This window comes from Ruditapes philippinarum, unplaced genomic scaffold (assembly GCF_026571515.1).
Source record: "Ruditapes philippinarum isolate M1 unplaced genomic scaffold, ASM2657151v2 ctg608_1_1_1_1, whole genome shotgun sequence".
Taxonomy (NCBI): Eukaryota; Metazoa; Mollusca; class Bivalvia; order Venerida; family Veneridae; genus Ruditapes; species Ruditapes philippinarum.
The window spans coordinates 546818-690996 of NW_026859254.1; the positions used below are offsets into that span (position 1 = coordinate 546818).

The following is a 144179-nucleotide window of genomic DNA, read 5'->3' on the forward strand; positions in this document are numbered from 1 at the left end:
ATGACGGCTTTGATTTCAACTTTCTCCAGTTGGTCTAAATGACACACTTCTCTACTGATCAAAGTGTGATTTATGTTACTTAATCTGTGTAAAACCGCGCGTATGATCAAAAAGTGCTTTGCCGATATACTTGCCGCCACTAAACTCACATTTACATACGATACGTCGATATCGATATCTTATTGGAGATTACTGACCGAGATACATGCGGTTTTACACAGATTAAGTAACATAAAGCATACTTTGATCAGTAGATGATGTGTTATTTAGACCAAATAGAGAAAGTTGATATATATGTCTGTTTCAAAACAGGTCAAGTAGTGTTGAACAGGCTCAATCAAACCGAGCCTGCAACATTTTCAATTTTGCCGTGTTGGGCTTTCTTTAGGGATTCTGTATTTATCTATTTTATGATCACAACCGTGTTATTTGTGCCGTGTGGCGGCTGTAAAAAGTCTCCCCGTACATTTAATCAATGATGTTATATTTTCTATCCTTGAAGATCGTTCAGCACGACATTATTGTTGTGCTTGTGGTATTTTTAGTTTCAACTTTTCGGCATTTTCTAGTTGGGTGGTTCCAATATTCCTACTTGAGTAATGTTGAATCACCCTTAGGATATGTTGCCTGCTTTTTAAATTTGTCTTTTGACGTCTTATCTGTGATACGCAGGCTTCATAACCTCTGATCCCCTTTCAAAATTCCATTTTATTTAGTTCCGCCCATTGTTTTCTCGTTTAGGGCACACGCTTTTTATTACTTGGGGACCATACGCCGCTTTTCATGGAATGGCACGGAAGTGTCACATTGAAGGTTCCATGATAACCGCCGTATGAACACATCTGCGGATGTTTCTAAATTCAAAATTACTATTTCATGTTTAAATGTTGAATTCTGCTTAAGCCGGTGCTAGGGGGCGTGGACGGTAACTTGCACTTTCCAGTACCGTCCATGAACAGGCTCAATCAAACCGAGCCTGCAACATTTTCAATTTTGCCGTGTTGGACTTTCTTTAGGGATTCTGTATTTATATATTTTTTGGACTTTTAAAAGTCTTTTTCTTTTTAAAAAGTGCCAGTTTTCAAATGGCTATATATATTCATAATGTGATCAACTATATTGTGTAAGGTTAAAAACATTACATAACATTTATTTTGTATTTATTAAAAGACAGTGTAGCATTTATCAATATTTTCTTAAATCAGTTTTTAGCATATTATACATGTATCTTTAATATTTCATAATTGTTAATAGTACAGAGTGTAGAACCCTCCAATTTAGTAATTACCGCATACATAGAATGCAAAATAACGTGTTTGAACAATTAGATATTCGCGCTGTTTCACTCTTCACTTTACGATTTTTCATCTCCGGGAAATATTCTTTAAAGGGTTCCTTTATAAAACGAATGGGCTCTACACTTGATTGCATTATATCTGAAAATCAATGCGCAACCAAACTTAAAGCGACATTATACCCATCTATGGAAAACCAAAATAAGTTTACATATTGCCATAATTCTTTTCAATTTTATAATTAACTTCGTATGAACGATAAATATCTGACGTAGTCAAAGAAAATTTCTGAAAATATGAGTCGGATTGAGACCTGCACCACTTAACAAGAAGAGTTGAGGAAAGGAACAATTAACCGAAAATGGTAAGCTTATACTAGTAGTTGATGAAATTATCAGATTTTTATCAGATAATTTCAATATCTAAAGTTATAAAATCTTTCATGGACTTTCTTTCTGATGAATATCGGATGTTTATGTTTGTCTTAATTCATATGTAATTAACTCGGATATGTCATGTCGTTTTCATTTCTTCGAGATGTTTTTGTTGATTATTGAGTCTGTTAGTAGGTGCAGAAATGTTAATTGCTGTAATTTCTAAACTCATAATCGTTCTACTCCTGTAACTACTAGTAATTATATGCGTATACAAATATCGAGGTAAACAGAAATAACTCATAAGCCAACAGATTATATCATAATATATAGATTGTATATCCATAATTAATTTGAGTAACACCGTGACGTGCCCGAGTAGTCAGGATCATTGACTTCTTATCGGCTTCCCCTAAGACTGAGACTTTTCTATCCATTCAGAAATCTTGTGTATTTTTATGTACGGAAACTATCCAGCTAGTTTTACGGAAGGTCAATGGTGCTACTCAAATGACCGTTTGTGCCTGAAATAATGCATGAAGGTGTAGTTGAGGCCTTCGCTTGAAATTTGGCAACAGACTTTTATTGTGTCGTTGTGACATAAATTCCAATAACAAGAAATAAAGAAACGAACAAACAAAAACACGTTATGCAAAAACTTATCTTGAAATATCATGTTTATAGGAAACAAATGTGATTTCGAGGAAAAAATAGTCTGCTTATGAACATTTTAAGCTGCAAATACGATAAGCCAAAATTTTTCTGGAAAATCAAACATGAAAAAAGTATACTAAGATTGTAAGAAAAGTAAAAAGATCAAGTTATGATTTACAGGTAATGTGCGGTTAATTATGCATTACTATATTTCTATTGCGTACCTAACGCAGTAAGGTTCCTTTATTGTATAAATTGACTTTTTGGGTGGATTAAAAGTTTCGTTTGCAAGGGGTAAAGTACTTCCTTTGTTCAATTTACAATATTTTACTTTTTAATACATTTTCATAATTTTCATAAGAATGAGTATAAATCTGGCATTTTTCTATTTCAATGGTGACGGGACCATCTCGGCTATAAAACCCAAATAAATACCGCCAAAAAGTTAGAAATTAAACATGTCTGTACCCGTTCTTATGAGACACTCGAACAACTTTTCGCACCTTTCCAGTACTTTCAGTCCTTTGATTTTACCTTGTACTTGTCACGCACCATTGATAGACAACAGAAAGACACTTGTGCTGTAGAAAGCGTTCTCATTTACTCAAGCAAAATGCATGTGAAAATTTTAGTAAAAATAGTGGTATATATACGTAAATATATGTGTAGATGGAAAATTCTGAAGTGAAAAAAGTAGCATCCACAAAAATCACCTTGACAAAATTTGATGTTTTTAAATGAAAATTCTATTTTATCAATTCCATTTAACCTACTTGTAATGAAAATGCAACTATAATGTCCTATATACAAGTTATCATTTCAAACAGAATTTCAGTTACAAAACTAAAAGCAAAATTATAAAACCTTTTTAGTTTGTTTGAAAAGTCATATTAGAAAGCAAATTTGCGCGCTCTCATCCTTGCAAATTCTATAGTAATGCTCACTTAAAACAGATGCGAATGCGTATACAATAAAAACAATAAAATAAAACGCTGATTTCAAGATATATAATCATTGACAGAAAATGTTTATGGTTGTTGTGTAGTTGTTTGGTTGTTGCCTTTCTTTCGATCATTTCGGACACGTTTAACCAACTGCTTAAGTCGTTTAATTTGTTCTGTGAGCCTTTGTAATTTTTTCTTCCGTTTCTTGTTTCTGAAAGAAAGAGTCTCCTTTCGCTGTTTTAAGCGAAGCAACTCTTTTGCTTTACATCTCTTCTTTGATGACCCCATGCCGGATGTTGTAAGCATTGAATGTGTAGTAGGGGTGATTCCAGGATCAGTTTGATTTTCAACATCCTCTGTGGTTGTCGGTGTTGCAGTGGTGCTGGTATATGATGTTGTAGTCTTTGTGGATGTGGTCGTAGTCGTTGGAATGCATATTTCCACTGAAATTATGATACATTCCATTGAGATAAATTTTCGCCATTGTTTTGAATTCGAATAAGATGCTTTGGTCCTGGAACTTTGGAACAAGGCTACTGCTTGTTATAAATGCAACCTATTGTCAATACAAATGATTTTTCTTTTAAATTGCATTTAAATTTGGTTTACAATAGCAGTAGAATAGTTTTCATTAAAATGATAATCATCATCATCATCATGATTATAATCATCATCATCACCACCTCAATATTCATCATGATGACCATCCTCATCACCATTGTCTTGTATGGGAAAGGTCATACATCCAGTTATTTAATGTATTTTCGATATTGCATTGTCTGATATTTGAAAAAATTAGACAGTCATGTGGAACAATGAATTACTTAAAAGCAGTGCTTGGACGATAATAATATGTATATTTTTGAAGAAAAATACAGAGTGTGAGCATTGACAACTTACGGCTTGTTTCCGTCCAATCTGTCACAGACACAGAGGTATTGCAGGATAGACAAGTATCATTATTCGAAAGGAACGCGTATGTGTCCTTGATGCAAGCATGTTCGATGAAACAAAATCCATTCTAAAAATGAATATATATTATTTTTTGAATTATTAAAAACAGATGTTGAAACATTTTGGCCGATTTAATATACAAGTGAGCATATCATTCAGTATATCCGTTTCATTATATACTTTATTGATTTGAATTATTTTAAAAGAGTAGATTTGTAAACTGGTCGTTATTCAATCCGCCTTTTCAATTAACCAAGTCAATGTCCGGAATAATAAATAATGACATACTCACATTTTGTAATTAAAATGACAAATTAAGAACGCATATATAAATATCATATATCATGATATAACGATATGTTTACCCGCGACAAGCTTTGTCAACCGACTTGTTAGCCGAGGGTCAAGGATGAGTATTCCGTTATTCCACCCTCAGTAGGATGTGATATTAATCTTATCATACCAAACAATTAGCTTGTAATTTGAGGCTTAAGCGTGAAAAGGATAGTGGCAGATGAATTGGTAAGTAATACGGAACAGAATAACTAAATGACTTAAACGCGTCTTCCGGTTACCTGTGAGGGACATTTGGGGTTGTCAGCGGGCCGAAACGTGATGTTACCTTGAGGTCACGAAATTACGACTTTATAGTATTGCCGTCACGTGAAATATACTAACATAAATGACAATCAAATTTTACCTTTAAATTGAACGACGGTCTTCCTGTTGCCAATGAATCAAGTTTCTGACAACTTGAATCAAATATATACATGGTGTTGTTTTCACCATAGTGTACTCCATCGCTGCTAACTGATACATCATGTTCCCTCACAAACATATCTCTAGAGAACACGTTTTCTTCCGGGATACAACATACACCAGTGAAGATATCTTCGAAACCACCTGCCAATGTCTCTACGGTAACATTTATTTTCTCCCCGGAAATTGAGATCTTAAAAAATCCAAAAGTATTAGATGCATATAATCAATAATAAACTAAATACTTAGTTTCGATTTTTTCAACGACATGCCAGAATATTTTACATATATGAACATGGTTTTAAGTTAAAACACTGCATTGTATCCAATATAAAGAAATAATTAAATGTATTTATCTGTAGGTTTACATATTGTGCTTGTCCATTATACAATATGACTGAACATGAAGCAAAATATTACATTATTAAACGAGATATTTTTTTAATTATTTTAATATATAGCCACATTTATTACTGAATAAAATTATTTTTGGTGTTTTTTTATATGTGTATGTTGTTATAAAGCAATTTTATGTTTAAACAAACCAATTTTGTAGGTAGCCTTAATGCATTTTACGATATATTTAAGTTATTTTGGTTTATTTTTAAAAAGGCTATGCAAAAAATCGAAAAATTGTTGGTTCTTTAATTTTGTGTGTAAACAGTGTATGTATAAGGACCTACTTCCGAAGTTACAATCTTGCATTTCAAACTCTCAAGAAAGTTGTCACCGCGCACATAGAAACATCTACAATCTTCCCCTTCCCCGGTATCACATATGCATCCCCCTTCTATATCAGTAACAATGGGCGGAATCCTTTCGTCAATGTCACATATTGCACCGTGATAATATTGGTGACAAATGCATTCACCTATTTATATATAAGCCATGTCAATTATTTAAATAAATTATATTTATTTTAGTTATATTTATTATGTTTTATTTAAGTGACATTTGTATTTGGAAAAGACATTTGCTGTTACGAAATGTTCGAAAATGATATTTATATATCTTAAAGTACATTTTAGATAAGCCTATAAATGGCACTTTTAAAAAAATAGAAATGTATCATATGAATATTCTTAAAACATGATACTTAAATTGTTAATACAGGTCTACGCGATTTAAAGTGACATTTGTATCTGATAAACCATAAAGTTTGCTCTAGAACACCTTATTTTATCTGTGATATAAATATATGTAATATTAGAACATGTAACTAACACTTGTCAACAACTTAAACGTGAAATTACTTCGTACTTTGTTTGAAGGTCTAATTCTAGTACTAAGAGCTATCAACGTCACTTTTCATTGTAATACAAACCATCCATTATTTTAATTACTAATTCACTTTAAAATGATGCTGCAATCGCAATCACTTTGGTAGGATATAGTATATGTTCTTTTGTTTTATGGCCTTGATATAACAGCTAAACTACCCAAGGTAGAATAAGGTTAATATAATAAGCAGGCCGGGCTCGATGAACTGTAATATAACCTACGAAATGAATAACAAACTTTCAAAACAAAATATACCCCCAACCTTGGCACTGCAGCAAATGCCTTTTGCGTAAAACTTAACAAATTATGATATAAATTTTACTAAATAATAGGTGTAATCATCATCATCGTCATCGACGCCCTCCTTGTCATCATTGCCACCACAACCAGCAGCACCACCTCCATCTTCATCATTATCATATCATCATCATTATCATCATCATCATCGCATTGTGATATATGACTTTTAAGTTATCGTGAGTAGTGCTATAGTGCCTAAATTCGGAGTATTCTTTTTCAAATACGCGTTTTTTATTTCTTTACCAATAAAACTACCCGACTTTTGTCTATACAAAGAAAAATTGCTGAAACAGAGATCCTTTATCAATTCTTTAAACAATTATTATAAATGGTCTTACCATCATCGGAGCAGTTGCCTCTATCACTACAATCACGTGAGCAAGAGTTTTTAAGGAACACCTGTACCTCCTTCTTGTTAGTTTCAACATATGTCGGCACTTCATCCATCATTCCTTTAACAATTGTATTTACTGAATCCACATGAACATCTGCAAATGACTCGTCATTCGTGGCCTGAAAATATTGCGGAATGAAATTCCGTATATTTGTATGAGAGTTGTGTTTTGTTAAAGAAAAATTAAAGTGTGTATAATATTACCTTTCTTATATTGATAAAATTGAACTTTTGTAGCAAAGTCACATTTTTCTGGGAAAAAGGTGTCTACTGGAATTGTTAGTGATAGTAATCATTAAAATGAAGCATTTTTGTTTAGGTCGTGTAGATCTAAATGAAAGATTCAATAGAATTTGTGTTGTCTGACAGATGAAGTAGTTGGCAAACATGTATTTTGACAATATTCAGGCCTAAATGGATACAAAAAAATAATAAAAACATCAAAATTCATTATACCTATCTAGTCCTGTAATAATACAGAAAGGTATATGTTTTAGGGGAACGTAAATAGTTATGCAAAGCTTTCAGTATTAAACACAGGCATTTATTGCCCAAGTTATTAAGGAATTAATAATTTTGTTTGTTTGTTTGTTTCATTTTTCGCCCTGTCCCAACAGTACTTCAGTCATATAGGCGGGTAGTTTCCTAACTATCATTTCTGGAGAGTTACACCAGTACTAGACTACCTTCCTCCGCGCTAAACTACCAAAGCATCTCCCGGGGATCGAACCCACGCCAGAGAGGTAACTGGATTAGAAGTCATCGACTCTAACCCCTCGACCACGGAGGCGGTTAAGGAATTAATAACAAAATTGATCAGTAAAAATAAGTTCAAATTTGATTCATATGTATATACTTCATGTGATATATATACATATTATGATGTATAATTGTATAGTACAAATATGTACTTAAAGTAATTATAACCTTCTTTGATATACGTAATCCACATGATATATTTTGAAGATAATATATGCATTAATATGATATAATACATCATTTAACTATTATGGTTTACACATACATGTATTACACTATTTTCTAGGTTTTAAATGTAAAATATATTGCAACTGCACGCATTTAATAACATACCATAATATCAAAGATACATTGGCTGATCACAGCATTTGGATCTTCTGAAGCTGTCATATTAGTATATGATGTAAACGCAAGTGACCCTTTGATCTTGTTCGTACATCTTTCCTTTGCCTGAACCTCAGATATCACATTACCGTTTGTTTGACGCTAAAGAAAAAACAATAAGGTAAGATTTTATTAAAATTATTGCCAAAACATGATTTTGTTTTGAAATGGTGGAATCTGTTTGTGTATTAGGAATCTATGGCAACGAATCCGAAAAAATGTGATGAGGTTTTTTATCAAACACACGTCCTGCTTTTGCAAGGCCGTCAAACGGTATTGAACGGTTGTGCATTTTGACAATTGACATTTCCGTTCCACAAACATAGTATTAAGAAGCGATACATGACTTATTCCTTTGTCACAGTAATAACAGTTCTTATTTTGGGTATATGATAAATAGAATATTTTATTCGTGTTAATCTTAACACTAAATGTTTTGAACGAGTTAAATAAAACCATATATTATTTATACATGTACCTGTAAACGATGTTGTATATCTTATGCATTTATCACGTAACTATATACCATATGACTCGTATGTGACAGGAAATGACGTTGCTGGCGTTAAATGTAAATGTAAATTACTCTATAGTTGAATTTTTATTTTAAGGGTATGTTATAAAAAATGTTGTTGACAGAGTGTCTTTGATCATTTACTTGTATTAGAGTCTCACGGATTATGATCCAATTATACAATTTCAAGTCGGAAACCACCATAAGCACCCTTTTATGTAATGTAGATTCACTGATTTAGCTGCATCTGTTTATATAATCTCGTCACACACATAATTCTCAATTCTCAAAATTCCATACAACGAGGAAAGAGATGACATATTGTTTTCATTAATGTTGAAAAATACCGTGTTTATTGATTGTGTGTTTTTTCGGGACAACTAGTACCATAATTACTGTTGACCTAGTTTTCATGTTCATCAACCACGAGCATGCATTATAATACATTTGACGACGACCAAAATGTTTCTCAAAAAAGTGTATGGATTTTTAAAAGCAGATTAAAGCAATTGAATAGTTTTCTATAGTTCAACTCCTATATTAAAAAGGTTTGTGATAATTTTAAAATAGATTAACAAGATATACAGAAATAAATCATTCTTAAATTCATTTGCTTTATAAAGATATATAAAAATAAAATCCATTTTTCTTTCAAACATGATTACTAACCTTTCTAACATCGTGATTTTCCACTGGTTGCATAAGTGCAAAAAGACGGTCCATTTCTTTTTCATGAGCAGCTGGAGACCTCTTTTTACGAACACTGTATATGTTACATTTAGTTTTAGTGATAGATTTTTGCATTTCACAGTCAAGATACTGCGTACTGGAACACAAAGCCTCCGATGAAATCTCCTGTTTTCCTTTTTGGCAAACACAGAACAGTCCATTTAGATTTGCCCAACTTTCTAATGCACGTTTTTTACGTGAATATAGGTTTTCCCCCGGAACTCTGTAATTCAGAAACGTGTTTTATTCCGCACTTTTTAAAATAGTAACAAACATGCCTGACATGGAATTATACAGGTATAGTATAGGGGGGAAATACTTTGATGAGACTTTAGTAGATTTTAAAATATAAAAAGCGTTGATATTGAATGTGTATAATTGAATAATTTGGTCATTGTACATTATAAACTAAAGACTGTTTATTTTAATTGATTACTAAATATACTGACCTCCAGCTATTTGCAAACTCTTCATGGTGACGGCGATAGAAAACGGTTTCTGTTTTCAGTGCAGATATTTTCTGGTTACTATGAACGAGGTCGTTTGTTGCATCACCATCAAAATTTCCACATAGTCCACGTACATTGTACTTGTCCTTGGGAGCCATTTTAATGTCAATGTTCATATACCCATACATCCATAAGAAAATAGTTACTTTTGTTCCAATTGGTGTGTAAACCTTAATGATAAGAATATAATGTCATTCATTTACCAAACTCTTACGTTGTTTGAATGAATGATCTTAACTCTGGGTGCACATTAAACCGAAACATGTAGGAATTAAAATGTAAGGCAATGCCACTAAAGGCAAGATAGCCTGCACATGAGATATGTGCAGTATGTGTTCTTGGTAGCTCAGTATGTGTATTAAAAAAAATTTAAACCTCATAAATTTCTTATGGAATGTGAAGAATTTAAAGCGCGACAAATTCATTTATAAAATACATTAAGTCTGCAGATAAAAAAATGAACATAAAGATATTTTGGCCTCGACCTGTCAAAAAATAATAATCAAACTGTATCGCTTTTTAACCATTCCAAGCAGATTTGGGTTATGAAAGGCTAAAGAAACACCAAACAGTAACATCCACGAAAATCAATCGTACATATTCTACAAAAAAATAAAGATCCCTTAATCGAAAAAAAAAGGTTAACGATTGTAGACACGGTATTGTTAAATCTGTTCATGGGAGGTGTCCCAATAACTGACTCAGATTTGAACTCAGAGATGCATAGACTCCAGTAATTTGAACCAATAGTAATTTCGCGGTTGTTCTTCATACAGTAGTTGCTTCAATAAACGATCCATGTATTATTGGTGGAGGAGTGTGGGTCGAACAAGCAACACCTAGATTAACAGTCCAAAGCACCATTGGACTATCATTAGACTATAGATCCGGTCATAGGTACTAATATTTCGTTTGATACTTTACTTATAAAAAAAGTAATGAAACGTTACAAAATCGGTTTTCTATTTTCAACCAAATCGTTTTGTTTAGAACAGAACAGTTGTGTAAATTTAAAGAAAACATACTGTGTATTCTCGGTCGGTATTTCGTACGACTTGAAGAATTCCACCATCGTCACATTGCGAAAATCCCAGAAAATTTGTTTTCCCACATCTGTTGATTATGAAAACGTCTTTACCAGCGCGTACGGAAACCCCACATGCGCATGTAGCTCGTCCCCAGCACGATTTTGTTGTTTCCTGAACCTGTAAGGTAGACAATAATATACTTCACATTACAATAAAATCTATATTCTTCAAAAAATGATGTAAATAGAATAGAGCACATATGAATTTTGAGCCAAATGTAGTTGAATAATAATAATAACAATACAAATTTATTGTCCATAGAAATGGTTATGCATTTATAAATATCTAAGATGCAAGTACTAAAATTGATGCCGACACACACGACAAACTCATAATTCACATACCTAAACCGTAAGCAGAATTGTTCAATCGATAAATACATCAAAAGACAATATCTTTAAAACCTGTAATGTATTTTTAGTTTTTATGTTTGAATAAGATAATTATAACAATTACGTTTTATCTATTGCTTAACAAAATGCGTAAATCCTGTGTATACTTATAATCAAAGGAAGTCGCAATTTTCAATATGTGATGCATAGCACAGTGACCTTGCCGTTTTTGGACTTTCTGTGTTCCAACATAACACGGATAAGAATTAATTGCGCATTTCATGGCCTTGTCTTGGTTATCTTTATGTTTTGCATTCAACTAGTCACATATACCTACTTTTGAAGAACTTTAAAATATATAAACCTACATTTAATGTCAACGCAAGCCATTACAATTATATACATGGGAATTTATATACAGTCAAGTTAAAGTACTTACCTCTATGTTATATTGTTGATTGTAGTATAAAATAAAGTTTCCCTCTTGCTGCTGCTCATAATGACTGCAAAACAAAAAATGTATAATATCAGATAGGAGATTAAAACGGGAAGAAAAAGTAGCACCATAACAACCACCTCTCTTTTCACACATACCACTATGAGGATACAGAGGAACGGCACCCAGTGGGACAACAACAAGAAGCTTGAAATATATACAAGAGGCAGAATTTAAAGATAATGCCAAACACATAATATAATCAGAACAACCATCAAATTATAGCAAAAAGATAAATCAGTATATGTTTATGATAATTTGGAAAAAAATGTTCCTACTTGAATATATTTTACCGAACATGCAAAAGAACAGTCCAAATTGGATATTTTAAAGACCAGTTTGCTAGGAAAACTTTAAATGGCTTCGTGTCTTGGGACAGTTACATATAGTGGGCTATTGTGGTGAATGCAATCTGTCGTTCATTCCCCGTCTTAACAAGTACGCTATTGATTTGAAGCACAAATTGTTCATTATTTATACAATTAAAATAATTTTAGAAAATCGAATATTTTGAAACATTCGAAGGTTTGTTTTTTCTAAGCTAGATAAAGTCTTACTTAAACGATAAGACTTTTAAACTAAAATCAGAGATCAAAATATATCTTACTATCCATCAGCTGTCCTCATGTGTGGGTCTATGTGGGAATAACACACCTTGTCCTTGTAATCTTCATTTTCTATTACAACAACCTGTTATTTAAAATTGTTAGTTATTTTTTAAAAGTATTGAAAATTTTAAATACTAATCTATGATAAAATATATATATGAGCTACAATTTCACTTATATATTAACATTGATCAAATACACATCTTACCCACAGATACATTTCAAAACGTTATATTTTCTTAACTTTGCCATCGTTGAATGATTATCCGCCTATTTGGCCGTCACGAGGATTGCCTCGGGATACCTAGTGGGCGGATATTTTGATCTGAACAGTAAACGCATATATGAGGTATTGTTCTTGTATGATCAATTTTTGTTTGTTTGTTTGTTTGTTTGTTTTGGGTTTTACCTCACATCGACACAGTATAGGTCATATCGCGACAGTCCAGCTTTACTGGTGGAGGAAGATCTTAGGTGCCCCTCCGTACATTATTTCAGGTACGAACGGGCACCTGAGTAGAACCAGCGACGTTCCGTTAGCTAGCTGGATAGAATCCTCACATGAAAGAATCCAAAGTCCCTGTCGGGATTCGAACCCATAGCGGTGAGGGGCAAGTGGTTTGAAGTCACAATCGGTTCATCTATCACCCTCCCAATGCCATATAAGATTTTGACATGGATACAACTAATGGAAACACTGCTTTTATATGCAAGAATATCACTTTTAAACTACTAACTCGAACATCTGGTAAGATTTTATTCTTCCAAAACGTATGCTTCATATCACCACTAAACTTCAAGTTAAGATTGAACGTGCTTTTGTCCTCGTAGTCTATATCTGAAGTCACAATCTTAAAATGGTACAGCTTATCTGGATCCCAAGTGGCGCCTTTATATAGCGTCTGAAATTCAATTAAACTTACATAAGGAAACATAAGAGTCAATTACAATTCAGGGTCAATGTCATACTTCTGTTAAAAAATTCTAAATAATATATTCTGTCCAAATTATTGGTTGGTCAATGAATCAAATTTATTCGTTAAAAAACAAAGATTTTACAAATTTATCAAAAGGAAATCAAAGAATTTGATGTTGATAATAATTGAATTTGATGAAATGAAAGGTAATGTAAAACAGAAGTTGCTCCAATTTTATCATAGAAAGTGATTAGTAAATATATGAAATCTCTGTAATGATCTTGTCCTCTTGAAGGTCAAAGTATTTTTCGTGAGTAAAGATTAAATTCCCTACGATATGTTAAATTCGTACAGTTACATTGGTATAATGATTTGTACGAAAGTCAAAATACCGATTACTAAGAAGAAAAAAAATTCACCGACATTAACTGCCCATAATACATTATTCAACTAAAGCACTACCTTAATATACTCCGTACATTTGGTAGAGTCAGTTTCAACAATATTGGTCACCGTCTCTTGAAGACAACTTATGTCGGCAGCATCACTTATACGAAGTTCATCCTTACAAAACTTATGAACGTTGTCAAAATGACTGCATCCTATTGGAAGTGTCGATGATACTGATATCTGTGTGTGGCTGCCTTTCTTTAAAAACACCGTTGAGTTATAAACCTTGAAAAAATATTAACTGTCATCTAAATTATATTAAAAATCGTGATAGAATAGTATAGAGCAGAATAAAAAAGAATAAAGTTATTAACCAACCAATGGTCACACAGCATAGGAATCTGATTAACATATGTAAAGTTTTGATGAAATTGCACCAGTAGTTTCTGAAAAGTAGTCCATAAAGGTTTTGTGAAACAATTTAAAAATATTAATATAGATTAAATAAGGTTTAATTTGCATTAGAGGAACACAATAAATGAAATAAAAATAAAGTAATACCCTAAGTTATTCTGAGGACCGTAGGTCTGTTACAAAAAGTAGAGTACCTATATCGGCTCTTAATTGTTAATGCAAAATAATGCTAATAGAGGTGAAATGTATACATTGTCAAATTGGGCCTAATATGCTTGTATGTTTTCCGGCAAATGTTCTTAGCTTATCATCCGTTCATAATGGACTGAACACTTTTATTGATTTCTTTATACAAAAAAAACAACAATATTTTACCAGTAACAAGTGTAACACCACAAAAAACAGATTTCTTACCCTGGATTACCAGGATTAGTTAGGGAAAAATCGAAACATTCTTTATTTACGGAGTACCTTATTCTGTAGCGCCCCTTTTGTGACAAGAAATGTCACATAGGATGTACTTTTTGACGTAAAATATTACTAGGAAATAAAAACCAAAAGTATTTGTATTTCCTTTGATATTTAAGTTGATTACAATTCTATATGAATGGATGCACCTATGATACAGTTCAAAAATAGACCAATAATATTACATCAGAAACTAAACATATAGAAATAATATAAACAAAACAAATCTGCTTTCCCCATTCTCTTTATCTCGTATCTCGTTTTTTTTTAACATGTCGTTTGTGAGATATTGGAAATAATATACGATATGTTACAACACTTTAAATGTCTTGTTGTTACCTTGACCCCGGCGTAGAAATTATCACTATACTGTGTTTGTGTTTGCTGTCCTAACTTCGCTGCTGACACTGTAACTGAGCATTGCACCTATACAAAATATATGTGCGAAAGTAAACAAGGATGAAGAACGTACAAAAATATCCAAGCCGACTCCTCAACAATGGATGGACATACTTGTGGCGCAAAACAGGACAAGACAAAGTACAGAAGCAAAGTACTTGCAAAGTACCTGCCATAATTTTACAGTTACTATATTTTCCCTTCATTGTGACAACTTTATGTTTTGAACAGTATCGCACCAAATCAGAGCAGATTAAAAGTGCATTGTATATTATAACGACCAGGTCCCATCATTTTACGTCATTAATCAATTCAAGTACAAAAAATCACAGCTCAAGTTCGTGGCATCTAAACATACACTGTATGTAAATATTAATTCATTCTACGAGTATGGAGCATGGACTTAGTACTTTAAATAAGTTATTTTCTTTGCTCTTGCCGTTATATTAACAATAAGCCACATGCTGCTAATCCAACATGGCGGTCGGTACTGGCTTAATTTCTACCCCGCGACCCCCCGAGACGGTGACGATACTGCCAAATTAGGCTCCCTTCGCGAAGTTATCTTCCTAGATTTTAAATAGAACCTACCGAATCACTCATAGCATTTTACACAATTCATTCATTCAATAGATGAATCACCAGCCAATGAATCAATGGCCAAAAAATACTTTCTGCAAGAAATTGTTTTAAATAAAACCAGTTTATTACGATATTGTCTAATTTGGCACTGTAGCAAGAAAAAAGCCCCAAACCTATAAAGTGATCCTCAAAAACCAGGGTAGACTACTACTCCATTTTGTTTTTCATATTTTACATTTATAAGAGCCTTACAGCGGTTCTTGGTAACTTCTACAATAGAGTTTGTACCAAATAACAGGCAATGCGTGACAATGTTTTTGTCAAGCCTTTAATGTTCAATCCATACGCTAGTCTTTGTGTAAAAGAAAAACATATCTGACCTAAGACGAGGAGCCTTTACAATCCAAAGACCTAATACGAATCCCATCGTGAATTAAATAAAAAATAAATAATTGTGTTAATCTTAATCAGGTGTCCTTATCGCTATGTTCTTGTGTTAAACATTTACGTGTGTTTACGTGTGTTTGAGAAGACGCTCAAGGGTCAATTTTGCAGTACAGCAGACACCGTTTTTCTTTCAATGAATACGATTTTTTTATTTATCTTCAGAAACCATTAAGTTATATAAATAAAATGAAAGTAAATACTTCAGTAGTATACGAAGTGAATTTATTGCGTTTCATTCAAATGTACACGTATTAATGTAATGATATAAAAGATCCTGTATGTTGTAATTTAGGTTGTATACCACATTTAAGTGAATTTATATATATGTATATAATAATGCTTATAAACAATTTTCAAACATCGAAGAATATGTAAAATATGTACTGCAATGTGTGTACATATTATATGTAATCATAAAAATACATGCATTCATTTTTTACTAAAAAATTTGACTTTATAGAAAATAATTTTATTACCTCCCTTTATTTACATGAAATGTTAAATTCGGTAATATTTTTATAAAAAATGCTTTTTGGAACTTACAAAATTGATAAATCTTAACTTGTGCATCATATTTATAATATAAAACCATAAAAAATGTGTGTTACAGGATCTTTAACAGATCAAAGCAGTACGCCTCCATATCCATGTTCATATTCATGAAAATGTATTAAAAAGTAAAATATTTTTAACTGAACAAAGAAAATAATTTTATACTGTAAACAGCACTTACAAACCATTTAAATTGCCAAAACAAAGAGGTCAAAATATGCAAAAATAGTCCTTACTGCGTTAGTAACGCAGTAGAAATATGGTGAAAAAATATGGTGAAAAATACTGCAAAAACGGTCATAATCCTGACATAACTTGGAAATTAATGCTTTCGTCTTGAATCTTTTGACATTTATTAAAATCTCAGTTCATCTCCAATTTGACTTTTTGTTAATATTTTGATTCTTCTGGAGGCATGTAGCTTTAACATTTTGAAAAATACATTTAGATTAAAAAGATGAAATAATTCCTCGATCAAAGGCAAACAGGTCAATTAGACTTAAAAAATATATTCCTTATTCTCACATGTCAAGTACTGTACTTAAGATCAGTGAATTATTCTTCCTTGTTAATTATCGCCTTTTTTGTGTTGACCAGTCAGTTGACTTTTCCTTGTGTCGGTAAAATATTATTTAACCATTGAATGTTAAGGGTTTTTTTTCTTACAACACTTTGGAGGGATTTATTTTTTTAAGGGACTTCCTGAATTAATTTTGTTCTGTACAAACATCGAAAGAACAGTTGTGATATGCAGCAAGTTATCAGCTAGTAGTCGCGTTTTGTTTTATACACGTTTTCTTTCATTTTAATATGGCGACGACAAAACTTTTAAAAGCTATTTTCTTGTTGAATAGAGTAAACATTTTGCTATTTTCTTTCCTTTATTTTCACATTACAACGACGTGACTTGTTTTCGTTTTTGGTACATATTGGCCAAAATTAGCCTTTTTTTCCTTTTCATAAATAAATCATTGTCTGTGTTTATTAAAATTATAAGTAATAAGATTTTGTTTTTCAAATATTTTGAGTAACATGATTAGAAACAATATACGTACTTGATTATTTCATTAAAATCTGATTTTTTTCTCATTGTCAAGATACAATATAAACATGTACTTTTTTCAGGCACGGAAGGCTTAAATGCGTAAACTATACCAGCAATAAAAAAATCTTATGCATCTCTGACACATTTTTCATTCTGGTTTTCCTTCTGGTAAGGCTTAATTGCAGTCTTGATTGGTCTTGAAATAAAAAAGCAACCTCTTGCAAGTTTAAATCATTACAATTCAAATGAATTAACTTTTTACCGTGTATCCTAGGGGGATATCTCGAAAATTTTCTTCCCTTAAAGTAAGCTCATCTATGTCCTGTGAAGGTCCAAGTGTAGCTATTTCTCTGCCATCTATTATCCTAAAATATTTAAAACAAGTTTACTTTTTGTGTGAAATATATATTGTTGATGCTTCAGATGATGAAAGATAAGATGTTAATACTTTATCTATTTTTTGTCAATAATGTAAATCAATTTTTGTGGGACCATTTTGATATAATCATTTGTTTTATATTTGACATTTTTGAAATTTTATGTGTTTTATTTAGTCATTATAATAAGTTCATAGTGTTATGTTTCTTTTCTTATGTGATCAATAACAATGCCTACTCACTCTAATCTTTCATTTAATTCCGTGATATTATCCTTAATATTTAAGCAATTTCTCCTTTGATACGACCATTCAGTTAGTCAAACGATACAATTTAAAAAACATTAAGTACCACGATACAATTGAAAAAAGTCAATTTAGTCAATTGTCTCAATCAAGCGAAGTTTATATAGTATAACAATACAAATAAAAGAAATAAATTTAGTCCGACGATACAATAATGTGAAGTTTATATAGTATAACAATACAAATAAAAGAAATAAATTTAGTCCGACGATACAATAATGTGAAGTTTATATAGTCTAACGATACAAAATAAAAGAAATAAATTTAGTCCGACGATACAATTAAGTGAAGTTTATATAGTCTAACGATACAAATAAAAGAAATTAATTTAGTCCGACGATACAATAATGAGAAGTTTATATAGTCTAACGATACAAAATAAAAGAAATAAATTTAGTTCGACGATACAATTAAGTGAAGTATATTTAGTCAGACTGTACAATTAAATAGAAATGATATAGTTCGCAATATCTTTAAAATAAATTATTATTACAGTTCCCGTCATACCTAAATGAGAAATAGATCAGTTATTACGTCATGTTAAGATAAATGAGCAAAGTTCAATATAGCATACCAATGAACGGAGTAAAAGTATTTCGAAGAGTTAGAAAATACACATCTGAACTGGATATATGGTTGATATAGTATCTTAAACGGCCCCTTTGTCAGTGGAGTTTCTATGAATCTCAGTTCGGGAACGACACTTGGAGAATCCACTTCAATGTAAAGAAAATCCATCATTTTACACACTGTTATATTCTGTTAATATGTAAATATAATAATGTATAATTTCACATCAAAATTTCAAATTGCAATAAATTGTAGCCAAACCAAATTTTTTTTAACATATTTTCACATCGAAATTATCAAAACAATATTGAACTGTAGCCAGACAAATGAAATAAATTTGATTTTTTCTCAAAGAAATTATCAAAGCAAAACAAAACGATAGCCAGACTTTTAAAACACATTTCGGTAATTTCGCGTCTAAATAACCAATGATCAATAAAACTATAGTCAATCTACTTGTGTATGAAAATAATTAAAGGATATATAAAACTACAAAAGTAAACGATATTTCGAGAGAAAGGAAACCAAAAAAAATCATTATGATATTAAAAACATAATAAAAGTACATAAAAGTAAAATAAAAGTTCCTAATAGAACCCCAAAGGGACAAAAATGAAAATGTTGCAGGCTCAGTTTGATTGAACGTAGTGGTAAGTGTGTGGAAATATTTGCACATTTTTTGTTCAAATATTTATAAAGTCATCAAACGGTAAAGAAAACATCACGTCGTCACGATTCCGGATGTCGTAAAAAAGCGCGTTTCTGTGAACTTCCTATAAATATATCGACCGCGTCTCTGCGACACGCGCGACTTTGGTTCTCTAGACTTGGGGGAAAAATGCACGTCACCTTCCTTCCATGAAAATTAGTAGCATCTTTTTTTCTGAAATAAACAAACAAACAGACGAGCTAACAAACAATTAATAGCATTTTACATTTTTGTTTGAATTGCCATACACGAAGTTTCGTTGAGTTTGAACACCGATAAATGCATGCTGTGCACAGATCAGTTCCCACTCTCTAGCACTGGCGAAAAAGAAATTCAAGTTGAGATGAATGGAAAATTAAGAAGTCAATGAACAACATATGATTTACATATCCTGATACAAGAATATTATACATGAAATACAGTATTGGAGAAATCAGTAACATAAAATATTAAACAAAATGCCAAAGTTTCAAACATTAACTCTTCATATGTTACCATATATTACTTCCCCTGCGCAGGCCTATCAAATAGAGAGTAAAAATATTAGAGTGTTTGATTAAATACAATGATCAATAGACATCTTAATTCTTAACTTAGCAAAAGTAAATAAACATATACAATTAACTTTGTGAGAGCAATGATTTAAATTGTTTACTGGCATACAGTAAAAGCACTCACTTTTACATGATAAATTCATATAAAATGGTAAACTTATGAATGGTAAATGGTCAATGCAATTTAAGTGATAAACTGATACAGTTATGATAAACTCTAAAAAATAGTTAATTTATATATAGTAAATACTTTCAATAGTAAACTTAGTTATATAACACTTTAACTTAAATTAAGAAAACCGAATTAAGAAAACCGATGTCAAATTTGTATCAATATTAATGGTTTTATTCCCTGTTAACTTTGCTGTCAGCAATATAATTAAAACATAATTTGTTATGCTTGATAAGTGAAAAATATGGACAACACTTTGCATGACTTTATTCTTGAATAAATGAGAATATTTACTGTCTTTCTAAAGCAATATGCAAAATATATAAAGATCGGCTCAAGGAAAAAAGTACTTGGCTTTGTTCGCATCGTCGTATCATAACGTCTCTGTTTATGGCATGTTCAAGACATGCCTTGCGGCTTTCAGTGTGATTGGAGTTTCGCTAAGCTGGTCAAGTGAAGGATGTTGATCTGAAAATTAAAAACAACAAACAACATATATATGTTAAATAAATAAGGAAACAATGCGTATTATGTTAAATAAAAATACACACAACATACATATGTGAAACAAAAACACTAAGGATAAGAATATGTAAAACACAAACGAAATTCATATGCATTGCAATCTTGAAATTACTTTTCATAAAAAAATGTTTTATGTGTGGATTGTTCTCAAGCTAACTTAGGTGTTTTGGCAAACTGTCAGCAAATGTTGAAACTTAATGGGTGTCTTATGCTTATTTTTATTTCACTTCGGTTTTTGTTTTAGGCATTTTTTTTTCATTTTTTTTCCATAAGAATTTCGGGAGAAAAATAACTGATAGGTTCAGTGTTTTTTTCCACGAAATATTTCAAATATAGTCAATAAAGTAGACAACTAATAAATCTATATCATCATTAGCGACAAACATCAAAAAATCAAGAAAAGTTTCTAAAAGTGACATTATGCTCATTTTTATTTTCATTATGAAGTTTAACACAATAATGTGAATGCACAAATGTATTTCAACAATGGACTATAATAACGGTGATTGACGTACCACTTTTATTGAGTTCACGTTCATTCAAAATTACCCCTCGTCATCAGTCCCTTATCAATCTAAAAATATTCAAATTTTATATTTATTACTGTATTGATTGAATGCCAAATAACAAATATGTTTGTTTCAATTAAACATCTGATATCTTGTTCATATTGTTTTCATACCTTTTACTCTTCAAATTTAAATCTGTAGTAAAATACTGGTTTTACATTTGGACAAGGCATTGCATCAATACATATGATAATTCAGCAACGTCATGATTGTATTACAATGATTATTAAACCCCAAATGTGATTAAATAAAATGATACACTTTCTGTGTTTCTGATATAAACATGATGCTGCTGTTTTTATTATGAAGTCAAGCTAATATTGTTCTTCCTAAGACGTCCACTGAAGTAAAATGTTCCCGATCATTTAAAAAAAACCTTTCATATTTTGTATGGCATTGTTAAAAATTTCATCCTATATTTTTCAGCTCTTGAAAAGTAAATGAAAATATAACATCGCTCTATTTACCAGTATATTTAAAAGACAAAATATATTTACTCTCTTCCTTTTTAAAGTCATACAAATGGTTATTTATTAGTTACTTATAAAACCTATTATACATTGGATGGGAATGCAGATACAGAAATCAAAACACGTTTGCATTCGAGACGTAAAAAATCGTTTGGGTGCGTAAACGGAAAGAATAAAATAGACACATGATGTGCTGTACAAATAAATGATAGATTTCCTGATTGTATAAAGATATATTTTGACAACTTTATTTTTATGTTTGATTTATTAAAAGTAAAGTAAACGAATATAACTTACTTCGGTTTCAGAAAATAATATTCAGAAACAACATAATGCTGGAACAAATACATCTTTACACATGTTTTCCATCTGATGACAAACTATATAGACGACTTATTTCATACGGAAAATCTGAAAGTATGAGTCAAGAGGAAGAATGCGTTCGTTCACATCTGCACGATTTAAATGTTAAGAGAATGTATAACATCTTTGGAATAAGGAAAATTCTTAAATCGTAGTCCCTCTTAAAATTGTGATAATTTTAACCAATAATTTTTTAACAAGCTTTCATAGTCAATGGTTCTGTAACGCTATATTTAAAGCAATATTTCAAAAGATGATTATGATGATGACGATGTTTGTGATGCTGCTGATGATCATGTTGATGATGATCGTTATAATAATGATGATCGATGATTACCATATTGAAACTAACAAATTTTAAATGATAATGCTGGTGACGATGATAGGAATATTGATATTTTTTAAATTGATTATCATTATGATGATTATTATGATAATACCGATAATGATGATGAGGATTACATTTTCAACTAATTCTGATAAAAATGATGATTGTGCAAATATTGACACTAATAACAATAATGATGATGATAACAAAATTGAAACTAATATAATAATGATAATTACAATACTATAATAATCTTTATGTTGTATTTTTTGTTGTTTTATAGTATCCTTTATATGCTTTTCATGTGCTTCTTGTGTGTATATTTGTATAGTCATTTGTCAGTGTGTGTTAGTGTTTAAATGTGTGGCAGCTGCTGATCAGCTTTTCACATATCCCTTTAAGGGGACAATAGCTGTTTACAGTTTTTTGTTTTTTGTTTTTTTTTGTTTTACCTATTTATTTCTACTTCTAATTTAATTTGATTTTTGATTAATATATTAATCTAGACCATGACTTTGTCTAGGCCAGCTCAGATCAGCAACTGTTACAAAAACATTTCAAATTTTATTATGATGCTTGTATATGTTTTAGTTACACCCATATTTTCATGATTGAGTATATATATATCAGATGCTGCTACTGATATATGCTCAAGCACCATGCTGGACTTAAGATCAACCATATTAAAATAAAATAAGATTGAATCATTTATTTTAAATTTATTTTATTTAATTTATTTATATTTTAAATTTATTTTAAAAATTTTAAATTTTTAAAACAATTCTATTTCTGATTTTAGGGTTGTGTACATAAATAGAATCCTAATGTAATTTTATGTGATGTTTGATTGTAGTGTTATATTTGCTTTTACAAAGCATATCTTGATGTTCATTAGAGTGAATGAATGAGTGAATGAATGAATGCGCGTATGAATGAATAAATATATGAACGAACGAATGATGCAATATACGTACTCGTATATGTTTAAACAAATTGTTGAGTGTCTGTCGAAAGTATATGAGTTGTATTATTCTAAAAATTACATATTATACATTCATTTTTCTACCTATGCATATCCTGTTGTTGTTGTTGTTGTTGTTTTCTATTTCAGAAGGCCACATTGGAAATAAGATATATATGATTGTTATTGTATGTTCTTAATGTGTAACCTTCTTTAAATAAAGATATTATTATTATTATTATTATTATTATTATTATTATTATTATTATTATAATCAATTAATACTATCTTACCCATATTCACATGTGCTTATAGATCTTTAACAAAACCCGTGACATAACCCGTGACAGTAAATTATATTATCCGTGATGATGCCGTCACGGACGTCACGGGCGTCACGGGTTTTAGTATATCTGTCTTATTTGTTTTACAGAGTCATTCATAAATGTACATTGATCTTCTTAATACTTTTTATATATTTTCTTTTATACAGATTGTTTGTTTGTATTGTTTAAGGATAGTCAGTTATGTCGGAAAATAGCTTATATATAGCTAATGTTTATATGTTTTATGTAACCACGGATTTATATTACAGGGATCGGACACTCCCAGTTAACCCTATATAAATGTCGTGCAGCCGGTAAAGATACCTACTTTACAAAATACCATATAGCTTTTCCATTTATTATCCGATTTTGGAAATTTAAAGTTTATTTTGAAGAAAAATACTTGTTTAATTCAAATATCTAATTTATTTTTTAAAGGTACAGTTTATCTGTCCGCAACGACGATTAAAAACTTAACTTGACGAAATCCGCGGTAAATTTACATTTTTTATATAAAAAGCAGGTATTTGAAATTTATTATTATGGTAACATAATAAATTCAATTTCAAAATAAAAAAGAAGCCGATGTAAGTTATTCACAGATGATCAAAGATGCAATATTTATATCAATTTTTTTTTTGTAAATCTGTTGCAGTGAAGTATACAATCATCGTAACAGTTTTAAAAGTACTCTCGTGTGGCTGTCTCAATTCCGGCCTTTTTAATGTCACTCGTATATTTTAATTATTCTTTTTATTTGAATGCCCGAAGAAAGATATTTCTGATATTTTTTAATGTTAAGCTAGAAAAAAACAATAAAAATCTTTACAGTTTGAGTCAGTATTATGCGGAATAAAAGTAACTTTTGATTATTTTTACACATCGCTTAAATTTCTTTGAAGTTTAATTACTTTTGAAGGGGGTTAATTACCAGGTTACATGTGATAATTGCAACACTCAATCTTCAAAAACAAATAGAATTTGAATGTATATTTTGTATGTGCGCAGTCTTTAACTACAGTCCATGGTATGTGTGATAAGAAAATAAATGAAATATAAAATATACAACTAAATTTGTATAGCCCTTTCTTTGAAAAATAATGAAAATAAACATATGACAAATAAATCATTTGACGTGAATTGTAAAGAATAACTATGAAAAAAATTTGTTTCAAAATAAAAAAAAATATTATAAAACAGCTGTTCTGTAAGCCAATAAAAGTTTCTTCCTTGCCAATCTAATAAATTCATCTATATATGAACGCTTGTCTAGAATGACCTGAAAATATATTTAATACACTAATTAGTAGAATACTTACTATATTTACACTAATATATACAGGTGATAAAATAAAAAAATGTACAAATCATTTGGAAATAATTCACAGAAATAAAGACAAATTTCAAACATGAATTTCTTTAAAAGTTTTTAAGCAATCAAGAAACTTTTTTTTGCAATGCACCCATTAAACCATGTAAAAAAGAATTATCTTAATCTGAATCGCGGTAATAATTTGTGCTTGAAGTAAAAGGGCGTCAAAGTGTAGAGAGTATGCCTAAACAATAGGCGAATATTTTTTTAATTAGGTACTTATTATTTGTTTGGGTCGTCAGACCAAACAAATAATGGTAGCGAAATTTCAGAGTCTAATGTTGCTAATTGCAAATGCCGAAAGTAGTCCACTTTTTTGGAGCGGTTACTTCCCTTTTGTATGTACACTAAAGCCGAAAAATTCAGGGGAGATCACTGCGTAAAGATGGTCAAAGACAGGCGCATCAATTTTCAAGCAAAGTAATTCCCGAATGGTCAAAGATTTCTAATATTGTTTTATTGTATTTTCTGATCGAAAATAACTAAATACAAAGCGGACATTCAATCTCTGACACAGAAGTTTACTAACAAACCTAACAACAAGTAGTTCTCAAAACAGCTAAAAACTAGCGATTTAAAAGAAAGAAATATTTTATTTTGTTACAAGTATCCAACAAATTACAACGCATTTAAAGTTAAACAATAGCGTTGGCTTATAGAATTGTCAATAAATGCACAATCACAAATTACGCGGGATGAATATGATTTTTATCAATGAAAATACTATTTTTAGCCATGTTGATTACCGAATACTACACAAACCGAGTAGTGGAATATATAGATTCTACATGCCGGACCGTTTGGGCAAGAGGATTTTTGCTAAAAATATTTACTTCAACTATAAACAAACAGGTTTACCCTGAACAAAATACCACGAAATTAATAAGGATTACAAACCCGAACTGCAATGGAAGTTCTAAATTTAGAATGACTTGATATTATTCAGACACAATGTGTATAACTTCTCCGTGGTACAGTGGTAACGCGCTCGCCTCGTGAGTGAGAGGTCTCGAGATCGAATCCCAGTCAGAGGAAACTTTTTTTTTTTTTGTTAAATTCTTTTTTTTAAGTGTTTTTGTTAAGGAAGTAGCCATGATATACAAAGATAAAGTGTGGCTGTCGTAAAAAAAAGAACATAAATGATTTTTTGATGCAACTCTAGTTATGCAGAATTCTGTATGTATCAAACTCTGGTACCTTACTAAAAGGAATTATAATACATAAAAAATAAACTTATACAGGAAAATGCATACAGATATACAGTACGATTTAGATTGCAAAGATCAGAAAATACCACAGAACTTGCAGCCGTTTGATTCTTTATAAATATACATGATTATAGTAAGCTCCAGGATTATTTACATCTGTGTTAAACAACAGTTAAAGTCGATACAAGCCCTAATTTAGAATAAATATGGTTTTCTTCAGGCCGTTCACATATAAATTCACCGTGGCTGAAGGGTTTTCGGCTCGCTTAGGAAGCGAGAGGTCTGGAGTTCAAAATCCCAGTAAAGGTTACTCATTTTTTTAAATTGTTAAAGTCAAATAAACATTGGATTGAATATCAGTGTTGCAATTAGTCTAATAGCCAATTTACTACAATTAAAACGCTGGAAAGCATTGGTGGCACTAAACATATAATCTCACAACCTGCACCTTTCTTACATTCTGAGACCCAAACAAATTCAGCGCCTTCTGTGCTTTGATTTTACTAGGCGTTGCATCGTTCTATCGGCATATTTTCACATATTAATACTTCAGCTGCACAAAATAATACTGTATCAATACATTCATATGTGTATAATTTTTCACAAAGCTGCAATAACACCACATACTCTTGTGAAAATCTGTCATATTTCGCACTCCGCGCGTTCCGCCATCTCTCATTCTGTCCACGTTTATTAGACTTCAAAATAGCTTAATTAAAATTAAAATATTTATGTCTTACATATTGGTTCCGAGTTTATACTTAAGTTTTAAATTTCCGTGGCACTGGAAGATTCGTTTAGAAAAGGAAGTTCATGGGGTTTCCAGAATTTATAGTTATTTCCGTTAAATTTAAATGCAAATGAATAATTATTCTATTTTTAGATTGCCGTAGGAGTATACTATAGAGGCCTTATTCTGGCCAGTTTCTTTTTTCAATGATAATTTTTGTAGAATAACGAAAAAAAAATACCCGTCTGGTTTCAAAACCACCAAGCCCTGCTTTGGAATATGCTTCACAACATCCGGTTTACGAATGGTTCCTTGTTTACATATTACATTTTGAGATCAAGCAGAGTACTATTTGAATATTACTTCCGGTTACCTGCAGTTTCCAAAAAACTGAGATGCTGACGCTTCTTTCCTGCAAATACTTGTGAAAATGACGATGTTTGGATTATGGCGGAACATATCAGTCGAAACACCATCAGAGACCGCTCGCTTGACTCACAGACAAGTACTGAGAGCGGTTCTAGCAGTACCAGCGAGGAGGAACGTCTGAAGAAACTTTTTGAATCGTGCGATGATGACAAGGACGGCTATTTGAATAGGTTGTCTATTTGTGTCTTTATTATAACATCAATTGTATTCAATTATTTTATATGTCATGATTTGTAATGAGGTTGGTTTTTAAAGTTGAAGCCTTGATTGAACGTGGCACGTACTGTGCACACTAGAACTTCAACTGTTCAACTAACCCTACCCAACCCTGGGGGTAGCCCAACAAATTGTGCGCTTTAGACGATGGTCGCCCTTCGCAAAGACAGACATCTATGAAATGTCAGATTGTAAAATCGGTCTGTGGTGCTGTCGAAATATTGAGACTACCAGTTGCACAATTTACTACACACTAAGTTAAATCATTTTCAAGCAATTATTCTGTAAAGCTGTAACAATACGGTAAAAAGCATATATTGCAACATACTGCATAGTTCTGGCTTCTATAACTAATTTTACTTTATATGTCGCTTTTTGACGTTGTGCCATAGTTACAGGTCAAACAGCACTACAAAATTTGTTCGCTAAAGTATCTTTAGCTACATATTGCATATTGCAATAGTATGCTCTTTATGTACAGTACAGCTCAAGCAATTTTTCCAAAGTCCGCCGATCCCCGCGTTTTGTTTATGGGTGGACTGTCACCGCGATGTCCCTGCGATAGTTGTGACTTTCCGCTTGTCCACTCGATCGGGGGAAGTTTGTGCTGCGGGATATTGTCACCGTAGATCACTGTGAAATATTGCAGCGGTATTTTGCTCTCTCGGGTGACCATTAGTTTATTTATAACACGGGGACATTTATTACTATTACTGTATGTCTGTAAAATATAATGAACTCAAACACATTTTTTATAGAAGAAAATCTTTATGTTATGTATTTAAACGACGTAACACCTGTCGTATGCAAATAATTACAAAATTTAATGATTTGTGTGTGAAATTAAAACCCTAATATGTAGTAACTTTTAATATAATTAATTTCAACTGCTTTAAGCCATTTTAACCTTTTCTGATTTTACAGTGCTACAATCATATAAGAATTTTCAATTACATGTATTTCTTTGATCCATTTAAACGATTTTTTCCTGTTAAATTTACGTGTGTTAATTACCTTTCCTCCAAATATTGACGAGAACTAAAGATTAAGTGGGTCATAGCATATAATACACACAAATTTACTTTTGAACTAAACATTTCTCTATTTTAAATATTTAATGTCGCATTTACGGTTATGATCTGAAAAAAAGATGTAACAAATATGTTTATTTCATCATGGTCACAGATCTAAATTTTTAGATAGGGCATACCGTGGACTACTGTAGTTGTATAATAAGTAATGAGATAGATTCTAATTTATTTCTACGACACTCACCTCACCATTATGGAGAAGTAATTTCTCGCCTTCTTAATTGCATTTTCCCATCACAGTCGTATTTAACGACAAAAAAAAATGTGGCTTTTTGAATGACATCTTGCAAAGTTTACGTAAAAACATATGTTAAGGAAAGGTTTGTTAAACTATTATATATAATTACGTACATGAACTAGTCACGCTGCACTATTTAGGTGTATGTGCTAATTGCTTAATTTTTGTTAGGTGAAAATTGCTTAATTAAGTGGACTTGAGGCAAAGAATAAATAAATTAGTTCCTTGATTGGATTTAACACCTTCTTAAGATTGGCCGCTATTAAATGTACATGTATATTATATAAAAGTGGCGTTTATTGTTTCCAGTATGAATAGAATTCTAAAAAAAAAAAAATTTTTACATGTTCTAGCTCTCCTTTTCAACTTTTTACACAGAAATGTCACAGCATTTAGTTTTCTTGAAAGTGTTTGACCGATTTTGTTAATAATTTTTATTCCGTTTCTTGAAACTTTTTCATTGAACTGTTTTGTGATGTGATTTTCCCCGGTAAATGTACATTAATATCGCCAAGCTAATTAAATAAATTTTATTGAATGATTAAAATCATCAGTCACATTGTAAGTCTTTTTGATTTTTTAAAAGAAGACTACGTTGTACATTTATATGAACATTTACGTGTATATGCAAATTAATCACTGCAAATCTCTGTGATTTTCCACCGCAGATTGCAGGGTTTTTTTACTACCCGTCTGCAGTGATTTGTCACCGTGGCATACTATAGTATGCCCCCCGCGATTTTCTGTTCGCCGTTAAAAGTGTCCGCGGTGACTGAGTGGAAAGAGGAAAAATTGCTTGAGCTGTACTGTATTGCCATTAATATTTGTGACCGTCATCATATTTATTATAACCATCATCATCAACATGATCATCGACGGCTTTTTCTGTTGATCAATAATCGATACACATTTGAAAAAAATCGATCATTTTGATTAATTATTTAACAGTCTATAAATAATGAAAATTCAACCAAAACTTATACAATAGCAGGCGGCAATGTCTAACACTTAGCTGTTGTTACATTATGGACACTTTCATAGCAGAAATGACAAAAATGGTCAGAAAAAAAATCACTTAAGAGGTATGACAGCGTATTATATACAAGGAATAAGGGTTATTTATCAATATATCAGTGTATCGTTGATATTTGTCATCCAATATCAATTTTTGGTAGATATGCTTTGCATTTGATCAATGACAGCTCTACATGATATAGGCATTGTGGACTTACAGACATTTTTTCCTCTTACATTTCAGGGATAATTTTGCGTTTATGTGTAAACAGTTGTGTTTAGAAGAGTGGACTGGCGACATTTTAGAACAACTAGGAGTTAACTGCTCCTCGAGAATATCATTCCAGGATTTTCTAAAGTTCCGTGCACAGGTAGGAAAACTTTCTGTGTTTATATTTTTGACTGTTGGACATTTAGCTTGTCTATTCGAAGAAAAGGGAGAGCTATTGTAGTTATCCCTACTCTAACATGCTTTATGTTAGAACTCATATCGGTTCTTTTTGATCTTAGAAAATTTTATATTATCCAGGCTCTTGTTTTACGATCAAACACTGAGAATAGTTGAGCAAGCTGTCTTATCCACAACTCTTGTTTATACATAAAGTATTTTTAGTGTACATGTCTAGGACACATAAAACACACAGGGTCTTTAAACACAAACAACTTCAAGGATTTTCTTGGGTCTAAGTTAAGTTGTTTGTTTGCCAGTTCCAATTTGTGAGATGAAAAGTTTGCCAAGTTTTGTGTAAATATGAAATATATTTCACTCAGAAGTAAGAATTTTCGATTGTTTTCAGTGAAAGTGAAAATATTTTTTAAGAAAAATTCTAAATGAGATATTTTCCATATTCTCACATGTAAAATGTTAACTCAAACAAATACAATGTATCCTCTAGATGGATATTTAAGTGAACAAAACTTTGCATTTGTTGGTTATTATTGTTGATGTGCCTTTAACCATGTTTGCTTAAATAATTGTTAAAGGCTGTGTACACAAAAATGGGCTTATCAGATAATTGCTACTGGAAGGTAGATTATAGATCTTCATCTTAATTTGTATCATTCTTTCAAAACACATGCATAATTATGATATAATCATGCAGAACAGGTTGTTGGATGAACAGTGACACATGTTAATAAGTAACTAAACAGAATGATTTATTTAAAAATTTACAGTGTGATTTGTTGAAACTCCCCCCCCCCCCACCCCCACCCCCCAATTTTAACATTCTTATTGGGTTTCCAGTAACCATGATTTAGAAAAAATAGGCAGAGAATAAATTTTTTTCATAATTGAACTGAAAAATCGAAAATGCAATTCTTAGCCACGTTATTTTGCACAATAAAAAAATAATATTTGTGAAAGCATGGGTTTAGGGAATGATCTGCTAATTTCCACACATTTTTGGTTCAGATCTACATGAGTAAGTCAAATACCTACCCAATATCGAAAAATATTTCCAGTCACGCCATTTTTGAAACAACCTCATGAATTGGAATCTCTTTAAAAACATGGAAAAAATTTACTGTGGTATAAAACTGTTTACTACTTCAATTTTGGGAGTATTTGACTGTGTAGATTTTAAGTGGCTTGGTTGGTCCGTCAGTACAGTTGTGGGCCTAGGAGGATCAGAGGATCCTTCGCTTTTGAGCACAGTGTGAAATTTGAATAATGATAGTAATTAAAAAAAATATATAAACACTGTCTAATAGACATCTGTATCACTATAATTCACATACCAAGCTTAATTTATTGTTTCTACATGTTATTATATTTTTGCTACTAAAGGCCATAACCTTTTTCACATGTTTAACGCAACTTTCGTTATGATGTCACTTCCAGTCATTTTGTAATGTTTGGCACTGATAAAAGCATATAGCCGAAACATATGTGATATATAATAACTGAATGTTTGTGTTTGTGTGGCTTCTTTGTTAAAATTAGGATTATAATGATATAAGTATAGCTAATTTATTTTATTTTTTTCTTTCCAGGCATTGGATACGGACAACCATCAGTTATTGACAGAAGATACCGACACTGGCATAGATCTGAACATGAGTCGTCAACACACACAGGTCACCTCCTGGCCGACCATGAGTAGCGACAGTCTAGGTACGTTCATTTGTAAAATAAAAATACAAGTCACTATAATTTTTATGTGATATGAAATAATACTGATAAATCATTTGTTTTGTTTGCTGACATTTTTAGGTTGAGCCTATGTGGCCCTTAATTCTCAATAAAAGAATTCATGATACCAATAATTTATGCAAAAAGAAGTTAAGAAATGAAATAATACTATGCCCTAAAAAATCCTAACAATTTATTCAAGAAATATTTATTTACACCCTCGAAAATAATAATACTTAAAATTTTTGCCAACATAAAATAATATCGCATAAAAATGAAATAAAACTAATGATTTAAAAAAACAACTTATAATTTAAACAAAAAACTACTGATAATTAAAAAAAAAAAATTAAATTGATAAAACTTATTATTTATGCCCCCAAAATTAATGTTACTAATAATTTTCGCAAAAAAAAAAAATGCTAACAATTTATTTACTCATAAAAATGAAATGATACTAATAATTAAAAAAGAAGAAAAAGAAACACCCCAAATTGATAACAATTTACGTAGTTTATGTTTCTTTATTTCCATTAAAATTGCTAAGTTTGCTAACTACATTATCTAAGTTAGGGATGTACAGATAGTTTTAATAATTTATACAAATACGTACTGTAGGTAGAAATAAACACTCTTATCATATGTAGTTAAAAGAGGAAGTATAATTTTTTTTTTTAATTTTTCTTTTTTTGCAAAATGTTACCACAGCAACTTGCAATAAATGTGTATTCGGTATTCAAGGGAACTAACTCTGACAATACTAAATGACTGGTATGTTTGATTACTCTCCCTTTGATTAAACTGTAATAGAAACACAAAGTTCTTGCCTTATTTATCTCCCCTGAATGTTTGTTACACCAACTTCCTGTTATAAACAAAGAAGCAGACACTGAATTATTCTCACATTCTATTGTAAAAATGCAACACAATTTCAAACAGTTTGAGGGAATATAATGTTTCAATTCTAAAACCCTGACAATTACTAAAATGTTTTGAAAACTTGCTAGAAAGATGCAGATTTGAATGTGCAATGATTTTTTCATAAACATTGATTAGTTCCATTTTTAAAAATTTCATTAAAACAGAAATAGTTAATAAAAATGGGTTGATTCCTGTTATAATTTTGATGTCAAGAGAACTAAATTGTACATGTAACTGTTTGCAGCCTCCTTTTGGCAAAATGGAAAGTACAATTTTTGTTTGCCTTTTGGTCATTTGATCATCAACAGAAAATAAACAAACTGAAAGTAGCAGCTTTGTAAAATACATAATGTCAACTAAGGATGTCAGGTTTAAACATTCAAAACTTGTTAGATAACAACAACGATATTGCAAAGAAACCATGTGTAAGTTCATGACATGTTTACTCATTTATGAATGTAGAAGATAATATTAAACAAATTAACATGAATTGAATTTTAAAACATTGCACTTTTAGAAACAAATTAAATCTTTCCATCTCAATTACTCCTTAGCGTGGCAGTGTGGTTGAGTGGTTAATGCGTCAGACTATCTAAAAATTGCTGGCCGTGTGGGTCACACCATGTCAGGGGCCAGTCGTTGTTTCCTTGAGCAAGAAACTTTACATTCATTGCTTAGTACTTGTTGGTTCCAGGAACTTATTTGAGACCCTGTCAGCAGCAAGTCCTTGTTTCCTTGAGCAGGAAACTTTACGTTCATTGCTTAGTACTTGTTGGTTCCAGGAACTTATTTGAGACCCTGTCAGCAGCAAGTCGTTGTTTCCTTGAGCAGGAAACTTTACATTCATTGCTAAGTATTGATTGGTCCCAGGAATGGTTTGGAGAATGTTGCAATAAGTTTATAGCTTCCATTGCAATTTAACTAAAATAGATTTATATAAACTAAACTAATCCCACCTTCCTTTTTTCCAGGTGCTATTTCTGGTAGGCCAGACAGTCTGGATTATGACAGTGGGGCGCGTGATCTTCAGAGCCCGGAACCGTTGGTCAGCCTGCAGAAAATGCTGGAGTCACATGACCCTAATTTGTATCGAGCTATTGTACAGAGCTGTATAGAATCAAAACAGTTCTTGGATTTGGCTAACAGAGTAAGTGAAACTTTAGTAATTATTCATAGAAAAGAGGTCATAATATTAATTTTGCAGCATTAACCTTAGTATTATTTGTAGTCTCATAAAGGGACTTGTCCAGCTCTCTCATTTTTGGAACTGTCCATTATAAATTTTGATGTGATTTAGTTTTTTCAGGAAAGGGGGTACTCTTAGCACATGACAAAACTGTGCAAATTCTTTTGTATGGTTTTGCTCTGATAAAATACGCCACAGTAAATGTTACTATCGGATAACTGTTTCTTTCGTTTTGTTTTTGGCGATTTTATCGGATTTTGAAACAAATGAAAATGCAATTCAATTCATTTTTAGCTCGACTATTCGAAGAATATGAGAGCTATTGTAGTCGCGTCGGCGTCAGCGTCCGCGTCGGCGTCTGCCTTGGTTAAAGTTTTTTGTAAAGTCAAATATCTCAATCATTACTTGAGATATTCAATTGAAACTTACAATACTTATTTATAGTAACAAGGTACATCATATTGACAAGTTGGATAACTCTGTCTACAATATTGACAGAATTATGACCCTTTTTAACTTAGAAATGTTGGTTAAAGTTTTTTGTAAAGTCAAATATCTCAATAATTACTTGAGATATTCAATTGAAACTTACAATACTTATTTATAGTAACAAGGTACATCAGATTTGCAAGTTAGATAACTCTGCCTACAATATTGACAGAATTATGACCCTTTTTAACTTAGAAATTTTGGTTAAAGTTTTTTGTCAATTATTGCTTGAGATATTCAATTGAAACTTACAATACTTATTTATAGTAACAAGGTACATCAGATTGACAAGTTGGATAACTCTGCCTACAATATTAACAGAATTATGCCCCTTTGGAACTTAGAAATTTTGGTTAAAGTTTTTTTGTAAAGTCAAATATCTCAATTATTACTTGAGATATTCAAATGAAATTTAAAATACTTTTTTATAGTAACAATGTACATCAGTTTGCAAAATTGCATAACTCTGCCTGCAAAATTTGAAGAATTATTTGCCCCTTTGAAACTTAGAAATTTTGGTTAAAGGTCTTCAAAGATATTTACTTGAAACTTTACACATGCACTTAGGGTCATAATTGGAGGGGCATAATTGTATGTCACTGACCAAGTTCCATAACTCTATCTTGCATTAAGGCTGATTCATATCCCCTTTTCTACTTAGTCTCTTGGTTAATGTTTACATGCAAGTTTTACATATCTCAATAACTATTAAAGATATTTATTTAAAACTTCACATTTGCATTAAGGGTCATAATTGTAGGTCACTGACAAAGATCCATAATTCTATCTTGCATTTAGGCTGATTTTTCTCCCCTTTTTCAACTTAGAAATTCATGGTAAAGTTTTGCTTGTAAGCTGTTATCTCAATTACTACTGAAGGGTTTGTGCCCTTTTTTGGGACAATTTTATGCATTCATAATAATAAAGCAGTGATTTACTTGATAAAACATCTTAATTAGAAGCCTATGTACCTTTTCTGTCAAATTTATGTATTCATAGGTAATTAGTATTATTATACTCAATAAAACAACCTTGTGACATTACCTTCCGAATAGTCAAGCCAATATTGTATAATTAGACTCTCTCTAAGGCCTATTACATGAATTTATTAAAAAAAAATTAGACCTTTTGTGATCTTAAAAAATTTAACATTAGGCCATCCTTAAAAAAATGTTTGTTTGCAGTAACCCGACCCAGAATTTTCAAGGTGGGTAGGTAGGTCGATTTTTTTTTTTTTTTAATTGAACTGCACTCCCAAATAAACATGGAATTTCAAAATGCTGGACAATATATGCTTTGATAATCTGGTAACAATTAATAAATTGATAACTGAATTCTATTTTAATAAGACCTACATTTTATTTCTTCTATTAACCTTTAAAAGAACGAAAACAAAGCACAAGGCATAATTTTCTGATTAAAAAAAAAATTTTTTTATCCAGACCATGAAAAAAAATTTTGAGTAGGGGCAAATTTTGTGAGTCGGTCGCGTTACTGCAAACAAACATTTTTTTAAGGATGGCCTTATCAAGGCTCTTTTACTATCAAGCACTTAGAATAGTCGAGCGTGCTGTCCTACCGACAGCTCTTGTTAAAAGAAGATTATTTGTCATGGCTCTTTAATAGATACTTGAACACTGAATTTGTTTATTTGAGCCTACATATTGTGGCCGCTGGCCTCGATATAAAAACGTCATATAATGGAATTAACTTAAAATGTAAAAATAATCAAGCAGGATTTTATGCGGTTGTTTAATATAAAAGTTGCTTAATAAAGGTGGACGCAAGTAGTTGCTAAGTAAATGGTATAGAACATGACAACAGATTGGACAATTTTAGACTCTGCAAATTCAAAACTTAAACGAAACAAAATAACGAACCTGAACAATTAATTCTGTGACTTATTAGCTCACCTGTCACAAAGTGACAGGGTGAGCTTTTGTGATCGCTTTTCGTCCGGCGTCCGTCCGTCTGTCATCCGTCGTCCGTCCGTAAACTTTTGCTTTAAATGACATCTCCTCATAAACCACTGAGCCAATTTCATCCAAACTTCACAGGAATGTTCCTTTGGTGGTCACCTTTAAAAATTGTTCAAAGAATTTAATTCCATGCAGAACTCTGGTTGCCATGGCAACCGAAAGAAAAATCTTTAAATATCTTCTTTTAAAAAACCCTAAGAGCTAGAGCTTAGATATTTGGCATGAAACATATTCTAGTGAGTGTCTACCAAGTTTGTTCAAATAAAAGCCCTGGGGTCAAAATTGGCCCCGCCCCAGGGGGTCATTGATTTTCCCTATATGCATATAGTAAAAACTTAAAAAATCTTCTTTTAAAGAACCCAAAGAGCTAGAGCTAAGATATTTGGCATGAAACATCTTCTAGTGAGTGTCTACCAAGTTTGTTCAAATAAAAGCCCTGGGGTGAAAATTGGCCCCGCCCCGGGGGGTCATTGATTTTCCCTATATGCATATAGTAAAAACTTAAAAAATCTTATTTTAAAGAACCGTAAGAGCTAGAGCTTAGATATTAAGCATGAAACATCTTCTAGTGAATGTCTACCAAGTTTGTTCAAATAAAAGCCCTGGGGTCAAAATTGGCCCCGCCCCAGGGGGTCATTGATTTTCCCTATATGCATATAGTAAAAACTTAAAAAATCTTCTTTTAAAGAACCCAAAGAGCTAGAGTTAAGATATTAAGCATGAAACATCTTCTAGTGAGTGTCTACCAAGTTTGTTCAAATTAAAACCCTGGGGTCAAAATTGGCCCCGCCCCGGGGGGTCATTGATTTTCCCTATATGCATATAGTAAAAACTTAAAAAATCTTCTTTTAAAGAACCATAAGAGCTAGAGCTTAGATATTTGGCATGAAAGATCTTCTAGTGAATGTCTACCAAGTTTGTTCAAATAAAAGCCCTGGGGTCAAAATTGACCCCGCCCCAGGGGGTCATAGATTTTTCCTATATGCATATAGTAAAAACTTAAAAATCTTCTTTTAAAGAACCCAAAGAGCTAGAGCTAAGATATTTAGCATGAAACATCTTCTAATGAGTGTCTACCAAGTTTGTTCAAATAAAAGCCCTGGGGTCAAAATTGGCCCCGCCCCAGGGGGTCATTGATTTTCCCTATATGCATGTAGTAAAAACTTAAAAAATCTTCTTTTAAAGAACTCAATAAGCTAGAGCTAAGATATTTAGCATGAAACATGTTCTAATGGGTGTCTACCAAGTATGTTCAAATAAAAGCCCTGGGGTCAAAATTGGCCCCGCTGGGGGGGTCATTGATTTTCCTTATCTGTGTATAGCAAAAACTTAAAAATCTTCTTTGAAAAAACCCAAATAGCTAGAGTTTAGATATTAAGCATGAAACATCTTTAAGTAAATATCTACAAAGTTTGTTCAAATAAAGGCCCGGGGGTCAAAACTGGCCCTGCCCCAGGGGTGTCATTGTTTTTAACTATATGTGTATAGTAAAAACTTTAAAAATCTTCTTTTAAAAAACCCAATGAGCTAGAACTTAGATGTTTAGCATGAAACATCTTCTTATGGGTGTCTACCAAGTCTGTTCAAATAAACAAATAAAAGCCCTTGGGTAAAAATTGGCCCGGGGTGGGGGGGGGGCCTATATACAGGTGAGCGACCTCAGGGCCATCATGGCCCTCTTGTTTTTCATACTGATTTATCATACCTATAATCTTGATTAGATATATTATGATCAGTGTCACAAAGAAGGGTACAAAGGTGAAATTCTGAAATATATACTTTTTAAACAGTAAAGCCATGTTGTGCCCTTGTTACTATGGTAGATTATCCATATAATTGTGGCATAGAACTTTTCTGTATATTAACACACATGCAAACAATAAATTATTTGGGAACAAAATATTATTCTGCTATTTTATGAAGTGTTTTAGCCATTTGTCCTGCATGTGTCATTTGCTGTAAAAGAAAAATACAAACAGAGGTATTCTTGAAGTATTATTTTCCAAAACTGAAAAAAATGGCAGTAAAGATATATGATAATTCTAAATTTTATACACTTTAAAGGAACTCCACTGTGGTTTTTTGACATGACGGGACTGATTTTTTTGTTGTTGAGATTAATCTTCAATTCAAAGTAGGTCTAGACCTGAGTAACTTGTGTGCAAAGTTTCAAATCAATTACAATACGAGTATTTCTTATTCAATATTGAGTAGCTTTTAACTAAAAAAAACGAACAACATCACTTAGACTTGCCAATATCCATGTTAGGCCAACATAACAAAATTCAGTGATTATCCTGGATTTATTTTAATGTTATTTTATGCTTCTTTATTTTTCAAAAACTTTTTTGTACAATAATTATATATAATTATATAAAATCAGAGCTGGAAGAAACACTGAACTTATAAAATCAGTAAATTGATAAACTATGGTGGAAGAAACACTGATAACTTACAGAATCAGAAAAATCAGAAAGTTGATAAATTATGGTACTTAAACATAGTATATTAAGGGGGTTCATTTTATGAAGACCCATGTTTTCCCCAGGATTTTTGGAATGTGACCCATACCCATTGAATTTGGAATTTCAGTGATGTTTTGTTAAAATTTGGGAAAAAATGCATGTCAGACTTAAATTTTGCAGTGATTAAATAAATGCAAAGAATCACTGTCTAGGATTGCATCTTCTTTAAGCACCATAACAGTGAAGAAGTCCTTATTTTAGACTTTGTTATTCAATATTTTTATTTTGTAACTTTCAATTAGGAATTTTTTCCTGTGGATTGGGAAAATAATATACTATTTTCAGTTGGGAATATGACCAAATATTGGCTATAAAATTAGACAAAAAAGAATCCCCGAGACCTGAAACATAAAAGAACTTTTTTTGGCCTTACTATAAAAAGACTGTCAGATGTTAATGGAATAGATTCATGACAAGGATAATTAGGCTGCTAGATGAGAGTACAACAAATTTGCATAATTTGATATCAAAGTGAGGCTGTTAGGAACATGTTGTGCATAAAAATTATTGCTTGTCAGTATTTTTCCGATAATTGGGCATCACTGTGCATGGAAAAAAAAACATCAAATTTCTTCAAATTTTGTGATTTTGAATACAGTTTGATTGTATGTTGATCATAAAATCTCTTAATTAAGTTTTAAAGGAAAAAAACCAAGGTCAATAAACATTGTAAAGAAAGAAAAAATCATCAAATTTGAGATTTTTATGTTGATCACATAATCAAAGTCTTTTAAATCACTATTTAAAAGAACAATTTCGAATAAAAAGAAGATCATGATTGTCTTGATATTCTCTCAATTAGTACAGAATCGTATGTGTCTCAATAAGTTGATATTAGTTTAGACTTAATGCTCTTATTTAAGTTTTCTTGACATGTTGGACATTGGGCTAATAGCCAAGAACTTGAATAGAAAAATGTCTCCAGGGCAATTTCTTTTTATCACTTGGGGCCAGTTTATTATAAAGGTCGGATTCCCAATCCAAAATAACCTTGTTTTTCCCAGTTTCAAGGAAAAAATCCAAACAGGTCAAACACGTACCCCCCCCCCCCCCCAAAAAAAAAAAAAAAGAAAAAAAAAAAAAGAAACAACAACAAAAAACAAACTTTTAATAACTTGTTTATTAAGAGACTTAATAGGTTATAATTATAATCATTCATATGAAGAAAACCTGAAATAGATGTCATGTATAACTATGCAATATTTCTAACAATTTCCTAAAATCCATAATTGTATTTTTTCCAATTTAATCCTGTGACATTTTCCCAAATACATGTAGCTGGAAAAGTCCCTAATGAACTCAACATGGTTGTTATTATATATAAGGGAAAGGAATTTGTTCTGTATCTATTTAAAAGAGAAAGTTTAGAAGTACAAGTTGACTGTTGGTTAAATGCTAATGTTGATGAACCAATTTTTAGACTGCTTTACAGGTCTGTGAATATCTTCTCACTTAAGTAATTTCCACTACTAGCAATAATTGATTAGTTCTGAATTTCAATTAAATAGGAAATACAGCATGATTGTTTGCACATATTAGATAAGAAAGCAGGTTTGTAATACTAGTATTACCTCGATTTAGGAAATGTCAAACACTCAGGTAAAAGATAACAATGGTCCATGGATCACAATATATTAATTAGTATTGAGGGGAGCCGTGGGCTAATGCGGTTAAGGTGTCTGCCTCTCAACCATTAAGGGATTACCAGGGTTCTAGCCTTAATCTGGTCACAACCATGTTTCTTGATATGACACCAGTTCTGATTGGTTCCAGGAAGTACCGCCTCCGTTGTCAAGGGGTTAGAGTTGATAACTTCTAATCCAGTTACCTCTCTGGCGTGGGTTCGATCTCCTTTGATAGTTTAGCGCGGAGGAAGGTAGTCTAGTAGTAGTGTAACTTTCCAGGAACGATGGTTAGGAAACTACCCGCCTATATGACTGAAATACTGTTAGGAAAAGGCGTAAAATCAAACAAACAAACATGATTTCTGAATCAGCTGTGAGTAGAGCATGGAACACAGTCCTATAATGACCTTTTGAAGTGCAAATTATAATATCATGGAAACTGACATTATTAAAGGAGAACATTCTTTATTCAAATTGTGATGGAATTCCATCATGAAAGCCAAATTTCTGCATGTAACTTCAGTCACAGATCATGAATATGCATGATGGAACTTTATTTCGGAAACAAACTGCAGTAGTACTGTTGATCAATTAATTTGCGTGATGGAATTCATTTTGGAAGAAAACATTGTGAGAGAGAAAATGTCTGTTGGCAAATGACTCTTGACTACCCCGTGTCAGTTATTTCCGATTGGTTTAAGATTACACCACTCTGTAGCTAATGGAATGATTGTTAAATATGTCACGAGTTAAAGGCTCATCATGTCCCAGATATGCTTTTTTACTTTATTTCTCAAAAGCTTTTTATTTTGGGTGCCCTGTGTTGAAAAAAAAATTCTCATTGAAAAATTTCCAGAGCTATCTTTCGCTTTTTGGAAGTACAAAAGTGTGGTATTTTGTATAAAAAAAAAAAAAAAAAAAAAAAAAAAAATTGTACTACGCGTAGTGTAATTTACCTCATTACATGTAAAGGCTGTAAAAAGCAATACGTAGGTCAGACTAATCAAAATGTATCATGCAGTATGAATAAACATAGATTTGATATAAGAAATTGTGACGTTAATCCAGTTTCACATGTTGCGATCCATTTCGGATCAAACGATAATAAGTATTCATTGTCAGATTTTTCATTTTTACCTATAGAAATTATAGACAACAACATGGACCGGTTATGTAAAGAATCTTTTTGGATCCATAAATTAAATACTATGATTCCAAATGGACTAAATAATAAAGTATTGTTTGATTTATAATAGGTTACATGAATATTAATATGTTTGTCTATTATCTTATTTTTATTAACACTGTCTAATAGACATCTGTATCACTGTTGATCCATTTTAATTCATGTACCAGCTTTATTTATAGCATAAATATTTGTTTCTACATGTTATCATAGTTTTGCCGCTAAACGCCATAACGTTTTTCGCGCGTTTAACGCGTGTTCCGTTATGACGTCGCTTCCGGTAATTTTATTATGTTTTGCACTGATGAAGGCATATAGCCGAAACGTTTGCAATTAAATTAAATTACTAAATGTTCGTGTTTGTGTGGCTTGTCTGATTATGGTATTTTGTATGGAAGTCAAAAAACTACATTGTTTACATCTTTTACTTTTAGGACAAATAATTTCGCTTTCAGTACATGCTACATTCTCTTCAAAGTAATAAACATCTAACATCAATTTACAAGTTTAAAACAACATTTTAAATGTTATAAAATTCATGAATGTTTGCCATTTAAGATGAAGGAAAATTTTAGTTGTCTCTGAGACATAATGTGCCTTTAAATTTAGCATTGTGGTAGAATGAGGGATTTCACCTTTAAAAAAAATCCTAGATTTGCAAAGCCATTTACTGTAAAAGGACATATCAGACTGCTTAACCTTTAGCTGATATGTGTAATGAACCCAACTAAGTTAAATAACAGGAAAGAATATCATAACATGGACCCAAATAAGTAATTGTTATCTATTACTATTGGTCCAAAAGTAAGAAAATTATTATGTAACAGAAACCCCCCAAAAAAGAAGTAATAATTATATAAATGGAAAAACAGGAGAGTTGTTATAAATACCCTGGTAATGATTTTTTGGCAGTCTTTTACCGATGCAGACCAATGCTCACAGAGTGTTATTCTCACACACTGGTAACTATGGAAATATCCGACTTCTGAAATGTTTTTTTTGCTAGAGTGCAAACTATTGAACATAAAAATCCATGTGGTGTTTTTCTAAGAACTATCCCAAGTAGGGATAGAGATTGCAATGGTGGTGTTCACTTGTGGATTTTTTTTGTACTCTATGGATTTAAGATATGTTTTCTGGAATTATTGTGAAAAATATATTATGATATTATATTCAATGTGAAAAAAAAAATTGGAAAATTGTTCTTGTGCAGGAATTATGAAATTTATGAAATGAGTTGGTTGGAATTTTTTGACGGTTTATTTGATTATTAACATGTGGTTGCTTTATACAATGTATGTATAATCTGTCTTAAGTGAATAGTATACAATTAATTATGTTGTAAGCTCAGATCAATTTATTTGATAAATTCTTCCACTTAATAAAGTTGATGTTTTTGGGGCGCAGGGGGGGGGGGGGGGGTGTAAAAAAAATGTAAAGATGGTGTTATATTAGCAAATGAATATTAAAAAATTATAATCAAAAAGAGGTTTATTCATACCCCACTCTGTTATGATTGAAAATTATTATAAGTGGTAAATAAGATAATTTATAGAGCTAATTTATGGAGCATAGTATTGGATTTTACAACAATTATTGATTTATTTCTGTCTTGGAAGAAAACTTTAACCTTGACCATTATTAAGCACTAAAGATTATTTTCACTTCAGTCTGGTGAGATGTCACAGGGTCAAATGTTGTGGTCACTAAGGTCAGGATGACACCCTCTCTCTCAACTTCACCCATCACCCTTTTCCCCTCTAGTCCCTCACCCATGCACCCTGTGGCCCTCCCTCTATCCTTACCCACACCCACACCTTGCTTGCCTACCCCACCCAAGATAATGGCCGTCATTGAACATAGCATAAATTAAATTACCACTTAAACCACTTCCATAATTATATTCGTGAATAAAAGACCTCCCTCTACCCTCACCTGTCCCCCCTCCCTCTACCCTCACCCATCCCCTTTTTCCCTCTACCCTCACCATGATCCCCCTTTTCCCCTCTACCCTCACTCATGCACCCTGTGGCCCTCCCTCTATCCTTACCGACACCCACCCCACCCCAGATAATGGCAGTCATTTGAATTAACATAGCATAAATAATTACCACTTAAAACACTTCTTTATATTCATGAAAAGAAGAAAAAGAAAAAAATATCATAACTCTTAAGAGGCTGCTGATTTAAACCTGAGAAAAAAACAAACACTTTGCTTATCTTCATAGAGGTAGTATACTGTTAGTGTACATATGTTTGACTTTTAAAAGTTATCTTCAATAAATATAATTTGCTAAAAGGAAAGACTGTTAAAGTGTTAGGCCTTAGATAAGATACCAAAAAAATCCCAACATTTTGTCAGATAAAAAATAAATAACATTTTTAGTGAAAGATGTAAAAATACCTGAAAATTCAGTGTGCTTGAAATTTATTATGTACTCTATGAGATAGGTACAAGAGAGAATTAAGGACCTATACATGTATCTATGTGATGGAGTATTGATGTAAAATATTGATGTAAAATATTGATGTAAAATATTGATGTAAAATATTGATGTAAAATATTTTTTTACCATTTGATAATTTGTGAAAGATATAGTATGTTTTTTTTTCCTGAAATTAAAGGGACATAATCATTACTGATTAAAGGCGCATAAAGCAGATACATTGTATAAATTTGAGCTGCGTCATGATAAAACCAACGAAATGCGTTTGCGACCAGCATGGATCCAGACCAGCCTGCGCGTCCCCGCAGTCTGATCAGGATCCATGCTGTTCGCTATCAGTTTACGGGCATGGATCCTGATCAGACTGTGCGGATGCACAGGCTGGTCTGGATCCATGCTGGTCGCACACCCATTATGTTGGATTTGTTATGGCGCTGCTCATATATAGAATGAATCATATCAGACTGTTTGTTGAGAATAACAAACACTAAAATACATGTAATACATTCTCGGAGGATAGCCAAAATGTTTAAAAAATATGGAAGGCAAGCCCTTAATGCAGCAACATTATTTGATTGATTGACTGATTGATTGATTGATTGATTGATTGATTGAATTTGGAATAGTCCCATTTAAATGTAATATATCACATGTTTCGAAACAGTCAGTCAAGCCAAAACCACGATAATTGTTAAACTGCTATTATAAGTTATATGCCACCAAGGCTAGCATAGACAAGCACTTATACTTGACTTAAAGTGTCGACAGACACTTGTTGTTAAGAAAAGTTAAATAAAGCTGTGCTAAAACTGTTTGTTACCATTAACGTTAACCTTGGAAATGTTGCCTTGCCCTATTTGACATGCATAAAATTGCTTCAAGACATAAAACAATGCTTAAATAATTATAAAAATTAAGGTCTGTTCCTCCTTTATATTCCTCTTTCTTAATATAACGAATGAATTGGAGTGGAATATTATATAATGGCTTAATCTTTTTTTCTCTCGTCAAGTGTATGACGAAATTTATTGATCTAATGCCATGACGATAATTTGCTCAAGACTGCGTAACTTGAGTATCCAAATATTAGCAAATGGCCCGATATATTATACAAAGTTATGGATTATCAATGAAAAAAACATAAAGGCGCTGCTAGATGCTGCTGATAAAAGTTCTTGAAATGCAGACATTTTGGTATTCCGATCGAATGCCGAACACGAGGCTATAGAAAGCATAATACGAGGAAATTTCATTATTGCAATTTAAAATTCTGATTTCAGTACAATGTGGCTTAATTTACCATCATGTATTGACTTAATAATGATGAATGCTTTTGTGTGTAAATTAAGAGGTATAATTATAAGTTGTTTTTTTTTCATATTGCTTTAAGGTGGCAATTATCATAAACTACAATGCATTATACTATAGACTTACCATTATGGAGGAATAATTTTTTGGCTTTTGACATTTTGATCATTTGATTAAACTTTATATCACCCTTGCTTAGCACCCCCCCCCCCCCCCTCTAAATAAAAAAAATAAATAAAAAAATTAAGAGCTAGGCTCTTCTTTATTTTTTTTCTTAGCCTAGCCTGATAAATCTTGTAATATCAGACATTGAAAACACGGTATTCTCTATATAACTAAATTTTCAAAAATTATATAATTATGCTAGCATTTATATTTTATTATGTTTACTCACTGGCCAAGAATCTCTACATGCAAATGTTATTAAACAGGAAGTTCCTGGCAGGTGTATATTTTACATGATTTTTTTTTTATTTCTTCTTTTTTTGAGAAAAACAATTTTGTTTGATGTAGGGAGCATGAACCACAAATTATACCTTGAGATAATTTCTTTGAAATATGTGAGGTTAAAAAAAACCTCCAGATTATGTTTTTAATCATAATTATAATCTCTGACTAAACTTTCCACAGACAGATTCCACCTGTATAATGAAATGTTTATAAAACCACACTGAATTGTAAAATGATTAAATGCCCACTGTATGACCTATTGTGTTTTCTGTTGTAAAATAATAAAAGACCCACTCAGTTTATATATACCTATTAATTTCTATTAGAAAATGGTTAAAGACCCACTAAGTTACCTATTAAGTTCTATTAGAAAATGGTTAAAGACTCACTAAGTTACCTATTAATTTCTAGTGTAAATTGGTTTAAGACCCACTAAGTTACCTATTAATTTCTAGTGTAAAATGATAAAATTAATGACTCACTTAAAGTTACCTATGTATTTCTTTACTTGTAAAATGGTAAAAGATCCCCTAAGTTACCTTATTAATTTCTAATGTAAAATGATTAAAGACTCACTAAGTGACCCATTGTGTTTTCTGATGTAAAATAATAAAAGACCCACTAAGTTACCTATTAAGTTCTATTAGAAAATGGTTAAAGACTCACTAAGTTACCTATTAATTTCTATTAGAAAATGGTTAAAGACCCACTAAGTTACTTATTAAGTATAAGTTAGAGTGCATATTGGGTGTTCTTCGTAAACAAGAAAGCTCAAAAGGAGTGGAGCTTGCAAAGCGACTGTAGCTTTCTTATTTACGAAGAACATCCAATATGCACTCTAACCGGCTTAGTGCTCCGCCCATTTTTTTCCGCCCAACACACTGCGTGACGTCACACGATAGCCTAAATGTGTATAACCATATTTGGAAGAGGTAGCGGTACACATTTTCAGGTCACGTGTTTTGCATAGCTTATTCCCGCATTCTGTCTAGGTAAATCAGACAAATTATCACGGTGCATATCCATATCGGTACCCTCTTTGCGAAATATTCTCAAACGGTACCCTCTTTGAACTTACACAGGTCATTCTCTGCTAAAAACAAACCAGCGATGGATAACAATGCAGTAAAAATTCATTGTAATAAGGAAAGGAGGTATGACACGTAGAAAAGATGTATACCACGGAACACTAGAATGTTTTATTTATGTGCTGATTTGTCATGTGCCCGATTTTCATGTACTGCAACTTCACAATAAGCTACAAAAAGTCGACATGTCTTGCCTCGCCCGTCACCTGGACATATTTTTCGGGCTGAAATGAACCTGTAGCTTGATTATATTTGCATCATACATATTTATTATGTTCATATACATATCATCTTAGGACAAATGGCAATATATTGTCAAAAATAAATGTAAAAACACCCTACTTTCGGTTTTGCAGCGGCACGGGCTGTAATATTTACATATTACATACATACTTTGTTGGAATAAGTGAACTTTTTATTTGGAAATTATAAAATGATACTGGTTCCGTAAGTAATAAAACATTTTTACTGTTATTTTGCCTGAACCTCTTTTTTTTAATTCTATGCCGTAGTGACATTATACATGTGCGTGTACGGAAAAAACATGATGCATAAATATTAATTAGTAGGAGTAAACTTCAAAATCTCTGCACATGCGTATATTTCACTTTAGCGCTCTTCGAAACTTAGCTCCGCCCACTTGCGTTTTATGATATAAAACATCCAGTTTATATAAAATCTGTTCTATTAAGATTTGAAACCTGAAAATTTGAAAAATCCTTGTCGCTGATTGGCTTAAAAAAATTGGCGAGCACTAATTTCTATTAGAAAATGGTTAAAGACTCATTAAGTTACCTATTAATTTCTAGTGTAAATTGATTAAAGACCCACTAAGTTACCTATTAATTTCTAGTGTAAAATGATAAAATTAATGACTCACTAAGTTACCTAGGTATTTCTTTATTTGTAAAATGGTAAAAGATCCCCAAAGTTACCTATTAATTTCTATTCTAAATAGTTAAAGACCCACTTAGTTATTAAATAATATTGTATTGCTATTGTAAAATGGTTAAAGACCCACTATGACTATAAATTTTAACAATATGAACAAGCAATCTACAAATGTCATTACATGTAATAAGTTTTAAGATGTGTTAATTGATAGACAGATTTTTTTTTGAAAAGTTGAATTTTTAGGAATAGGTTAAGTAAAATTTGAGGTAAGCAGTTTAAAAGAAAAAGGTAATTGGTTACTGGATACTTAAAGAACCAGACTTTTAGAGCATCATGTATTAATTTTATAGCTTGTATGTAATCTGGTAATGAAGAAAATGCCATAAACTGGTGAAATATAGCCATTTTGTAGACTGATATTCCAGAAATTTTATTGGCATTCCACACTCTGAGAAACGTCCTTGAATTCTTTGGGATATTTTAAGCATATTTGAATTGATTAACATTTTATCAAGTGAATAAATTAAACACTTTTCCACAGCTAGGGGTGCCTGAATCTGCCCATGTTACAAGTGCAGACCAAGATCAGCCTATTATTGCCATTATTTCAGTCAGTACAATAATATTTTGATACATGTATTTCCCCTGGTTTTATCAAGATTAAAAAACAGGGTTGCTGTTAAGGGTTTGAGGCATCAGAATTGTAGTCACCATTTGTCCTTGCATGATTGTAATAGCTAGGCGACTAATTGGGTTGGAATTACTGGAGTCTATGCATCTTTTAGCTCTAGCAGGGCAAGTGGTTTTGTCTCTTGGTGTTCGTTTAAGCTTGTAACACACCATTAGTTTAGCCAAAATCATCTTTCCTCCCAGCCACAAATACAGTACAATTTAGGTACAATAGAAGTACCTTTAAAGCCCCACAATGTAGTATCAATATGGTATCACTTAAGTACCTGCTTCTAGTGTACTTTATTTTATGGAGCAAAATTTAACATTCACTCGAACAGGGGGAAGTACACTTAAAGCTCCGTCTAAAATATTTAAATTATGCTTCAAAGATACTTCTTTTAAGAAAGCATATATAAAGCATCACTCAGGTAGTACCTACAAGCTCAGCATGGTAGGCTCAGGGAAGTACATTTTAAGTATCAATTTAGGAAGTACCTTTAAAGCTTTACCAGAAGTACAATAGAAGCATCACTTGGAGCCCTTTTAAACATCAGCTTGAAATTAATAATGAAGTACATTTGAAGCACAACATAAAGAAGTACATTTAAAGCATGATCATTTATTGAAGTATATTTAAAGCATCAAACACTATATATCTTAAGAAGTACAATTTAAGCATCAAGTTGAAGTTCATTTAAAGCGTCACTGAAGAAGCACATTTAAAGCATCATTGAAGAAGTACATTTAAAGCATCATAAATTACATATATAAAGTTTTAAATGGTTAAAGGGTATAAATCTGTATCTTATGAAATATTTTAATAAACTCTATCAACGATAAAATAATATTGGTTCCATTTTTATATGATTGATTGTACTGTTAATATAACCCATAATTTACTGAAACAGAAGGGTACGTCCCCTTGCCCTTAGAATGTAAATGTTATGACAAATCATGACCTGCACAGGCATGTAATTTACTTGTACATAATGTAAAGAAAAATGCAGATTTAAAACTTCCCCTTTAATAACACTCAGTGAAAAAGATTTAAATTAGGACATATGTAAAATTTATGAAGAGAAACAAAAACTAAAATTATAAGTGTTAATTTAAGGTAAATTTGAAAAGGCTGTTGTAACAAAATAGTCTAAATAGCTTACCATTATTCCATTGAACAATAGTAAATTTCCATTTCCATCTGATTGAAGAACTCATTTAATGCCCCATTATAATTTCATTAAAGTTCACATTATAAAGTTGTTTCATCTAAATGACACTTTAGGCACATGTTTAACTTTAGTCCTAAGCATCTTTATAAATTATAAGCACTGAGGTCCAAAGAAACTTCCTGAGAAATATTTGAATTTTCTGAGAGCCAGATTTGTTCAGGATATTAGATTACATGTTGTAAACCCCACTTATCTAACACTTTCTTTTATATAAGAGCTATTATGAAAACAGCAAGGAGAAACTCTTGACCCCTCACTGACCAATTACACATGGTTTATATTATGTTACAATCACTTGTGTTTGTGAGTTAAATTTTACTCAAGACTCAAAAGTACATATGAAGTCCCTAGAAATATGCTTTATATTTTCTAATAAGTGTTTAAAGCATCATTGAAGCCCCATTACTGTTCTTATCTATTTATTAATGTTTACAAAGTATCAACAAAGTCCCTGGCACTTCCAGCAGAAGTTCCCTGGGCTTTTACTGAAGCAGGTATGTGTTAGGAAGAGTATACTTGAAGTCCCAGGGGCTTCATTTGAAGTATGGTTGTTAAGTATCATTGAAGTCTGTGGGACTTCAGGTGAAGCAGGTCTTATTATCTGTAAGTATATCTGAAGTACATTTCAGGTATACTTAAAGCTGGGGGACTTACCTGAAGCATGTGCTTCATTTGTGGCTGGGAGCTGTTCTGGCACCATATGACCTTAATTTTTTTGGTGCAAAAAAAAAACAATATTAAAAAAATGAAAGTTTGTGTTTAAAATGTTTGTAATTAAAACTACGCCACCACCTGTATTATATGGCATGTAGCAATATTATAATACTCTTAATCCATCAACTTTTAAGAGTAAATTTACAGTGGTTTTCTCAAAAGTGCTGTTAATTGTTCCAACATTCTGCATTCCAGATTTTACTGTTTTTATTGCAGTTACTGTATGAGAAATTTATGCAAATTTTCCTCCCACTGCCAGTATTATGATAGCATTTCCAGATGTGAGAAAATGTACATTATTTGTATTGTAATCTGTAAGATGCATCTATCAGTTATTTAGGTTCTTTTCTCTATCGGCTGAGAAAATCAAATTATACATTGCTTATTGAATATTAATCTTTAACCTAAATATTACCATCTGAATAAAATTTTGTTTAATGAATAATATACATGTCGGTCTGATTTGATTTAAAACAGTTTCTTAGGGATTTTCAATTGAAACATGTAGCTATTATACTTTTAACATTGGTTTACTTTAGCTTGCCTGAAGGACAACTGCTTTTAAACATCTACTTGCTTCCAATAAAAACAGATTTCCCAGCCATTTAAAAGTTAATGTTCTTAAATCTTTAAAACAAAATTTAAAGAGTCTCACCACAAACACTTGCCAAATCTTGACAGACATTATAAATGTTCAACAACAAGCAAATTCATGCATCCAGTGAGATACAAAATCACACAGTCAAGGCATCTTAAATAATGTGTAGTGAATTAAAAGAAGCAGTTAAAGATTTCACTATGATAAGTTCACTTGCTGACTAAGTTGTCTATCTATTTTGAAAAGTCACTTGCCCACATCACTTTTACCTGGTGCAGGCAAGCTAGCCTCCACTTCAGTAAACCCCTGCATTATACCAACATATAGTGACTTTCCCCACATTCCCCTCAATCCCAAAGAATAAAGAAATCTTCATGAGCCAATTTGCTCTTGTGTGTGAACATCTCATGTAAATAGGAATTAATTATGTTTTCCCCCACATTAAAATCTGTGAGATTTTCCTGGTTTATATAATTAATGAACTTGCCAATTATTCAACAGGTGCTACTGACAGTCTATTAACAGGCTCATTATCACTTACAAACATTATCCTCATTAAAAAAAGTTATACAGAAGATAGTAGCAAGGTAAAAAAACTTGAATCAGTGAATATCTTGAGTTTGCTTCCTGGACCTAATCAGAAGACATGACAGGTGTCAATGAGGACAGTGGGGCTCTAACCCATAATGCCTTTGTTAAGAGACATATTATCTTAAGGCCATCACTCCCCTTGTCAAATTTTACATGAATATAGAATTTAATTGCTCCCTTTGTAAGTAAGTAAGTAAAGTAAAGTAAAGTAAAGTAAAGTAAAGAAGTAAAGTAAAGTAAGTAACAACTTTATTTAACGAGGCCTACACATTCGGTTTCATCACTGATGATGTTCTTGAATAATCCAAAGCTTGTTTAATTTGATTAAGTTGCTAAGATTTTAGGTTTCAATATAAAGTTACCTTACAGGAATTTCTAAAAAAAAAAGAAATTGGGATATAACTGACATGATGCCATTGGAACATTTCATTATGTTTTGATTATGATATGAGCATTTAGGAAAAGTTGTATAAAATAATTATGTATTTTATGATAAATAGAGAATTGGATTAAGGAGGATTAAATTTGAATTATGAAAGCCATATTAAAGTGATATGATTATTATTGGCTTCTTAACGAAGTGATATGATTATTGACTGAGCTGCAGATACCAGCGATATGAATTCTGAAATATAATTACATAAAGTGACATGATTTATAAAATACTAAGTGTTTGGATAAAATAAGTGATATGATGGTTGGTCATTATATTTAAGTGACATAATGATAATGGTTAAATTTTAAAGTGTAATTTGATGTAATTAAAGATGAAATTGTGAATTGATATCAAACCTGATCATATGAAATGATATATGATGTCAAAACCAGGTCATATGAAGTGATATGATATTTAAACTTGGATCATATAGAGTGAAGTGATATGATATTTAAACTTGGATCATATAGAGTAATAATGGTGTCAAAACTTTGATCATATAGAGTGATATGATAATATGAAGTGATATGATACATGTATTTAAACTTGGATCACATAGAGTGACATGATGTCTTGTATGACGGGTAACCCAGAAAGCCCGGATGACGGGCAGTATTTAATGATACGGATATCTGATATAGATAATCTACAGAACAACTGTGATATCAGGAACCCTCATTGTCAGGTACGTCTTGTATTGAATACTCTCGATGCCATATATGTTAGATTGGTATTTATTCTTAAATGTTTTAATTATCAATTTTAATGTATTATAATCATGTTTAGTATTCTGAGTATCCTAGCTGTCCCACAAGTGTGGCTGAGGTGTTTCCTTTAATGGTTGAGACATCAGAATTTCAGATACCATTAATTTTGTCCCTGCATGTTCCTAAGAGGTGACTAAATGGGGTTTCAGCTTAATTTGATATTATGTTACCTAAGCAGGTATTGTCAAAGGGTGAGAAAATGTGCAGCCTGATCAGGACTCGAACCCTGGACCTTCGTAATACCATACCGCATCTCTACCAAATGAGCTATCCGGCTGCTTATAGACTCTCTCCCTTAATTAGTGAATAGTTTATTACTGAAATTCATCCTGGAATTTCTAATAGATAAAGAGAACAATTTGAAATTGGACTTAGAGCCACAAATTGTATTTCCCATCTTAGTCTAATGTTGGGCGCAAAATATCACTGGGTGAGAAAAATGTGCACCCTGATTTTAGTCTAATGTTGGGCGCAAAATATCACTGGGTGAGAAAAATGTGCACCCTGATTTGGATTTGAACAAGGGACCCATGAAATACCTTTTTGTGGCTCTACTGACTGAGCTATCCGGTCGCTTACACACACACACTAGTCTTATGATCTCCCCTAACTAGTGAAAAGTTCAATACCCTCCACTAATTAGTGATCAATTTAATACCATGAAAATATGATTGATGTGTGCACATAATAGCTATTACGTGGCCACATAATAGATATATTAGTTTGAGTACCTAAAACATATTGTGTGCAATATAATTGCTTTTTCATGCAAATATAATAGCTAGGCCATGTTATACTATTGCTGCACATATAATAAAATTACCAGCTTTTGCATGGCCACGTAATAGCTATTGCATGCACACATGGTAAATAAAAGACTTAAATTTCCCCCATTGATATATATGGATATAATATATTATATGCAAAACTAGATATTTTGTATTAAACTTGTTAAGACCTTGATCATTTCTATGGATATACAGGAAATGTTATAATGGTATTGATTTAGTGTATAGAGAATATTTAACCTACTCTAGCAATGTAATGGTAAACTTGCATGAATGTCTGAGAATGAGAACTTTATAACAAGTAATTTGTTGGCTTATACGATTTCTTAAGATTATACTGGTAATGATAATTTGCTAAATATATGACAGGTAAGGCTCCCACGTTTACAATTTTTTGTAAACGTTTACACGATTGCTAAGAACCGAAACGATACCGTTTAAATGGTGGTACCTCTATGTACTATACACACCATGTATTTAAGTCGCCAAATGATGTCTTTCTTTCTATATTTTACACATGTACAAATAAAGAATGTGCAAGGCTCATCACGATTGAGTCAGCACACATTTTCTGCATTGTAACCCCATTTTTACCAAAAATGTATTATGTCACGAGCAATTCTGCAGACATTTTCACAAAAAATCTTACGATTTATCTTAAGTTTTTCACTTACGATAATCGTAAGATAAATCTTAAGTCATTTTCACAAAGCCACTCGTAAGTTAAAATTTTATCTTAAGATAAAAAATTCACTTACGATAAATCTTACGACAAAAACATCCCTAGCAACGTTCATTTGATAGTGATGTGCATGCTCTATATTTGATTCCGGTTTTAAAATCTCAAGTAATCAAGAGCTTGAAATATATAGATCTATTGAACCCAATCAAATTTCATTAAGAACAAAAAAATGATTCAAACTGATATAATTTATATCTTGATTGAAGATAATTATATATATCTAAAAGATTCAGAAAGAAGGTCTACTATGTTATTAATAAATAAAAAGGTACCACTAGTACATGCTGGCAATGAAATCGAACTCACCAATTGTACAAATTATAAGCTTTCAATAATACTAGTCTACAGTATAGTTCACATTATTTTAAACTATTCATAACCCTCTCCATCGTGACGTCATCAAGTCATGACGTCACAAATGTATATGTTGAAAAATAATTATACCTCAATTTGTGTTATTTATAGCATACTGTTTGCTTAATATTTAGTTGTCCTCCAACTTTTTGTTTGTTTTTATTAGGTTAGGTAAGAGATACATGATATTTTACCCTTAAGAGAAAAAAAAATTACACTTACGAACGGGGAAGACCTATCGTAAAGTTACGACAGATTTTGCACTTAAGATTTTCTTAAGATTTTTTGTGAAAAGGAGATTTATCGTAAGATTTCTCTTACGACAAAAAATTGTCGTAAGATTTTTTGAGAAAATGTCTGCTGCACCGTAATGTTGTGTGGAGGGTTGTAAACACATATTTTCCGTTTGTTTACTTTAGAATAAACCACTAGAATTGCTAAAATCCATGATTACAGGCAAAAATCCATGATAACAGGCAATGATTAAGAAATTTTGTAAGACAATATGGTCATTTCGATTAAACGGTAAACAATATCGTAAACGTTTATGAATGAAAATCGAAACGATCCCGTTTAAACGTGTAATCGTGGGGGCCTTAATTACAGGCACAGTGGTAAAAGTGACATAAGACCAATCAAGTGTATATTAAGTAAAGTGAAAATAAGTTTTTACATTTTAACATGCCAGACTACTGATTTACAAGTATATGCCAGAAATGTAATAGTTGTGGGGGTATTGAAATATTTCTTAAAGATCATGTAACACAATTTTTTTATGGTTTTAAATAATAAATATGATGCTCAAATTAAGATTTATCAATATTGTAGGTTCCAAAAAGCATTATTTATAAAGATATTATTGAATTTAACATTTCATGTAAATAAAGGGAGGTAATAAAAAAAATTATTTTTTATAAAGTTCAAGTCAAATTTTGCAATAAGAAATGAATGCATATATTTTAATGATTACATATAATATGCACAAATATTTGCAGAACATATTTTACATATTCTTTGATGTTTGAAAATTGTTTTATTTGCATAATTTTGTGCATATATTTATAATTTCCGTAACTGTGGTTCATATCTTTAAATCATTTTATTGAATATGAATGGGTGCTGGTGTAAAATTGAGTTTCTTGCTCCTGGATAAGTTGTGAAACCCCAACATTTTACAGGGGTAAGTTCACTAAAATTGAATTGAGCTATAATGGGTGCACAGGTAAAAGTTTGTAGTCCTTAGAAGACGTGAACATCCCATAATCCTGGTGTATTAAAGGTTAAAGTTTGTTTGTAGTCACTGGATAAGTTGTGAAAAACCCAACATTTGCAGGGTTCTGAATTAATCTATTATCCTAAATATATGACAATACTAAGTATCACATGTATACAGAAATAAGGAAATAGGTCAAACCTGTCTGGACATTGTCACAATGTTTTTTCTCTGTATTTATAGCCATTAATTATGTTGTCCATGTCTGGAACATTTACATGGATACTTTAGTAGCCTATATCAGCCCACATTGCAATGAAATAACCATTAGCAGACTCTGAGGCCAAATATTGGACAGAAATTGACAGCTGTTTAATTGTGTGAAGTTGTTATTCATTAGAAATGTTTTTTGATATATTAATTTAGGTACACTTCTGACAGTTTCATGCCTTAATGGTTTTAATAGGTACCTAAGCTTACTCATGAATATAATATTAACTGTGTGCCAAAATGTATTCTTGTTTCACTTATTCTTTATTTGTATGATTTAAATTTTGCTTATTCTTAGTTTTTTTGTGTGTTTATTGGTTGTTGGTTTAGCAGCAACACTGCAAACGTCATCATGGCGACTTCCCGGCTTTACTGGTTGTGGAAGGAAGACAATGGGATGACCTTGGTAGAACCTGATCGACATTCCATTTAGCAAGTTCAGGATACCTTCAAAATTTCCTTACATGAAAGAATCCAAAGTCCCTGGCAATAATTCTTAGTTCACTCTCATGACACACTGCATTATATAAGCCTTCTCCTTCTTAGCTTTTAGAAAATGTTGGGGTGGTCTGTTAATAATGATAAGTTCTTGAATAAATTTAATCGGAACCCAACAACACTTTTTCTGGTTCACTTTTTAGCAATTCTCAGTTTTGAAGAAAAAGTTGCGCTAGTTTATATGATCGCTGCATAGTCATTGTCGTAAAACATGAAAAATGTCATTGTCGTTGTTGTCGTGCAGAAATATTAATGTGGTACATTATATATTGGCAATTTCTGAAGTTATCAACATGAAACTTATAATACTTGTTTATCATAACAAGATGCAATTGTTTGACAAGGGGAATAATTCTGAAAACTGTATTTTGGGGGTTATGTCCCTTGATAACTTAGAATGTTTAACAGGCAAGAGTTAGCACCATATGTTCTCTTGTTAATAATAAATGAGAATCTGTCTATGGTTATTAAATTAACATTTCATTAAGGTCTGTTAATATTTAAGTGTCCACCTGTAAGCATCATTCTGGCCAAAAGTCCTTTGTTTCCAGGTTTAACACACACCTAGATAGCAGCTGTGAGCCTTGAAAACACCTGCCCTTTCTTAATAAGGTTTATTATTATTTTTGCCGGACTTAATAATAATCTGTAGGTACAAACAAACTTTTACAGTTACAGCCTCGAAAATAAGCACAACAGGTTGACTAATCAATGAATAGTGCACAATGTATCTATTATAAACATGATGCTAAAACAGTAAAAGTTGGTTTGTACCTTAGGTAGGATTAGCTGGGAATAACCCACATTTGCCCAGTTCTGGATGACCTCTATGATAACACTTTTTATAAAAGTCAAAATTTCCACAACTGTGCCATAATTTGTACTTAGAACTATAAACTTTTTCTGCACTAGCATTATTTACCTTCTTCACACCTGTTGTTTTTGTACCTGGCCACAAGGAGTTACTCTTCATTGCATAGAGTTCATGAACCTTACTGTATGGGGAGTTGTCTTAGTAATAATACTTTTATCTACCAAAACAAACATTTGAATATCTTTAGTAACAAATAAACTGTGTAAACTTTATCTTGTACCAACATTGTTTTTGTGTGTTTTTGGCGCAGTCTGCACAGGTTGATTCTGTAAAGGTAGAATGAGGAAGGCAGAATTGATTCTACTATGGTGCTAATTTTTAGGGGTCACACACAGGAAAAAAAATCAAGATGGGTCAGGCTACTAGAGAGCTGATATTTATGATCACAACATGCAACCTTTTTTTAAATGACTTGATATTAAAAAAGTATCATTTCCTATTCAACTAAAAAAGGGTATTCAACTGAAAATGGTATGAGGAAATTATAAACAATGGACAGGATTATAAAGTTCTCTATCCCTAGCTTTATTACTATATGTTTCATCTTGTACAGAAACCTCCATGATCAGTGAGTGCCCTATAGGAATTAAGTTTATAGTGAATGTAGTTTGTGTGGTACTATGATTGGTGATGAGTTCCACCATACTCCAGGGAACAATTCAGTTATGTGGGCCTCATTTGCTTCTATTGGAGAAGATATCTCATGATGAATAATGATTGTTACACATTTATTTCCTATTCTATCATGGCTTTTATTGACTGCATTTATTGAAAGAGCCTCTGAACTAAAACTGCAATTTCATTTAGAAAGGAAGATGTTGTTACCATACTTACTCTTATATGAGTATATGGGTGCATCAGACAGGCTTGATTTCTATTCTCCCACTAAATGATTATGGGGTGGGAGGGGAGAGGGGGGTACATATAGATTTGAACTATCCATCCTTTTCAGATTTGTAAAAATGTAACAATCTTGGTAATGATTGGTGTGAACACCAACATGTCAGGAACATTATGCGTCAGAAATCCATATTTTTTCATTCTTTAAAAATGTCCAACATGTATTTAATAAAATGTTCTAATAATTGATCAGGAGCACAACATGTGCAGTAATATGTGGTAAAGGTAGAAAAATGTAAACAAATTAGTATTTTGACACCCTTACAAAATACTAATTCACTATAATTATACTAATTGCCAACAAAGAAAAAGAAGCAAAATATGTATGGCAAATGAGTATTTTTATTGTAGTATTGTACGTAGTATTAACATTGATGCCAAAAATAAAAACGTTTTTGAGAAAAAGAAATGATAGCATTTAAAAGAGGCATTATAAGTGGGCGAAGTTTTACATTGCCATGCTATCTACAGCTAGACTGTTAGCTATTCTGTTGTGAAAACATTTGACGATTTCCCTAAAAATGATAAATGGTTATGTCCAGTTTGAAGGATGGACAAGCCCATTTATATTAAAATAAAGATATTTAGTTTGGGTAAGGTAAAGACCTAGTATCTAAGCATGTTTATTTTTATAGAGCACTTATTTTAGAATATATACGGTAGTTAACAACATTCGGACATCTTGTTTATATTCTGACATTGTTTCTGAATTTGTTTAAGGCTTATACAGCCATGTAGCCCTCAGCTCTAATGTTAAATTACTGGTTGAGACAGACAAAATTCAAGCAATGTTCTTGTTTGGACAATTAAATTACCGTCCTTCTTTAAATGAATGAGTCAGAAACCATGGTGATTTGTCTTCATTGTAACTGTGTGAGATTCTCTTTTTTTCTCAGCCTCTCTCTAGAGGGTCATCATACAGTGTCATTTAATAAAATGGATAAAAACTGATTAGTACACTGAATAGTGAGACAGCCCTTAGTAACTTGCCTGTGTGCCGACATCACAGCACCCTTTAGTTAAACTTAATTAGCATTTTAGTTAAAAGGTTGATTTATGAGACAGGCTTTATGTAAGTTATTAGCCCTTAACAAGTGTTAGAAATGGAAGTGAATATTTTAAGCTTTTGCCACCAGTAGACATGCATGTAGAGCCATGTCAACCTGCATTTTTACCATTGGTAGCTCAATATTAATATGAGCTGCGCCACAGACAAAACCAGCATTATAAGTGCGTTTGTGACCAACATGGATCCAGACTAGCCTGCGCATCTGTGCAGTCTGATCAGGATTCATGATGTTCGCTTATACAAACCCTATTACAAGTAGAGAAACTGATAGGGAACAGCATGGACCCTGATCAGACTGTGCGGATGCACAGGCTTGTCTGGATCCATGCTGGTCGCAAATCCATTATGTTGATTTTGTCATGGCACGGCTCATATTTAAATACTGAAATCCCTCAATCTACAAATGGACTGTTCCAAATTCAAAGCTGGGCCAATCCATTTTACAAAAATTCAGCATGTAAAGTTTTAACAAGAATATTATATTCTTTTTCATTTCAGTTACATCAAGCTACCATTACATCATTGAAAGGGGAGATAATCGAGTTAAGGAGCCGTCTTCAGCGAGACGACCTTGAGAAGGACAGTTTAGAAAAACAGCTTGCAAAATTACATGTAAGAAAGTTACATAAAAAAATGTTGTTATTACGTTATTTTTAGAATAAAATCTTCAGTATCACTGTTTAAATGTACAAAATATATTTTCAACCAAATTGCAATGTTTTATTTCCTTGTGATTTATTGACTGTCAATTTGTTGGTTAACAGTGTATAATCAGTATAACTGAATTCCAGACCTACTAATCATGGTAAATATTGTTCAATAGATTAAGTGAGATAGATAAAGATTTTTTCGTGAGTTTTGTTCTTCATGGGGTAAAACTGGTGATGTGCATTGGTAAAAGGGACTTGACATACATTTTTGTGTGATAATTTTATCTTTACTTTGTCTTTTACTCTGGATGAAGTTTTTTTTCCAAGACCCATAACTGTGGCATGCTTTTCTGGGGTAAAACAGGTAATGTTCCTTGGCACAAAGGAATTACATACATTTTTGTCTGAGAGCATTACTTTTTCCCAGAGTAATTTTTTTTACAAGACCCATAACTGTGGCATGAATCATAACAGCACACTTACACTACCTAACCCCACTGTGTGCAGTCAAATTTTAATAAGGTGTTGGCATTTTAACTGCAAAGTGACATTACTTGTTAACCACTGTGTACGTTATCTAAGCATGGGTTTATGACCTGTTAACCACTGTGCTAAGCATGGATTTCTTTGTTTTTCCCAGGCTGACCGTAGAAATATTCAGGACGACTATGATGAGCGCCTTGATGAAATAACATTCCGTTACGAGGAACGAATTACAGAGTTACACAGCGTGATAGCTGAATTACGAAAGAAAATTGAACGCCATCAAATCAATGTGATAAGGTAATGATTATATTTTTCGAAACAATTGTAAATGCTTTATTACCACACATAGTAATTATCCTGTAAGCTGAAGAATATTTAAATGGACTTGGCCAGCTTCAATTTTTGAAGTGTCCATTATCAATTTAGGGGATATCAAGATGTGGATTTAAAGTTTAATTTATCAGCCAACAGCATATAGTTTGGTTGGAATGTACAGAAATACAGGCTAGCCTGATTCTATACTGGTTGGAGGGGCTAATCACTGTCAGTGATTTAAGTTTGGACACAGTGTTTTTTCTTTGGATAAATGTGATGTTTATGTATGATATAATATAGTTATGTAACATAATTATATGAGATAATTTTAGATTTTCATAAAATAAACATAGGATTGTACAAATAAATTAATAAAAGATTCCTGACTGATTCCTGCTGTTTAACCGTGGCTATATACCAAGTTAGTGGTTATGTGCTATATAACCTTTGACAAAAGTCTTTGGTAATATAAGCTTTCAACTGATTAAAGTGTGTCATATAATCTGTCTAAACTATATTATGAGCTATAAGGATTTTTGACAGGTTATATGACCCTATATTTATTGTTGTTTGCATATATATACTGAGCTTCTAGATGTTTATATATGGCCATATAACCTAACAAAAATCTTTTATAAACTAATTGATTTTATAATGCAGCAATGTTGCTTTATTTGAGGAAAAAATGAATGAAATTACTTCATGAATTGTCAGCAATATTTTATTATAAATTATTTAAATGTCACAATTCTCCAATGAAAAGAGATTTTACAAATGAGTAGTATTATATAACTACATGTCAGAGGTGTTTTACTTGTAATGTTCATATGCATAAAAAGCCAAATTGAATTGAATTCAGTAATGTTAATGAGCTGTGCCATGACAAAACCAATATAATGCGTTTGCGACCAGCATGGATCCAGACCAGAATGCACGTCCGCGCAGTCTGATCAGGATCCATGCTGTTCACTATCAGTTTCTCCACTTGTTATAGGGTTGGTAAGCAAACAGCATGGATCGTAATCAGACTGCGCGTATGCGCAGGCTGGTCTGGATCCATGCTGGTCACAAACACATTAAGTTGGTTTTGTCATGGTGCAGCTCATATATTTTTTTTTCACAAGAAACAAGATGGTCATATAAACTCATATTGATGTACAGTATCTAAATTCATAAGGACTCCATAAATGACTGTCTGTTTAAACTATGGCACTATACTAATAGACCAATGAAAGGAAAATTGGATACGTGCTTCCTGTTTCTGTAGTCTTGACGGCTCAATAATGCAAAATCACCTCCTACATTTGCTGGAGAAATTTCATTTCTTGTTCCTAAAATAGATAGACTTAATGCAAATTTATTATATACTACTATTGGCAGAGAAATTTCCAATATAAGGCTAAATAAATAGATAGTTGTTTCTTGTCAACAACTATAGAAAGTATTTATTAAAGGGAAAGTAGGCAATTGATTTAAACTTGTTTTCTTTGTATATTTTCTGCAATAACTGATTACCACCTATTAATTTTAGAAGGACTTATTCTGTTACTGCACTAAAGTGACAATATGATATTATATACATTTATTTAGTATAGGTTATATATTGTAAAAGGAGAAAAAACTAAATTTAATAAAAAAATTAAGATTCAGATGATGAAAAAGAGGGCCCTACAGAACTTAAGATTGTATTTTCTTTTGTTCTAAGATACAACAAAGCCTATAGTTTGTTTACACACATATGGAAATTGACCTCTTTGTTAATTCCATACATAACATAATGATTAATTTTGACACAATTATGCCCCCTTTATCAACTAGGACTTAGATTTTGAGTAAAGTTTTTTGTGCCTCCAAATTTTTTACTGAACATGATCAGTTAGGTATTGTTTTAAAACATGAAGTACTTTATTGATTAACACCATTGTTGATAATTATGTCATGGATTATGCCCCTTTTTGACTTTTCAAATTAAGATAGTGAATACATGTATATGTGCTGGTATGATGTATGCGTACTGATTTTTTGTTTGGGTTTTATATCGCACAAATACATTAGAGGTCATATTGCGACATTCAAGCTTTGCTTATGGACTAAGACCTCGGGTGGCCAGCAGTGCTTTATTTCAGGTACAAGCTGGCACCTAAGTAGAACCACTGAGCTAGCTTCATGGCTTCTGCATATGTAAGAAAGTATTGTATGTCCTTGGCAAGATTTGAACCTACAGCAGTGAGAGGTGGATCTTGCATTTGACATACATACGTTTTTAAAACTTGCTTCATTTCATGTGACCCTTAATTGGCACAATACATTTTCAACGAGGAATAACCTGTCTGGTGAATGCAGTGATAAAAAAGAACAACATAATCCGTCAATAAGCATTTTTTATTGTTTTCAGAGAAGAAGATGAAGAAGATATCGATGCTGCAGTCAGTACTAAGAGTCAAGATGGTGGCAGTATCGAGATTGGTTCTCAGACTCAAATGCAAGGTAGTTCTAGAGTTAATTATTTACCCATCTATAAATCTGATCACTTATAAGTCAGGGTACTCAAATGCAAGGTAGATCTAGAGTTACTGTATTTACCCATCTATAAGTTTGATCACTTTTAAGTCAGGGTACTCAAATGCAAGGTAGTATTAGGGTTACTGTATTTACCCATCTATATGTCTGATCACTTATAAGACAGGGTACTGAAATGCAAGGTAGTTATTGAGTTACTGTATTGACCCATTTATAAGTTTGATTGCGTATAAGTCAGGATACTCAAATGCAAGGTAGTTATTGAGTTACTGTATTGACCCATTTATTAGTCTGATTGCGTATAAGTCAGGATACTCGAATGCAAGGTAGTTATTGAGTTACTGACTTATTGACCCATTTACTAGTCTGATTGCGTATAAGTCAGGGTACTCAAATGCAAGGTAGTTCTTGAGTTACTGTATTGACCCATCTATAAGATAATGCTTCACTTGTAAGACAGGGGTGTTCATTTTTCTTAGCTTGAAATATTGGCAAAGTGATGTACAGGACACATAAGAATATGACTGTCAAAGGCAGTTGCAATATTTGAGCAAAATGTTCTAGAATGTTTTTGTAATTTTGTAACTATGCACTTTTAAATGTCTTAGTCCATTTAGTGGGATTTTTATGCAGAATATTGGTCATGCTGAAAAATTGATTGTGCTGAAATATTGGTCATGCAGAACTTACAGAATGTTGGTGGTTCCACTTGGGTTCCAGGTCATGCTGGAAAAACTGTAAAGACTGGCATCTGAGGTCTTCTTTCACAAATAAATCTTGAAAGTCACCATATGACCTTTACAATGTTGGTTGGACTTAAAACACTAACGAAAATATACATGACTTCTATTCACTCTTTCAGGTGAAGATCTCAATTCAGAATTATCAAGGGTAGTTACAGAATTAGAAAGTGCAATACATGAAAGGAAGAAACAGTCTGAAGACCAGATAAAAGATTCTCTCATTGATGACAATGAGGATGATAGCGTGGAGGAAAAAGCATTGGAGGTAGGAATGGGAGGAGTTAAAATTACAATTGGGTGGATCCCTTAAAGGGTATTGTTAATTAGAAGGGGAGGAGTTTAAATGCAAATAGGTGGATCTTAGTAATGTTTATTGGCAAATTCTCTAAATGGATGTGGGAGGAGAAAATGCATTAGAAGTAAGAAGGAAAGGGAGGGGTTAGATGCAGAGGCAGGATCTTTATAGAGAATTTCATGCTACTGTTTTAACTATTCACTTTCTGATTTGTTCCTAATTGAAAACAAAATAAAAACAATAAATATCACATTTTGATTCCAGACTTGTCAGGGTATGAGGTGAAATTGTAGAAAATGAGGATATAAGCTATTGAAAAAAGTCGGTTGAAATAGGTGGGGCTTAATATCAAAAATAATTATCAGGCTTTTTTTATTGGGCAGTTACCATAACAGTTGCATGATAAATAATGTAAATGGGTTTGTAACTGAAAAAAAGTAAAATGGTACGAAAGAAGCTATGAAAAAGAGTACGAAGTAAATATTAAAGATTCCAAATTTGTAGTAAATTTGGTGAAGATTATAGTAAGTAAAGTAAGTAAAAAGTATTGGTAAAGATTGAAGTAAACAACACAGGGTTTTGACTTGGATTTTAAGTGCATTATCATATGATAGTGAATGTTTTGAATTTTTATGTGCAGTAATATTATAATGATAAAAACAAAACAAAAAGTCACATCAATACTGCCTCTCATTTCATGTATTTTTTGCTTGAGCCTTAGACACAATCACATTTCCTTATAAGTATTTACTACAAAGGAGAAACTTGATTTATAAATACTGGATAGTTTCATCATGAAAGAATCCAGGTGGGATTCGAACCCACAGCAGAGAGAGACAAGTGGTTTAGCTTCAACAAACGACTTTAACCACTCTTGCACAGACACCTTGAAAGATCTTGCTTCACAAAGTTAAAATAAGATATTAACAAAATTTAACTAGTAAAAACAAATAGAATCAAATCAAATCAAAGAAAAACCTTCATTGTCATGGTTTTTGATTTCACAGGTGTGTAAGAACATGGAAGATTTCAGTTTTGAGCCTGAGTCACCTTCGCCTCCATCGCACGGTCTTAGACCAGCCACCTTTCATCCGCCCCCACCCCCTCCACCAAATGAGTTTCCAGACCCAGGGTACCTGCAGGAAGAGATCAATTCATTGAGAACAGAAAACAGTACATTACAGGTAAGGAGTTGCTGTTTTCTGTGCCCCTACATTCACATAGGCCATACATATAGTTTTTGTTTGCCTGTCCATGTACACAACTTTGTGATTTGACAATGATAGGTACTTTCATAGTGTGAGCTGATGCTTGCATATTTGGTCGGAACAAGCCATTTGACAACTTCATTTTGGTAGATATGACTTGAACTCTTATCTGACTTTGACTTTATACATGGTGATGATGATGATGATGATATTTATGATAATGATGATGATATATGATGTTAACCTATAGCTCTTCAGCGCTTTTTATGTAAAATTCTTCCAAGTATAATTTCCAATAACCGTAAATTATACCATACCCAGACTATGGTATAATTTTCAGTTTTGAAGATCGAAGGATTAAGTGTTCTGGGCGGAGCTATAGGTTAAAACAGATACACCATTGGTGCGTTGGCGATTTCTGGGTTTGCGTAAATTATACCATAATCACGTGACCTTTCTTATGCAACCTCACTCGACTTCGTATGGTATAATTTACGCAAACCCAGAAATCGTCAACGCAGCAATGGTATATCTATTACATACAATGATAGGTTGATAATGAAGATAATGAAGATGATGATGATTTATATCAATATGATGATGATGGTTAACACAGTAATAATGATTAGGTAGATTATGATGATGAAGAATTAGAAGATGATGATGGCGGCAATTAAAGTTGTGTTTGATGATGGTAATGTTGATGATGATGATGATAAATTTGGTGATGATGATGATGATGATGATAAAGTTGATGATGATGATAAAAATGTTTAAGATGATCGTGATATTTATTATTATAATGATGATGATATAGACAAAGATGATATTTAAAATAATAATGATGACTAGGTAGATAATGATGATGGTGAAGAAGAAGATAATGATGATGATTTTTATAATTATGGTGTTATGATGATGATGATGATGATAATGTTATGATGATTGTTATAATGATTATGATGATGCTATGATGATGATGATAATGTTATGATGATAATGATTATTTTGATGATTATGATGTTGATGTATTTATTGTCATTACAGGAGCAGATAATCAAACAGGAACAAGATATGCAAAGAATGAGGCTAGCGCTTGCCAATCTTACAGATGAAAAAAATAGATATAAAAAACAGGTAAGCCAAGAACTATTTCTAATTACCGAGTAATTTTTAGCTCGACTATTCGATAAGAATAAGTAGAGCTATTGCAGTCACCCGAATTATGCCCCTTTTTCGACTTAGAATTTACGTTAAAGTTTTTGTTATAGTTCAAATATTTTCATATGGCTTTGAAACTTTGCACACTTGTTCACCATCATGACCCCAACCTGTAAACAGGAGGAGGTAACTCTATCAAGCATTTTTTTTACTATCAAGCACTAAGAATAGTCGAGCGTTGCTGTCCTACCGACAGCTCTTGTTATTATTGCATATTAATTCTAAAGTTTTTTTTTCTATTTCTCAATATATTATTGGTTTATAAAGATTTTTGACAGGTTTTAAGTGATAAAAGAAAATTTTTGTGTTTAAACAATGTGAGAGAATAAAGTTTGCATGTTATATAACATACTGAAAAATTTACTTCCTCATTTTTTAAATGTATTTTTTTACAGCCTGATATAAATGATTGTCATATTACATGCATTACTTCCCCTGGTAATTATTTTGAGGTCATTCTCATGCTTAAGATCACATATAAAAAAAAATCTTCCTTAACTGAATTCCATCATCTTCGCAAAAGCAAATCGCACTATTTCTTTAAAATGGTACTTAAACAATAATTTTCATCATGTAAATAATTTGACAATTCCTCTAAATTATTATTATTATTTTTTTTTTGTTGTTGATTATACAAAAAAATTCTCGTTTTATTTGCAGGCATCAGATCATCAGACAAGGTTACATAGTTACGAGGGATCAGGGAGTCCTGTCAATAGTAGAACCTCTACCCCTACAAAACAACCTCTTAGTACAAATTTAGAAAGGTATATATCCAACAATACTGTCAACTGTATAGATTTTCTTATAAGATGTATTATCTCCCCTGGTTGCCGCTGAGGGTTGAGAGAAACCAGAATTGGTACATTGGTACATCTTTTTAGGCATTTTTCAGCTTTCATATACTCCAGAAAATACTCTTTTTCTTTATAAAACCAATTGAAATAATGCTCAATTAAGAGTTTTCAGGGGTTTTGATATTTTTACGTAACTTTCACCCATGTGTTTATTCCTGTATGATCTTAAGGGCAGTGATTAATCTAGATGTGCGTCTTGCGTAAAATACGCATAAAAATCGAAAAAGACGCACAGTTTCAAAATATGTGCGTTCAATCTGACGCATGCTTATCAGGAAGTTTATAATCCAAAATATCACGATTAGTGATTTCTATGTACAGATTGATTTCTTTAATTTCATTAGTTGAATAATTTTTCAATTTCTTCAGTTGAATAATTTAATTTCCGATGATATCAGGTGCAAGACTTATCCCCCCATTTGCTTGAAACGTTAAATCCCAAGCAATTGTTGCTTGTGATCGGTAACCGCCCATTATCGGCATTAGCCAATCAGAGCGTCCATTTTGCATAAGAGCGATTCGCCTACAGTGGTGAAATATGCAGATATTGGCGCTAAAAAATGAGAAGGGCACAGGAAAATCGTCAGCAAATGGCAAAAGGCGCATCAGACTTATATTGTATGTAATTTAGTCATCCAGACAAAACTGGTACCAACAGCAACAGGTTACCCATTCCCCTGTAATTACGCATATTCTTGAGTTTATCCATTTCCCTATAGCATTTTTCCAAGTTATCTACTTACCTAATCCCTTTCCCACCTACTACTGCATTTCTACTACCGTAAATTTAATCCAATAAAGCAAACAAAAAATCATTTATCTACTTAATATTTTAAATAATTATCGGTAACTGAAAAAAAGTGTTGCTATTTTAAGAAATGCTGTAAGTTACAGTATAATCTGACAGGTGTGTAATTATTTCCCCTAAGGTCACTCAAGTTCACGCGGAGTGTAAAAAAAAAAAAGATGTCTATTACGTCATCAGAATATTTGACAGGGTGTTTAACCAATCAGGGTAACTTTGTGCATGACTTTTTCATGATCAAAAGGTCTGTCTGTGTATGCTTTCTACACAGAGGCATACAAGGAGCAATAAAAGTCGTCAGTATGTATACAGTGTGAGAGGGACATTTTGTGCAAATGACGAACAATTAAAATGGATAATGCACAGTATTAGACATAAGTAGTAAGAAAATATAAATTATGAAAATTAGATTTTTGAGCAGCCAATAAAAATTGTTTTGCCTGCAATTAATATTAGTACCAAAAATAACGTTTTTATGCACTTTAATTACTTAATCGCTTGTTATAAAAACATGCAAATCATGTCAAGGATCTGCTATTAAAAAGACGCATTTTTTTTGCTACATGACTCATTGATTTTGCTACAGGACTCATTGTTTTCAAACATGTGCGTCATCCGACGCATTGTAAGGAATTTCTAGATTAATCACTGTAAGGGATAACTAAATGGGTTTGAATTCTTGGAGTCAATGCATCTCTTAGCTCCAGCAGGTGAGTTGGTTTTGACCCCTAGTGTTGCTTTAAGTTTGTAACACCCATGGTTAACCAAAATCATATTTCCTGTTTCGGCACCATATGATCTAAGTTGTATTGGTGTGCTGTAAAAAAAAAAAAAAGAATCTCCTATGGCAACCATTATTGTGGTCATACCAAAAACATAACGGCTTCAGTGACAGAATGGCCCTTTATACTGCTGGTATAATCAGTTCTAGCTTGACAATTCACAGAATAAAGAGAGTAATTGTACCAACCCAGGCATTGGCATGATGTCACTTTGGTTAAATTTTTGCATGCATGTTGGTATTTTAAAAATTATTGAAGGGAATCACTGGAAATTTCACACACTTATTTGGGAGCATGATTGGAAGACCCTATCAAAGGCCAATAACTCTACGTTGATGATGATGATGGTGATGATGATGGTTAAGTCAAAGACAATGATGATAATTACAATAATAATGGTGATGATGAAGAAGTAGATAATGATAATGATTACTTTGAAAAACGTTACGCACAATCCTGTGATTTTTTATTCTTTGTTTATTTATGTGTTTTCAGACCGGGAGTAAATTTAACGCCTACAAAAGCTTCAGATAATTTTCCAGTGGCTAAAGTAGCGGAGTTAAAGAAGTTAAAAACAGTCAGTAATTCAGAGAGACCTGTTCTGGGTAGTGAGATAAGTAATTTAGGGGTAGGTATATACCATGTGTTATTCTCGAAAAGTTTACCCTTACCCTGGGTGAGACTATTAGAATCTTACACTGGATGCCAGTACAGACTGGAATACCCAGCAGCCTCATTTCCGCCATACAGTTAACCGGGAGCTATATATTCCGGTCTGAGGTGACAGCCGGTGTTTGATTTTTCTACTCTTTCATATTTCTTGATAATAATAAAACATATTTTAAAAGGAATTTCTGAAAGCTAATATTTTCATTTAGCATTTTCTTCTTATACTTTTAAGTGTATAAATTTACAACTTCATTCTTAATGCTTAAATGGTGTCATCCTAGAATGCAATTTGTTCATAAAAGGCGCACTAGAAAGATATAATTTAAAGCATACATGCAACCAGTGCAGAATAAGATCAGCTAGAACATGCATGACCATAGACTGTGTGTATACTGTTTGCTATACAGTGAAATATAAACAAGACAGACTTAAACAGTAAAACAGGAGGTTACATTCATTAATTAGAGAGATTTTAGAAGTTTTGCCTAGCTCGAGGATCAAACCTGCGATCCCTTGAATTATAAAATCTTAATGTTCTCCCTGTGGAGCTAAGCAGGCTGACTGATACCTTAGCAAGGTTGTTCATCTTTAGGTTGGAGTTGAAATTAAGTTAAACAGTAAAACAAGAGGTCTCATTCATAAATTAGAGAGTATTAGAAATTTCACCTGGTCAAGGATCAAACCTGCGACCTGTGAATTATAAATTCTAATGTTTCCCTGTTGAGCTAAGCGGGCTGATTGATACCTTTGCATGATTGTCCACCTTGTTAGTTGGGTTTGAAATTAAGTTAAACAGTAATACTGGAGGTCTCGAGTAAATGAAATATCACCATAGCAACAACAACAAAAAAATGATACATTAAGTGAATCTCAGTACATGTTTCTAAACAACTTAAAATTAAGAATAGAAAAATCAACAATAATTTGTGAATTTTAATTAATTGCAATTAATTTTAACATATTTTAAAAAAAAAAAATAGAACAAATATTGGAAAACCTTTTCAAAATCTGCCTAGTGGCAGTTCTAAAAGATGACTATATAAGATAAGTTAGATCTTTTGGATATGAATTTTGGACCTGACAAAAAATAAAAATTCAAATGAGTAATAAAATCTTGTGGGGAAGTTAAGGTATATATAACACTCTTTACAGGTATGTGACAAATTTTCATCTAATTGCAGATGCCAAACACCAAAGTTGCAGAACACTTAGTGCAAAGTTTATGGAAAGGTTCTAAGATTCAAGAAATTGTTCAAAATGCCACGGACAAATCTGGAATAAGTGACGTTGACTCTCGTGTAACGGAATTCGAAATCGAGCTCGAAAGACTTCAGAGCCAAGTGGATAATTACAAATCACAGATTGACGTGGCGAACTTGACGTTAGAGGAGTCTAAAGCAAATTGTGATAGATTGACGGTGTTAATAGGGAAATACGAGTCGAACAATACGGCGTTACAAATTGTGTTAAATTATAGTCAGTTATGTACTGAGACGTATGAAATTATATGTGCGTTGTTAGAAAGTGAATTAGGTGCTGTTTTAGCTAATTGTAGAGCTGCAGGATTAGGTGGGATGGGTAAGTTCTCTTGTTTTTTTCGGAAATATATCACTGTGAACTGTTAAAGTGTATCTGCTGAAAAAAATCATTGTCATTGAACTTTACAGGCCTTGACAAATCCATTCGTCCGCTTGCACTTGCGTGTGAAAGTTTTTGTCGGCCTGAAAAAATTGATCATACTCACCCTCGCAGGACTAGTAAGCTTCTTCTGATCCAAAAAGAAATATAGAAAAAATTCATCAAGGCCTGCTTTAAAAAAAAAATACTTCAAAAATGCTTGTATGAAATAAATATGGTAGTTATTTGCCTTAAAAGTAATGATATAGTGTATATTGTGCAAGCACAAATCATTGATAAACGCCCACCTAAATTAGAAGAATATTGTTTGCAAAACATTTAACTCTGTTTATAGAATTTTATATAGTGTGTTAAATAGCAGAGATGTTCTATGCTACAGCTCTTGGGAGAATCCTTCATAAGATTTTGCAACCAATAGAATTTTACTGTTGATAAAATTTATAAAAATATTTCATAAGATATAGTTTTATACCATTTAAATTAAAACCCAGTGTATTTTTAGCTTGTCAATTTTTAAGAAATAGTCAATTGATCTATTATGATTGCTGCAACATGATTGTTGTCATGCAAAAACTTAATTGTAGCATGTAGTCTATGCTAAATGAGGGTCCGTCCGCTTGGGAAGGCTCAAAAAGAAGCTTTCATTGTTGAGTATGGACCCTATACATGTCACCAGTCATGCTTTTAAAAAGATCATTTTGAAGCACAAAGTGGTGATAATTTACCTCCATACAATATCCTTGGAGTATTAGCCAAAGATAAAAAATGTGTGCAGAAAGTCAATCACTGTTTGGCGGTCTATTGGTTGACTTAAATTTTGCCCATTATGCAATTGTTTAAGTACAGTCAAACGTGTATTAAGCGACCGGGCAAGGGAAACACCAAAAACGGTCGCTTAATGAAACGGTCTCTTAAGACAGTCAGCATGATATAAAAGTCAAAATTTATAAATGACATCTTTTTTATTCGATGGGATTGTTTTTCAACTTCATTTTTATATAAATGTTGAATAATAAGTACGCTCCGATAATCTAAACGGATGCAAATGTAAAAATAACGTTCTGATATTTATTGACAAAACAGTTTTGATCCATTACGTACATGTTTGACATTTTTTCCAGAATTTTTTAACTTCTCCGTTGTTTTCCTTGTCTCCAACACGAAAACCCTATTAGTGAAGATGTTTCTGTTGTGCATTTTTTCATTTGAAATAAACAAACTACATCTATTTGTTACTATTAATTTAATGGCTGATCAAGTTCAAGGTCAATTCAATGCAGTCTAAATGTCAACAAGCGAAGCGTATACACCATCTCAGTATGGGCGGAGCGTTGCATTGTTTATCTGATATTATTGGATAATACACATCACATGTATACTTAACTTCATTTGCATACGCTAAAACGGTATGGGAAATAGAGTTTTTCACACGTTTATTGTTGTGTTTTGATTGCTGACACTTGTGACATAACGAGGTGGCGTTCTCTAAAAACACAATTACTTGACAGGTAAAAGTGGTCGTTTAATGAAAAGATTGATGTCAATTAGGTGACTAATTAGCGGTCGCGGGTTGCGTTGAGCAAAAGTCGCTTAATACATTAAAGATATAGAGAGAAAATGATCGGGGGGAATTTAAAGTGGTCGTTTAAGACAAAAGTCGCTTAATACACGTGGTCGCATGGGCAAGTTAGACTGTATCTATATGAAACTTGGGGAAATACTAGCTTTTGTGTTGAAAAGTTTGCTATTCCGAGTTTCTTTTTGTCCAAGTGTTTACTGGGTAAATGTTTGTGGTTCTAAATATTTGTTTTTGTCACAAGGTTTCTTGGTCAAAATGTTTGTATTAAAGTGTATATGGTCAAAGTGTCATTCGGTCATAATGCTCGTGATTCAAAACTTGTACTTTGTAATGCAGGCAATTGTTTTTGGTTATGTGTCCTTTTTACAATACCTTAGTATAAAATTATAATTTGTTTGATTTTATATTGTGAAGGTGGTGATAGTTTTACGGACGGACAAGAAGAGATAGCCTCCATTCTAAAACGCGCTCATCAGTCCAGACGAGCCGCAGAAAATGTCAGTAAACATATGCTACAAAAACTGGATAAAACATTCGGAGTAATTTATGGCAGGCAGTCACCTGCTAGGCCCTGGGAGGACCTGTCAAATACAAGTAAAACCGCCAGGTAAGTATTTCTACATAGGAAAAAGGTTGTGGTTTCAAATTGGTTTGCTTTGGTTTAAACATATTTATCTAAGCTCAATTGCAAATCAAGGTCTTGCAACTTAAATTAATCACTTTCTAGTCAGCTTCCTAGAACCAACCAGTACTGATGTCAAGAAACATGGTTGTGACCCGATTAGGGTACGAACCTATGATCCCTGGGTTGAGAGGCAGACACCCTAACCACTAGGCCACTGCTCCCCAAATTATTTGGCCTGCCTGCATAGCTCAATCAGTTGGGTGAGAAATTTTTAATCTCAACTTGTGAGTTCGAAGCCCGGGCTGGCAAACTAAAATTACTGATCAGTCTTTGTAAAGACTATATCTCACTTTGTGAATATCAAATTTATCTCACTTAGTGAATATTAAATTTATCTCACAATGTGAATATTGACTTTATCTCACTTTGTGAATATTGACTATATTTCACTTTGTGAATATCAACTATATTTCACTTTGTGAATATTGACTATATTTCACTTTGTGAATATAAACTATATTTCACTTTGTGAACATCGACAATATTTCACTTTGGGAATATCAACTATATATTTCACTTTGTGAATATCAACTATATCTCACTTTGTGAATATCAACTATATCTCTTAAGTGAAAATCGTCTATATCTCACTTTGTGAATTTTGACTATATCTCGCATCCGGAATGTCAATTTTATTTCACTTTGTGAATATGAAACATAGACATTATCTTCATATGGGCTATAATTCACTTCATAAAAGTTGACTATATCTCACTCTGCTAATATCAAATTTTATATAATTTTGTTAATATTGACTTTATCTCACTTTGTGAATGTTGACTATATCTCATTTCTTGAATATTGAGTTTTTCTCACTTTGTGTATATCAAATTTATTATGAAACAACATTTTCTTAATATGGGCTGTATCTCACTTTCTGGCTATATAATATCCCACTTCATGAATATCAACTCTATCACACTTTGTGAAAATTTACTCTATCACACTTTGTGAAAATTGACTTTATCTCACTTTGTGAAAATTGACTTTATCTCACTTTGTGAAAATTGACTTTATCTCACTTTGTGAAAATTGACTTTATCTCACTTTTCGAAAATTGTCTTTATCTCACTTTGTGAAAATTGACTTTATCTCACTTTGTGAAAATTGTCTTTATCTCACTTTTCGAATATAAATTATATCTCACTGTGTCTTGTATATTTCAGCACATCAAGCTCTACAGGTAGTGGTGATACAGAATTCACGAAAGCTGACGAGAGGAGGTTACGGGACTATATTCAGAGACTTAAAAGTGAACAAAGTACGGTACATTTAACTGTGATGGAGCTAGAAAGTGTTCACTGTGAACCGGAACTAGACCGGAAGTGTAAGAATGATGCTCATAGACTGGATTTAGAAAACGCTGTGATTATGCAGGAGTTAATGGCTATGAAGGTAGTGCTGTTAATTTTCTGTTAGAATGTGAAGAGTGTTATTCCTAAAGATTATTTATTACTTATCTGCTTAAAGGAAAATGTCGAGCTATTGTAATTGCTGCGTCATCATTGAACAAAAACTTTAATGGATCCCGTTTTTCAAAGATTAAAAATTTAACAACATGAAACTTTGAATTCTTGCTAATTTTAGATAAAGGGCATAATTTATCATTCTGATAGCTATATAGTTTTGCCTCTTTTTACCTAAGAATGTTTCTATTTGCTGTAAAAGCTGTTGATAAATCTACCATACGTGCAAAAATATTTTAAAAATAACTAAGTTTGATTTACTCTCCATTACTAGTTGTTAATTGTGAAGTTCCTTAAGAGAAATTTGATATCTGTCAGTACAACAAACAAATTACATGTAATGAACAGATATAACAAAAGATTACGTCACAAACATAACAGATGCTTCTGGCCTTCTGTGTTTATATATAAAAGTCTCCAGTGGTATAACAATTCAATTTAAAACGCCGCCGGTTTTGCAGAGAACAGTAACTTGCTTTATAACACACAGTACAGCTTTAACAATTTTTCCAAAGTTTGCCAATCCCCGCATTTTTAGCTCGACTATTCGAAGAATATGAGAGCTATTGTAGTCGCCCCGGCGTCGGCAACGGCGTCGGCGTCCGCGTCCGCGTCTGCGTTGGTTAAAGTTTTTTGTAAAGTCAAATATCTCAATTATTACTTGAGATATTCAATTGAAACTTACAATACTTATTTATAGTAACAAGGTACATCAGATTGACAAGTTGGATAACTCTGCCTACAATATTGACAGAATTATGCCCCTTTTTAACTTAGAAATTTTGGTTAAAGTTTCTTGTAAAGTCAAATATCTCAATTATTGCTTGAGATATTCAATTGAAACTTACAATACTTATTTATAGTAACAAGGTACATCAGATTGACAAGTTGGATAACTCTGCCTACAATATTGACAGAATTATGCCCCTTTTTAACTTAGAAATTTTGGTTAAAGTTTCTTGTAAAGTCAAATATCTCAATTATTGCTTGAGATATTCAATTGAAACTTACAATACTTATTTATAGTAACAAGGTACATCAGATTGACAAGTTGGATAACTCTGCCTACAATATTGACAAAATTATGCCCCTTTTGGAACTTAGAAGTTTGGTTAAAGTTTTTTTGTAAAGTCAAATATCTCAATTATTGCTTGAGATATTCAATTGAAATTTAAAATACTTTTTTATAGTAACAATGTATATCAGTTTGCAAAATTGCATAACTCTGCCTGCAATATTTGCAGAATTATTTGCCCCTTTGAAACTTAGAAATTTTGGTTAAAGGTTAAAGGTTTTCAAAGATATTTACTTGAAACTTTACACATGCACTTAAGGTCATAATTGGAAGGTCATAATTGTATGTCACTGACCAAGTTCCATAACTCTATCTTGCATTAAGGCTGATTCATATCCCCTTTTCTACTTAGTCTCTTGGTTAATGTTTACATGCAAGTTTTACATATCTCAATAACTATTAAAGATATTTATTTAAAACTTCACATATGATTTAGGGTCATAATTGTAGGTCACTGACAAAGATCCATAATTCTATCTTGCATTTAGGCGGATTTTTCTCCCCTTTTTTCAACTTAGAAATTCATGGTAAAGTTTTGCTTGTAAGCTGTTATATCAACAACTACTGAAGGGTTTGTGCCTTTTTTGGGACAATTTTATGCATTCATGATAATAAAGCAGTGATTTACTTGATAAAACATCTTAATAACAAGCCTTTGTACCTTTTTCATAGGTAATTAGTATTATTATACTCAATAAAACACCCTTGTGACATCTCCTTCCAAATAGTCAAGCCAATACTGTATAATTAGACTCTCTCTAAGGCCTATAACATGAATTTATGAAAAAAAATTAGCCCTTTTGTGAACTTAAAAAATTTAACATTATCAAGGCTCTTTTACTATCAAGCACTTAGAATAGTCGAGCGTGCTGTCCTACCGACAGCTCTTGTTTTTATATTTGAGCTATACTGTATCTGTATCACTTTCAGTATTGCGCAACTGTAAACATACTGTAAAGACACCCTAAAAGTATTTTGGTGTGATGTGATTTGCATTATACCAAAACATACCGTAAAGACACCCTAAAAGTATTTTGATGTGATGTTATTTGCATTATACCAAAACATACCGTAAAGACACCCTAAAAGAATTTTGGTGTGACGTGATTTGCATTTTACCAAACATACTGTAAAGACACCCTAAAAGTTTGACGTCATTTGCATTGTACCAAAACAAAGTGTAAAGACGCCCTTGAAGTTTTTTGATGTGGGGTCTTTTCTGTAGTGTAATAATGCCCTAAAAATATTTTGATGTGACATCATTTGTGTAGCATAGAGACGCCCTAAATGAAAGCAATACGATATATAATGAAAAGTTGAGATTTGTACTGTAAACAATTCTGATTTGTTATCTTTGTCTACAGGAGGAGAAAGCTGAACTTAAAGCTCAAAATTATCTCCTTGAGAAGGAGAAACGCTCACTGGAGCTGAGAATGAACAGTATGGAGTCCCAGGAACATGCCTACCTAGTACAGATAGAGCATCTCAAGTCAGAGGTCACAGAGGGGTCAAGGTCACAAGATGACCAGGTTAGCGAGAAGGTTAGAACTTTTAGTTTTGGCTCTTTAATCCACTAATTGTATTTTTTGACTTTTTATTATCCCAGATTTTAGGGATTTTAAAATCACTCCATCTGTTCAAAAACATAATTATTAGGTATGCTAGAACTTTGCATTACCAACATGACCAATGCATTTAATGTCAAAATATTCGGAAAACTATTATTTTTGGGTTATTGTATGAAATAATGTTCGAAAGTAAATTTTACAGTGGTTTAATGCTACTTTCAGCATATTCATTTTGTGAAGAATTAATTTCTTGATAGGTAGGTGAATTATGTACATGTACATCATATTATTTCTAAAATAAATATTTCATTTTCTTGTGTAAGAAATTTTGCTATTGAAATTACTTGAATTGACAATGGACTGTTCCAAGTTTAAAGTTAGAGGAGTCCATTACACAAGTATAGTGTTATTAATGTTTCTTTGATATAAATCACTATTTGAAGAAATTTATTAACATTGAAATTTTTCGAAATTTTCAGTCTGGAAGCGATAGGTCCACTCCTCCCACCTCATTGGCCGAATATCAGTCACATGACCTTCCGGAAATGATGAAAGAGTTAACCGACTCATTACGGCGTGAGAAGAAACTAAAAAACCAGGTGTCAGAGCTTGTGGGTGCGTTGGAGAAATTGTCCCGAAACTCTGAGATACGGCACCAGCAGTCGGCTGAGTTTGTAAATGATTTAAAACGAGCAAACAGGTAGATTTCTTTATGTGTTAAAGTAACAATAAAGTTCTGATTCCCAAGCCACCCCTATAAATATTCATATTAAAAACCTATATTTTATATTTAAGTTCAGTTTTCAGCTTGACTATTCAAAGAATTAGGAGAGCTACTGTACTCACACAGGCATCAGCATCGTGTCACATTATGGTTTAATTTTCGTTTGCAAATTAGTTTCTCTAAAACTCCTGATTAGAAGGAAATTGATTCAAACTTCACACACTTATTTCAGAGCATAATAGGAGGTCCCTGTCCAAGACCCACAACTCTAACATGAATTTTTACAGAATTATGGCACTAAATAAACTTACAAAAATTATACATTATCCAGGCTCTTGTAATACTATGAAGTAATGAGTACACTGTTCTACTGACAGTTCTTGTTATGTATGGAATTTTTCAATGTGTTTTTCTTACATGTAGCTTTTAAGTGATCGGGTTAATTTATTGCCCTGTTCTTTTGTAATGCAATGTGTAAGCTACTTGTAAACATCAAGAACTTGAATTGGGCCCTATACTTGTGTTGAAGTCTTGAAGTGTTTAAGCAGAATCTTTTAACTTTGATTTACCAAAGTTCTACTGTATATACATGTAGTCCTATTAACATGTCATTGTTTGTGCCCTTGACTTGTCAATTTATCCATTATACTATCACATTAAAGCACATCACCTTTAAACTATCTGGTATCTTTTACAGTACCCTCATATCAGCGTTTGACAAGGCAAAGAAGAAATATCAGACAAAGTTAAAGAAGTTTGAGGCACAAGTGCAGTCGTTGACTGAGCGATATGAATCCCATGTAAGTTATTTACATTAAAGGCCCATTATGCCTCATTATCACATAAACCACGGCGCAGGAGTGTAATAAACCATTTCATCAAAACAATATTATACTACAAACAACACTGACGTGACGTCATTTGCGCTATATGGAAACATAGCGTTAAAGCGCGCTAATGTTAGCGTTACACTATAGACACGTCATTGAAAAATTACTCCTTTTAACAGTTTACTGTTCTTATTTTACATATGTGATAAATAGAATATTATATTCGTGTAGATTCAGTACTAAATTTATTGAACTCGTTTAATAAAACAATATTATGCTCGCCAGAGGCTCGCATAATATGATTTTATTCAACTCGTTCAATAAATTTAGTATTAAACTACACTCATTCAATATCCTCTATTTATTTCTCAAAAAACATTTAATTTTGTAGATCTAGTACTTCCATAATAATTATCTAGAAAGTTACTTATTTGCCAATTACTTTAACCATTTTTTCCATCTGTTGCTTTTTGACAATATGTACAGTTATTGTGAATTAGTATTTTGTATGAAAGTTAAAATACAACTTTGTTTACGTTTGGCTACATTTATGACAGAATATTTCACATTTATTGCCCTTTTCTTCAGGTAATAAGCATCCTACATCCTCTAAAATCATTACTTAAACATAATAAAATTCATGTTTGACCTTACAAAAGAAGTATAAATTTATTTATTTCTGAGGCATAATTTGCCTTTAACTTCATTATGCTTTTGGATTGAATTATAAAACTTCACCAGCATAGATAAGAAGGCAGCCATTTCAATAGTTCAAACCAAAGTTTTCTTCTGAATAATGTTGTTTATCACACACCCATGCCAATTTTGCGACTCATTAAAAACGGTACTGCACGGCTGTGCATATATTTTGACATGACGTCATTTGCATTGTACAAACATAGTGTAAAGACGCGCTCAATATAAGCGTTACACTATAGGCATGTCATTGAAAAATGATATTTTTTTTACTTTAAACACTTTATTTTTTTATATGTCATAAATTGAATATTATATTCGTGTATTTTCAATACTGAATTAATTGAACTTGTTGAACAAAATAATATTATGCTCACCAGAAGCTCGCATAATTTAACTTTATTCAACTTGTTCAATAAATTCAGTATTGAATGTAATTCAATATCCTCTATTTATTTGTTATTTTTCAGATACGAATATTAAATCAAAGATTAGCAAGGCAAGAAGAAGATTCCAAACAAAGAGTTACTAATGAAACATCGTTATAGCATTGTTACCAGTGTAATAAGTTTCATATCAAACCCTGATAAAAACATATTGACCAATGGAATGTGAATCATTGCACTGTCACTGAAGTGATAAGTTTCATATCAACCCCTGATGAAGCATAGTGACCATTGAAATGTCATTATTGAATAGTGACCATAGCAACAAGCTTGATATTTCAGTTTTTTTTCCATGACAAAAAGTTTGACATTAAATATTATGTGCAAAATTCATCATTCATCGTTAAATATGCAGTATGTATAAAGTATGATTTTGAACAAATGTTATAAAATGTAATTTTATATTTTTTACTGTTTTCTGAAATTCTAAAAACTTCAACGTTCGAGAACTGGTGACCGGTCAATAGTTTTGACTGTTTCCCTTGCATGCTCTGATGTCATAGGGGATTCCCTCTTGAAGCGTTAACATATTTGCAAAACTATTTTCTTGTTGCTTTTTTTCGTCTGCAAGTACTGTTGAAACAGTGATTGATCAGGTAATAAAACAGCTATTTCATAGGTTTTTTGGGAACAGTCGAATACTCGATGTCTTGGAAAGTGTTTTCAACTGTTGCCGTTGGCCTGCGGCCTTGGGTTACAGTTGAAAACACTTTCCCCTCCACCTCGGGCCAACAGTTTGACTGTTCCAAAATAACATGTGAAATAACTGTAAGTTAATTACTGGCCTAAAGAATAAGTTTATTCAGACCATATTATGTAATACTGTCTGAAGAGATTCCATATTTATGCCGTCTGCCCAGACTCCATGTTTGCGCTGTCTGATCAGGCTTCAAACAGCAGGCCTATTGAGTTTTTATCTACAGTTCCTGTCATTGTGAAATCAAAACATGCACTTGTTTTCAATATGTCACATTTTATAAGGTATCAACTGTTTAATGAGCCACGTCATGACAAAACCAACATAATGGGTTTGTGACAAGCATGGATCCAGACCAGCCTGCACATCAGCGCAGTCTGATCAGGATCCATGCTGTTGGCTGTCAGTTTCTTCACTTGTAATGGAGTTGGTAAGCGAACAGCATGGATCCTGATCAGACTGCGCAGATGTGCAGACTGGTCTGGATCCATGCTTGTCACAAACCCATTATGTTGGTTTTGTCGTTACGCGGCTCAAATGATGTTTTTTATAGCTTTCCGATCATTGTTTTATGATTAAATTATGAAGATTTTTTGTATGTTATGTAATATCCAAACATTACCATTTGCAGATGGAAATCAAATCTCTGCCTTTTTACTGGATTTTTATTTTGTAAATTCTTCAAATTGCCATTTGCATTAATAAAATTGTCATTAAATTTTCTAGGATTGCCAATTAAAAATGTGTTTGACAATGATATCTACATGCAAATACAATGTGTCACGTAAGTGCAGTAATGGATTAACTCCTTATATAAATAAATACGAGTTAACCTGTTATTGCACTAAGGTGATGACAAATATTGTCATTTTCATGTTTTCAACGTATATTATTGATAAAATAGCTTTCACAGGTTTTTGATTATAAGTAAATTTATATTTGCACATATTAAAAATAAGGATTGTTAACTTGATACTTACTAGAATTAGGAGATTTGCTTTAAAATCAGAAATTATTTTTTTGTACAAGTTAGTTGAGGAATTTCACCTTCAACACCATATGACATAGCCAAAAGAAAATTATGTATAAAATAGTTGTTTTCTTTTTTCACATGCCAAATTTGTAAGAAATTGCTTAAAAACATTTCCATATGCCAAATTTTGTTAGAAAAATTGTTTTTTAACTTTGACTTCATATATTTTTATCAAACTGCTGTTTTAACTCTTCAGTGAAAAAAGATAAAAAGAAATAAAATTCACTGAAGAAGATGAGAATATGGTCTGATATAATGCCAAAAAAAAAAATGATTTGTTATTTAGTAACAATTATATTGTCTTCATGACTTTTTTTGTGTGCTAAAGATGTTAAATATTTCAAAGCAGCATGCCTCCAAATTCATGCTCATTTTCATGAAAATTTTGAAAATTTATTTAAAAGTAAAACAATGTGAAGTGAACAAAGAAAGTAATTAACACATTGCCAATGGCACTTGCAATTCACGTAAATTACTAAAAAGAGGTCGAAATATACAAATATACCTCTTACTGCATTAGTAACCAATAGAATTATAGTGATTGATACTGCAAAATCAGTCATTAATTGCACATTACATGTAAATAATTAATTAAATATTGAATCTTTTTACTTTTTTTAAGATCTTATTTTACTAAAGATTGAATATCTTGAAATATTTTGGCTCATTTGGAGATGTGCAGCTTTAAAGTTGTGTGAAAAGTTGGTGAATATCCATGCCAAATGAAAGAAATTTTAAATTACTTAAAACTCACCAGCTCACCTTGAGATTTGTGATTTAATCTTTTATGAAAATATAAGTACTAGGAAAAATGTAACAGTGGTTCATAGACTCAAGATTGCATAAAACATTATTATTTAATATGAAATAAGAAACTTGTATTTTTCTAACTTAATCAAACTTAATCGGAAATATGGATACATGCACACCTGTCTTTCTTTGATCTATTTTGATAATTGTTTACTGGCATGTGAGTATGCTGAGAACATAATTGGATTTCCATTATTTGAGTGACAAACCAAATATTTATGCCTAACAATCAAACTTTTGATGAGCGAGCTTATTAAAAAGAGTTCTAGAGTAATAACAATTTGTGTATGGAAATTATACTCACATGTCAGTATAGGGTAGACTCTATTCCCACAATTTTTATTATATTTATTGCAAACATTATGATGTTAATTTTCAATAAGGAATCATTTTTCATTTGTTAAAGACTTGTTTCTATGATAATAAAATTATATATATTTTTATATATATTTCACACTTGACTATAATCAAATTTTACTTTTTTAATACTACTTATCAGGATAATTATTTACCTTTATTTATAAGTTTTTTTCATAGAATTATGTTTCAAATGTTTTTGGTTGTTTTATTTTGCTTTTTCTTTTTGTTTTCTTTTCTTTTACGGAATCAGTGGTCTTAATATGTAAATGGCCTAATCCCTAATTTCTGATCAACTCTTTGAAGCTTGAACAAAGTTATTACTGTTATTATTATTATTATGTTTTCGCCACCTTAGTGCAATAACTGGTTAACTCCTATTAAGTTTAGAAGGACTTAACCTGTTACTGCACTAAAGTGACGTTTTATACTTCTCTTGTGATCTGATTTGTACATGCCAGTATTTTCTACTTTTGTACCTTTATATAATATTGATATTTTTTCACCAATGTTTTTTTATACCACCCCCGTATCAATATACAGTAAATTCTGATATTTTCCTTTAGCTTAGGCCAAAATTTGAAAAAAGAAAAATCAACATTAAAGGCTAATTGATAGGGTTAGGTATCAAAGATAGGGTTTAGGTATCTTTGAATTTCTACTTTCAATTCTGTTAACATTATGTAATTGTAAGAGAAATAGAGGATAATGAATGAGTTTAAGTTCAATACAGAATTTATTTTAAACAAGTTGATTAAAGTTATAGCAGGCGAGCCTCTTGTGAGCATAATGATAATATTATTTTATTCATCAAGTTCAATAAATTCAGTAATGAACTTGTGCAAATTTAATATTCTTTTTATCACATACCCAAAATAAAGACAGTTTAAAGTGAAGAAAGAGTCATTTTTCACTGACGCGCATGTAGTATAACACTAATATTTAGCGTGCCTTTATTCTATGTTTGTATAACGCAAATTACGTCATACCAGAATATATGCACGACCGTGCAATACATGTACCATTTTTATGCAGTCACAAAAGCAGCACAGGTATGACTTGTGATAAAGATGTTAAAGCGGCAGTAAAGCCCAGTCTGTATAGGTGGGGGAACGGTATTCCAAGAATCCTGGGCTTGAGTTCAGGTCATTAAATGCACATTGTTCACCCTGTAACAAATTGATTTTTATTTACGTTTTGTGTAGTTTTTTTTTTCTTTATTACACTACAGTGTATGTAATCATAGTTATGATATCTTTTGTTATATTTTGTTGTTATTATAAGTTTTATTATTTTTTTTTTTTTTTTTTTTTTTTTTTTTTTTTTTTTTTGCATTTGAATGGTGCTATTCATTTTTATTATATTCTTTAAAACCAGTTTAATTGCATGATTTTGGATAAGGGTACAGGTCTTGAAATGACATTGGTTGTTAAAGATAGAATTTCAAAACAAATATTTTGTGACTTGCTGGTTCTCCAGTGGAGAAGATTATTATTTAATAAAGTGATTGTATAACCTTAGAAATATAATTGAGCCCCGTCACGACAAAACCAACATAGTGCGTCTGCGATCAGCATGGATCCAGACCAGCCTGCGCATCCATGCAGTCTGGTCTGGATCCAGGCTGGTCTGGATCCATGCTGGTCGCAAACCCATTATGTTGGTTTTGTCGTGACGCGGCTCATATGGTTGTGTTATTTTAGTTTCATAAGCTTTTTTCTATATTTTGAAATGTTATTTTTTACATTGAAACTACATCGTACATTTTTATTTTCTAGCTTAAGTAAAAAAAAACAAAAACACTTTCAAAGTGTCTTTTCAGTTTATTACATTATTACTATTACATTTAAAGCACAAGTCTGCGTTTCAAAGCTGTGTTCTATTTATAGAAACCTTGTTTGAAGACTTTAATTTTATAAAGAATATTGGGTCAACTTTTGTGAATTACTGTTTTAAGGTTATGCATGCATCTTTGTTTTAAAATTGAAACATTTATTCCTTAATAAGATTATCTTATCTTGCATGGATTTCTAATGAATTGTTTTTCTTCTTTTAAACAAACAAATTTCAATAATACCTCTTATAAAAATTACTTTTGAAAATATTCTAGTTAATTGTTATATTCTTGCATGGTAATAGTAGGCATAGGATTTTGACCAATAGAAAGCATTCTATTTATAGAACATGTAATAAAGTAAAGAATACTGACCAATGGGAAGCATTTTATTTTTAGAACATTTAATAAAGGAAAGTATTTTTTCATCTTTCTATGCAGTGCTCATGCAATGTGTTCATGTAATCATTTTGCAAAATGTATTATACATATTTGAGCCTTGTCACGACAAAACCAACATTGTAGGTTTGCGACCAGCATGGATCCAGATCAGACTGCACAGATGCGCAGGCTGGTCTGGATCCATGCTGGTCTCAAACGCACAATGTTGGTTTTGTTGTGACGCGGCTCATATTTATCGATCTGATACAATTTATAATAAATGCCTGAATTATAGCAACATGTTTGTTTTGCCATTTTTTCCTTCTACAGCATGGGCCAATGTTTGGCTGCTTCACAATTTAAAATCACAAAGCGGTAGAAAAAAATCACTATTTTAAGAGACTGATTTCACAAAATATACGGACTCTGTCTTCACAATTCATTGATTACCTTCCGGGTACTGGGTCGGCCATAGAGTAGCCATAAACTGGTCATTGTCTAGACCAGCCTGTTTTTGTGGGAATTTGCAATACAACACCTGTTTATTGAGTAGGCCAAATCTGGCTATTATATAGGCCACAGTCTACTATAGAGATTGTTACATTTTTTGATAAGTTCATAAAAGCTTGGTGCCTTTATTTGTGGAGCAAGACCTATGATGTTCCGTTTATGCATAAATAGGCAATATACTAGAAGTTAGTACTGACAACCTTCTGTAAGTTTCATCACATCAAAGTTAAAATCCTTTGATTGAATTTAAATCCATGTTGGTGGGATCAGAGGCTTTATCCGCTCAAAGTAAAAGAAACCAAAAAATTCTGCTAAGTTTAACAAGATGTTTCTATTTTTAGCTCCTGTGACCTACTTTTTGACCCGTCTCAGCTGAGCCATATTCAAACTTGACCTGTGTATTTCATTGAGACAAACATTCTGACAAAGTTTGATTATTATCCAACCAAAACTGTGACTGATAGAATGTTAACAACCTCAATTTTGACTACGCCGAACATAGACACATCACTATACCTCACCTTGACCACTTTGTGGCCATGTGAGCTAAAACTTCAGGAATATATAGTACAACAACTTGGATTTCTCTACAACATGAATTTATTGCCCTATAAGAAATAAAGAGAAAAGAAAGATTACATAAAACTGTAACAAAATTTAAACAACATTGTTCAAATCATAATTATAAACAAAACCGGAAAAAAATAAGAACTAAAAATCTAATACAATATGTGTAAAGTATACACATTTAAACGGGTTTTAACAAACTAGCAGTATGGTGAATTAGCAAATGAACTGATTTGACCTCTTAACATCACGGTTATATATTGTGTGATATGTAAATAGTTTCTATGTCCTAATGTTTAGTTAAAGAAAATTTGAACAGGATTACCTAATTACTTTCTTAATCCACCATAACCTTAAGTGTAATTATATCACAAAACAAAGTAATGAAATCGTGTTATTATAACATACCATGTGGTCATAAAAAACGTAATCATGATGTCAACATCACAGGTCATGTTGTGCTGATGTCACAATTGACGATCTAACCTTTAATGTAATGTGATATACATGATATAAGTCATGTGACATTTAAATAAAGATTTAACTTACACTGGCGACACCAGAAAGGTGATGTCACAGTTTTAAGACACCAGTAACTATATATGATGATATCACCAATTATGTGAAATGTTACAATTAATAATTTATCATCTATAATGAAATGTCAATGATAACATAATTTCGCAAATGATAACTAACCATTTATATCAAAATGTCACAATTGATGAAATGTCACTTATAAGACATAGTCACAAGCAATAAATTATCTCCTATAACAGGATGTCACAATTGATTATAGCTCATCTTTATTTTGATGTCACAAATGATAACTTACCCCCTACAAACAAGATGTCATAACTGATAAAATATCACCTTTAACAAAACATGAAATTGAAAACATATCATGCATAACAAGATAATATGTCAACTATTACAGAATGTCACAATTGACAACTAATCACTTAAAACAAGATGTCACAATTGATAACTTATCACTTATAACAAGATATCACAATTGATAACTAATCACTTATAACAAGATGTCATAATTGATAACTTATCACTTATAACATGATGTCACAATTGATAACTAATCACTTATAACAAGATGTCACTATTGATAACTTATCACTTATAACAAGAAGTCTCAATTGACAACTTATCACTTATAACAAGATGTCACAATTGATAACTTATAACAAGATGTCACAATTGATAAATTGTCACTTACAACAAGATGTCACAATTGATAACTTATCACTTATAACAAGATGTCACAATTGACAACTTATCACTTACAACAAGATGTCACAATTGATAACTTGTCACTTATAACAAAATGTCACAATTGATAACTTATCACTTATAATAAGATATCACAATTGATAACGAAACTTATAACAAGATGTCATAATTGATAACTTATCACTTATAACAAGATGTCACAATTGATGACTAATCACTTATAACAAGATGTCACTATTGATAACTTATCACTTATAACATTAGAAGTCTCAATTGACAACTTATCACTTATAACAAGATGTCACAATTGATAACTTGTCACTTACAACAAGATGTCACAATTGATAACTTATCACTTATAACAACATGTCACAATTGATAACTAATCACTTATAACAAGATGTCACAATTGATAACTAATCACTTACAACAAGATGTCACAATTGATAACTTATCACTTATAACAACATGTCACAATTGATAACTAATCACTTATAACAAGATGTCACAATTGATAACTAATCACTTACAACAAGATGTCACAATTGATAACTAATCACTTATAACAAGATGTCACAATTGGAAACTTATCACTTATAACAAGATGTCACAATTAATAACTTATCACTTATAACAAGATGTCAAAATTGATAACTTATAACAAGATGTCACAATTGATAACTTATCACTTACAACAAGGTGTCACAATTGATAACTTAGCACTTATAACAAGGTGTCACAATATAACAAGATGTCACAATTGATAACTAATCACTTATAACAAGATGTCACAATTGATAACTAATCACTTATAACAATTTGTTACATTTGATAATTTATCACCTTAAACCACAGAGTAATGTCATAATTAGAGATACTCATTCCTGTATGGTGCCAACAAAGACATTAAGCTTCATGAACCTATTTCTAGCCAATGCCACTAAAATCATAAAAAAAATTCACTGCAATCTAACTCATTGTCACATTAAAATTGAATGTAACATTACCATATTTTTTCTTCTTCATCCACCTATAAAATGCTTCAATAATTCCAGGAAATACCCTGGAATATGTCTTAAAAAGTGTAGAATTTAGAATATAACTAATATCTGTGCTGTTATTTCATTCTAACAATGAGGTAAAAGGATTGTACTGACAAATATGAGGTAAATTTTTTTGTATGTTGGTTTTTTTTGTATAATGCAAAATCATATATTTTCTGAGGTACTTTTTTTGTAAGTTTTGCTTGTACATTGAGGTAGGGTAAAAAATAATAAATGAAAATCATCCCATCCACAATTGGCTTGAACTGAATTATATGTTGATCTTACTTTTTTTTACTTTCTAAAGCAGGTGCAATTATTTGATCACCATTTTATATATCTTATCATTTTTGACCAGGCAGTAAAATTTTGCAGTAAAATTGTATACATATATTATGTTCAGAAAATTATTTTTTCACTCTTTTTCAACCTGAAAGTCACTGGCTGAAAGCTCGCTAGGTGACACTCAATCGTGTTCACATTAACTAAATCATAAACTTAATCTGAAGTAATGATACACGTTTTATTTTCTGTAAAAACAGGCAATCAGCTATAGTTTTCTTCACATATTGATATTAATGCAAAAATTTCACATCATAGATTTATTCTTGTATTGAACAATTGCATCAAAGTAAATTAAATGAAGAATTTTGAACCAGTCTAAAATACTTCAATTTCATTGGCTGTTTTCAAATTCAAAATTTCAAATATTGACCAATGAGAATATTTGTTTCTTTTTTTTCCCCTATGATTGGTTACCAAAATTTCATGTGAGAGAGTATTCAAGTTTGCAATTTTTTGAAACAGTTGAAAAGTTTATGATTATATGGGTAATATAACAGAGAGGTGAAATGATTTACATATGAAAATGTAAAATAGAATAAGAAGCAGATAAATTCAACATTAACAGAATAGAGTACATAATTGTCAAAACATACAAGTTTTCATCTTATTTTTTTCCATCTATATGGACAGCCATCATTGTATCAGGTCTGAAATGCAAACATGCAAGCTGCATGCCGGGCTTTTTTGATAGGTTTGGGAAAGCATCTTGCCAATTTTTTGGGGGAAAATTATACGGTATTTTTGGAGACGGGGGAGAAAAAGCTTGATGTACATGTAGATTCAATTTTTGGAGTAGGGAAAATTGCATGATTTTAAAGAATTATTTTCTTTAGGGAAGCCCCCTTAAATGGCCCCTGATTTAGACAGGGGAAAAAAGCTGAAATGTATGCTCTCTGAAAAGGATGAAATAATAGGTACATATATTTCAAACTCTTCATGTGGAGGTAGAAAAATACTCCCTTACAAATCTGGAACCATTAAAACAATGTTAAAGTCTCTTTTAAGAAAAAAAAACATATCTGCCTCAGTCTCTAAAAGAAGGAAATAACACAAGAGCCCAACTCTTTCTAAGAAAATTTAAAAACACTCCCTAAAATAAAAATTACTAACAGTTTTTCATAGTAAGTTTCCTGTTGAATTGTTAAATGCGACTACACGAGAGCCTAACTCTTTCTAAGGTAGTATAAAATACTCCCTAAAATAAAAATTACTCACATTTTTTCAGAGTGAGTTTCCGGTATAATAAGGTAATTTTTTATGTAAAAGGTAAAAATGCACGATTTGACAATTATGGCATAATATTTGATATGATGACTTCCAAAAAAAAAAAAAGTTACATGCTGAAGCATTTTGTATTATTTTAACGCACATACATATGAAATATAATGAGAATAATATACCGTCATTTTAGAACAGTAACGACCTAATTCCTATTGCCTCAAAATGGGAGATAACCCGTTACTGTAATAAGGTGACGACATATATATGAGCTGTGTCATGACAAAACCAATGTAATGCGTTTGCGACCAGCATGGATCCAGACCAGCCTGCGCATCCGTGCAGTCTGATCAGGATCCATGCTGTTCGCTTACAAACTCTATAACAAGTACAGAAACTGACAGCGAACAGCATGGATCCTGATCAGACTGCGCGGTTGCGCAGGCTGGTCTGGATCCATGCTGGTCGCAAACCAATTATGTTGGTTTTGTCATGACGCGGTTCATATTGAGGTAATTTTTCATGAGAGGTATTAAAGCAGTTAAGTAATGAAAGTAATTTTGTTTTTTAAAATTCAACAACCGGTTTTTTTTTATATATCTTTTGATAACAAAAACCCCTGTTTTATTCAAACTGGCAATTCCATGAGGTATCCAACTGTTGCTGTTTAAAGGTAGTTGGGTTGCTTTTTTTTTCACATTCATTCCATGAATATATAAAAAAAATAATAATAAAATGCAATGAGAAAAATTTTCGTCCTGAATATACTGCGAAATGTTAAAAATATACAAAAAATAGCATGAGGTATTTTAGTCATTTATATAAATGTTTAAAAGTATATAAACAGGAAATATATATTTTATATTTATATCGTAACAACAGTTGTCAGTTAATTTGCAGTTTTTAAAAAACAAGAGGGGGCAAAAAAAATCAGTTTGCAGTATTTGTGAGGTAATCTGGTGTCAAATGTGAAAAATTGAAAATTGTCGTCTGCTGAATATGTTGTCTGCTAAAAATAGTCGTCTATTTATAGATGTATCAAATTTTTTTTAAAGGAACTCCACTGAGGTCCAAAATCCTAATAACATAAAATTTGAATTCCTTACAAAGATCAGCCTGGGCACTTAAAACTGAAAGATATTCAAAAGATATTTAGAAATTATACTCGGAAATAAATTGGAAATCATATTTTTTGTGCTATTATTTGCATTGATTTGAGTGAAAAGCATTGCAATGCTTTTTTTTGGAAAATTGTTAACAAGACTTTCTTTGCAAGTACATGTAATTTTTACAAAATGATAACAAATTTAGCATAACAGTAACAGAAAGTAATAGTAATTACACATTTACTTTAACATTAAAATTTGTATTTCTTTCAGAAATTAAAATTGAAACTGGAGTTTATTTCTATATTCAAACTTAAATTATTTCTTTCAGAGTAATTACTATTAGTTGTATACTGAAAAAAGTAAAAGTAATTTTTCTTTTTAAAGAAAATTACAATTACTTCTAAGGTAATCATTCAGATTCATTACGATTATTTAAAAAGAAAACCACTAAATGTAACAATCATCTGAGGAGACAAAAAAGATATTACTATTATTTGTAATTAAAGCATGTAAAAGTAATCATTTCAAGTAGTAATAATTTACCATAAAGTAATGCATGTATGTAATAGTAATCAACAGTGTTTTCCTGAGGGGGGCGTTCATCAAATGATATTGATTAAAAGCGGCCTTCAGGCTATATTTTCTGTTGGAAAAACAATTGTTTCTTGTTTCAAACTTAGTATTTCAGTGATTTTTATTTCGGAAAAGTGCATCATTAAGCCTTCTTCAAAACAGCATCCTGAGAGCAGTCTTTACCTTGTCAGTGATGTTTGTTTCTAACAATAGAAGAATAGGAAAAGAATCATCTGCTTTACTTATTTAAATATAGAGAGCAGACTGGTAAATAAGAGGTATCAAGGGGTTTTCTTATTGTTTATATATTTTATTGTCGACAAATTTTATTTTCCACCTTAATTCTTTTAATTTGACAATTATATGAAACAATTTATCTAAAAATATCATAATTTATCTACCCTTTAGAAATGCTGAAGGCCGCTTTAATGTTTGAAGAATAATTACTATTTCTGTAACTGCCAAGAATGTTAATATTACTTATGTTTTTATCAAAACTTAAAACTAAAGGATACAAACATTTATCTACAAATGTTAAGAATTTCTATAAAAACACATTCAAAATTTATGGATTATAGTCAAAGAATATGTTCTATAAATTTGACCCAAACAAATTGGAATTGTTCTGACCTAATCGAATAATTTGTGCTTTAAAATAGCAAATAACTGTTCAAACTTGAACTGTAATCAGTGCCTGTTTGTTTGGTTGGATTTTACTCCGATTTCCACATATTTCTGATCATATCCCATTGGTCCCCTAAACTGCCTTGGCTGTATAACTAACCAGTTACTGCCAATTTTACCGCAATTGACCTTCCTACTAACCGTATATAATTTCCAAATTGGCGGTACCAGCCAAATGACCAATAAATTCATAAAATGATCAATTGGTCATGGAGTAAAATTTCGCTGTTGCCCTGGAATGGAACCAACACAACTACAATATCCTCCCTAATGATCAATATTTGTTGACATCATGGACATAAATAAGATCATTCCATCCACGACAGAGACCACAGTGACTCTCACAGTTCAGACTATTTTGATAGTCAAACAGAAATGCTGGGTCACTTTGATTAAAATATTTATCTGATAAAATTCTTAGAACATGTTCTTTGACCAGTCGATGATTTGATTCAAATACATTTTTTTATAAAAAGAAAAAAAACGAAAATTATCATTTCAGTACAATAGAAAACAAAAAGAATTCACTATTAACAACAATTTAACTATATAAAACAGAGGTCTAATGTGGCAATTAACGACAACAAATAACAAATATAACAGATTTCAGCACTTAAAACAATAGCATATTAAAAGCATCATATATTTTTGTTACATATTTCATATAATAACTAACAAGCAAAAACTTTCTCAACCCTTAGCCAGTTTTAAGGTGGTACATCCATCAATAGCTGGAAAACATTCCACAACAATATTCACGTCACCATCAAAAGAATAATTACTCATTACAGAAATTCAAAGTTACACTGCCCTGAATGAGAATTTCTTGAACAGTAATAATTAGACATTACAATTTTAGAAAGTACTACATATTGACAGCAAATTTCAATTACTAATTTCATTACTTGATGTTGGAAATACTACTCATTTAAATTCTAAGTTTAACGAAATTTGCTGATTTTTTTTTTACCTAAACTACAAACTTCCATTCTTTCAAACTGCAAAATTTGTGCAAGATTTTGAGATAGTTTATATATTGATCCAATGAGTCAAAGAAAAACTGTTCTATTTTGAAAACATGCATATTCATAATATTTTACTGATACTAGTCAATAAATAAGCAAAAAAAGGTATCTTCCAGCTTTTGATGGATTGACCACTTTAAAAAATAATATTGAAATAGATCTGCTACATTTTAACATAAGATAGTATGTAGCATGTATTTTCCCTGAAATGATTTACAATCAGTTAACAAAATGTAAGTTATTTGTTTGGGGTTTTTTTTTTGTTTTGTTTTTTTCATACAATCTAATTTCTTAACTGGAAAAGTCTAACAATTTTAGGTAAAAAGGTGTATATATTCATATTGTAAAAAAAAAATCTAGACAATGAAAACATAGGAAATATTAGGGAATATTTAACCTCTCCAATAAGCCTGTAATGTTGAATTTTCATGAAAAATTTGGCCTCACAAAATTTTCTGATTTTACAGTATTTGGTTTCCAGTTAAGTTTTGTAAAAACATCTCAAATTACTCATTAAAATTAATAAAACTTTCATTTGTATTGGAGAACAAACATTATAAAAATCTACATAACCTTTATAATTACTAGTAAACAGTTGATTGCTCTTAAAATACAACCGTTCTGATCTATAATAAAATCATTCTGGTCCAAAAATGCAAATTGTTTTGATTGAAAAAAAAATCAGCCATATTGCTCTACCATTGATAAAGCTTGATCTAAATCAAGCAAATTGAGAATACTCTTTAAACTTTTAATATTGAATCAAGATCCAAAGCTGCGATAACAAATTACACCTGCAGCTAAAAATAGTCTTGGAAAAGTTAAAAATAGTAACAGATGGCTATAAATAGTCTTGGAAAAGTTAAAAATAGTAACAGATGGCTATTTTTAGCCTTGGAAAAGTTAAAATTAGTAACACCAGTAAAGGAATCATAATAACTAATTCACATCAAATTTAACCGACAATTAAAACATGATTCTTTCATCATAGCATAAGTCTAACATACCAAACTATATAATGTGATAACAATAAAAAAAAAAACATCATCACATAACATAAAAAATCTACTGTACAGCACTTAAATATTTTCTTGTGGGGGGGGGGGGAGGGGAAAAGTATGACCCATCATATGGGTTCTTCAACAAACATTCAAAAATTTTGATAACATGAAAAATAAACTCTTCTCTTTTTTATATAACATTTGTATACTTTAACAGAATAATAACCGGTTCACCATTCATGAGTGATAATAACTTCACTTTTTTATTACACAACAATATAAACAGCCATGTTTTTGGAATACCAAACACATAAACAAAAACTTGAAAATGGAATACCAGTCAAAATACAAAAAATACTTATCAATGATTGGTTGATTTCAAACAGTACAATTTAAAATGGACCAATGGTAGTGTGTTGACTGGTTTTCAACTTCAAGTTCTATGGGCTGATCTCTTGTCATCTTTTATAAAAAAACAAAGTCTATTTTCTTTGTCTCCAGACTTATGAAAATAAAGATGTCTTTCTTTCATTAAATTTTACTGTTTCTTAACAAATTGAACTAAGAGACAACAAACAAACATTTGTTTTGATTATGACCTTATTGAAACCTGATAGTTCACCAGTATTTGTGTAAGTTTGAAACACCAATATTTGTGTAAGTTTGAAACACCAGTAGATGTGTAAGTTTGAAACACCAATATTTGTGTAAGTTTGAAACAGCAGTAGTTGTGTAAGTTTGAAACACCTGTAGACACCAGTATTTGTGTAATTTTGAAACACCAGTAGTTGTGTAAGTTTGAAACACCAGTATTTGTGTAAGTTTGAAACACCAGTAGTTGTGTGTAAGTTTGAAACACCAGTATTTGTTTAAGTTTGAAACAACAGTAGTTGTGTAAGTTTGAAACACTAATAGTTGTGTAAGTTTGAAACACCAGTATTTATGTAAGTTTGAAACACCAGTATTTGTTTAAGTTTGAAACAACAGTAGTTGTGTAAGTTTGAAACACTAATAGTTGTGTAAGTTTGAAACACCAGTATTTATGTAAGTTTGAAACACCAGTAGTTGTGTGTAAGTTTGAAACACCAGTATTTGTTTAAGTTTGAAACAACAGTAGTTGTGTAAGTTTGAAACACCAGTATTTGTGTAAGTTTGAAACACCAGTAGTTGTGTAAGTTTGAAACACCAGTATTTGTGTAAGTTTGAAACACCAGTAGTTGTGTAAGTTTGAAACACCAGTAGTTGTGTAAGTTTATAACACCAGTAGTTGTGTAAGTTTGAAACACCAGTATTTGTGTAAGTTTAAAACACAAGTATTTGTGTAAGTTTGAAACACCTGTATTTGTGTAAGTTTGACACACTAGTATTTGTGTGTAAGTTTGAAACACCAGTAGTTGTGTTAGTTTGAAATACCAGTATTTGTGTGTAAGTTTGAAACACCAGTATTTGTGTAAGTTTGAAACACCAGTATTTGTGAAGTTTGAAACACCAGTAGTTGTGTAAGTTTGAAACACCAGTATTTGTGTAAGTTTGAAACACCTGTATTTGTGTAAGTTTGAAACACCAGTATTTGTGTAAGTTTGAAACACCAGTATTTGTGTAAGTTTGAAACACCAGTATTTGTGTAAGTTTGAAACACCAGCATTTGGGTAAGTTCGAAACACCAGCATTTGTGTAAGTTTGAAACACAAGTATTTGTGTAAGTTTGAAACACCAGTATTTGTGTAAGTTTGAAACAAAAGGCACTATCTCCAATAACATACACAAGTGCAGTTAGCCAATGAGATAAGAAATAACTTTAACACTCAACTGAATCTCAAAAAGGAAATATCCCTGAATTTGAGAATTCCTTAAACTGTAGTATACTATTATGTTATAAGAATACTTGATTATAAGTAACAAACAGTGAAAGGTTTGGTAAAACTGTAGAACTGCAAATCAAACTTTCAGACCATTCTATCTTTAATTCTATGCATTGAAATGAATATTCTACAAGTTCACTCTAAACACTCAATGTAAAAATCTAAGCTTTTTAACAAAACAAGGTAAAGGGACACAACTCTGCCTATGCAATTTAAAGTTACGGATCATTGCAATTTTTCTTTTTTAATGTAAAATCTACACAGACTGACGAAATGCACGTGACAGAGCAAACTTATTTTTCACTTCAATTTATATTCTTAAAACTAATTAAATTGTCTCCCTTGTTTTTGCTCTTCATATTTTTTAAATTTTACACTGGTGAACTACCATGATCTGCACATCCAACCCTCCCATACTCAATCACATTTCAACACATATCACAAACATCTGTTAAACAGACAATTCTAAAAGGCGTCTTTTCTTAATTATACAAAAAAAAAATCAGAAAAAAAAAAATCATAAGTCGTTACTCAGTAACACTATAAATCTACTGATAACAAGTTTTGAGTATACACATTGTAAGAATCACCAAAAATAACAATTAACAATTAATTAACAATCAATTAACCGGATACATTCATACGCCGTAATAGGATTAACAAAATAATATTTTACTAAGCAGACTAAAAATCATGGAATACTGCGAAGGTTTTTTCACATAAAATACTGTCTTCTATAACCGGTCTATTCCATCTTTACATCATATTCTGAGAACCAGTCTTTCTATACTGCACTCCCATTGGTCAATTCAAAATTTTAGAAATTCAAAATTGACCAATAAAATGGCAGAATTTCAAAAAAAATAGAATAAAATAAAGAAAATTCTAGACTGTTACAAACAAACAAACTGAAAGTTCATAAATTGTATGCTTTAATTGCTTGAACAATGAAACCAATTTTTTGAATCATTTTCATTACAATTAATGATCATTTGTTAAAAAAAATGTTCCTTCTTTTTTATTTTTGTAACCAATAAATGGAAAGACTTTTCTTAGTCATTAAAATCTATAATTGATTATGATTCGAATATTAACACCTGTTGTCTTCAAGTATGTTCGACATGTCTAAAAATAGCTTTAAATAAAAATAAATCAAGATTTCCTTTAAAAAAAATTCTTCTTTTTTTTTCTCATCCAGAAAGACAGCATTACTCTAACAAATAAAAAATATAAAATAACAAAATAAACAAAACACAAACAAATCAAGTACCATTATATATATATATAACATTATAAGAGTGAAAAAAAAAAGTTACATCAGCTTTAAGCGTACGGACAGCGATATTTACAAATATAAAGTACATCATTTCGTTTATAAAACGTTAGCAAATGCACAACCAATTTTCAGAGGATACCTGATCGACAGTATAAACAATAAAGGAAAAAGTCTTATAATCATCAAAAATGTGATTAAATGCACAGGACATTTTGAATGACCTGTACATAATAATTCAAAAAACACAAAAAAAAAACGAAAAATAAAACTGAATTTAACTTGATAACAATTTTTTTTTAGTTCTTTTATCTTCATTAATCAAAATTTATTAATCCAGTATTCAATGCTGGTATATTTTGTTAAAATTTGTTACTATATCATTCATAACACAGTAAGAAATTTGAAATAACCATTACCAAATATTAAATGATGGGATAGTTCAAATATTACATAAAAGGATAGTTCTTCAATAAAATTGAGAAAATTGTACTATATCTGACAAAATGCGAACAATGTTTACTGACAAAAGTACCCGTGAAAATTTGTCATATTCTTAAAATCAGGAAAAAATCTGACAAATTCTTAAAATTTTGGAAAGTAACAAAAAAGGAAAATATAATATTATTCAGATAAAAATCTGGAAAAAAAATGCAGAAAATATGATTCTGACAAAAAAAATTAAGAAAAAATCTGACAAATGCAGAAAAAAATCCTGACAAATGTAGAGAAAAAAAACTGACAAATATGGAGGTAAGTACATCCCTGATCAGTCTGACCCGCTCTGTTGAAGTAATAATGTTATAAAATCATCCGGACTTCTTTTCATCGGGAAAATACATTTTTGAAAAGAGATCTACGTGATTCTTCGAGAAATGATACCTACGATCAACTTCGTACTTGAACTGCTGATTGCACACCTGACATTTATACGGCTTCACGTTGGCATGGATACGCATATGTGCCGTCGTATTATTCATGTGACGTATAACCCGGCAGCATATCCGGCACTGATAACCCGTCGCAACTTTGATAAAGTTACCTTTGCCGTACTTCTTTGTACTTCCTGACGTAGAGTCATCTCTAGCTGAAGCCCCGCCCCCTTGAGCCTGCATCAGTCTTTCGTATTCTTGTTCTTCGCTCTGATTGGCCGATAAATTTACATTTGATGAATCCATTTGCTCGTCTGCTGCAGACGAGTATAGATCGATCCACTGACATTTTACGCTTCTTATTACTTAAATCTAAACCTTCGCGCATATCACTTTCTGTTTTAGAGTCATCATCAATTACCAGAGGCGTGTCCAAATTTTCAGCGTAACTTGAACTTGGAAAACGCGCGCGGCCTGCATGAGTTTGAACGTCCGGAGAAGTCAGTGTGTGAAAGTCACTCAAAGACTGACTTCTCTCCCGTTGAGGACAGGGCCTTGTAGGCTGGAGAAATTGTCTTTGAAGGGGAGAAAATAGGCCTAAACTTGAATGAAATATACTTTGTTGAATTTTTACTGCCTCCTCAAAACTTTTAGAAATTTCACTTTGTGAGATCATATCTGGACTTTTTACAGTATCCCCAGTACTTGTATCCTCATCTTTCACTTGAAGTACTGATTGGCTCGAACTTGATTCAAAACTTTGAACGGACAAAGTTTCCGAACTTCGCCGTTCCATACCACTTTTTGAGTGCTTCCTCACAGAGCTACTTTGTTTATACATTTTTGATTCAAGTTTTTTGGGCAGCCGATAGATTTCACCGAGTTCCGACTGATATTCTCTGCTTTCGCACACCACAATACGTATCCGCCACGGACGGTGATTCCTGGCCACCATCTTGAGTATGGTACTGAGGTTTGTACTTAGTTTCGCCACCTTCTTCCTCGTATCCCTGCCTGTAGCCTTCTGACGGAGTCCTCTGTTTAACAGCTCTATCTGAGTAATTTGAGAAGGGAACTTTATACATAACATAGGGCGAGAACACAGACTCTGTCGTGTTGGTCGTGTTGGGAGAGGATTCACTGCTGTATATCAATTTAGTACCCGCACCAGAATTACCTTGACCCGTATTTCCCGCACTTATCTCCTGCATCTCCTCTTCCGTTGTCGAGACTGTTCCACTGTTTGATTTTGTACTGTAATTCAAACTACTTTCTTCAGAGCCTGTAGCGATCGGAAACTGGGCCGGTTTCGAGAATTCAAACATGGGCGGCAACCTTTGAGGATCGTACAACCCAGTACTGGTAGCTCCGTAGCTCCCCGAGTGTTGATGATGAAATTTCCTGTACTGAAATTCTGAGGGACTAGATAACGTAATGTGCTTTATATTTTCTACGTTGTCGCTCATTGGACTTTTAGACGTATGTTTCATTCTCTCCGCCAATTCAGCCGTTCTGCTGGTAGGACTTCGACTTATACCATACCTAAGTCCTGCCCCACCGGTATCTAACGACCCTCCTGAGGAATCGGGGGCCCAATTTGCTGAGGAATCGCTGAGAGATCTTGGAGTATCTGAATAATCCTGACTTGTAAGCATCGCCACATCCTCGTCTAAGCTCTTTGAGCTTGCAGAACTTTTTCTTCGATCAGGGGAGAACACTGAGTCGGAGGTACTGCTCTCCCTATCATAGCGACTTCTTACCGGCTCAGACTGGAAAATTAGCATGATTGTTTAAAACAGAAAAAAATAAAAGAACACATTAAAGGCCTTAAAATTTAACTTGGAAAACTTTAGAACTTAACTAGAACCAGTTTCGTATCAACATATTTAGACTGTAAAAACTTAACTTGGACAATGTTAGAACTTAACTAGAACCAGTTTCATATTGATTTATTCAAGTTAAAAAACTAAACTTGGATAATGTAAGAACAAGATAAATATCGATTTACTCAGGTTGAAAAACTCAACTAATGGACAATGTTATAACTTATCTAGAACCACGTTTGTTTCGATTGATACAGGTTGAAAAATATTACCACTGACTAGAACTAGGTTCATATCGATTTATTCAGGTTGAAAAACTTAACTCGAACAATTCACTGAATTCAGTGTTTGTAATTCAGTGTTTCTGTAAAAATGTTTTATACTTACTCTGTGATATGGTGATGCAGAGGAAACTAGTGTGGGGGAGAGTAAATTGTTATCACTTAATGAACTGCGAGGAGGTAGATTATCAGCTTCCTCGTCCACTGACAGTCTCCCGGTCTCTGAAAAAAAAACGGAAATATCTAAAATTATATCGCAGAATGTCTAGGACTTCTATAGTCTGCCGAATATTATTGGTGGTATAAGACCTCACCAAACCTCATAAAAATCATATCCGAACTGTGTCTCCACTGAAGAACAGTAACAGAGTGAAAATGATAATTATTAATATGATTTTAATATCTAAAAATTTCATATTGACAATATCAATGATGTATGGAGTCTGCCTAAGTCAAAATATTTTGATGTGCCAAAGCTAGTTTCTGAGATATTTTAGTTCTGGATCAGAATCTCGCTTTTAGCAGAGGGGAGACATTGCCCGTACACAAATTCGCACAATATCTCAACATATAGTATAATTAGTTGGAAAACATGTCTGCCAATCTGAAATGGAATTGAGGATGTAAATGATTTATGGTGTCTGCCCAGCATTATTGGTGGAGAAAGACATCTGGGTGTGACACCCAATCTCATTAAAATCACTTCCTACCTGTGACTCTATTAGCCAAGAGTAACGTATCGAAAACCATTGGGTGGGTTGAATATCATTTAGACGCCTCTTATGATCACGCTGGGTTAAATGATGGCTGCAATTCTGATGTCTCAAAACTTAAAATTGTTTGTTTTATTTGTTTGATTCATTTTACGCCTTTTCCCAACAATATTTCAGTCATATAGGCGGGTAGTTTCCTAACCATCGTTCCTGGACAGTTACACCAGTATTAGACTACCTTCCTCCGTGCTAAACTACGGGATCGAACCCAAGCCAGATGGGTAACTGGATTAGAAGTCATCGACTCTAACCCCTCGACCACGGAGGCGGTTCAAAACTTAAAAGCAACCTTCCACCACAAAGGGGCATAGAAGAATAATTGCAGATTTTTAGGGCGCGAAATAAATCCTATGCAAGTGAGTAACAAAAGTCAAAAAATACAGTGTAAGAAATCGTACCTGCACAATAAGAGAGAAACTGTTTCTGAAGCTGTTCATGATCTTCAAGGAACCCTGCCCCTCGGTTCGACCCAAGGTGGTCTGCTGTCCCCTCTAAGACATTCGCAGTAAGGACCACTGACTCCTCGCCAGACTCGGCCAGCTGTTGTAACTGTAAAAATAAAACAACTCTTTGAAGATATTTTGTAGTTTACTGTAATAAAGCAACTCATTTAAGACATTTTGTAGTTTGGACAACCGAGTCCTTTCCAGACTCGGCTAGCTGTTGTAACTATAACAATAAAACAACTCTTTGAAGACATTTTATAGTTTGGATGACCGAGTCTGCCAGGACTCGGCCAGCTGTTGTAACTATAACAATAAAACAACTCTTTGAAGACATTTTATAGTTTGGACGACCGAGTCTGCCAGGACTCGGCCAGCTGTTGTAACTATAACAATAAAACAACTCTATGAAGACATTTTATAGTTTGGACGACCGAGTCTGCCAGGACTTGGCCAGCTGTTGTAACTATAACAATAAAATAACTCTTTGAAGACATTTTATAGTTTGGACGACCGAGTCTGCCAGGACTCGGCCAGCTGTTGTAACTATAACAATAAAACAACTCTTTGAAGACATTTTATAGTTTGGACAACCGAGTCTGCCAGGACTCGGCCAGCTGTTGTAACTATAACAATAAAGTAACTCATTGAAGACATTTTGTAGTTTGGACAACCGAGTCTGCCAGGACTCGGCCAGCTGTTGTAACTATAACAATAAAATAACTCATTGAAGACATTTTGTAGTTTGGACAACCGAGTCTGCCAGGACTCGGCCAGCTGTTGTAACTATAACAATAAAATAACTCTTTGAAGACATTTTATAGTTTGGACGACCGAGTCTGCCAGGACTCGGCCAGCTGTTGTAACTATAACAATAAAATAACTCTTTGAAGACATTTTATAGTTTGGACAACCGAGTCCTCACCAGAGTGCTGTAACTATAACAATAAAACATTTCATTGAAGACATTTTATAGTTTGGACAACCGAGTCCTCGCCAGACTCGGCCAGCTGTTGTAACTGTAAAAATAAAACAACTCTTTGAAGGCATTTTATAGTTTGGACAACCGAGTCCTCACCAGACTCAGCCAGGTGCTGTAACTATATATATAACAATAAAACATTTCATTGAAGACATTTTGTAGTTTGGATGACCGAGTCCTCGCCAGACTCAGCCAGGTGTTGTAACCATAACAATAAAACAACTCTTTGAATGCATTTTGTAGTTTACTGTAACAATAAAATAACTCATTGAAGACATTTTGTAGTTTGGACAACCGAGTACTCAGCTACTGTTACTAAAACAACAATAAACAACAGTACTTGTTAAAGACATTTACAGTTAGGAAAACTGAGTGATCTCCCAAGATTGGCCAATGGCTTTTTAATAAACTATAACAACAATAAAACAACTTTTTTACGGTATTTGATGTCTTAACGCACAACATCCTTCCTGAGAAGTATTCATTTACAGTAAGGCTACCATTTTAGTTTGCAAATGGTGTTCACGCCATTCTGGGAGCTAACATTTTTTTAATACTTTTTTTATCTTGTCAGATAATGGCCATGTTTTATTTTTATTTCATCTTTTTACATTTCTTAATTGATTGGGTTTTACGTTGTACCAAGACATTATATTATGTCAAATGGCATCTTTCCAGCTAAACAAGAGTTCCATATCAAGAAGATCCACTATTCCATGAAAACAGTCATTTTTTCACAAAATGCTCATGCAGTAATGGGTTAACATAATTATTAATTTTACACAATCATCATGAGCATAGCATAACTTCGGAGCTCAGATTTTATTCAGATTTTGTAAAAAAAGAGTGTGAGGATTTGGGGGAAGGGTGGGGGACTGATTTATTTTCTTGAAACTTTTTTCCATTTTTTTACTGATACATATAATAAGAATTATAGAACCTGTAATCTGGTAACACTGAAATACTGAATATTAAATTTATCAAGAAATAACACGAAAATCAACAAGGAAAATTTACCCATGTCTAATACATGTTACTTAATTTGCTCTACTTTTAATTTAGCACATTTCATTAAAAAGGTTAAAATGGATTTCAAATTATTAAAAAAAAAAAAAATATTCAAAACTGGTTCAAATCTGATCTAAACACTTTTCAGTTCAAGTAGGTTAAAGACCACTAAATCACCCCAGACATGAAGACATGAGAACACTAAATCACACCCAGACATTAAAATCTGATGAAACATATAAATAAATTTTAGCACTCTACACTATATCTTGTATTGAAGACAAAGAGAACTTTCCACTATTGCTCTGCGCAATAAATTGATCTTCCATTTAACTGCAGTGAGAGGAATATACTTCTTACCTAAAGTCTCTAATTGACTGTCAGCCAAACCGCATATTCTCCCAGACGAGATTTTTTTTTTTTTCATTTCGTTAACAATTGTCTGGAATTTTCATGGTTTTATAAAAGCCTGAGAGACAATATATTTTCCCCTAGATAAAAAACATGCACCATGTTGTTAGAACTATGTTGTTTTTCTATTTTTAGATTATTATTATTGAACTAGTTTAATCCCACCACTGGAATTAAACATTGATTGGAGAAAAAATATATTTTTTATTGATGATATTGATAAAGAAAATGCTTTGAATTTTCATTATAAAACTAAGTGTCATATACAGTAAAATTCCTATTAAACGGCCCCGGGGGCTAAACATTTTCCAAAACGGGGGCTATTATTACAATACAGTTTTTCCTAAATCCAAAAATCACTGTAAATACATTTAGTGTTAGCAAGTGTTGGTAATAACACTAAAAAGTGTTAATATGGCTTTAATTATGAGTTCAGCACTGATAAGTAGATTGTTTTCCTTATCAAAAGGCCTGGGGGCCTTTATTAGGGGAGGGGCGTTTATTAGGAATTTTACTGTAATTTGAATAATCAAATATTCAGATTTTTGCCGGTTCTGGGAAAAATGTAATTTAGAAAATCGGAAAACGTAACAAAATATTCTAAAAAGAAAATGCTTTGATATAATATTTTAAATAATTTTATGTTCATTCAGAATTTTTTTCATGCCAATTTCTGTTTGAAAATATACTTAAGAAAATTGGGGAATTCTTTTTTTTTTCTTGGAAAATCCTGACTTTTTTTGTTTTTTTTAAAGGGACTCCACTGAGGTTTACAAGCATAAAAACATCACATTTGAATTTTATTACATAAATGAGCTGGCCTCTTTAAACAGAAATATATGCAAAGATAGTTAAGAAATATACTTTGAAAGAAATTGAAAATCGTATTTTTATGCATTTCTTAGCCCGATTTGAGTGAAAAGTGTTTAAACGCTTTTCATTTTGGGTCGTTTTTTACAATTTGAATAATTATTTTGGAAAAACAAAGTGCGCAAATGATCTGAAATTTTGGACAAAGATTAGTGGTCTAAACCTACATCAAATAGTACATTTATTTGAAAAAAAATTTTTTAGTCCAATCATGTCAAAAAACCTCAAGTCCCTTTAAGGTGTTTAAAAAAATATATAATATTGACATAAGAAAATCTGGATTTTTTATCTTATTTTAAGACTTTTTTAGCTTATCTTACTGAAAATGGAAATTTCAAGTAAACATTTACCAAACAAAAAGTTAAAAAACACAAAATCAACAATTGATAAACAACTGAATTTTAAATGCAAAAACACTTAAGAATCATAGTACAGTACTTTGGTTTATTTTTCTTTTTGGTATCTTACATTAAATCTAAAAAATTTGCCAAAAGTTTGCATTGTCCCAGCTAAAATTTTAGGGGGGATTATTGTAAAACTTTTTCCCTATCCAAAAAAAGTAAAATATTTTTATTGGCAATTAAAAGTTTAGGATTAAAGTCATATGAAATAAAAGGTCTGAATGATTTAAAATTGTGAGCACAATAGATTTTTCTTTCAACAAAGGCCTGGGGGCCCTTTTTTGATTCAGTCACATAATATAAAACTTTCCCAATTTCATGAAGGATTTTTGTCCAAAATAGAAAGGGTTTCATTTAAGGAATTTTAGTTAAAGAAAGACTCAATATGCCCCACATAAAGAATGGTAAAATTTGAATTGCAGTATTTATTCTAGTATGTTAAAAATGACATGACGATGTACAACATTTGTGATCTCAAATTTCTTAATTTTTAAATATTTCTGTTATAATAATCTAAGATCATGCAAAGTTTTAAATAAATTCTATCCTGATGTTTTCATTCTGATATATATGTCTATATGTGGCCTTTAGCATATGCCTTTAAATACTAAATTACTAATTGTACACTTCTTTTATATTTATTATTATTTTACTTTTATTATTATTAATTTATTATTATTATTAAAATTATTATTATAGAAACGGCTAAAGCCGTCCATATGGCAAATACGCTGAAAATAACAGGGACGGCATAAGCCGTCCCTATGGCAGTGAAAGGGTTAAGTTAAGATGATCTTATGTTTACATGTAGATCTGATTGTCATGATAACACTGCTTAATATTCCAGCTAATTTGGATTATAAAATAAATCTATTTTTAACCAACCAACCAAATCATCTTTTACAGAGAAGCATTTCACAAAATCATCATCAACTGTGAATTAAGTAAGGCAAGTCATGAACTTTACATTACAAAAACACTTAAGAACACAGTTTTCAGTACAGTACTTCTGATATGTGGAACATAATAGTCGATCATTTTTGGTATCTCAGCATTATTCTTAGGTTAGTTATAAATATAAAACAACATTGGTGCTGCCAATTTTGTTCATCCTAATATCTTTAAATTGTGAAAATTTACATGTATACATATCCCAAAATTCCCAATGGTTGAAAATAGAAACCTCAAGTGGCCACTCAGATTGGATTATTGAAAGGTCACAAAAAGGTGGTCCGCAATGGGTGTCTGTCAAATCTTTAAAGCGGAGTGTAATTATGTGTAATTATGAAGCTGATTCTAATCAGATTGTTGGAAACAACTAATAATTCTAAACAAATTGCAACTACATGTACTACCACGTTGTATATTTGTACTTATTACCTTAAATACTAATTACCTATTAAGTTAATAAGTAACAATTGTTTAATTAAACTGCTGAAATCCTGTGCATGTGCAGTGATGAAATGAACTGTTGATCCCTCAAATTTTTTAACAGTTTCACCCCTGTCATCGACATTAACGTTAACGCTGTCAGCTACTTATACTAATAGAACGCCATTCAGCTCAATGTACAGTAGTGGTTTTTAGAAAATCAAAATCAGTACATTGTTTCAGTTATTAACAGTTTACAATTAAAACAGTTGTTAAAATGTTATTTAATAATTACTAATATATATGCCCCTCTTGGCAACAGTTTTGACTGTTCTACAAACACCCATAAAATAACTTAAAACTATTATCAGTATCTTTTCATGAGTTTATTTTTTAATTGAGACATTGTTGGGTTTTCAGAAACCGAGATGCCTTAACTGTTTCTTGCATGCATCCACAAAAGGGGCCAAAATCGAACACTGAATGAACAAGATATGTTTGTAAAACATGTATGCCCCCTATCAGCAGCCAATTAGTCATGTGATAAGGTTATTATGCATGACTTCTGACCCAGTGATCAAACAATTAATAAGGGTTATAAAGTATCTACTGGTCATGACCTTGACCTTTGACCTCTTGACCCAAAACTCAATAGGGGTCATCTGCTGGTCACGACCAATCATCATACAAAGTTTGAAGTTCCTAGGCCTAGGCGTTTTTAGTAAATTGATCAGAAACCGTTTTTACCTACAAGGTCAATGTGACCTTTGACCCCTTGACCCCAAAATCAATAGGGGTCATCTGCTGGTCATGACCAATCACCATGCCTAGGTTGAAGTTCCTAGGCCTAAGGGTTCTCTTATTATTGATCGGAAACCGTTTTAACATACAAGGTCAATGTGACCTTGACCTTTGACCCCAAAATCAATAGGGGTCATCTGCTGGTCATGACCAATCACCATGCCAAGTTTGAAGTTCCTAGGCCGAAGCGTTCTTTAGTTATTGATCAGAAACCGTTTTTACTTACAAGGTCATTGTGACCTTGACCTTTGACCCCTTAATCCAAAATTCAATAGGAGTAATCTGCTGGTCATGACAAATCACCATACCAAGTTTGAAGTTCCTAGGCCTAAGTGTTCTTGAGTTATTGATCAGAAACCGTTTTTACTTAAAAGGTCAATGTGACCTTGACCTTTGACCCCTTCACCTAAAACTCAATAGGGGTCATCTGCTGGTCATGACCAATCATCACACAAAGGTTGAAGTTCCTAGGCCTAAGCGTTTTTAGTTAATTGATCGGAAACCGTTTTTACCTACAAGGTCAATGTGACCTTGACCTTTGACCCCTTGACCCCAAAATCAATAGGTCATCTGCTGGTCATGACCAATCACCATACCAAGTTTGAAGTTCCTTGGCATAAGGGTTCTTAAGTTATTGATCGGAAAGCATTTTTACCTACAAGGTCAATGTGACCTTGCCCTTTAACCCCTTAACCCCAAAATCAATAGGGGTCATCTGCTGGTCATGACCAATCACCATACCAAGTTTGAAGTTCCTAGGCCTAAGGGTTCTTTAGTTATTGATCGGAAACCGTTTTTACCTAAGAGGTCAATGTGACCTTGACCTTTGACCCCTTGACCCCAAAATCAATAGGGGTCATCTACTGATCATGACCAATCACCATCTCAAGTTTGAAGTCCCTAGGCCTAAGGGTTCTTTCATTATTGATCGGAAACCGTTTTTACCTACAAGGTCAATGTGACCTTGACCTTTGACCCCTTAAACCCAAAATCAATAGGGGTCATCTGATTGGTCATAACCAATCACCATACCAAGTTTTGAAGTTCCTAGGCCTTAAGGTTCTTTAGTTATTGATTGGAAACCGTTTTTACCTACAAGGTCAATGTGACCTTGACCTTTGACCCTTGACCCCAAAATCAATAGGGGTCATCTACTGATCATGACCAATCACCATACCAAGTTTGAAGTTCCTAGGCCTTAAGGTTCTTTAGTTATTGATCGGAAACCGTTTTTGCTTTCAAGGTCAATGTGACCTTGACCTTTGACCCCTTGACCCCAAAATCAATAGGGGTCATCTACTGATCATGACCAATCACCATACCAAGTTTGAAGTTCCTAGGCCTTAAGGTTCTTTAGTTATTGATCGGAAACCGTTTTTTGCTTTCAAGGTCAATGTGACCTTGACCTTTGACCCCTTGACCCCAAAATCAATAGGGGTCATCTACTGATCATGACCAATCACCATACCAAGTTTGAAGTTCCTAGGCCTTAAGGTTCTTTAGTTATTGATCTGAAACCGTTTTTGCTTTCAAGGTCAATGTGACCTTGACCTTTGACCCCTTGACCCCAAAATCAATAGGGGTCATCTACTGGTCATGACCAATCACCATACCAAGTTTGAAGTTCCTAGGCCTTAAGGTTCTTTAGTTATTGATCTGAAACCGTTTTTGCTTTCAAGGTCAATGTGACCTTGACCTTTGACCCCTTGACCCCAAAATCAATAGGGGTCATCTACTGGTCATGACCAATCACCATACCAAGTTTGAAGTTCCTAGGCCTAAGGGTTCTTTAGTTATCACTCGGAAACCATTTGGTCTACGGACCGACGGACCGACAGACCGACGGACCGACGGACCGACAAGTGCAAAGCAATATACCCCCTTTTCTTCGAAATGGGGGCATAATTATTATTCTCCTCTAAGATACCAAGTTATAAACAACAGTTGACCTGTGAAAACTGTTTAACTCCTTAACAACAAACAATACCACACAAGGTGATTTTGCTTTGTTTTTGTTTTTTTCTTCAGTGATAGCTTAAAGTTTGTAAACAAGTTCAAGACATACCGTAAAATTCCTTATAAACGCCCCTCCCCTAATAGAGGCCCCCTAATAAAGCCCCCCCCAGGCCTTTTGATAAGAAAAACAATCTACTCATCAGTGCTGAACTCATAAAGCCATATTTTTATTCAAATCAATCAGAATCCATTTTATTTTATAGTGAACACAAAACGTCACCTTGGCGCAAAAAGTACTGTAACTGACATTTTTGAAATTTTACAGGAGACACAAAAAACTGATTTGTTCATTTTGAGTAAACCCTTTTAATTCCAGACAATAATGTTAAAATATCATAAATAAGTATTATTAAATTGGTTTTAAACAATACAATTATTCTTTTATGGATAAAAAGTAATCAGACATTCTTCTACTCATACATGACTTTTTGCACTGTGATTTTAAACGCAAAAAGTGATGTAAGTGCACTTACCATAGTTTTTGCACTAACTTTAATTTTAAGTATCGAAGTTACTGCATTGCATAGACATTGAAAGATGTTTATTTTAAACAAATTAATTGTAAGGTTTGTTTAAAATAGGTCATTGTGGATTATGAACCACATTTAATACATTAAACATATGAAAGGAAGTTTAAAAACTGAATATTTCAAAATTAATTTTAAACAGTAAAAGTAAATCCAAAGCAGAGTATTTTTTTAATTTCAAAGTAAATGTAAGCATTAATCACAAAAAAAATACATGAAACTTGCAGACTCACTTGATTAAGTCTATACATGAGCAATAATGAAAAGTGCATCATCCCTCACGCCCCCTAGCACCGACTTAGGCTGTACTCAATTTTCAACACTTAAAAGTGCTGGAATCAATGATTACAGAGGACCAGAAAAAACATAACAACACTGAAGTGAAGTACGTGACAACGTATTAACCATGTTTTTTACTGTTGTCATTTTCTAATGGTACAGTTTATTAATGTATTTGTTATAAAAAGGGGCATTTGGAGATCTATATATCATAATATCTATGTCTCAATATTATCCAACCATCACAGGGACATATACTTTGAGATTTTGGATAAAACACTAGGAATCCTGAACTTTTCTAAACATTTTTGTTAGATGAGGTCGAGATTTTGGATAAACCTGCAAAGAATCCTTAACTTTTCTTGTCCAACATATCTCTGTGAGAACCTTTTATAATATCTCTCATGAATAGACTTTAATTTTTATAAATAATTTTGTTTTGAATCATTGCTTTTTCCTTTCAAAATTTTGATAAATTGAATTCAAATTGTCTTATTTCCTGCCGCCAAACTTTAAACATTATACGCCATATCACCATCATGGTTTAATAGCTTTGATTTTATATAAAAATTCAGATTAATTTCTGTGACATAATGCTGTTTGTGTCTTTGAAAATTGAGATTTTCTGTTAATTAAAGTGTTTTACATGCACGACATAGACATTGAACTGAGTCATTCTAATTTTTGATAATAGACACCATTCTATATGTATGAATGTATGTGAGTTTTAGATGCACTACATTAGACTAAAATACTAGCAATTATGGTTTTGACCAATATATTATTGAAACAGATTACATGCCTTTGTCTGCCATGTTGTTATAGAAATTAAATTAGAAAAGATAAACCAATGTTAGCAACTGTTTCTTTCCAGGGCTATAAACAGTGAAATTGCAGTTATATTTTATAATACATTTGTTCTTATATAATGCAATAAGAATGTAAATCTTTTAAGCAAGTTTTATCTTTATTTTTATAATAAATAATTGAGTAAACAATTGAAAAAAAATACTTAAAGCTGTCATCAATAGAAATGATATTGATGTGTATCGTTGATAATTTTTTGTTGATCAATACACATTTTAGAAAATCGATAATTTTGATTTAATAATTGAATGTCTAGAAATTATGAAAATTCAATCAAAACATAATTATGCAGAAGCATATTTCATGGCAGTGATGACAAAAAATTGTAAGCAAAAGTCATGCAATGGGCATTGTTTGAAACAGGACACATTTATGAAAAGACCATGTTTTTACTGAAAGCATTTAAACAATTATGGAAAAGAATTAAGAGACACTTAATTATCAATATATCTGTGTATCATCAAACATTTTTCATCTTAAATTTGTTTTCCACCGAATCAATGACAGCTCTAATATTCTTGAATCATTTAAAAATATCAACAAAATTTGAATACTGAAATATTCCTAGCTATATTGTTTGTTGTTAAATTAAAATAAAACATTTTCTTTAAATAATACATTCCTAAAGTAGATTTATAGATAAAATTTGTATTTTAGAAATAATTTTGCTATTTGATAATGCAGTAGTGAAATATTTTAATGTAGTTACAGTACTTTTTGCATCAAATTATTTTCAACTTATCTGTATAAACATTGGCGCAAAAACTCATGTAAGTGTACTTACTGTAGTTTTTGCACCAACAAATTCTGAAGCTGCACTTACATTTTTTATGTTTATGCCAAAAAAGTCATTTTTTATCAAAATTCAGCTTCTAAACTTCAGAGACTGGTGAAAGTTTGTATTTCTAACCTAATAATGACAAAAAGTGATTTTCTCAAAAAATGTCAGTTACATTACTTTTTGCTCCAAGGTGACGAAATATGTATAATATGAACTTTAAAATCTTAACACTTTTTAAAGTTATTTCCAACACTTGCTCACACTAAATGTATTTACAGTGACTTTTGGATTTAGGAAAAACTGTGTTGTAATAATAGCCCCCCTTTTGGAAAATGTTTAGCCCCCAGGGGCGTTTAATTGGAATTTTACGGTATTTATATTCACAAAGTGGGCAACTATCTCCAGAGCTCAGTCATCTATAGAGACAATATCTTTGTAGCGCTGATATTTTTCTGTCGATCAATAATCGGTACACATTTAATAAAATTGATAATTTTGATTAATTATCTAATTTTCTACAAATTATGAAAATTCGTCCAAAACATATACAAAAGCAGGTAGCCATGTCTAACAATTAAAGCTATTGTTAAATAATGGATACATTTTATAGCAAAAATGGTTAAAAAAATCATGTAAAGGACATTTATAAACAATACACAACAATCATTTCCAAAGTACATGAAAAACAAATTTCAATTTGTTCACCAAAAACATGAACGTAACCTCAGGTCAGCAAAAAATTCAGATTTATTTATACCTAAACCAAAAAAAGAAATTTTTAGAAAATCTCTGACTTACTCGGGCCCCAAACTATGGAATAATATCCCTCTCTCCGTACGTAAATCTGAAACTGTTGGAAAATTTCAAGCATCCTATATCAGTTGGAATCTCTCTCAAGTACCTTGATCTTACATAGATTTAGTGTAAAGTAATGTATGTTCATGCATTGTACATGTATTTTGAATATCTATTGTGTTTTTAATTATTTATTGTTTCATAAAGTAATATATTATTATATTTTGTGTTTTCATGTGTATATCGCCCCATTAAAGCAAAAAGGTACCAAGTGACATTTTCATGTTTTCGAGAAAATCGCGTTTAAAGATTTGAAGTTCCATATCAAATCAGGTTTTTACAACATGGAAAAGAAACTTCACATATGTATAGATTAATATTTAAATGTACATGCTCAAAAAGTTGGAAAGCTTATATATTACTAATTAGTGATAATTAATCAATTAAAGGAAATGGTTCCTTTTTGCACTAATAAATATTTTGACCGACAAATGCAAGAAGGTACCATATGATCGCTTGGCCCCTTTTTGCATTGTATGATTTTAACATTTGCTATCGAATGTATCAAAAAAAGGTACCATATGGCAGTTGGCACCTTTTTGTCCCAACAATATTAACAAAAAGCATCATTTAGTTACATTTTTTTCCTACAATGATGCAAATAATAATATGAAATTCTTGTGTTTTCAGTAAATGTCTGATACAACTATCACACCTTATGTTTTGAAAGTCTTCCTCTGTGATCAATCTCAATGCCTATGTCAAAATCTCTTACATTGTTAGTTAAAATCAGAATCAATCTCATCTGATTCTATTGTGACATAACCCTTTTCTTTTCTGTAGTGTATGTTGGCTAAGTGGCATTATAATTATGGAACTCTTTTGGGATAATTTCCTTTGCACACAAAGTAACCAAGTCATTTTTCTTTTGAAGTGAAACTGGAGGTTTGGTATCATATTAACTTCATATTGTCAATTGATACTTTCTTTCTGTCTAGATTCTGTATTCTGAACTTCTATTTCCATTAAATCTTCAGCATTGAAGCTGTAATTTACAAATAATGACGTTGGGTTTTCCTTTGGTATCTGTATCCATTTCACCTGTAGCCAGTTTACTCTTTGTCCTTCAATGGATATTTTAAGTCTTGGACAATGTTTTTTAATGAAGTATTTGAAATCAAAAACATGGTTATATTTCATTGGCATATCAATGTATGGCTGTGATTTTCTGGCCAGTGATATAAGAGAACACAACTGAATGATACATAATTATACAGGAATTATTTTCTTTGCCCCTTCAAGACTCAAGTTGTCACTCAATCTGTGAGTGACCCGATACAAGAAATTTGGCATGATCAATTTTAAACTTGGAACTTGTGATAAGATAAAAGAGATAAAAGAAGAGACGCAGCTACGAATCAATTTCTGTTTTGCCCCCCTTATGAATCTGAAAAATACATGACTTATTTGACATTACCACTCTGGTAAGTAGAAAAGGGTTATTTATTAAGCAGGAAGCTATTTCACATGCCTCTATTTGCAGTTGGTTTTATCCCATACATGACATACAGCATTTTTGTCTCATAAGGAATATACTGTCAAGTTGTGTAGCAACAGAGTTTTCTTGAATAGTAAAGCTCACTCACTAATGAGCAAGGGGTTGTTACAACGGCCTTGAGATCAAAACATGCAATATAAACGCATGTGTCACCTTTTGCTCCAACTTTATTTTTAATCTTTTCTTCTTTTGAATTTTCCTTCTGTTTTTTGATGTTCAATATATTTTTCCTTGATCGTGCCATCTAGTGTGCCTACTGCCTTCTTCTATTGTACAGTGTACATAATGAACATTGGTCTTTTTTTGGGTTGGAAAATGATTGGTTGTAATTTTCACAAAATATCTTCCAATACGTATGTTGCTTAACAGGATTTATTTCCTTCTTTTTACATTCAATAGTTTACAGTTTCCACATCTTTTTAATGTTTAAGTCAAAGTCATGAAATAGGTATTGTTTCTTTCAGTTTTTTTTTCTTGTATAATGAGAATCCATTTTAGGAAATTACTCTTTTTGCTGTTTCGCCAATTTAACTATATCATAATCTAGTTTATTTGCAGATGTACGCTTCCCTGTCATGTTTCTCCTTCCATATACCCCCATGTATCTTGTTGACAAGAGTATAGTCAATTACTTTTCTTTTTACGTCCACGTTTTTGCGAAGAAGTCATTTAATGCTTTATACACTATCATTATCTTCACACTGTTCTAATTCCTCAATTTAAAACAGAAACAATACTCTGGAATATATTGTTATATTTGATGTCCTTATCAACATCTAGATTGTGTATTCATTAAAAAGCTAAAAGGTACCAAGCAAACAATTATATATATATAATAACCTTAAGGGTCGTAAATTCTTTGTGTGCAGAAAGGGACCATGTGACACATGGTTTCTTTTTGCATTAAAATAAGTGCTTAAAACCTATATAGTCATTCAATGCAAAAAGGTACTATGTGACACTTGGTACCTTTTTGCTCAAACTGGTATACATATGGTACCTTTTTGCATTACTAAATGGGAAAATATTGACATTGTACCTTTTTACATAACCTTATATGTCTGCAAATAAACATGATACTACAGAGATATTTCTACAGATTAAAGATAACATTAAAACATATTGAAAAATGTTAAAAAGTCATTTTTGGCCAAAATGTCGCTTGGTACCTTTTTGCTTTAATGGGGCGATATGTATTTTGAAAACTTCACTGTATAACCATGATGTAAATTATGTATATTTTATGTATATTTATGTTTTTGAGGCCCACATGGAAGATTGGGAAACCAAATGTGTAGCCTCATTAAATAAAGACTTTACTTTACTTACTTACTAATCAACATACATGTACATTCTTGTGTATTTGTATTTTACTAAAATTATTTAAACAGGTATGAAAGTGAATTATATACAAGAAATTAAGAGTAAATATTGACATATAGGTGTATTGCAGATATTGGTCATCCGATATCAATGTATCATCAATGACAGCTCTACCATTTTCTATTTTTAGAAGTTCAACATGAATTTTTTCCATGCAGAGTGATAGTTCCTACAATGCAGTGATCTTTTTTTTTTCAATTTTCAAAACAACCTGTGGCTTTCTGAAGGGAAAAATATAGCGTGATAAGTCAGAAAAATATTTAAATTCCAACATTGAACAAGTGAGAATGAAATTTATCAACACATTTTATAAAAGTTTCAATTTTAATTCAATTTAACATGCATGGTACCTATACGGATAGCTTTTTTTATTCTAGCTGATATAAGTCAGCTGCTGTTAAGTCATGGTTTTGGTGAAGAATGTGCTGCAGTGCACACAGCATTTTAGGGGAAAATATACCAATTTTGGGCTAGGGAAAACAGCCTTTTTTTGGCTGTAAATTACAGATCATGACTAATTGAGATAACCCCTGTGAGGTTATGTGTTAATTTCTATTTAACACAAACATAAATCCTTTCATAACATTTTCACTTACACGCTTACAAACAAATACATGACTGTGTGAGTTACATTTATACTTAAATTCAATATTTAGTGATATTATCAGCCAATCAGTGGCCACCTTTGCATATTTTAAAGTGTATCAGTTTCTATTTTTAACCCTTTGTTTACCAGAAACATAAATGATATTCATGAGTTCAAAATATAACAGGTGAGCAGCAATAGTGCTGCCCATGCTTTTTTAATAAAAAAACCTTGAATTAACTCATAAATACAAAACAAGAGGGCCATGATGGCCCTGAGGTCGCTCACCTGTATATAGGCCCCCCCCCACCCCCGGGCCAATTTTTACCCAAGGGCTTTTATTTGTTTATTTGAACAGACTTGGTAGACACCCATAAGAAGATGTTTCATGCTAAACATCTAAGTTCTAGCTCATTGGGTTTTTTAAAAGAAGATTTTTAAAGTTTTTACTATACACATATAGTTAAAAACAATGACACCCCTGGGGCAGGGCCAGTTTTGACCCCCGGGCTTTTATTTGAACATTTTTGTAGATATTTATTTAAAGATGTTTCATGCTTAATATCTAAACTCTAGCTATTTGGGTTTTTTCAAAGAAGATTTTTAAGTTTTTGCTATACACATATAAGGAAAATCAATGACCCCCCCGGGCGGGGCCAAGTTTTGACCCCAGGGCTTTTATTTGACCTACTTGGTAGACACCCATTAGAACATGTTTCATGCTAAATATCTTAGCTCTAGCTTATTGAGTTCTTTAAAAGAAGATTTTTTAAGTTTTTACTATATGCATATAGGGAAAATCAATGACCCCTGGGGGGGCCAATTTTGACCCCAGGGCTTTTATTTGAACAAAACTTGGTAGACACTCATTAGAAGATGTTTCATGCTAAATATCTTAGCTCTAGCTCTTTGGGTTCTTTAAAAGAAGATTTTTTAAGTTTTTACTATATGCATATAGGGAAAATCTATGACCCCCTGTGGCAGGGTCAATTTTGACCCCAGAGCTTTTATTTGAACAAACTTGGTAGACATTTATTAGAAGATGTTTCATGCCAAATATCTAAGCTCTAGCTCTTATGGTTCTTTAAAAGAAGATTTTTTAAGTTTTTACTATATGCATATAGGGAAAATCAATGACCCCCTGGGGCGGGGCCAATTTTGACCCAAGGGCTTTAATTTGAACAAACTTGGTAGACACTCTCTAGAAGATGTTTCATACTTAATATCTTAGCTCTAGCTCTTTGGGTTCTTTAAAAGAAGATTTTTTAAGTTTTTACTATATGCATATAGGGAAAATCTATGACCCCCTGGGGCGGGGCCAATTTTGACCCCAGGGCTTTTATTTGAACAAACTTGGTAGACATTCACTAGAAGATGTTTCATGCTTAATATCTAAGCTCTAGCTCTTACGGTTCTTTAAAAGAAGATTTTTAAAGTTTTTACTATATGCATATAGGAAAATCAATGACCCCCTGGGGCGGGGCCAGTTTTGACCCCAGGGCTTTTATTTGAACAAACTTTGTAGACACTCATTAGAAGATGTTTCATGCCAAATATCTTAGCTCTAGCTGTTTTGGTTCTTTAAAAGAAGATTTTTTAAGTTTTTACTATATGCATATAGGGAAAATCAATGACCCCCTGGGGCGGGGCCAATTTTGACCCCAGGGCTTTTATTTGAACAAACTTGGTAGAAACTCACTAGAAGATGTTTCATGCCAAATATCTAAGCTCTAGCTCTTAGGGTTGTTTAAAAGAAGATATTTAAAGATTTTTCTTTCGGTTGCCATGGCAACCAGAGTTCTGCATGGAATTAAATTCTTTGAACAATTTTTAAAGGTGACCACCAAAGGAACATTCCTGTGAAGTTTGGATGAAATTGGCTCAGTGGTTTATGAGGAGATGTCATTTAAAGCAAAAGTTTACGGACGGACGACGGACGGACGGACGCCGGACGAAAAGCGATCACAAAAGCTCACCCTGTCACTTTGTGACAGGTGAGCTAAAAAAAGATATGCTCTGCAATATACTCTGCAGAAATAATATTCAAAATATGTACCTAAATGTTTTTTCATAGGCAAACCTAATGACTTTTCTGACTTCAAAGATTGTGACATTTTTTTGCAAAAATCACACAGCTTCTTAGTCATGAATGATTTGATTGGTTTCTTCTGGAAAATTCGTAACAGCCAGGAGTTACTCACAATCACATCTACAAGTTAACATAAGAAGATTTGAAATTTAGTCACATTGGCCAATCAGGTATTACGCTCAACTATATAATTATACCTTTATAATAAACAGTCATTTTACCTTTATTAAAGGAAGATTGTTTTACTATACTTTTATTGTAACTGAAAAAAAAAATGTCAATGAGCCAATTTTCCATAATTGAATGAAAAATGGCCAGCATCATCAGGGTTCCCACAAAGAAGAGAAATCAAAATTCCCTGACTTTTCCATGACTTTTCCCTGACCACAACCATTTTTCCCTGACCAATAACAGCGTCAAGTTTGCACAATCTTAGAACATTAAATGTATTTTTCATACATGTATTTCGACCTCCTCCTCCCCAAACAGCTAACCTATTTTCCAATTCTTTATTTTAAATTATTCAAGATAAAAAATACATGAATATTAGCGAGCAATTGTCATAAGCAACTTGTCTTGTTTACTTTCAACAAGTACATGTATGAGTAAATTTATCCAAAATGTAAAGTATTTGATAGTACATGTTATGCTGAAAGATGTTTCATTCTCTAACAAATGCAAAGCAGTGTTATCAATGGAGGATTGACTGAAACAGGCCTGTATTTTAATAAAATATATGATTGTTATCAATGGAAAACTGGTGTTGGACAAGAAACAATAAGACAGGTATTGAAGTGGCTACATTAAAAGCAAAATGCAGTAAAAGCTTATAATACTACTAATAAAACTAGCTATGGCTTTTAGTATATCAAAGTTATGGTTAAATGCATGTGTGCAAAAACACAACATGGCACTAAAATTATTGGTACTTAATCGAAGTCCACTAAGTGTTTTCTCAAGTTTCTCAATATATTTACTGGATTCTTTTATTACTTTTTTTTTTACCTTGACCCTGAAGGCATTGCACTTGGCATTTTACTTCACAAGCAAGTCCATTTTCATATTTTTTCAGCCTCCTGAGCAGATTATCAGCTCTTTCACAAGAACAAACCATAAATAACTCAGGAGACAAGGGATGATTAAACTCCTTTTACCTTCTTTCTTAATAAGATAGTTGCTAATAATGACAAAAATATCCAGAATTTTCAGGCAGAAGCATAATCATTTTAAGAGTCAAAAAATATATAAATAAAACAGACACTCATAATCAAAAATAACAATAAAGATACCCAAAATAATGGAAGAAACTGCCTTAGCTTTTACTGATTTTGCTTCTTGCTGTTTCACAAAAACATTATTTTCTACAAAATTCCCTGACTTTTCCCTGACTTTTACTTATTTTTCAAATTTCCCTGACCAATTTCAAAATTCCCTGACTTTTCCCTGACCTTGAAAAAAAATCATTTTTCCCTGACTTTTCCCTGACCATGGGAACCCTGATCATTCAATTTAGGACATGCAATAAGCATATAAAGGTTTAGTGATATTCAAACCTTAGTAACGTAAAAAAATTTAACAAGTACGTCACAGGTTTAAGATATAAAAAAAGAAAGAGACTCACCAAAGTTGATATCTGAAGCTTAATAACAAATTTCACAGCTTGGCAGAATTCTGGGCCTTTGTGGAGAAGTCCCGCCTGTTTTAACAGCATTTTGCTTAAGTCAACTTACATTGTACCTGAAATATTAGTATAATATTATTTACAATATGACACCGACAGAATTTGCAACAAGAAAACTTTGAACCTTGCAAAATATAAAGTCATCAAATTGCATTTTCCCACCTGGGTTATCCCAAGTCATCTAACTGCATTTTCCTACCTGGGATTTCCTGGGCGGTCAATACTTTGCCAACCTTGGTTGCTTGTCCGATTTTACTATCAGTAATAACTAATTTAACGAAAGTTACATATATATCCTACTTAACAGACCACAGGAACTTGAAATTCTATCAATATCAACGATAATATCCAAAATATACCCCCTTTTTACATGGGAAAGTGAAAGGCTGGGTCCGCTGGGCTTCCAAGGGCTTGCCTGGCTATATAGACATGTGTATATTCTAAAGGAAAAAACAATTAAAAGATATATAGATTTCTTTATCTATATACCAATTTTCAGTGTCATATCTTGTTGGGAGATGCCGTTTTCAATGAAACTATAATGATAATAGGGGGCTATTCTGATAAAGAAACAATCACAATTTTTCTGGATTAATACTAACAGTCAAGGTGTTCCGAGTAAAAACGGAAGCGGTGCATGAAATACCAAATGAAAAATGTAAAATAAAAAATAAACAATTATTTTAACTGACTTTCCCGTTCATAGCCTTTCCAGAATTTCATTTTACTATATAAGGGGTATATTTTGCATGGATGTTATCGTTAATATATTTACATACATGTGACAAATGAAATGGGCCAAATCTGGATTTTCAGCTGGATTTTGAGGCTCAAAACTGGTTTTTTTTATTGACTCGAATTTCAATGCGTGTTTGGCACATTTGGTTCAAAGAATCTATATTACCCTCAAAATCATTAAATGATTACATGTATATTTTTTTATGATTTTTTTTGTTGATCAATATTACTAATTTATTTCACCAAAAGATAAAAAATAGATAAATAAATAAGTGTAGTCATACAGGCTATTTCTAAAACAGTCACATGTTCACATTTCATTATTTTCAGTTTAAATAATTATATCTGTCTTTTCAGTCATACAATAATTTGCTAATAATTTAAAAACACAAGCTATTTGAAAATGTGCAACAACTTTTCATGAACATAAGACTCTGACAATTAAATAACGTAACGTAAGTAGAAGACTCAAAATAAATGCAATAACCGTTCAGTTAATTAAATCCACATTTTTGCCTCGATGATTGTGTAATTCCTAAAATAAAAAACAAAAAAATTACCCACTCACTAAAAATAGGTTAATTAGACATGGTTTTGCATCTCAAACAGGTTTTTGAATGATCCACTTTAAATGATTCTGCTCACCTGAAGCTAATCTTTATCAGTGTGGCACTAATCAAAGAAAATCAAAAGGTTGAGCCGAATTCATACATGTAAATTTACAACCTCGTTTTGATGACATAGTGTGTAATACCTACTGCCAAATTATAAAAGAGGTCAATTGATTTACACATGACATGTGTTAAGTTAAACATGTGAGAATCACTTTGGGTGATGGAACTGTTTATTACGCCACCTTACTGTCAATTAGCGACTCAACATTTAATCCGCTATAATTTAGGATATGGACGGATAACAATCAATGCCTGGAGGCACGGTTTACATTTGTGGTTGATTTTTTTTAAATATTGGGAATTCAAGCTGTAATATCCGGAATCGGGATCAGTGTCGAAATATCAGGATTTTTTAAAATCCCTCCGGGACATCACATGTATGTATTTATAGAATTTCAAGTTCCTGTCAGTGTGAACGGATTCATTATTTTTCTTAAAACAGAATAAAATCTTCCATGGCGATTACACATTGCTGATTACTACCATCTTTTTTAAGATAATCTAATAATAATGATAAGTGTCTGGGGTACAAGCTATCTGTAATTAAAATTCCTTGGCAGATTTCTTTTTTGTCAATTTATTTAATTATTTTTCAACGGTTCTTTTTTTTACAATCATCTGATCATTTCATTGGTCCAAACGTTACCGTTGGCTGGTAAAGTTCTTAAAAGACTGTTAAAAATTTCAAAGCACGAAACAAATCCGGTTGATATAAAAAGAAATACACAAAAAAGCTGAATGCAGTTAGAAAATGTCATCAAAACCAATTAATTGGGTCAGATTTGGGTCATAAAAACCCGAGACCTAAACTATATTGACCCAGTCATAAAACGCTTGAAAAATGCACGGAAGAAACGGAATATATCCAAAACAAATAAAAGTAACATTATCTATTAAATTACTCTTCCAATGCACATGATTATCACTTAAATAAATCACAATTCAGTTTAATAATTTCATGTTTTTAATTTTAGTTGATAAAATTTCACCTCCGCATGGCCTTGACCTATAAACGACTGAAAACGGTTTCACTGAACTGAAGAGCTTTCACTCCGGCATAAAATAAATTACGATCTGGAGCGAAGTTACGTTTTCTTCATTTATACACGAGGGAAGCAGGACGTATCGGCATCTTGTTATATGTATGCAAGAATTGCAATTATGCGTTATTTTGATTATTTCACAGTAAGATTATAACATATAATTTTCACTGTACCCGGGCTATACAGTATACTGAATTGGGATGAAAAGAATATACTCGAACCCCACGATACCGGTGGCTCCACGGTTCCGGTGTATTCACATATCTCGCGATATTACAGTCAACGCCGCCTACCGAGTGTTTATATTGACATGCTCTAGTAATATTTGCTATTTCAAAGTTTTTAAACATTTTAATGAGTTTCTGAAGAAAATATTTCACATATCCTACCTTATTTTTCATTTACTATCCTATTCCTCCATTGCATAAATCGGTCTCTCTACAAAACACTCTTCTTTTTTTTTTCAAAAAATAAAAAATGACAGGTGTTGACGTCATTCATACCTTCATTACATGTCACTTGACCTTTTGACATCATTTTTGGCGGGAAAAAAATGTATGGAAAGCCATTAGTGCATATAAAACAATTTGTGAAAATTGAAAAGTCAGTTTCATTCTGTCTTTTAAGGGAGCCTGTGTAAAGTGCCAAATTGATATTTTATCTTCATCATATAGAAATAAAATAGATTCAATGATATAAAAGGACCAGAAAATCACAACAACACTAAAATTAGGTGAAGGGGATTTTTTTAATCCAGTCACATGGTATAATATACACCTGTAATTGGGAGTAAAAGATTCTTAAACAGAGATCCCTTGGGGGTAATAAAAGATGAACAGTAAACTTTGGAAACGCATGTTTTTATGTTGTTTTTAAGTTATTTTTTTAGATATGAATACAAGAATGCTGAAATGATATTTTTGCTATTAAAACTGAAATGGCTTTCCATATAAATAACATTTTTACCAGTGCACCGGTAGCATGAAGTCTGTTTAACTACGTCATACAAAATGGTCGACCATTGTTTACATTTCTTGTGAGCGAGAATTTCATAGTAACAGAACTCTGTAATGTATTTTTAAGAGGATTAAATGTTAATGAAGTTGTTTATTCCTTCTTTTTTTCAAGTCAGTCAAATTTTATCTGAAAAGCACCTTGTATAAAATATGAACACCGGTATCGTGGAGACCCGGGCTACATGTAATAAAATGATGTATTTCACATGTAAGAGAAATACACTTTTCATGTGTGGAAAAAAACTTAGTGATGTAAAGCCTGAATCATGAATTGTTATTTTAATCTTTTACCTGTTTTCACGGTTTTTTCCCTGTCCCTTTTTTAAGTCTGAAACAGTAAAAAATGGCCTATTTAGGACCCAAACACTGTTTTTCGTTTGAGAAATGTTGTTAAAAAAGTGGTCACTCTTTCGGCGCCGCCCCATTAAAATGGTACATAAAGGGGATGCCAGAAGCGGGGGTGTCCCCCTTCTGTTTGGGAGGTCGGGAGGTAACGTGTATACAACGCTGAAAAGTCTTTTACTCCATCTCAATCCATTGTTAGAAATTAGTTTTGATGGGGAATAAAACCAATGCGAATAGTTATTTTTCGCAATTTTGAGACGTCACCCCGTTGCCATGGTAATAGGAAATTTAAGATTGAGCATGCTGTTACAGAGGCTATGGTCCAGTCAACATTTGTGCCAAGTTTTATCAGTATTGATGCATTTTTCATAGTTTCGTAGCGGTTTGAACTTGTAAGACGAAGCTTTTCAATGAAAACGACCATTTTTCACAATATGCTCAATTGTAATTGATAATGTCAGCCAACGTGTCCCACTCTAGATAATCTTGCGGTCTGTTGACAATCTGAATAAAATTTCAAAATGCACGTGGGAATCAATGTAAGAGTCACTGACCAACTCCCGATTATTTTGGGACGCACAACATTCAACCCGGCTCAAGTCAACCGGGACCCAAGCTCCGTGTAATCCGGTCCCAGAATTGGTCAATATGTGGCCCCAAAACTGGTCATTGTGGCCGAACAATTTGTCAATTCGTTCCCCAAATTGTTAATTGGAAAAACATAGATTTTCAAAAAAAATAGTTATTTCATATTTTGCAATAAAAAGAATTTTAACTCATTAAAACTTCCATGTGTTAGCCATATACTGAGGAAAAATTAACTGACTTTTTTGGTAAATCTAATTGTTTCAATTAAGTAAATATGTAATACTTAAGTGATAATGAATGGTTTTGTTATATAAAATTAATAAATATGTGTGAAAATCAGATGTTGATTTTGTTATATAAAATTAATAAATATGTGTGAAAATCAGATGTTGATTTTGTTATATAAAATTAATAAATATGTGTGAAAATCAGATGTTGATTTTGTTATATAAGATTAATAAATATGTGTGAAGTATCAGATGTTTAACCAATTTTAAGCATAGAAATGATTTATGACTAACTTTGTGGTTTGTCTTGTAAACATGTATAGATACCATGCACTCCAGAGTGATGTCCCCAACAGCCTGAAGAACTTTTCTACTACATTGCATACACAGGCCCAGAATCGGGGAGAAAAGAAATGGAAGAAGATTCTTTGTCCAAGGTGATATCAAGCAATGGAATATATTTCAAAAAGATCATTAATAGTTTTTAGTGTCCAGCTTTATTTGTCATCCAATGAAAACGCTGTATTTCTTAAAAATTATGTGTGCTAATTTTCATAGAAGTAAAAAAGTCGATACTATATTGAAATCCGTTCATAGTCGCCTTCTATTTTTCATAGTGCTTCATAGTACCGCGTAGTGACGTAATCAAGGGCCAAATAAAGCTTGACACTAAATATGTTAGTGTTCATCCTTAGCTGTTCTACAGAAATTAGAAACATTCTCCTGTCGCTATCGCTCCCGTCGAAGTTTTTAATTTCTGTAGAACAGCACGGATGAACACTAACATATACGTAGTTAGAATTAGTTGTAATTGTTTGTGTTTACAGAAATTATTATATAGTTACATTACCTAATGTGTTTTTATTAATTGTTTGCTTTGAAGAAAAAAAGGTGACAGGAACGTGTATATCAAAACATACGCATACCCTGATGATGATAATTAAACTTTCTGAAGACAATTATATCTTGTGTTTTCCTTCTTCGTATATTTTAAAGTTATCTTGATTATTATTCACGTTTCTTTCTGAAAAGAAAAAAATGAGCTATATTAATAATAGATTGGACCGGTTAGTGACAGTCGGTCATAAATTTGTAAGCCTGGCTTTATACGCAACTTTCCATTATAATTAGGTAATAAAGTATGGCAAGGAAGAATATCAAAATGAACAAATGATCAAATTATATGGAAATTTTACTCAAAACTTCCAGATTTTAAACAAGAGGCGATGAAAAAGGGATTGTAAAGTTTTTTTTCTGACACGTAAGGCAATCAAAGTTTAATTAAGTAAATAAAACTCTCTTTTTAAAGATGACAAGATTATTTTTGTCGAGTGTTTCTTCGGTATATACAATTTTGTCGAGCGTTTCTTCGGTATATACAGAAGTTTTCTAACGAGATCCGTTATTTTTTCTAGGAACTCCGTGACATGTTATCATAAGAACTCAATCCTCCGTGACTTTCATAGAATGGGTCTGTGTGAACAGTCACTTAACTAAAATTGACCAAGTTGCATTCATATTTGAACACCCCTCGTAATCTGGAAATTTTACTCAAAATTACCAGTTTTAAATATAGAGGCGACGAAAAATTGAATGTAAAGTTTTATCCTTTTTTTAAAAGACATCTTGGTAAATATCTTTTTTCTATACTATTCCCTTTTAAAACATAGCACTGATTTTATCGCCTTGTGTAATTGAAATTTAATTAAATGCATGAATATGTACATATATATCGTTACAACAAACAAATAAAATTATTCTGTATTTCTCCCAAATACTAGTAGTTTTTATGTTCCCCGAAAAATTTCGGGGGAGCGTATAGTCGCCGGGTTGTCCGTCCGTCCGTCCGTAAGTACGTACGTCCCGATTTCGTGTCCGGCCCATAACTTTGTTATTTGATGTCGGATTTTAAAACAATTTCACAGAAATGATCACCATATTGAGACGACGTGTCGCGCGCAACATTTTGGTCGCTACCTTGAAGGTCAAGGTCACAGCATGACCTCGCAGCAAAGTCGTGTCCGTTCCATAACTTCATTATTTGTAGTCGGATTTTAAAACTATTTCACAGAATTGATCACCATATTAAGACGACGTGTCGCGCGCAACATTTTGGTCGCTACCTTGAAGGTCAAGGTCACAGCATGACATTGCAGCAAAACCGTGTCCGGCCCATAACTTTGTTATTTGAAGTTGAATTTTAAACTATTTCACTGAAATGGTCACCATATTGAGACGATGTCTCGCGCGCAACATTTGGGTCGCTACTTTGAAGGTCAAGGTCACAGCATGATCTTGCAGCAAAATCGTGTCCGGCCTATAACTTCGTTATTTGAAGTCGGATTTCACAACTATATATCACAGAAATGATCACCATATTGAGACAATGTGTATTGCACAACATTTGGGTTGTTTTTACACTTTGAACTTTGTCTGTGACATAACTCTGACACTATAAGAGGTATAACTTCCTGTGTCCAAAACCTATTCGGGGAGCATCAACCGGCTCTTGTTTTTCTAAGATTTTCTTTCTACTTTTTAAGATTCCGTTAAATTGTAAAATAAAGTTAATAATTAGACGAGAAGAACCAGAATAGATATGATACAAAAATGAATAAGCCTGTGTCTGTGTAAGGATTTCTGTTGCTAATGTTGTTATAACTTGTAGGCCGACCTATTTGCGCTATGTATCTTTGTGAATATCTAATTTTTGTATTATTCTTGTAATTTTAAATCTATGAATGTATTCAAATGAGTTGCAGTAAAGTATGAATAAACTAAAATAGAAGGATGAACAAAAACTGATTAAGAAGACATACAATTTAAGTTGTCTGTTTATGATTCTATATTTAGAAAATATTCTATTAAAAGAGAATTTATCCGAGATCTTCTGATGTACGTTTTTATAGGAGCATCACAACATTACACTGATTATACATTCTTAACCAATCGCAACTTCTCGGCCCTTTTCGCCAAACTTCGAAATGGATTTGTTCGAAATAGCCACCATTTTCCGTTTGATGTAACGTAAATACATTCATAAGACATTTTACATAGGTTACAGCACCCCTTTTTGTTTACATTTGATGTCACGTTGTAGAACTACTTTCGCGTCGTATTAAATCCGAGGTGAGTATGAATAATCGGTTTGGTGTTCCGAATAAGCTACACAAAGAAATGTGAAGACATCGATAACGCAGCTCAAAGTACAAACATACGCGAAAGTGAATTTCTGTTAATTTAAATAAATACAAGAAAACCGCTCAATTGATAATTACTTCAAATCAACAATGGGTGCTTTGCTACTGTATTTTGATCAATTGATCAAACATGTAAGGTTTTCAAAGTCCATAAATTTAAAAAAAAATGAGATAAAGTACTTCATTACTGTACATGTTTCCTGTCTTATACCATCAAACAAATAATTTGCCCCAACTGTGAATATATAATTGTATCTAAAGTAAACCGGGGACAGAAGACACAGCATAGTGTCTATATTAATAACACAATACATGTACTTTCAACGCTTATTTGTTAAGTAAGATAAGAAAGTTTCAATACAGAAAAAACACTAATTTTAGATTTATTTAAACTTGATTGCGAAACAAGTTCTTGTAACTGATGCATTACTTTCGAGTCCACTTCCTGGAACCAAACAGAACTGGTGTCATATAAAGAAACATGGTCGTGGCCCGATTAGGGCTCGAACCTATAAACCTTTTTTTTTCAAGCACAAGAGGTAACCCCGTTTATTGCCCCGTAATGAGTAAAATATGGCCGGGGACTCTTCCACTAATTCACCTTTCAATTTATTGTAATGTTATGAAAAACATAAGGACACAATGCATTTATATCATTCATAATTTTTTATTATATGATCTAAATATATCTCAATCTCATGTCCAACAGCAGTCAAGACTTTTATAAATGATGTGTAGTATCATAATTCATGCTCTAATGGATTTCCAGTCTAAAATAGATGAGACTCCATATTTCAAAGCCATACACCGTAGACGTTAAATACGCGTGTTACTAAAATAATTGTGCTTTTGTTCTTTATAGCTTTCTCGATAAATATTTCAATACTTACATTACTAAAGGTACACCGAATGTGAGTATAACTTGATTACTTTATGCCACTCGCAATCGTTGCCAGCCTAACAGTGCGTTTTTTTTCCGCGCTTCAACGAGGAAAAATTTGTACATGTATCAAGGTTACTTTTCTGATTTTTATTTCTTGCCATCTCCAATTAATAAAAGCAATTAATGACTATGAAGCCATGAATTGATGTGATATTCACCGCAGAAAGTCATATTGATCTCGGCTATCGCCTCGGTCAATATGTCATCTGCCGGTGAATATCACATCATATTCAATGGCTCAATAATTGTATAATAATATATACAATATACAGAAGAAATGGATTACTAGTAATAATTAAGCATCTAAATTTCTAAAAATCCATACTTTCAGATGGAAATGCCTTCAACTCTAAGGTCCTTCCCAGTTTCTTTCCTAGCCTTTCTAATATTTCTTGAATAGGCGTAACAATGCACGTGTAATCTGACGTTACTCCAATTGCCATCCCTATACAGTGCAGTTTGTTATTTCTGTCAACAGAAAAAACAGCAGATCCAGAGTCCCCTTGCTCGAAAAAGATTTTCCTTGCAAACGAGTCTACCTGAAGCTGTTTTAGCATTAAACGACTCTGAATGCGACCGCCATATTGTATATGTCCCATGTCATCTCTTAATCTCACGGCCATGTTTCGAGTCTGAATAGCACCCTTGGTTAAACCAGTTTGTTTGCCAAATTTTATAACTCTGTCATGGGCGTAGTCATGTCCAACAAATTGTCTTGCATCTTTGACACAACCATCATCGTAAGTTGGATAGGAACTCGGGGCAAAACCTTCAAGAAAAAGAAGCACTTACAGAATTCATAATCCCCCGCCGAACATTAGAACAGTTATAAAGAGAGGAGAGCATATAAACACTCACTGACATTGAAAAAGAAAGGGATATGATAAATATTCACCCATACAGTTTCAAGCTGATATTTCTGATACGTTTTCAATTAAGGCCTTGACAAAAAGATATACATATTGCAAATTAAGCATGGGAAATAACAAAGGGCAATAACTCAAAATTATGACGCGAAGAATTGTTGTCAAGTGCAATCATCTTTACTTTGATCTGTTTTCTAATGAGGTATCAATACACTATTTTGAAGTTTATTAATAATTGTCTAGACAAATATTTAGCAAGCAAATGAAGAAAAAAACATAAGAAAATGTCGGTAATTACTCTGTCTTTTCTTCAGTTGACCGACTACTTATTTCATATGATTTTTGAAACATCGTCGAGAGACAAATGACTATCAGACTCAATGCTTTCTCTATTGAGCTAAGCTGTTTGACTTAAAAAATGAAGTATAAAAATTAAAAAGGGCAATAGCTTAGAAATCATTTATTTATCTTGTGAAATGCACTCCCTCATCACTGAATTCATAAATCTTTAAAGTTTAAAGTTGATACCTCAAAATCCTAAAAAAACATTGATATTACTTTAAAACTATGAGAGTAATAATGAACAGGACATGTCCGCGCACAGCATGGTCCACTTTTCTCAGTGTTGGATAGTTAAATAAAAATGTCATATAAGAGGGAAACAATTTCAATTTGATAGTACAGACATTAATCTTAGTGAATATCTTTGGTACGTTTTGAGAAATTTACCATATCAAAAAGGTGAATCAAGAATTTGAATTCACAAAAGAGGACATGATTCAGCAAAAATAATAGCCCGTAGCAACGCATTTCAACTTTAAAATTGAACAAGTATTCCAAGTTTGACGTGATTAACTTTGTAAGTCTTTGCAAAATTGACCTAAACAAGATGAAAATAAGACTTATAAGGAGAATAAAGATGCAAAAATATATTTTATAATTATGTGCCTTTCTGCAATTATGTTATACGATGTATTGTAAGTTTGGAATGAATATCATTGATAGTTTCTGAGAAAAGTTAGCTAAAGCTATAACGATTATAAAGTTATCATTTAAATGCTCAAGAGCTATTCCCCTATGGATTTCGTAATGGATAACTTAAAAACTTTTTGAGCTATGGTCTTAAAAGGAAATGAAACATGAAAAATGACAAAGAGCAATAACCTAAACTTTACGATGGGTAATGTCGTGATTCTTAAGCAATGAACTCTCCCTTAGTAAGATATATCTACTTATATTTATCTGTTTATATCTTAAGTACTTTATAGTATCTCCCTTTTTAGGAAGAGTTATCATTACCGTGCACCGCACTTCTCCTGTATGAGCTCAATCAACACATTAAGTTTCAAGTTGATGCCTAAAATACTTTACGGATTCCCGAACAAATGTACAAATGCAACACATTTGTTATGAAAAATAACAAACGGCAATTACAACAGTATGCGTAGAGCAGAATAATTCAAACAGAAGTCCCTTATTTTCACTGTTAACATAATGTTTTAATCTTTAATACAGTTTATCGTGCAAAAGCTGCGTATCACATTTAGTGTGCGATGTGAAAGTTCAATGACGTAGTGGTTAATGTTGAGGTCAATTGCCTCTCACTACTATGGGTTCGAATTGCCCCAAAAAGTCAGTTGTGCCTTAAATCTTGCAGAAATTGGTCATCCGGAGTCTTCATCTACCGGTAAAGCTGTTATGTCATTGTATTGTGTGACTTACATTCCCAATAAACAGACATCTTGCCAAAATAAGTAATGGAGGCAAAAATGTTATATAGTCATACTGTGTAAATAGAAATACCTGTGTCATCTAAATCACTCTGTCGTATACCAACGAAAGATCCTCTACTCGGAGTACGAGTCGGTTTTATCACCACCAATGCAGCATCGATATTGGTACTTAGTTCTGCAACTTTTACGGTGCCACACCGTCGGTTATTCAATGCCATTTGGTGTCTCAAACCATAGTCACTATCTGCCGGCTGTACTACATGTATTCCTAAAAGTCTCCCATCAGGTATGTCTAATGGTTGAAATAAATGCCGAACTGTAAGGAAGCAAAGCTCATTTGTTTCCTTAATGCTGACAAATGGTCCGAGAGAAGCGCTGGGTCCACCATTTTCTTGTCCAATGCTGCAGCCCATTGCAAGTTCCCTATTCCAATCACAAGGACTCCTAGTTAATGAAGAACACAAAGAAGAATAGCCTTCCCTTACATCAGTGGGGTAATATGTTTTAGATGATGGATGTTTTAGTAGTCTAGGGAATTCAGGCTCATTTACTGGAATATAGGATTTGCAGCGACAAAGTAAAACAATGCATGGCTCTTGTAGCTCATGTAGTATGCCAAATTTTGAAGAGCGAACATAACCCATTTTGATAGCTTCTAAGTTTGTGTGTTTCATCATCAATGATTCCGCATGAAAAGCGATTGTTTCGTCTATCTCTTTACAACTTTGTGAATCATATTGATACTTCTCATTAATGTAAGATCCTGATTCTGTCGATTTTGAAAAGAACGGTTTCTGTATCACGGAAAAACCCTTAAATGTTGGTGGAAGATGGTGACATTCTTCCATTGTAAGACAAAGCAATACCGGATTTTTCGCAATATTAGGAGCATTGGCCGGATAAACCGTAGCAATATCGACACTTGATTCAGCAAGTTGATTACACACCCGATATAGATATTTTTGCAAATTCGGTACGCCGTTCTTTTCTGAAATAGATTTATAAAAACTGAATTGTTAAACATTATACATTTTGTATTTTGTTAGCTTAAAGTTGAAAGTAATCAAACTCTTTTCATAACAAATGTTCGGAGATCTTAATTTGCTATAATAATATTTATATTTCAAAGCAAAGGTTTTATGGAGTGTTTGATCATTACAGTGAATTATATGTTACTAGAACAATATTTACAACAATGTACAATGTATAACACGGTATGAAACCAACCTTTAACGTTTTGTTTAGTTTTCACTGGTGACTTTTTATGAGCCCATTGGCGACGTTTATGAGAACGGCTTCTGACTACAAAGAAATTATAGTTATATAAACAAATAAGTCACTTACTATTCCTTACAGTATTGATAAAGATATTATACCTAAAACAGCTTGATATTTATAGTAAACAGTTTAATAAAATTGCTACATTTTTGCTCATTGGCCATGGCAATTCAGACAGACATTGTTTCCTTCGCCATTGCTGACCTCACCCCTGTAAAAAAGGCCCTGTTGGCCCTGTTCCCCTTTCTGAGGGTAGATCTTTTTCAGTCCATATCATATTCGAGATGATTAATAAAAATCAGCAGGCTTTTCCAGAGGATCGTTTTATGCTCTTCGGAAAATGATCGTTAAAAATGTAAACGGAGATCTTTTTCAGACTTGACATTGTATACGAAATCAGAGATCACTATACACAATAACTTTAAAATTTTCTTAAATGTTATTATGAAGGACAGAACAAAGGAAGGGTAGACAATTAATTACTGCTACATGTGCCATACAAACCTAATTTTCCTCTTCTTGACTTATAATTTGCATGTACCTTGATCGTTTTTGTTTTTGCCGATTTTGATTTTGACTTCTGTTTCCATTTTAACAAAAAATTTAATAATAAAGTTGCCTTGAATTGAAAGTAATTTAGACTTATTTGAACAAAAAGGGAAAAATTTTTGAAGCAGACTTTTAAATTTTAAAAAAGGGAATACATTTAAAATTCTACCTTCGATAAACGATATAAAATTTTTTTTGGTTAGAAGATAATTAAATTTTATACAAAACAATGTTTATTGTAAAATTTGCATATTTGAAATTCACAAACTGCATATTTGAAGTAAACTTTCAAACAAACAAACACACCGGGTTTTAAGTGTGTCACTTTTACTGCTGATTTTGATTTCTTTCCGGCTGTGGATTTCAATCCTAATTTCTGTAAACCACTTCTTACAACAGGGATATCGTCTTCCTGACTTTCCACTGATTTCAGTATGCCTAGAAATTATATAAAGGAAAATACAATTTTGCACATAAATGATATTAACAAAATATATTACAAAATTACGTAAAAATTGCAGACTCGAGTCATTTCATGGCGCATTATGGCAAAACGTGTAATATTCCTCACGTCTTCAGTGGTATTCAACACTAAATCGTCTTCGACGGTATTCAATCGGAGAAGCCTATAATTAAAAATGTTTTAGTATCATAAGTAAAGGTCAAGTCAGGTGCAAAATATAGTTAGGACTTGGTTTGATCTGATGACATCTGGGCATTACTCCGTTATCTCTATCATTGGTGAACTCTTAAAGGCATATGCACGATTTGGAACTGTATATGACATTGATAATGTTATTACCTTTTAAATGACGTCTCGAAGCACCATGAATATGGTCTGGTATAGGATAATCTGAAAAAAGGTATAAAAGAAAGACAAAGAAAGAAACCATCAAAAACTAATACACCTCACAACACTAATAAGCAGTGTGACATAATTGTACCACCGGCTAATTGATGGGCTGTTTCATTGATTGGATGTTTCTTGTTTTGTTTATTTTAAAATTTAAACATAGAGTTCCATCAGTTGCTTTTGTTTGCATTTGAGATATCTTTATCATTTAAATGAATAGTATGCTTGATAAAAAATGTTCACGCCTCAACAAAACTTGCACATTGGTTTATACAGAATGCTTTTGGTTAAAATGCGTATGAAGCCATACGCTTATAACCACAATTTCCAATCCGTTCCTCGAACTAACCAGTATTGAGTTTCTTGCTCAACTTCAATCAACGGCCTGTCCCAGACGAGGTTTAAACCCATGCGGCTAGTGTCATTTGATTACTACATGTAGTTCGACGCGCCAAGCAGCTGACCATGTCTTTTCTATTATTTTACCTGTATGCACTATGAGTCGATGGAGTGTGATACATATGGAAAGAAAATAAACAAGGAAAGGTGGCATTAAATCGTCACATAAAGCGGTTGTGCTGTTAGTCCTCCTTCGATGGAAAGCTATCCCGATGCTTGAATCTTACATCGATTCCCCACAAACAACCTAACCATCAGTGTCTACAATGTTTTCAATGTTTCTGCCTTGGGCGTTCTTAAGGGATTCTGTTTTTCTGTATTTTACACAGTGTACCTTGTCCTTAAAATTCAATCAAGATGTTCATTTCATATTCAATCCATATTTTTGTATAAATGATTATTGCCAACCCCGAAGAAGACTTTGAACATGATGCCACATTTAAAATTGCATTTGATGCAAGTGTTGTGACATGTAGATCGTTATGGGTGTCCTCTATTTGATGCGTGATTCCATATCTCACCATTTTGTTCTGTTTGATCAATCGCTACCCAAAGTAAAACGGCCTTTAACAAAAGTTTTGTGTGCATATATTCATTGTGAACGGTAATCGACTCCATTTTTGAAAATTCCATACAACTTTTCCACCGTTGGTGAAAATTTTGAAATAGAAAAATGCAGTTTTTCTCTTAAAATGACAAATTTCAGAATAAATTAAGTTTTGTTAAACCTAATTCAAACCTACCAATACATGAACCTGTGCTTGAACTGAGCCAGCCCCTTGAGTTGTTTCTAGAAAGTATATAATTTTGCTGTACATTGTCCCCTGGTATGACATCAACGTAATCGGAAAATTCAGTAAAACACACAATAATGAACATAATGAGCATATTCATGATTGTTACTTAAATCGCCGACAAAAAGTACTTATACAAATGAAATTCTACAAATTCTATATCGGAAAGACATTTCATTAAAAACCATATGACAAAAAATCTATCACCTAATGAAAGTCAGCAAATGCAAGGGTGAATGAGGTTTTGTTTGTTAGTTTATTGTGCTGTTTTTTTGTTGTTTTTGTTGTGGTGGTGGTGGTGTTCATGTTGTTTTATTTTTCTTTGTATTAAATTTGATATTTTAAGATATACATGTTTGTTTCAAATAATCCTCCAAATCTGCCAGGGTATTCAGTCATTGTCGGAAATGTGATGAAAGATCTTATATTGAAATTACCGGACAATAGCTTTGTCTTTTTAAACAACTTGACAGATGAATAATAAATAAGAAGGCAATATCAAGGGTTCGACTTCTCACATATATCTGTGGGTTTTGTTAGTTAACATAATGTGGGTTTTGTTAGTTAATATCTGTGGGTTTTGTTAGTTATTTCATTTTGAAAATAAAATTTAAGCATATTCGGTGTGAATTTCATATCCCTGTGATGGTTTTTTAAAAATATGATCAAGATTGCATTACAATTTGATTCTCATTCTTTAAATGTTAATATAGTGAAATTTATTTAAATAGACCAAATTAAATCGCCATTTCAAGTTAACAAATTTGAGGGACATTGTCTCAAAAATGACGAAATGTCTTTCTGGTTCAACCCAAAAAACATTTCATGGAGAAAAAAATCATCTGTAGTAGTAATATTCTATATCTAAGACGTTAATATACTGTTAATTTTGAAATGTTCTCGAATTTAAGTGTTCAAGAAGTTCATTTGTTTAGTTCTAGAATATGTGAAATGTGGTGGTAACCGAGAATGACTGCAATGCCACTGAACTTGAAATATGTATATAAATTCATACCAGAAGAATATGTGTATGAGTGTCTTCTGACTTCTTGTTGAAAGGAACCTGAAGGAGAATCAATTATATAAATAAATGACCAAAGTGAAAAATATATTGAACTTATCAATCTAAGTATGAAACAGATAATGTCTATCAATTGATACGATATTCAAAACATATTTATCCTTTCTTGGACGATAACATACTTATCTTATCGTTGACTTAAATTCATTAATATCTAAAGTTTGAAATCATCGTCCGACTAGACTGAGTTAAGTTTTTTTCAGGTAGCAAGTCAAATCAAAATTGTCACAAATATTAAACACTATACTCTGCATTTAAGTTCATTTCAGTGACTTTAATACATTATGACCCTTTCCCGGAACTTTAGATTTTTTCATGTTAAGAAGCTTTTTCAGCTTGCTAACGGAAGGATTTAAGTTATAATCAGGTTGCTGCTTCTGTCCAAAATGGTGCACAGAAAGGCATCTGGGGCCTTTTTCCACCCACACGTAAAGCTGGAAAGTCATCATAATACCATTATTATGTTGATGTTACATAAACCCACCAGAGACGCCCAACCGCATATTATCTCACAAAAAAAACAGCAAGCAGAAACAAACAAATAAACAATTTAAAAGTTCATAGATCATATTTAAAAAGCATTTATAAAGGTACAAGATAGTTGAAGTAATTTTTAGCGTGGTTATTAAATTAAGTTGTAAAGAGGTGATCGATAGTAAAATTTTAATAGTTTCGTCTATGTAACATTTTGAGCATTTAATTATCAAGCATTGTTTCTCTTTTACATATTAATGATACAAAATCAAAATGTTGCTATTTATAATAGTATTAGCTGTATGATATGGCAACACATTCACAATCTGCTATCAACATGAACTTTTTCAATATTATTTTTTCTTTAGTTAGGTTTTATGTGGAACCAACACAGGAAAGATCATGCGGCGACTGTCCAGCTTTACTGGTGGAGGAAATTATGTGACCCTCCATGCATTATTTCAGCACGGGCACCTAATATTACTATCGATGTTCAGACAGCTAGCTAGATAACCTCCTCACCTGAAGAATCTTAAAATATACTCATGTCTGTTTTTTTTTAACATTTAAACAGCTTTTTTATCTACAATGTATTTCTTTTTATTTTCAAATATAATAATTTTTAACTACAAATTCTACTGTTAAAGACAAGTTTGAATATGGAGAAAAAATCTGACTCAAATTTTGCTACTTGCCTATATGTGAACCGTTGAGTGAAATGACACTGATCCTCGAGTTGTTGTCGGAGGCATTTTCGTACACTTGTAATCGTTCACCTGGCGGTTCTCTTTCAATAGAGCCTGAAAACGCACAAAAACAACAAAAAAGCGCTCAACAATGAAGAAATTAACTATCAAGTTTGTAATATATTTATAAAACATTTTGAAAGTTCATAGGTCATTGTTAAAAGCATAAAGGTACGGGACAGTTGAATTAATTGACAGAACTTAATACCGGGCGTGATAATTTAAATAAGTTGTAGAGAGGTGATCGATGGTTAATCGTCGTACAAAGGACAGGCACTTATCTGAAAATGAAAACGGGCCAATGACTATATTGGAAAACATCTCTTGAAAATTAAAAAAAAAAGAAATGTTTATATACTTTCGTCAACGTTATTCGAAGAAAAAGCTCACTCTGAAAAATAACAATATGTACACAGTTGTGTCATAATACTTTTCTATTTATTGATTTTTTATAAAAAAATGTTTTCAAATATGTATTCCGAATAAGTCAGTATCTGTGAAAGAAGTCGCCTGAAATGTGAGGTAAGACAGGTCAAAATATATTTAAAGGGGCTAATCTGCGCATGTCCAGCTCCTGTGATCTCTCAAACTTTCGAACAGGACAGACTACTCATATGGGATAGAAAGATCCAGATCAACATTTCTCTGTATTTAATTAAGTTCGTTGACCTCATGACCTTGTCCGAGTGTTGGAATCCTGCCAGGAATTTTGGAAAGAGAAGCTTTGCGGTTTGCACACGGAAGGACTTAAGTTTCAGTCAGGTGACTGCTCGTGAAAAAGAAAACAAGAGAGGCTACATACAGAGAGGGAAGCCTGAGGTCTTTATCCACCCACTAGTAAAACTGGAAAGTCGTCATATGATATAATGTTGATGTGACTTAAACACACCACCGCCCAAACGCGCCCTATCTCACAAAAACAAACCAAAACAAACAAATAAACATTTTGAAAGTTCATAGGTCATTGTTAAAAGCATAAAGGTACGGGACAGTTGAATTAATTGACAGAACTTAATACCGGGCGTGATAATTTAAATAAGTTGTAGAGAGGTGATCGATGGTAAAATTAAAATAGTCCCGTCTATGTAAGATTTTTGGTATTTTATTATCAATCATGTTTCTCTTTTAAATATTTATGCTACAGAATACTTAATTTATTGCTACAGTATTAATGATATTATAAGCTATATGTCCATAGCTGCAAAATTACCAGCTGCAATCACCTATCTGAATTTGAATAGGATTTTCTAATATTGATCTCTGCTTTTTGGGTTTTACGACACAGCCAATGTCATGAGGTGACTTTCAAGCTTTACTGATGAAGAAAATTATCTGCCACTCTATATAATATGATTTCAGCACGGTCACTAAAGTATTACCATCGACTTTCCGAAAGCTGACTGGATAGTTTCCTCACCTGCAAGAATCTTAAATGATACTCATGTTTACAATGTTGACTCTGCGTTTTTGTGTAATACTTACACAGTTGTTTTTTTTTTTATCTTTTTTATTATTTTAAGATATACTTAAATAAATTCTGTTGTAACAGGAAAGTTTTAATATTGAGGGAAAAAAATCTGATTTAAATTTTGCTTCTTGCCTAGATTTGAACTCTTTAAAAGTTGATTGTTAATCGGGATGAGGTCATTTTCGTATGTTTGTCTTCGTCCTTCTGGTTCTTTTTCAACGTAGCCTGCAGAAAAAGCAAAACGCACAACAATGAAGAAATAAACTAACAACGGAAATGGCTACAAATGGCAAAGACTTACATGCAAATGAAATCATGCCTACATTGTATACGCCTAAATTATTAAATATATCTTCACATGTAATATATTCATACAGTGTTGCCATCACATGTTCACGTGGCTGTTTATTATCATTTATTACTATAAATGTTTTTGTCTCATGTTTTTGTATTGGACATATGCAAACTGGGATATATATTCAATACAACTTGGAAAACATCTTTTGAGAAATAAAAAAAAGAAATGATTACTTTTGTCAACGTTATACGAAGAAAAGCTCTGAAAAATAACGATATGTACAATGGTGTGTGCTATTACATTTTCTTATAAAATATATCTTCAAAATTAGTTGGTATCTTTGAAAAATGTTGCCTAAAATGTGAGGTATGACCGGTCAAAATATATCTAAAAATGCTAATATGTGATTGTAAACTGCCACTACTAATTGAAATACTATTTCCATGTGAGTACGACAGGCTCATGTGGAGTAACCAGTATCAGGAATATTTCTCTTTACATCCGCTTTGAAGAGTATTCAAATAGGCTAGAACTACTGTTAACTACATTGAAAATGAGAGCCGTGGGTTAAATCCCCAGAGGAGTCAACTTTTTTTCTTCTTTCTTTTTTTCTTTTAACATTATTTATGTATCTCTCATGTCCAATTTGGAAAGAAAAAAGTGTTTAATTTTGATTTTTTAATTTATATAGGTATTTATTGGCTAAATTATGCTAAATCTAGTAATAAATATGGTACCTGATATTTTCAAAGTGTAATGGAATCAAAACTAGATGGTAAAAGTATTTCATATTTTACAAGATCAACCAATATATTTCTTTAAAAATTTAGGGAAACTTTGAAAACAGGCACTCATTTGGGTAAATTTTAAGGATTTTTTAAATTAAGCTCCCTAAGTAGGAAAATGGTCAGACACGTGGTAAAAATAGGTGGGGTAGGGTATCATTTTTATACAGATTTCATAAATTTTAAGTAGAAACCATTATTTTGCTTATGTGGATTGTTAGCTGAATGGTACTTTTTGTTTCTTACCATTTTTCATTAGAGTGTTATTGCAGATTATTTAAAGGTTCCTCATTTCTAAAAGAATGACAGACTATTCTCTCGCTTACCAGTTCCTCCCCCTGACGGTTCTCTCCCAAACCGTTTCCTCCCCTGACAGTTCTCTCCCAAATTTGAAATAAGCAGACAGTTCTCCCCCAATTTTATTTTTATAAGTTATAATTTTAGTTTTGACTTAATCTAATAACATGTCTTAATGAAGATTATGTAAAGAGTGTGTTTGATGCTAAGTGCATTTTATGTTTTATGTTTATCTGAAAAGTGTTTGTAAATTTAACACCTTTTTTAGGTATTTTAATCCTATCAACACCTTCATTGTGAGAGATTAAGATAACTGGACAGTGATTGATATACACCTGTAATTATGTTAATGTCAAGTGATATTTATTTATTTGTTAAATAGCAAATAACATGGTAACAAGTGTGTTCTAGAAAATAAATAAGCAACAACTGGTATGCAATCACATTTCACATACTTTTATACAAACTTGATTAAAGGAAATGTAGACATTCACTTGAAACAATATATAAGACCAATTAATTACTAAAAATATTTAGTCCTCAACGTCTTTTCACAGCTATTTTAATCTAATCAACACCTTAATTATCTCTGACAGCAAACTTAATGCACATGTGTGTTGGACACCTTTCTTCATTATACAAAAATATGACATTTTGGTATAAAAATGCATTAATTTATCTTTTTTTTCTTATAAATTTTATTCTTATTTATTAAAAAAATAATAAATAAAATAAATACAACACAATATAGTTAATTCATTTTAATTATTTTCAACGACTAAACACGTTAAAAAGTGTACATTAGATCTAATTTTAAGAAAATCAGAATAATTAACTATTATGCTAAAACATTTTCTTTTCTAATTTATATCAACTTACCCATATATTAAACATCTAAATACTTCGATGATTTTTTTCTAATTTATATCAATAATAATTTATCAATTTATTAAACATCTTAATGCATCCATAATTTTTTTGTGTAATTTTTATCAGTTAATAATAAACTTACCAATTTGTCTAACATCTAAATACTTCAATACAATATTTTTTTCTCTCCCATTTTTATCAATTAATAATAAACTTACCCATTTATTTAACCTCTTAATACTTCAATTTAAATTTTTTTACTAATTCATATCAATTTATATTAAACTTACCCATTATTTAACATCTATATATTTCAATAATAATGCATTAATAAAAATAACAATGGGGAGGAACTGTCTGCTTATTTGCAAATATGCAGACGGTTCTCCCCCAAAATAGGGAGAGAAACGTCAGGGGAGGAACTGGTAAGGAAGAGAATAGTCTGACTACCTTCTAAAAAGGGCCCTCATAACATCCTAGCTTAAGTTCAGAAAAGTGGCCATAACTTGATTTCCGTACGGTAAACTTTGTTTAAATTGTGCATACAGGTGTACTTTAAGGTATATATCTGACCTATGATGTCAATTTTATAGTTCCTTATAGTGCCCATTAGGGTCGTAATACCTTAATGAAGAGATGTTGGCTCTTTTGTTCCGAAAGGAGTCTATTTTACAAAAGAAATTCCTTTGAATACCTGGCTGAAAGGCGATTTCTAGCGTGTTTTGAATTGCTAAATACTTGTTCATTATACAACCATACGTCAAAAAATAAAATGAATATGAAAAACAATTTTCGAAATGAAGAAAAAGAAATACAACCTGGTGTTATTGTGTTTGTTCCACAAATGTTTCCCATTTTAGTCTTTATTATTAATTTTCCAATCTAAGAAAGTATTTAATAATTATCCTATTTCATATTTAAAAACTTTTCTAACTTAGATATTTAAGAGAAGACAAACAATGCAAATTCGACTCTAATAATTAATGAAATAAAGTTTAACCAACCATTGTTTGAAAGACAATGCGACAGTGAAATATGAGATGTCATAGTTAAATTGAATGCACACCTTTACTTACAGTGTAAGCACTTCCGTAAAGTGCCTCCGGTTGAATTTTATCATATTCCAATGCACAAGTGTAAAAGTCGATAGCTAGAATAATGAAAGAAATTTTATTCATTTTTAGAAATAAAAAAATAATTTAAAGTCTGACCCCCAGGATATGGACAGAATGAAGAAATGTTGGTGCATTTTAAAATTTCAAACGCATTAAATCTTAGGTCAATATTGCCAAAAATAAGTACTGTTATTAAAAAAAAATCTTATCTCGTACTGAAGTCACAAGCAAAATCATAATACCACTAATACCAGTACAGTAATAGTGTACCAACAATAAACATACTAACCATTGAAATTGAATTGAATTGAATG

The 144179-nt window shown here is 32.1% G+C and overlaps 5 protein-coding genes across 6 annotated transcripts; 1 reads left to right on the top strand and 4 right to left on the bottom strand.

Annotated features, from left to right (window-relative positions):
- Window positions 1-2899: 2899 nt before the first annotated feature.
- On the bottom strand, window positions 2900-19247 carry LOC132755831 (uncharacterized). Its single transcript, XM_060746754.1, has 16 exons — window positions 18845-19247; window positions 17851-17953; window positions 14903-14989; window positions 13754-13966; window positions 13112-13276; window positions 12374-12456; window positions 11710-11773; window positions 10876-11055; window positions 9791-10020; window positions 9282-9564; window positions 8048-8200; window positions 6900-7074; window positions 5664-5851; window positions 4922-5173; window positions 4168-4288; window positions 2900-3710 (listed from the first exon to the last, which is right to left on the bottom strand). The coding sequence occupies exons 1-16, from the start codon at window positions 19009-19011 to the stop codon at window positions 3352-3354; spliced, it is 2823 nt and encodes a 940-aa protein (XP_060602737.1). The 5' UTR covers window positions 19012-19247; the 3' UTR covers window positions 2900-3351.
- An 8213-nt stretch (window positions 19248-27460) lies between these two features.
- LOC132755832 (colorectal mutant cancer protein-like) lies at window positions 27461-81629 on the top strand. Of its 2 annotated transcripts, XM_060746755.1 has the most exons (19): window positions 27461-27726; window positions 30360-30486; window positions 32111-32231; window positions 34142-34317; window positions 60561-60674; window positions 61353-61495; window positions 63909-64000; window positions 64896-65041; window positions 66079-66255; window positions 67327-67416; window positions 68161-68267; window positions 70440-70572; window positions 71795-72191; window positions 74245-74437; window positions 75682-75910; window positions 78421-78597; window positions 79104-79324; window positions 80046-80148; window positions 81345-81627. In XM_060746755.1, exons 1-19 carry the CDS (start codon window positions 27575-27577, stop codon window positions 81420-81422), a joined length of 2976 nt encoding a protein of 991 aa, XP_060602738.1. In that variant the 5' UTR covers window positions 27461-27574; the 3' UTR covers window positions 81423-81627. The 2 variants fall into 2 exon arrangements, with proteins under 2 accessions (XP_060602738.1, XP_060602739.1); XM_060746756.1 differs by lacking the exons at window positions 27461-27726; window positions 30360-30486; window positions 32111-32231; window positions 34142-34317 and adding an exon at window positions 53132-53272 and having other exon boundaries at window positions 81345-81629.
- Window positions 81630-96195: 14566 nt separating this feature from the next.
- Window positions 96196-123904, bottom strand: LOC132755833 (uncharacterized). Its single transcript, XM_060746758.1, has 5 exons — window positions 123887-123904; window positions 121426-121541; window positions 103035-103185; window positions 101970-102085; window positions 96196-101528 (listed from the first exon to the last, which is right to left on the bottom strand). Exons 2-5 carry the CDS (start codon window positions 121513-121515, stop codon window positions 100635-100637), a joined length of 1251 nt encoding a protein of 416 aa, XP_060602741.1. The 5' UTR covers window positions 121516-121541; window positions 123887-123904; the 3' UTR covers window positions 96196-100634.
- LOC132755842 (zinc finger protein sens-like) lies at window positions 99697-100600 on the bottom strand. Its single transcript, XM_060746772.1, has 2 exons — window positions 100394-100600; window positions 99697-100101 (listed from the first exon to the last, which is right to left on the bottom strand). The coding sequence occupies exons 1-2, from the start codon at window positions 100598-100600 to the stop codon at window positions 99697-99699; spliced, it is 612 nt and encodes a 203-aa protein (XP_060602755.1).
- A 6599-nt stretch (window positions 123905-130503) lies between the features above and the next one.
- LOC132755847 (uncharacterized) lies at window positions 130504-134717 on the bottom strand. The gene is made up of 4 exons (XM_060746777.1): window positions 134641-134717; window positions 134086-134160; window positions 132929-133846; window positions 130504-131028 (listed from the first exon to the last, which is right to left on the bottom strand). Exons 3-4 carry the CDS (start codon window positions 133704-133706, stop codon window positions 130571-130573), a joined length of 1236 nt encoding a protein of 411 aa, XP_060602760.1. The 5' UTR covers window positions 133707-133846; window positions 134086-134160; window positions 134641-134717; the 3' UTR covers window positions 130504-130570.
- Window positions 134718-144179: the final 9462 nt, after the last annotated feature.

What these genes read in the sequence shown, in the direction of transcription:
- LOC132755831 (XM_060746754.1), bottom strand. Translation starts at nt 19,011, where the DNA reads ATGATGGATTTTCTTTACATTGAAGTGGATTCTCCAAGTGTCGTTCCC. An exon ending in TACTTTTACTCCGTTCATTG is followed by an intron (nt 17,954 to 18,844) that starts GTATGCTATATT and finishes TAAATATTTTAG; the next exon opens with GATAATAGATGGCAGAGAAA. An exon ending in ATATCCCCCTAGGATACACG is followed by an intron (nt 14,990 to 17,850) that starts GTAAAAAGTTAA and finishes TATTTTGTATAG; the next exon opens with GTGCAATGCTCAGTTACAGT.
- LOC132755832 (XM_060746755.1), top strand. Translation starts at nt 27,575, where the DNA reads ATGGCGGAACATATCAGTCGAAACACCATCAGAGACCGCTCGCTTGAC. An exon ending in CTTAGTACAAATTTAGAAAG is followed by an intron (nt 68,268 to 70,439) that starts GTATATATCCAA and finishes ATGTGTTTTCAG; the next exon opens with ACCGGGAGTAAATTTAACGC. An exon ending in GTGAGATAAGTAATTTAGGG is followed by an intron (nt 70,573 to 71,794) that starts GTAGGTATATAC and finishes ATCTAATTGCAG; the next exon opens with ATGCCAAACACCAAAGTTGC.
- LOC132755847 (XM_060746777.1), bottom strand. Translation starts at nt 133,706, where the DNA reads ATGGAAGAATGTCACCATCTTCCACCAACATTTAAGGGTTTTTCCGTG. An exon ending in GAGTGATTTAGATGACACAG is followed by an intron (nt 131,029 to 132,928) that starts GTATTTCTATTT and finishes TTTTTCTTGAAG; the next exon opens with GTTTTGCCCCGAGTTCCTAT.
- LOC132755842 (XM_060746772.1), bottom strand. Translation starts at nt 100,600, where the DNA reads ATGTATAAACAAAGTAGCTCTGTGAGGAAGCACTCAAAAAGTGGTATG. An exon ending in CTAAAAGTTTTGAGGAGGCA is followed by an intron (nt 100,102 to 100,393) that starts GTAAAAATTCAA and finishes GTAAAATGTCAG; the next exon opens with TGGATCGATCTATACTCGTC.
- LOC132755833 (XM_060746758.1), bottom strand. Translation starts at nt 121,515, where the DNA reads ATGCTGTTAAAACAGGCGGGACTTCTCCACAAAGGCCCAGAATTCTGC. An exon ending in AGCTTCAGATATCAACTTTG is followed by an intron (nt 103,186 to 121,425) that starts GTGAGTCTCTTT and finishes TTATTTTTACAG; the next exon opens with TTACAACAGCTGGCCGAGTC. An exon ending in CTGCATCACCATATCACAGA is followed by an intron (nt 101,529 to 101,969) that starts GTAAGTATAAAA and finishes CTAATTTTCCAG; the next exon opens with TCTGAGCCGGTAAGAAGTCG.